The following is a 121,097-nucleotide window of genomic DNA, read 5'->3' as shown; positions in this document are numbered from 1 at the left end:
GACTTCAAGAAATGGGCAAATGCCGTGATAAAGAGAACGGACATAAATAAACGCAACTGGACAAGTGAATGCATGATTTTACGTGTGGGCAAAAAAAAACGCAAGGGAGGATGGCTGGTTTGGATCATGGTATGGGGTGGGTCTCTTAATCCAACGGCGCACCCATGTGAAAAAATAGAAAGCAAAGACAAAAATAAATCTCGAAACCCAGCCCAATCCAACCCAACAAAAGAATACCAATAAGCAGCTTTCATTCCCTTCTGACAGCACATGCCATGGAATGGATGGACAGTCAGTCCACACCGACCCTGGCGTTGACGACCCTTTTATTTTTTGTGCGTGTCAAAGTGTTGATTCTTCCTTTTGATCCATTCTACTCTAAATTTTCTAAAACCACCACCCTCTCTCCCTCGTGACAGTTCATATCTTGTACCATTTCAAACTTCAACGGTCAAATATTAAGAACCCCCTTCAAAGCTAACACCTCTCTAACATCATGTTTCATTATTTATTTCATTCAACATTATAATAACTCTTAAGTTTCCAATGTTGAACAACCGTGTCAATCTACCACACAACACTCTCATCTATATAAAATTCCCATCTAACTACCCTTACAATTCCTTAGCACAAAGCACATACATTCATTCTTCCTACCACGAAAACATCCCACTACCATCTTTCTTAAGTTAGTTGTTTCTAGTTCAACATCAACTTTAGGCCCATGATGATCTCTACATGGAGAAAGCGAAGAGCAGCTCGCCTGGCCGGCAAGCGGCGACTAGAGAGCGAAATGGGGCACATCGAAGTGACAATACCAAATCATTTTCGATGCCCGATTTCGCTGGAATTGATGAAAGATCCGGTCACCATGTCAAGTGGGATTACTTACGATCGTGAGAGCATCGAGAAGTGGATAGAGGCTGGGAATGTGACCTGCCCCATTACCAACAGGGTCTTGAGGAGCCTTGATCCTATACCAAATCACACCATACGTAAAATGATACAAGATTGGTGCGTCACAAATAGTTCTTACGGGATAGAAAGAATTCCAACGCCTAGAATTCCCGTAAGTTCTGAAGAGGCTTTGGAGATTCATTTCAAAATTAAAACAGCTTGTAAAAGAGGAGATCAGATTGGGTGCCAAAATTTGGCTGCCAAGATTAAGGCACTAGCGAAGGAGAGCGAACGTAACAAGAGCTGCCTTGTGGCTACTGGAACGGCTGGTGTTTTATCATATGCTTTTGAAGAGTTTTCAAAAGCTTCTTTCGAAGAAAATGTTGCGGTCCTGGACGAAATACTGTCATGTTTGGCAGTACTTCTGCATCATGAAAAGGCAACGAATTGCCCTGGCTCAGATGCATCTATAGATCGCATCGTGTTGTTCTTGAAAAGTGAGGATTTGTCTGCGAGAAGAAATGCAGTTCTGGTGCTAAAAGAGCTTGTTCCAATATTGGATTACAGAAAAGTAGACATGTTACTAGAAATTGAAGGAGCCATGGAAGCGTTGTTTAAGCTAATTAAGGCACCCATTTGTCATGCTGCAACAAAAGCTTCATTGATGGTCATTTATCATATGGTCACATCACCATCTCCTTCAAACGCAAAGATCATAGCTAAGTTTGTTGATTTGGGTTTGGTCCCGTTGCTGTTAGAAATGCTTGTAGACGCAGAAAGAAGTTTATGTGAGAAGGCGTTGGGCGTTCTTGATGGAATTTGTGGCAGTGATCAAGGGAGAGAGGAGGCATACAATCATGCTCTCACAATACCAGTTCTCGTCAGGAAAATACACCGAGTCTCAGACTTAGCAATGAAGTTCTCCGTCTCTATTCTATTTAAACTCTGCATGAATGAGAAGAGAGAAAATGGAGGTGTTCTAGTCGAGGTTATTCAAAGGAATGCTTTTGAAAAGCTTTTGGTTCTCTTACAGGTTGGCTGTGATGAGAGAACAAAGGAGAAGGCAACTCAGCTGTTGAGGTTGTTGAATGTTTATAGAAGCAGTGTGGACTGTATCGATTCTGTAGATTTCAAGAACGTCAAAAGGCCCTTTTAATTCAAGGCAACCGCCACCGTAGCAGTTTTGTAGACAAGAGTGTTTGCCTGTTAGGATCTACATCTGATCATGATATCCAGTTTCATGTACAAAATACAAAAGCTTACCGTAATTAATTATACTGTTACAGATTTTGACAGTCCAATTCTCAATTCAGGACATTTTGATTTTGCGCTGTATGGTTTTTCCCCCCCTTACTGATGGGATATGCATGATATTAATAAAAGTCGGACTGGATTATATGACATGCGCATCAAAATCAGACTGGTTGTTGGTTTTTCTTAGATCCGATCCATCATGAACTAATGCTTTCAAATTTTATCTGAAAGCACCTTACTTTTATTTTTATTTTTTTCTAGGAATATGTTATGTTTCTGAGGAGTTATGACGATAATAATAATGCTTGTCGGACCATTTTGCCTTTAGAAGGACTTCATCTATCTGATCAAGATTTAAGATATTTCTATAAAATGAGATTAACAGGATGTAGATATTTCATCCTATCGAATAAATAAATAAAATAAAATAAAACATAACTAGTCGTAAGTGAGTTTCTTTGTATGTTTTGTATCAGGCGAAGGAATAGAATGAAATGAATCACAGAATTTTAACCATCTAATTCAACGACTCGTTACAGTTCTTCATTTAATTAGTTGTAAGATTCTGCAACATATAATAATTACTAAAAACTAGTGCTTAAGAATCAAGTGAGACGTTGTTAAGGACGAATCATGGCTAAACGGACCGGAAGAATATAATTACCCATTCTATTACATGGTCTGTTTATAGTACCAAACATGCCCTTATGAGTTCTCCAAGGGTCGCATGAAGGTGAAGTAGTTTACCATGCTTGCTGCTTTGGTCTTATGGTTTACACTGGTTTTTGTAGTTCCAAATTGAACTTCCAAGGTTCAAAAGTTCAAACATTGTTTGCTGCAGCTCCTCTCATATTTAGAGTGTGTTTGACAATGTGGTTGCGGGTGCTTTTCAAATAACTTTTCGTATCAAAATACATGTCAATAATGTTTTTTTATTTTTTAAAAATTATTTTTGATATCAGCACATCAAAACGATCCAAAACATACAAATCATATTAAATTTTAGCAAAAAATAAAAATAAAATTTTAATTTTTTTAGAAACGCAACTGCAGTCGCGTTCCCAAACGTTCCTTAATAGATCTATCATTTTTTTTCTCTAATCTGAACCTTCTAAAATAAATGAATGACTAACATCTTAGTAGACAATATTTATTTTTTTAAAAAAATTGTAATTAATTTGACCAGACACATGATGAGTAACAATATTGCTATACGTGGATATAATTAATTATTTAGACAGTAAAATAGCTAGGTTGTCATGATTAGAAAACAAAAAAACTTTGTAATAAAAAATAAAAATAAATAAAGATATATGATATTTAATAGCTTTTATTATTGTTTAATAATTGGTATTTCTTAACATTTTTCACACTAGGTAGAGGCAATCATGCTGTCCTGGACAAATATATATAATTTTTCATCACAAGCTGACTTTTAATTAGAACTCCATTACCAGTTACTAAGATATTGGCCATTCATTTATTTTAAAAATTTTAGATTAAAAAAATAATAAATCATATTTTCTTTAACTTGAAAGAATCTCCATCAAAATAGAGTCAAAGGGCCATGAAATATAGCAAATAGTTGGTGGATTTCTTTAAAACCAGTTACCTATAATTCTAAAATAATTGTAATTTTTCTTGGTGCTTCGTCACTGTCCATATGAATAATTAAGCAAGTTAATATGATTGTTTAATCCAGATGATAACAACTCTATGTTGTAAATCAGTAAGTTAATGAGCGCATCTAAGCCTTGAGGTCATGGGTTCGAGAGCTGGTAGAGATAATAATTTTTTAAGGAAACATACGAAATGTTATCTATGTTTATATTCAAAAAAATAAAAAATAAAGCAAGGCTCTAGCCTCCAGGCTGTGCAGTGCACTACTGGTGAGCGATCTGCTAGGCCTGGTAAATAAACTAATAAAAGGGTAATTTTACAGCTAGCATTGGATCATCTTCGATATGTATAGGTTAAATTCAGGAAAACTAATTTACAGTACAATACTCTGTGGAGCTGTTTGCACGTTACAAATTACCAGTCCTTGTATAAAATTTTTGACCAAGTCACAACATTCCAGTATTCTTTCCATGCTGCCCATGCAATCTCTAGAATCATCTGCTTGTATTTTTCTATTACCAATTCTCTCTAATTAGCCGGTCAATGTCAATGTTCGTACTCAATTTGTGCCTCCTTTTCTGAATAAAGAGAGGACGACTGCAATAAATTATTGGCTCGGTGCCAGAGACCATGAAGAAAAAGAAAAGAAAAGATAATTGGGCTTAATTTATCGGAACTCTTGAATAATTTTTCTACTGTCGAACCCACCCTTCGCTATATATGAAATACATGACATCGATGCAGTCTGACCATCGGCATCTGTATATTGAATGTCCCGAGTGATTGATGTGAGCATTGATTTTAAGCAAGTTGTCTTGTGTCCGAATAATTTCGATGACTAAAAGGTTGAAAATACTATTTTACAAAATGCTTGAATCATAATTTAGTTGCAACGTATCAAAGCCCTGCCCTCTGGTTTTTTGCCTGTTTGTTTCTGTATTTCAAAAGCGTTTTTGATAAAATTTAAATTTTTTTTATTTTTTTATTAACTTCAAATTAATATGTTTTTAATGTTTTCAAATCATTTTGATGTGCTGATGTCAAAAATGATTTTTAAAAAATAAAAAAACATCATTGGCATGCATTTTGGCACGAAAAACTATTTGAAAAGCAACCGCAACCACACTGCCAAACAAACCCAAAAGGTCTTGTGGAGATAATTTGAACGCGTGACAGAGATGGAACCGTCCTTGCACAACCCCCCCCTCAAAAAAAAAAAAAAAAAAACGACAGGGACAGAAAATCGAACCCCTTTTGTATCTGAGATTTTGTTTTTGAGAAATCCTTCCCCGGAAGACTTTCCAGAGAAAATTAATTCAAGCAATCCCCAGATGGAGGAAGCCCTCGGCCAATAATCAAATATTAATCACAATCTTCTGAATCAATAAAAATTCTCCATCTTATTAGCAAATGAACTCTCCTTCTGGATAGGGGACCCACTGACTTTAATACTGCAGAAAAAATCGCACGCTGGCTTACGACTATGGGCACTATTTCAAGAGCATTTTGGAGAAATCAAAGGCTTTTCCCACATATCCTTTTCTTGTTTATATGCCTTGGGGTCTTCCCCCCACCCCAGCAAAAGCAGATCAAAATCAATCCATTTCCAAGAACACCCTTGACATGAAGTCCACTCCACCAGGAAGAGATCAAATTTGAGTGTGCTTCTTGGGTTGATTAGGCCCAGATAGATTTTAAGATTGGGGCTATGATGGCTCACCTTATCTTTTGGATTTGAACGATGAAAGCAAATAATGTGGTTTACAAGGACTGCGTCAATTTTGTTTTTTGAAATATATTAAAATAATATTAATTTTTTTAAAAAATTATTTTTAATATTAATACATCAAAATAATATAAAAATAATAATAAAAATAATAATTTTTATCATCACATTATTAGTTTGCACCTACAAAATTAATTAGGGCTCAATTACTGCATGTTGTGAGAAGATTTTTGTGTGCAATTAGCATTCTTAATTAACAATTTCAAAACAATTAATTATTATGTCAAAGGCAACTTTATGTGAAGCAAAATACTTTTCTACTTGTTCAGCTAGTTTAATAACTGTGTTGTGAATTAATATTTTTGAAAATATCAAATAAAGTAACATTTTCAGTTATAATTTTATGAAAATCAGCATCTCAGGATTTAGCAAAATTATAACAGAGTAACCAAACAGGGGCGACAATGGTCCTGTGATTGTATCGCAAGAGTGATGCTCTACACCCCGAATTTTCCAGCACGAAATTTAACGAACACTTACAATGGCAGCGAGCGTAATAATGTGTTACTTTACGGTTACACATTCCATCTCTAATTCGTGATTCTTGTCTTCCTTATAATTTACCTCGAGTAATAAGAAATATAGGCAAGTACTGCCTCACCATTTTAATAAGCTAGCTGCACTAAAATCCCCATGGAAATGCCGGATTACATGCTGATCCATTGAAATTGGGAAAGTAACTATGAAGCTGACAAAAAGGATTTGGATTGTATACTTGCAGTTGCCATTGATCTTGCTCCTCTCTCTTTGTGTGATCGTCCAAACAAATAAGCTGACTCTCATACCCATGTCCATGTCCATCGCCATAGCCATTGCTAAAGCTATTAGGGTAAACCAGGAAGTTCTTTCGATGGTCATGTGAAGAAGTATTAAGGGAAGCTTCCAGCAAGGCCTCCCAGTTATCATCTTCCCCTTCTTCTAACTTAATTAGAGGTGCCAACTCTTCTTTTCCCAGCTCAAAGTTACTTGCAAAGCCATTCTCTTCGGATCTCTCCAATTGAGAACTAATCTTAATTAGAGTATTTGTTTTAACAACTTGCTTCTCTTGATCATCATCTTCCGTTGAATTTGATTTAAACTCAACCCACGAGGTTGGTGACGTAGTTAATGATGATGATGATTGATTAGTTAGCTGCCACATCCCATTGAGAAAAGTCTCGAGAGCCTGAATATGTATCTGTGGAATTCTGTCTATGAAAGGGTACTCGTATGAGCCACAGAACCCTTTAGCCTTACACCAATCGTAAAACTCGCAAAGCTGACCTGCTTGCATCGCAGCTTTCTTGTAAATTCCGAATGCCGAAACACAACTCCTGTATGGCATTTCAAGCAAGTTATCCAAAACCAAAACAATCTCTCTTCGAAAAGTTGTGTAACAAACGAAACTATCACGAATGATATGTTTCATTGCCTGTTGAACAATCAAGCTTCTAGGAGCAACCCCAGTTGGTATGCAATCCAATACTCGGTCTATTAGGCTTTGAAGTCGTGGCAAAAGCTCAAGCTTTCTACTCACTTGTTTTATTTTATGCTGTAAGCTCTCATGCATCACTTCTTCCTCTGTTGCCTTGTTGTCCAAGGAAAAGCAATCAAGAGCTTGGTCGAGTAATTGCGCGTAGGACCTAATAAACACGGTGTAAGCTTCAGGATTTGAAGACGAATCGTCTCGGAAATGACATGGATAGAGAGAGAGCAAGCCATTGGATCTAATCCATAATAGTTCTGCCCGAACAGGGCTATCTTCAGGCAATGACCTGAGCAAGCGGTGGAGGAGAATGAAGCATTTGAGAGCAACTTTCCAGGATCGAGTATTGCCAAAACGGCTAGTGAAGCTAAGAGAAAAGGAGTGAAATGATGAGTTAGAGAAGGAAAATATCTTCATGAGCTCGTGCATGTATTTTTCAGGCAATGGTAAGTCATCAGGAGCAGTTGCTTTGACAATTATGAGATCAACATCACAAAACCCTCCAAATGTGGCGATTTTGGCATAACTTACAGAGGTGTGCTCCTTTAGAGCACAAAAAACTTGCCTGAATCGCTTGTGCATGGCTACACCAAAGAGAAAGTGAGAGGGCCGGGGGGGGGGGGGGGGGGGGGAAGAGAGAGAGTTGTGTTTTGGACGGCAAATGGTGTTTTTACAACATGACTGCAAAAACAAACAAGTTTTAAAGATATGATATAAAATGACATATGGCAAGCATCCTCGGTATTATCGAACTATAACTACGAGGGAAAAAAATTGTAGTTTTACACCTAGGAGTTGCAGTCAGGCGTCTAAACTACATGAAATGCTACCCATAAGAAACAATGGAACTCTGTATAATACTAAAACGAGAAGGAAAGTGATCCAGTTATAAGAATTTGAAATCTGTGTGAGAAGCTACATGATAAATTATCAGTTCCTTTTTGTCCATGACAATTAATTTTTTTTAAAGGAGATTCCTAGACTTACATCACGATGCAAATCTATTTTCCAAGTGTCATTGAAGTACTGGCAATTGATTTGCGCAATTAATTTTGTCTTGCGATGCCTCCAAAATTTATACTGTTCAATCACCTCCCCAGGTAATGTTGCACTTATTTATTTCTAACAACTAGCTAGCAAAACTTGATTAAAGAATTGTTTTTTTATTTGATTTACTTTTTAAATTATTTTTTATCTAAAAAATATTAAAGTAATATTTTTAAAGTAATTTTCAATGATTCTAGCGTTGATGAAGTAAAAAAAATAATCTTAAAAAGTAATTTTGATATACTTTTAATTAAAAAATACTTTTAAAGTTTTTTGAAAACACTGAATTGCATTAACAAAACACACTAATAAACGCTAGAGGATTGGATTGGATTGGATTACCGAAGCAGTACTGGAGTCAATTGAACTCCACGTAAATGAAAAGTTACAAATGGAGAGAGTAAGCGTGTGGTCATCGATCGCTCATCAGTAATGTCATGACTGAAAATATATAATAGTCGAGGATGCTATAGAGACTTGCAAGTAGGGATGGGGTTATTATTCATAGATCAGGTTTGATATTATTACCCGATTCCAAAATTATTATCCAGTGTGTTTGGATTAGAAATTGAGATAAAATTTTGTGTATTAAACCTATAAAAAAATTAATTTTTATAATTAAATTTTATGCATAATTAAGTTGTATTTCACCTCAACCACAACCTCTAAAACAAACATTCTAATTAGACATGAAACCTTAGAGGTGGGGATTTTGGATGCCTGTACCCAAAACTGAATTGTGTAATCAATTTTTCAGAAGCAAAACAGAATGAATTTTTTTGTTGTTGGATTGCGCAGAAATGGATTTTTTAAAAATAATAATAATTATATTATATTTAAAAATATATTTTTTTAGTTTCATTTTTTTAATGTGTTTTCAACAAAAAAAAATATATTTTTTATATTTTTCTTTAGCTATGTTCTTTATTACATAAAAATTGAAAGCAATTAAAATAATAGCAAAACAATTTAAAGAAAAAAATTATCTTTTTAATCAAAATATCGATGTTTTTTTTATAATTTTTTTATCCAAGGTATTTTTTAAAAAATAAAAAATTACCCTAATCTTAAAATCAAGTCTTAATGAATAATTAAAAGAAAATGAATTGATCATTTTAAAATTAATGCATTAAAAAGTATAAAAATAAAAAATTTGAGATATATTAAATAAAAAATTTATAATAATAATAATAATAATAGTAAGTAGATATTCAATCCACGCGTTGAATATTCAAGGTTCATGTATAATTATTTAAAAAAACAACAGTTAATATTATAATAAAAGATAGTAATTTTATTTTAAAAATAACATAAGTGGTTAATTATTTAAACATCATGTACAGTCAAAGGTCAATTTCCAAGGAGATGGTCAAATTCTTATGGTCATCATCTTATGCCTCTGTAGACTCTGACGGAGAAAAACTCTGGCGAATAATTACCCGTCCAACAAGCAATAACAAACTAATTTAATAATTTGAGATAGCTAAACTTATCGGTCTTGAATTTACTTTTTAATAATAATGAATTTGAGTCTTTCTAGATATTATTAGAAGCTTTTATTAATTTTAAAATTTATAAAATTAATTAAAATACAGATATAAATATCCACATTAATAAAATAATAAAAAAACTAGTTGCTCTTATATATAAAACCAAAGCCGCCTGAAGAGTGGGGGCCGTGGGGCTAGTTTAGCTGGTCTCTGGTGACGCCACCGATGATTTTTCTCTCCTTTCCCTTCCGTTGACACTCAAATTCCAAGTTCGAATTATTAGAGATAGTTTAGATGGTCGGTACGAAGTTATCAACCAATTCTTTAGTTAGCGAATAGAAGTAAACTGTTAGTAACGAATCATATTATATTTTTTTTTATCGTAAGATTTAATGTATAAATTAATGTTATTAAACTCGATAACTTCTAATACTGGATTACTAGGATATTGATTCAATTAATACATGATTGGTTCAGTCAATGAATAAATAGTTTAGAGTGTGAAATCATAATTTAACAAGAAACTGTGAAGTAATAACCGTTTAATTTTAGTTTTTTAAAGTAGATATATTACATTCAAGTAAGTTTCACTAGTTACAATCTCTGTTTTTTTTGGAGTAAAACTTGGTTCAACCAGCAAGATTTACCATGTTTTCGATCTGATATTTGATACTTTGTAAATTGGTTTTTAAAATTAATTTGAATAGTTTGAATTATTGGATGATTAGGTGTTAAATTAATTTACCTAGATTTAGGTAACGTATGGGAACGCGGTTCAACCTGCGTTCCTAAAAAATTTAAAATTTTTATTTTTGTTAAAATGTAATATGGTTTGTATTTTTTGGATCATTTTGATGTATTGATGTCAAAAATAATTTTTAAAAAATAAAAAAATATCATTAACATGTATTTTAACATGAAAAATTATTTGAAAAGCACCCGTAACCACACTGGCAAACATACTTTTAAAAACAGCAATACAATGGTTACGAGCTTCTTTATATTTGTATTTTAAAAATATCTTTCAAAAATTTTACTACAATCTGCCAAACGTTAAATGGGAGTTATATCTGTCTCTACATGTCTTTTTTTAAAGGCAATCAAATCTTGCACGAAATGATACAAAATCCAGGAATTAGAAAAGAAAAACAGACCCACAGTTAATTAATACAGGTCATTATAAGCCAATAAGTCATGGCGTCAACGCCGGAAGTCGGTCCATGCGGGTGGCCTTTAAAATACGTCTGTTCCACTGCCTCCACACGGCCATCACCGAACCAGACTCCAAAAGAAAAGAAAAAAGAAGAAAAAAATGGTTCCCTTCTTTCTCTTCTTTGCTTTCCTTCTGCTATCAAATCCTTCACCATCAACATCCCAACGACAACAAAACATGACATCTTTCTCCTCCTCCGACTCCCCATGGCTTCCGATGCAAAATAAAATCCTCCTTTCTCCCAACTCCACCTTCGCAGCCGGCTTTTACCCTGTGGACAATTCTTCAAACCACTTCAATTTCTCAATTTGGTATTACAAATTGCCAAGAAACATCACTACTACTGTGTGGTCTGCTAATAAGCACGATTCTCCACTTTCTACCAATGCTTCTCTTGTTATCACAGCGACTCGCGAGCTACGTTTAACCGATTCTTCAAGCAGATCAAACTTGTGGCCTGGCGCCCCTAACTCAACAAATTCTAACTCAACCAGACTTGTTTTAAATGAAGATGGGAGTCTTGTCTATGACAAGTGGAAGAGTTTTAATTTTCCTACTGATACTTTCTTGCCCGACCAGGCTATAAATGGCACTGAACTTGTCTCACAAAATGGTAAGTTCAGGTTCTTGAATTCTTCTTCTTTGTCTTTCAATTACTCTGATAATTACTGGACCTCCGATAACGTGTTTGCACAACTAAAAAGCGATGGGAGTGTGAATCAAGGAAATGGTGTTTCAATCATTTCTGCTGATTTCGGGGTTGCCAGGATGCGGAGGTTGACTCTTGACAATGATGGGAATCTAAGGGTTTACAGTTATGATGAAAGCCTTGGCCAATGGTTTATTGCTTGGCAAGCACTGCAAGAATCGTGTAAAGTTCACGGGCTTTGCGGGCCTAATGCTATCTGCTTGCCAGACGGCTCAAATTCCATGTCCTGCGTGTGCCCCCCTGGATTCAGGCAAAGTTCTACAAGTCGAGATGCATGTGAGAGGAAAAGGAAACTCACTAGCAACACCAAGTTTGTTCAGCTTGATTATGTCAATTTCACTGGTGGATCAAATCAGACAAGTCTCAATGTCAGAAATCTAACAACTTGTAGAGCAAACTGCTTGGCTCATCCTAATTGTCTTGGTTTTATGTTCAAGTATGACGGTCAAGGTTACTGTGTGCTTCAGCTTGACAGACTATTATATGGGTACTGGTCTCCAGGGACTGAAGTTGTCATGTTCTTGCGTGTGGATAGTTCTGAAACAGATGAAACAAATTTCACTGGTATGACTCGTGTGCTGGACACCACATGTCCTGTTCGTATAAGCCTTCCTTTCCCTCCTCAAGAATCCAACACCACAACGCGAAATATTGCAATAATATGTACGTTATTTGCAGCGGAGCTGATTTCCGGGATTCTTTTCTTTTGGGCTTTTTTGAAGAAATACATCAAGTATAGAGACATGGCTCAGACTTTAGGCCTTGAATTCCTGCCTGCTGGTGGACCTAAAAGGTTCACATATGCAGAGCTCAAAGCAGCAACAAATGACTTCTCCAATGCTATAGGAAAAGGTGGATTTGGTGATGTTTATAGAGGAGAGCTGCCTGATAAACGAATTGTTGCAGTCAAGTGCCTGAAACATGTCACTGGAGGGGATACTGAGTTTTGGGCAGAGGTTACAATTATTGCTAGGATGCACCATCTTAATCTGGTCAGGCTTTGGGGCTTTTGTGCGGAGAAAGGCCAAAGGATTCTAGTTTATGAGTATGTGCCTAATGGTTCTCTTGACAGGTACCTGTTCCCTGCGGGTCGGGTACCATCTTCAGGGACCGAGGTTGAGATGGGTCTGGTGGCTATTGATGGGCGCAAACCGATGCTTGATTGGGGGATCCGATATAGGATTGCACTTGGTGTAGCTAGAGCAATCGCATACTTGCATGAAGAGTGTTTGGAGTGGGTGTTGCATTGTGATATTAAGCCGGAAAATATACTTTTAGGTGATGATTTTTGCCCAAAGATCTCAGATTTTGGGTTGGCCAAGTTGAGGAAAAAAGAAGATATGGTGAGCATGTCTCGAATCAGGGGTACTCGTGGGTACATGGCACCAGAATGGATTAAGAGTGATCCAATCACTCCCAAGGCTGATGTCTACAGTTTCGGGATGGTGTTGCTAGAAATCGTAACTGGGTCTAGAAATTTCGAGACGCAAGGTTCTTTGATGGACAGTGAGGATTGGTATTTTCCTAGGTGGGCATTTGACAAAGTGTTCAAGGAAATGAAGGTAGAGGACATTTTGGACCGACAGATTAAGCACTGTTATGATGGTAGAGTGCATTTTGATATGGTAGATAGGATGGTGAAGACAGCAATGTGGTGCCTTCAGGATAGGCCAGACATGAGGCCGTCAATGGGAAAGGTTGCGAAGATGCTCGAAGGAACCGTGGAAATTACTGAACCAACGAAGCCTACCATCTTCTTCCTAGAAGATTAATGCATGAATGATTGATCCAAGCTTCTGATTTTGTTAATGCGGTTTATATTTGTCCTCTTTGCTCTGTGTTCTAGTTGTGTATAGTTATAAAGTAGTAATGCCGTATGACTATTAAGCAGTCCAGGCTGATGTACAGGATAACAGGCCTTTACATCTGTAATTTGTTTCCTTTTCCCTTTTCCTTTTGGCTTTCATCAAGCTTTTGTGATGATGGGTATGGAGAGTTATGCCTTTTTTTGGATTCATATAGATGAGTAAAAATTGCAGAAAGTGAATAGTCGGTCTGGTTTCTTTTGTTTGGCCACCAAAATACTACTTGATAAATGAGAAACAGTGAAGGGAGAACAAGAAAGCTAGGCTGTCGAGTTATTTCTGGCCTCATGAATAATTTCCTTCACAGATTGAAGGGAAAGATTAGGAAGGCCTCTAGACAGAACCAACAAAACATGTCATAGTCAAATACATTTCTAAATAAAATACACTTTAAAAAACAATCTTAATTACACTTCCAGACATACTATATTATCCTTCCTGATCATTCTTCTCGGAACCGTAGCAAACAAAAACGAGGTCTTGACTGTTTCGTGATTTATTATTTCAATTAGGGATATCTGTGTAATTACGCTTACAAGAGTGCTAACAAGTGCAATTATGGTGGACGATAAAAAGGGCAAAAAAAGAAGAAAATTGAAACGTGTCACTACAGTATTCGTTAGGGCGTCGTCACTCTTCCATTGCTCTGCGAGCACGTGCCTTGCAACCTGGCTAACCGCGAATTACAGCTCAGAAAACGGAAATGACACTTCGATGGTATTTCCAGCCTGTCTGACAGTGATTTAGATATTATTTTTTAAAAATAGTTTTTATTTAAAAATATATTAAAATAATATATTTTAATTTTAATTTCATTAAAAAATACTAAAAAATTATTAATTTAAATATAAAAATATTCAAAAAAAATTAAAACCACGGTAGAAACAGACCTTATGTATTTTATGTTGTCATTGGTATTGTTTTTAAAAATATGTTTTTAATTAATTTTTTTTTATTATTTTCACTTTAAAATTATTTAAAAACACCTGAAATTTATGTTGTCATTGGTATTGTTTTTTAAAAATATTTTTTTATTAAAAAATATAATATATTATTTTTAAAGCATTTTTTATTTACAAATATATTAAGATAATATGTTTTTATTTTTTAAAAAAATTAATATTAATATATTAAAAAGATCAAAAAATTATTAATTTGAACCTAAAAAATTAAAAAAAATTCAAAAACATGGTAAGATTATAATGCAAGATAAGACCTTCATGTGTTTGATATTGTTGTTGATATTATTTTTTAAAAATATTTTTAATTAAAAATATTATTTTTTTATTTTTATTTTAAAATCATTAAAAAACACTTAAAAATTTTATTGATTAATTTTTTTCAATGAAAAGTAATTTAAAAAATATTTTAAAAAATATATTGTAACATGAAAACAAACATTTGTTTAAAACGTATTTTTAAAAATGTTTTTCAAACTGTGTTTTGTCTAAAACAATATCAAATTAATTTTTTAGATATTTTTTAATTATTTTGATGTGTTTATACAGAAACAAAATCTAAAAATTACTTTAATATATTTTTAATTTTTTTTTTAAAAGCACTCAGATCTCATTACCATATATACATTCTAACCATTAAATTCATTGAAAATTGAAATTGAATATGATTGCTATGAGTGATTCTCCCCCCCCCCCCCAGCAAACCTAAAAAATACCATGATACTGTATAGTTAGTCTTAATATTATCAGTAAATTAATTTTTTATACTGGTTTTATTTTTAAAATTCTTAAAAATCTTAATTAAAAAACTTTCATCTATTTCTATAATTCTTATTTATATTTTCATTCAATTTATACATTTTCTATAAAAAATAATGTCATTTTAGAGATACTTTACATTTTCTATTAAGTGATTTTAATAATAAAAATTACATGAAAAATCAAAACAATTTAATGATAAATTTTTTGTAGAAAATAACTTGGATGTAAAGTTGATAATACCTCAATAATTTGATAGTATATATGATGTTTACCAAAAAACAATTATCTTAAAACTCAACACAAAGTAATATATAAATGGTTAGGAAATATAAAATAAATACTGTAAATGATAAATTAAGGATCTTTTGAAAAAAAAAAAAAAACTAATTGCTCGTACTGTTAGATGGAACTTTTATATAAAATATATATTATATAATATTGTTCATAAATTAATTAATCGGCATCATTATCGAAACAATTATAACAATACAGATATCATAACAACTTTTATTTCTCCTAAAAAAATGTAACCGTAGAGAAGCTGGCTAAAAATCTTATATAGATAGTACTTGCTCATACATATTCATTCCTGGAAGAGCACATATTCATCTCTACTCAATCGAAATCAAGCTTAGAATACACGTGAGGTAGTGCTAGTTTGAGGTAAATCGTCACCAAGTCCTTGAAAAGTTTCACTTTCTGCTACATGAGTTTTTGAAAACTGTTTTAAAAAATTTTGATTTTTTTTTAAATTAATATATTTTTGATATTTTTAAATTATTTTGATAGGATGATATCAAAAATAATTTTTTAAAAAATAAAAATATATTATTTTAATATGTTTTGAAATGAAAAATATTTTAAAAAATAATCGCTACGACACTTCCAAACATTAATTTAAATTGATTTTACTTAAAAAATCAAAAAAAACTTTTTGTGAAATGATATACACTTTGGCATTTAAGTTATTATTTGAATTTATGTCATCGAGCAGGTAAAAAATTAAATATTAAAATATGTGATTTTTATATAGAGAAAATAGATAACAAGTGTGCAGTTTTCTTCATATCAAATCTTTTTTTTTTTTCAAAACTTGAAAATATATAATCATGAAAAATATTTTATGTAGCTTACCATGAAAAGTGATAATTTTTTTAATAATCTCATTGGATATCTATATCTAAAATTGAGAGGAAATAAAATAAAAACTAAAGAAAAAAAAAGAAGAATAGCTAGAATGAGCTAAAATAGCTTGGTTGGGTCATGCCCAACCGAGCTTTATTATTATTTTTATTATTATTAATTTGAATTATCAAGCTAAATTTGTCATCTTAATCTATAATTTTTAAATCCAGTCTTAACGTATTGACCCGAGACTTGGTCGATTCAGAACTGGAACTGGATTGAGTTATAGAAAAAACAGGGGAAGAAAAAACCCTGCATGACCCGACAAGATCCAGTCAAAAACCCAGTTGCAACTCATTAACTTTTATTTTTTTTTATTAAAATGATATCGTTTTAATTTTTTTTTAAAATTGACACAGACAATCTAGTAACCCGGTCAAAACCCGGTGACCTAGTTAAAACCTTTCACACAAACTGTATATTAATATATATTTTTTATTTAAAAGTATGTTAAAATATTTTTTTATTTTTAAGATTAACATATGTAAAAAATCATGGAACACTGATCATTTTCAAGTGAACATAATTTTAAAAACATATAAAAACAAAAGTTAGCACTATTTAGGCACCCACTAATTAATTAACAGAGTTGTAAAACGTAAAAAACAAATCAAACCAAATCTAATAAAAATAAACAAACAGCAATCCCTTTGCGCAAAATAAAAATAAAAATATAACACTTGTGTGTGTGTGTGTGTATAAAATAAATTAAACACATTAGTTCTGAATTCCTTATAATACAAAAACCGACGAAAAAGAAAGACTTCTCTCTCTCACACCGGGAGTAACTCTTGATGGCTTGGAGATCCTCAGGCAGAAAGCTGTCCTTCGAGATTCTAAACCATAGCAGTTCCCATGAAGAAAAAGAAGACCAATATCTTGTCAATTACCAATCAGATCCAGTGGAGAAACCCTACCGAAAAAAGAAGAAACACAAGCGCAAACACAAGCCTCTCCATCCCGCAATCCACGAAGATTCAATCACCCATTCCTATTCAGTTGTCCACAATTCGCATCACACAGACAACGGAAACATCCAAAACAGTTATATAGTAGGCAGCGGCGGGAGCGTGGTTTGTAGTACGGTGAGTGAAGTAGGGGCGGAGATTCAGCGCGTGTACGGGAACGGGGAGTTGAGGCAGAGGAATGTCAATTTTGCTGGTGGAATGGAGACTGTGGTGGAGGAAAATGCGTCGGAGGAGAGTGGAGTGGAGGAGAAGCAGCGGAGAAGTGAAACACCGAATGGAAGTGTTGTTACGAAGTTGGAGACGGCGGAATCATTGGATTGGAATAAACTCATGGCCGACGATCCTAATTGTAAGTTCAATCAATCTTATTTATTCGCTTCTTGGAATTTATCGCTATTAATTTTTTTTGGTTTTGTGCTGCATTTGCCTGTCAGATCTCTTTTCGATGGAGAAGTCACCGGTGAAGTACTTTATGGACGAAATGAATAAAGGAATTTCGTTGAGGAGCACAACTACTCTTGGGAGTGAGAAAGAAAGGGAGAAAGTATATGACACCATTTTTCGCTTGCCATGGAGATGTGAACTGGTAATCCTGATTGGCTTTACGCAAGCCATTGTTTGCGCTTCGGTTCATTTTGTTGCAAATTAGTTTTTCCTTGCAGTTGCATCACGCTTAATTAATGCAACAATGTTGTTGCAGCTTATAGATGTTGGCTTCTTTGTATGCCTGGATTCGTTTCTATCACTGTTAACTATTATGCCAACTAAGATTCTGATGATCCTCTGGAGGTTTCCGAGTGCCAGGTCAGTCCTGGTTTCATACGTTCACTTGTACACATACCTGAATGCTTCCCGCACGCAGAGAGACGAATGCTTGATTTAGCTGATTACACATTGACTATTCTCTTAACAATTTATCAATTGTTGATTTGAATGATGATATTTTTTTTCTTGCCAATTCCATTTGCCTGTATCATTTACCTGGGTCTGCAATATACTAAGTCCAATCAATATTTTTATGAATGAAATATACAAAACAATACAATCCCATGCACAAGCTAAATAATACTCTCAAAAGAAAGAAAAGTTTCGAATCTTTGATGTGCATGTTATCACAAAAGACAAACAAGAAGGATTTAAATCATAAAAATACAATTCAAGCAAATGCTTCTTCGCATGAACTATTAGTGTTCGTTATTGGTACAAAAAATTGGTGTTGGTTTTCTACAAAGTTAAAAGGTGATTATCACGTATCACAGTTAAGAGTCAGAGTTAGGTCCACAAGTTCACTGTTGATAGCAGTTTAGCTGTTTAATAACTACTTCTGCTCTCTTGAAATTGAAAAATATTTTGCTCAACCCAACTAACATGTGCTTCAGGCATAATTTTTTCTCTGTCTGTGAATGCTGTAGACAGGAGGTAGCTTGTAATAATTACAAAATAACCTAATCATGCTTGTGGCAGGCAGTTCAAGAAGCCTTCTGCAGCAGAGCTTTCTGATATTGGCTGCTTTATTGTGTTGGCTTCTGGTGTTGTACTTTTGGGACAAATAGGTACTGAAGAATATATTGTGATATACATGATTGCAATATTAACTAGTCTGTGGACGAATGATGTGACTACTGAATTAGAGTTAGAATTTATCATGCCTGTGTTACAGGATTTTGGCATTGAAAGTACCATTTCCTTTTTTTTTTTAATTATTTTATTCCTGCTGCCTCAGATATCAGCTTAATATATCACATGATTCGTGGCCAAGGAACAATCAAACTCTATGTGGTTTACAATGTTTTGGAGGTGAGAATAAACTAAACTAACCTGAGAATTGGTAACTGTTCATATTTTTGAGTCACTTGTGGAGATTAATGTTGGTGTCCTTGAAGTAGATTAATGTACAACTGAAAAAGTATATTCTTTCTTGATTTGGAAATGCAGCTTGATAAATGAAATACATTTTTCTTCTCTTAGGATTTGCTAGTGCTGTTGTCAACATGTTGTTTATGTGATACAGCCTGCTCTTTCAAAAAGATAAAAAAAAACATTTTAAAAGACTTTTGGATCAGTGTATGACTTGATCAGCTCTAGTGGGGGTGGATTTAGAACTCGAATGTTGGGTGGGCCAAACAGAAACATCTTTGTTTTATAGTGGCTATTATCTAAAAGGAAAGTGCCTGAAATTGTTCCAACATTCTACAGCATAAGAAGCTTTCTTGATATTTGAAGCTCCACCTGTCCCTGACTCCTAGCAGGATTACAATGGTGGAATTGAAACCAATGTCAATATTGAAATTCAGGAGCAGTTTTTTAAACAACTCCTGAATTTTTTCATTGGTTTTTGTTTTATTTGTTATTCATGTTTTGGCCGTGGATAAATTGTGGATGTCGGTTGTTTTATAGGCTTTTTATCCATAACCATATCTTCTTCTGTCCCAGATTAGTCATATCACCATATCTCAATGGAATTGTGTTTTAATTGACCATTGGATGAGAAGTGTTCCTTTAACATTACTTTTGGAGTAATGTGTCCTGAATTGGTTTTAATAATTTGTCTGGAATCATGGAAACTTATTTTTTATCCTCAATACAGATATTTGATAAACTGTGTCAGAGCTTTGGTGGAGATGTACTGCAGGCTCTATTCAATTCTTCAGAAGGGCTTGCAAATTGTTCATCAGAAAATATGAGATTCTGGATTTTGAGATTTATCTCTGATCAAGTTTTAGCTATGGCCTTTTCAAATATCCTTTTTCTTGATTTTTTCTATTTATTCATTTTTGTTTTTGGTTTAACAATGGCTTGGATATATTTTCCAGAAAAAGAAAAGTCCACTGACATGCTGAGCTTTCTCTTTGGCTCCTTGACTATTCGTACTTCTTCATTCTTTCATTTTATTAGCTCAGGCAATTACTTTATCAACTTGTATCGTTGCTCACAATAATGCTTTGCTGGCTTTGCTTGTATCCAATAACTTTGCTGAGATAAAAAGCAGTGTCTTCAAACGTTTCAGCAAAGATAACATTCACAGTTTGGTGTACTCTGGTGAGTTTGCTTATTTGTACTTCTCTATTAATGGTCCTTCTTAATGGTGAATGAAACTGTGTCATCTTTGACTAGTTAACATTCTGCTTGCTGTCAATTTTAGATATTAAATGTGATGATTTATTGGCTTGATATCAGACTTGGTCTTTGATTATGCCTATTTTCTCAGCAAGTTAAAAGCTGATACATTGAGAATGAGTTGTTTGGAGACATGCATCATCAATTATGTTTGTATTGAGAAGTTTTTGGACCAGCATTTAAATCCATGATCCTACATTTGCATTTGATGTTTAGGATTTGTTTTCTGTTCAATTTTGAAGTTCGTGTTGTCTCATATAAATTTTGTTGTGTGATTGCTAACTGCTAGATTCCATAGAGAGATTCCACATTTCAGCATTCTTATCAGCTGTTTTGGCTCAAAATATACTGGAGGCTGAGGGTCCTTGGTTTGAGAGTTTTCTTCTTGTAAGTAAACCAGAAGAGATTCTGTGCACCTCTGTGCTTTAAAGGGAAGAATTTTATAATGGATTCTTCCGGGTTTATTTGTTGCGCTTATTATATCTTCTTTGAACTCTGCAGAATGCGCTCATGGTTTTTTTCTGTGAAATGTTAATTGATATCATAAAGCATTCATTCCTCGCCAAATTCAATGACATGAAGCCTATTGTATACTCTGAATTTCTTGAAGAGCTTTGCAACCAGGTATTTACTTTACATATTGCTGCCTTATTCCTCGGTCCTTCTAATAAGTAATTTATGGATTTAAGAGTTGTGCTTATGTAGAAAGCACTCTACGCACTTCAACTTTATTCATTTGTGTCAAGTATTCCACCTGAAGTATCAATTGAAGCAATCTGTTGCTAAACTATGCTGGTCTGTTAAATCATTCCTTCTATTAACTTCATTCAGTAATTGCAAACAGAGTTCTTATATTAGTGCTTATATTTTTAACCACTTCAGGTGAAGGAAATGCCAAATACCATTTCACTAGTTTTGGTCATTATCTGTCCCATGCCTCATGACTAGGTGATCTACATTACAGTCGAGATTATTGAAATGTATGTGAAGAGTCTATGCTCTGAGTTTATAAACTATCCTGTAAACTATCTAAAGGGAAAACAGGCAAAAATTCTTAAGCACCATTATCACCATGCATTTTCCTTTTGTTGTCCATCTCCCCCTTACTTTCTTTGCCACATCGGGTTTTACTAAATTTCCTGTGATATTCATGGTTTTACTTTGGAATGTGGATTTTAGTATTTAAAACTTAAATTTGGGATGTGGGTTTTGAGCAAATTCCAAATGGATAGTCGTGGAGTGGAATGAAGTTGGAGATCTTGATGGATAATGTTGTTGGATTTCCTCAAGGAGATATGGATCTAGCTGTGAATGTTTGGTGACGTTGATCATCATAACCCCAAAATCTGGAGGAAACATTATTCAGGAATTTCCTGAATTGTTTGAAGAATGATTTTTTTTGAAGTCCCTGAGATTCGAGCAGGGTTAAACTTTAGTCCCTGCACTCAAATCAAAAGAATAGCCCCTATAGATGTGCTGGAGTGGGAAATAAAATACACAAGCACTAAAGTCTTAGTTCATTATAAAATGTCATTTAGTTTTGGTTTGGTTTAAGAAGCACTTAAAGTTCTTGCACTTGAACTTTAGGGTGTTAAATTCTGTTTTCTCATTATTCTCGGATTTCTGTTCGTGTTGTAAACTTGAACTTGGTGATTTATTAGTTTCTTTTGTTTTGCTACAGACACTGAACATTCAAACAGAGAATACAGAAAGTAGAAAGAGAACTCTTACATTCATTCCTTTGGCTCCAGCATGTGTGGTAAGCACCTGTAAATACTTTTGCACTTGTAGCTGCTGTTATGGGCACTCCTTAGGTTACCCCCCTCGATACAAGGAGCTGACATTCTTGAAATGCCTTTGATGATGAATGGCTTTTCACTAAATCCTCTAATTGGGCTACTAAATGAGAATATTCTTGCTTCAGGTTATCCGAGTGCTGACTCCAGTATATTCTGCTCACCTTCCCCACAGTCCCCTTATGTGGAGGCTTTTTTGGATCCTTTTCTTGGCTGCCTTGACCTATGTTATGCTCACAAGCCTGAAGGTAATGGTTGGCATGGGCCTCCAAAAGCATGCCAAATGGTACGTCGATAGGTGCCGGAGGAGGAAAAAACGAATTCACAATGATTAATTCTGATAAAAGAAACAGATCTCATTACACACACATAAGATTTAATGAGGTTTTACATCACATGGATGGAGAAGGCTTCCATTGGCAACAGATGGAGGCGGTTGGTTCCAGTAGCTGGAAATGTAACCGTGAATTAAATCTCCGGGAGGGGGATTAAGTAGCGACAGCCGCCCCGCTGTTTCGGTTCAATTTCAACTCTCACAAGGGTCTTTCCTTCAATTTTGTCCAGAAGAAACATCATTGAGTGGTTTATACGAAATATTACAAAGGATCAGTATTACACTAAATTTATTGAATATCCGGTAATTAAAAGAAGAAAAGAAATTCATTTTGTTCTCTTCGTTTCGTCTGTCTTCCATTTTCATTGGTATGTCTAGTTGTAGGATTATTGATCTCTCGTTTTATTCCAAAAGAACTCCTTAATTTGTTGCATTTATCCGTCACAATGATGGCTTGCCCTATCAGGTGTTGAGGTTCGGAACCTGGATTCTCCCCTACGAAAACGAACACGACTTGTCCCTTACAAATCACGAAGTATGCCACTTACCACTTACTTATCCCAATTGGATGGAGTCTGGGAGGAGCTAGGATTTTAGGTTTGAAGGGGCAAATTAGGGCCCCCCTGCCAGCCACCCCTGGATGGAGCATTCTATCATGCGGACCAACGATTGTCGATAAACAAGAAAACACATTAACAATCATGTTCGGAGGAAATCGAAAACCATTTCTTCTTCCCTCTTTTCTTTTTTAATATAATTTGGAAATCTCTCAAAAAGTAGACCAGCTGAATCAACCTCTTAGGACCCCGAAAAGTACAATTCCATGAACTAGAACTCTAGATGTTGGTATGTGTACTCAATAGATTCTCTATGGCCTCCTTTTACGTGTATGAATTTGAATATTATAAGCGTGTACAACGCATGCATCTCTATAATCTTGTGTATGCTTTTGTGGTTAGTTGATGCAGAGGTGCATAATGTTTTTTAAAATGATATTTTGTTTAGAAATATATTAAAATAATTTATAATTTTATTATTATTTTCAAGAAATTTGTATGTGTACTCATGAGCTTCTGTAGCATTTTAAAGTTTAAAAAATAACTATCATTTTATTTTATTTGAATTTGCAGTATAATAAATTTTCTAAAAATAAGAAGAAAGAAAGTAATTGGGTAATTGATTTAACTAGTCAGTTTGTATAATTTATTAATTTGACCGTCTAAGTGATTTTTTAAGCTCAAGTCAAGAGAAATTTTATGATTTCAAGCTATATTTAATGTCATTTAATAGTTATCTAAACTCACTTTATAAAAATAAATAGATATAATTAGAACAGATAAATACAAGATGAGAATATTTTTATTATTTTTTGATAAATCATATATTTTATTCTCTCTTAATCACTAATTACATCTTAGCACCATAGGACTTTTCTAGAATCAATGAGATTAAAACCGAATTGACTGAAGCTTCGATTCATTAGAATTCAAGTTCCGTTCGATTTCTATAAAATTTATCTCAAACCAATGTATTGACTTAATTTGCAGGGTGGGAAAAGGAGATATACAGCGAGATTTTCTGTGGAAAACAATGTGATTTCTTCTAATATAGGGTGATAAATAAGAGTAGGCAAAAACGATAATAGTAATAAATACAACCTGTCAACTGCCTTTTCTATCGGAAAAAACTTAACCAATCGCTAACCATCAATTTTATTTTTTTTTTAATTTGCCTTTCTAATTTTATTATCAATCACAGATAAATCCAGACTTAACCAATTTCGGAGCAAATATAGGGAATTCCTTTATTTATACATTTTCCCATATAATTTACCTTTACACAGGATGACCTACCTACCTTATAGTATATGTGGGTAGTATAATAATTGCTTTTTAAAATATTTTTTATTTAAAAATATATAAAAATGATATATTTTTTATTTTTTTAAAATTTATTTTTTATATTAGTATATAAAAAAATAAAAAAAAATTAATTTTAAACAATTTTTTAATTTTTTTTTTGTAAAACTTATACATAAAAAACAAACTAGTCTTCAAGAGTCCCTGTAGTTTATTCTCTCGTTTCTGCCACAATTCAAAGGACAATATAAGCATTCACCGTTCCATGATTGATGGTAAATAATTGGCTTGCAGTTTGGAAAATGCTGACTTATTGGATAAAATAAAAGTGAGGCTCAAGAAAACCCAGTCTCTTTTTGTCAAGCGCCAGGGATTTCTTTTTCACCCCTGACAGTCTTTTAATTATTATGTAATTTAATATTTTTTTAATTTTTAAAATTACTACATAAAAACATATATTTTTCAAGAAAAAAGGTTCTTAATTAGATCCTCGGGGTTTGTCGTTAACAATTAATTAATTATCCCGTTTCCTATGGGTTGATAATGATATAATAAGAAAATTTGAGACTTCGAAATTCCCCTCTCATGGCATATTTTAGAAAATCCTTTTCAAATAATAAAATATGAAAGCGATTTTCATTTGTCCAAAGCTTCTGAACATATTCTTTAATAATAAACTTCAAACATGGATTTTATTGAAAATTGCATGTTGACGTCTAAGATTAAATATCGTTTTCAAACAATCTATTAATTTCTTACATCAACTTAGTAATCAATTTGATTATAATGAAATAGAAAGTTTAACATAAAATAAATAGGTCAATGCAAGGATCGTGACAGTGAGCATAATACCTCATATATTACTGTAAATGATAATTTAATTCCAATTTAATAAATACTAATCTTAATAATCTAAATAAACAAGGTTTTTTTTTTAATAATTAAGTTACCTAAGTAAGATATAAATGTTGTCGAAATTAATTTCTAGCTTGTTTTAAAAAATATGTAAATTTGTATTACACACACAGATAATATAATACATATATAACATTTAAAATTTAACATTTAATACACATATTAAATAACAGATGATATTTATATATAAATTGTTTTTAAAGTATAATACGAATAAAATAGAAATACGATTAATAGGTATCCATTATCATCTCAGGCTGATACATACATCACATTCCCGCCGCTGGTAGGCCACTTCTGTGCTAAGCAGCAGTAAACAATATCCACAGCGATTTCTCTTTCCTTTTTGAATTTTTTCCTGAATTTGTCTTTTACATGCCTCGTTCATACCGGGACAAGCCTTTCATATTTTATAGATGCTTTTCCTTCTCTTCTCTTGCTCATTCTTTCACAGCCCCTGTTTGCAAATTGTTGGTTTTCACTGAATTTAGCTGTCTTTCAATCCAACAACAACAATTCAATCTCGAAGCAGAAGAAATGGTATGAGTTCTACGTTTCGGATTGATTTCAATCATTGTTACTGGTTTTATTCGGTTTGATTGATTGTTTCTCTTATGTATTTATTAAATTTCAGCCATTTTAGTTTCTTTGACTGGTAATATGTGTAAAAATATTAGAAACGCAGGTGCCTGTTCTTGTTGATTGGAACTGATTTCAGAAAACTGTGATTTGACTTGAATTGTCGATACTCTTTTTTATCTATATGTGATCGAATTACTGCAGTTACTCAGTTGTTGAATTGAATTATCCATGAAGTAGTTTTTGATGTTCTGTAATGTCGCAGGTAGGATGCCAACTTTATGTAAAGAACACAAATTGGCTCAGCACTCTTTTCCATAGCGAGTTCTTTGATTCTTGTGGTCTGCATCAAGAACACAGAAAGAACGAGAAAAACGTGTTTTGCATCGATTGCAGAGTTGGGTGCTGTCGACATTGTATGGAATCTCATTTTCTTCATAGACAATTTCAGATCTGCAAATATGTTTATCATGATGTTGTTCGCCTTCAAGAGATTCAAAAACATCTTGACTGTTCTAAAATTCAGGTTTTTATTCAATATTAATATTAAGAGCCAAGATTTTTTATTTGGATCCTCCAGTTTTTGGTTATTTTTATTATTTTGTTGTCATAAGATTTTATTTGCAAATGATTGATTATGGTTTCCTAAGGAAAACTAATTTGATTCGGCAGACTTACAAGATAAATGGTGAAAAGGCTATTCATCTGAAACCACGGCCTCAGCCTAAAGATGCAAGGCCATCCACGAAAGCGAAGCTTGGTGCTTCTTGTGAAGCATGTGCAAGATATCTACAAGATGTCCCCAATCGCTTCTGCTCCATTGCATGCAAGGTAACCAAGATTAGCCTCATAATGTCAACATCATTTTATTTCTTGCTTAATGTTTTTTTTTTAAAAAAACCCAATAAGATTCAATTTGTATCGAAGATGCCTCCTCTATTCTTACAGGTGCCTTGCCTTTCTCAAAATCGCAGAGAAACACCCCTAAAAGTAATTTCTGATAGTATTTTCAGGTTTCAGTGGAGCTTAAAGATCAAAGCCACAATATCATCCCCTTCTCAATTCAGGAATTTCCTGACCTTTCCTGGAAGGAAAACTGCAGTGCAGAAAGGCATTCAAGTGAGAACGAATCGTCACTTTCTTTGACTGATATGTCTGAGGATACTCCAGGTTGGATCAATTCAGCTTTGAAACCAAGAAGACAATTGCACAAGAGAAAAGGCGTCCCACGTAGGGCTCCCCTCTGCTAGGCAAAACAATAAACATGTTTCTTTTTTTCTTTTTTCCTCAAATTATATTTCTATACACACACACACACACTTGTGGTTCATATAAGGTATTTAATTATTAAGATCACAGTTATATTAATCCATAAATAGCCTTTCAGAACAAATTACTCCCGAGTAGCCCCCCATTTGGAGGTAAAAATTATGTTAGTCAAGATGAAGAGCCAACAATAAGAGGGGGTTGGGCGGGGGTTCACTTTAGGTTGTATAGCTCGCGTGTTTGTGTCTGCTATATAGAAATAATGAAGAAAAGCTTAGCAAATCTTTAACTTGTATCTATGCTGAAGAGTCTAGGTGGTTCTATTATGACTAATTAGTTCTATAATCTTTGTCTGTAGTAATTTTAGTAAAACAGGATAGAGTAAGAAACATTAGTTATATGTATGCGTCATTATGAAGTGATTCCACTTGGGGTCTCTGTTCTTGATGGGAATGTTTCTAAATTTGTTGGCATGCATGTGGTTGCTTTTCTTCTCTTTTCTCTAATTTGTTAGGCCGTCAAAGATCGATAGGTTGGCCTCAATCTCTGTCGAAACCGGTATAGATAAACTATTTCAGCATGGTTCTTAGCAGTTTGTCCAATATGTCTACCTGGGACCCTCTCCTTGCATTATGGGAGCGATGTTTTGTTAAATGCTGTTATCTTGAAGAAAGTGGATGACAAAAGAGCCGCCAGAATAGTTCGTAAGCAGGTGGCCAAGCCTTGAAATAACTAAATAGCTACATCTATGAGTATGCTGCACATGGATGCCCAGATCTTTTCCTCTCTTTTTTTCTTGGGGAGGCACATGACTATACGTTCATGCCGTGCTCTTGCGTTTTGCACTCACCTTGTTATAGAAAATCAATGGGGAATTTGTCATGTCTTGATGTGCATGCATATTGCAGAGGAATGTGTGGCCATCTTTAGATACAAAAAAATAAAAAAATTGGGTATTATTTTGGGGAGTTCCATGTGATGAGCTTTGGAGGTTTGAACCTGGTCAGTGAGATTGGTAGCTTTTGTCCGTACTCAGCGTGAGTGCATCTTTTTGTTTCACTATGACCATCTTTTGTTCTTGGACATCTTAGGCATCACGAAACAGTTGAATCCTTTTCTTCTTCTTTTTTCCTGGCATGAGTGCAGTGCTGTGACATCTTTTGACCTATAGCAATGTAAACAGTTAAATCTTTTTGCTTTTTTGCTTCGTATAGGATCTTAGACAGGACCAGAAAAGTGGAAGTTCTTAATTTCAGATTCGTCTACCATGAAGAAAAAATACCACGAGGATGCATGCCTTGATCTTTATGCACTTTCTCTGTATCAGATCAAACACACGGAAAGAGTAGCCTTATCTTTACATTTTATTTTTATTTTTACGTTTTAAAAGTGTATTTAAAAAAATTAAAATTTTTATTGGTTTTAATTTAATATTTTTTTGATATTTTCAAATCATTTTAATACACTAATATTAAAAATAATTTTTAAAAATAAAACATTATCATTTTGATGCATTTTTAAATAAAAAATATTTTAAAAAATAATAATAACAAGTAAGGTTATTTAATATCATTTATGCTTTTCATTTTCTATTTTTATTTTTAGATTTTTAAAAACAAAAACATATTTTCTAACATGTTGTTTAAGTTTTTTTTTTAAATGTAGTTTTAAAAATTTGTGATAATGATTGTTGATTTTTTTAAAAAAATGAAAAACAAAACAAACAGGTTTAATTTAATATTAACTCTTTTTCAAAATTTTGAAAACAAAAATACTGTTTTCAAAATGTTGGTAATATGTCTTGACTTCCAACTATTATTGGATTTGTTTATTAGTCTCTAACAGAGGAACTTTGTTAATAGCAAGAGTCTACAAATTAAAAGTCAATAGCAGGTGGCGGAGGAATAATTACGCCCTGGTGGTTTCATTTCGGCCGTTTGTTTGTTTACGTGAAAGTTATTTTTTTTTTAAATAATTTTTTTAAAAAATAAATTCTAGAAAAGTAAATTATTTTTTAATATTTGATAATAATATAAAAAGTAAGTTGCAAAACGTTTTCCAGTATTTAGTTATGTTATAAAAAATAAGCTGGAAAATAACTTATTAATGTTTTATTTTTTTTCAAGTTTATTAAAATAATAAGAAACAAATTTTATAAATTAAAAAGTTGAATGAGAATGAAATTGAAAAAAATTTTAATATTATAAATTATATTAAATAAAATAAATAATAATTAAAATAATAAAGATCAAATTTAACATATAAAAAAAATTGAAAGATAATAAAATTAAAATAATTATAATTATAATTTTATAAAGTATTTTTTATCTTAAAAATATTAAATTAATATTTTTATAATTTTTATATATTAAATTTTAAAAAATATTATTTTAATTAAAAAAATACTTTCACCGTATAACCAAATAAAAAAAACACTCAAACCAACAATCAATCAAATCGAAACCTATAATCAATGCCAAACAACGCAATTAATATACCGAAAGGAAAAATTTCAAGACCTCATTTATTGTAAAATAAAAAATAAAAAATTACAAATCACATGATCAATTAAAATATAAATATAAATAGAAGGAAAAAAAATGAAGAGAAACGATGTGATGACCAATACAAAAACACAGTGCAAGGATAGTACACGTTTTGTCAATAAAAAAAAGGAAAATATTTTCCTTAAAATAAGAAAAGGAAAATACTATCCTTGTATGAAGAGTATTTTTTTTGTTAACTAGAATTTAGTTTTTTTAACCAATTTTTTTATGTTTATTAAATATAGAAAAGTAAAGAAAATAATTTTCAGAAAAATAAATTCTCCAAAACAAAGAAGGTATTCAATTTCTGTTGGGAAGCCCATTAATGGATTCACAGGCTTCAAACCCCTCAGCTGTTCGCATCAAATCCATTACTGGATACACTCTTTCTAACGAACAGGAAATTATCTGCTACCTTATCCACTAAACTCGAATAAATCCAAAGTATAATAATGTTCATCTCAGAATGTTTGAATTCTGATCCCTCCTCTTCTTTTATCTACTTGGCACTCCATGGGAGATTGGCGATAAAACTATACGACTCAACAACCTTGTTTGGTCCGTATCTTCATCCTAGGATGTTTGGTTTGAGTACTTGTTTGGAATTGTGTTTTTTTTTTTAAATTTTTTATATGTTTTTTTTTATCTTATATTAAAAATGGTTTTTTTATAAAAAAATTATTTTTATATGTTTTTAAATAAAAAATATTTTAAAAAATAGTATAATTCGTCCAACAGTGCACGTGCACTGTAAACTGTAATTTTTTTTTTTTGCATTTTCTCTCACATGATTAATTTTTTTCATCTAACCAAAATTATTACCTGAATCATTGTAATTTAATTTACGATGCAGTCTAATTTGATTTATGCATACCAGTAAGAGTATCACTGCAATTTCATGCCAAAGAATCACTACAAGAAATGTTAGGATTAGTGGCAAAAATCCTGCAGCATATGGGTTTTATTATAAAATGGTCTTGCACCTTTGCTCGTACGTAGCAGCAATTTAAAAAATATTACCAGTAGTTATAATGAGAATTAACAATGGATGTTTGCAAATTTCGTCGCGGCTGCTGTTCGTATGTACTGTGCATAGCAGCAGCAAATTGTTGTCATTAGTGCTCACAGCAACAACATGGAAAGTTGTCATAGCCAATACTTATTTCCAGTACTGCTATAAAAACCGAAATCGCCAGTTTGATCGGTGAATTAAATCCTAAATTCATCTGATAAGAATTGGACTGACCCAGATTCAACTTGAAGAAAAAATCAATTGATTAATTGAACCTGATAATAATATTTAACAATCAAAACCCAGTTTACTATATTTTATGCCGACGCAGCTGCAGTGATCACAGAGAGGGCGATTACGAAATAAGAGGGTTTCTTTTTAGAAGGTTCCGTGATTACAAGATATAATTTATTTATACAGGTATTTAAAATAATATAATATAATATAATTATATGATTTTATATTTTATTTCAAATATAAAAATTGTAATAGATTAACAATTAAATTCAAATTTATTTATGAATTAAATTCAACTCCATTTGTGCTTCAGTTATAAATAAAGTGTACAAGTATTAGAACTTTTACATAAAATTGATTGTTTTTTATTCTGATGGAGTATAATTTTACATATTTATGTTTCTGGGTGTTTCCAATTCACTTTAGGAGTATTTACCGGAAGAAGAAAAGGAGGAGGAGGATATTAGGAGAATTTTGACCCAAAACCATTCAAAATCACACACACCACCACTAAATCGAGCGCGCGAATTTGGCGCGTGCAAAAGAAACTACCGAAAAAACCACCATCTCTTTTCTCTCTCTGTTTTTCTTTGTCATCTCTCTTCCCTGTCTATTAAATCATTCTCTCTCTATCTATCTAAACCGTATTATATATGTATACAGTGTGAATTTCCTTAATTAACTGTGAAAACTTTTTCATAATGTCGTCGACGTCGGTGAGTCATTCATTCTTTTACTGTTCCTCTGCATGTTGTGGCATGATGGGGTTTGTTTGTTTGTTTACTTCTGTTTATAAATCCCTCCATTTCCCCCCCTTCATTGCGATATATATTTTGTTGCCTGAGAAAGTCATTGATCCATGTGCTATGATACCGTTACAAATCTTTTTTTTTCTTTTATGTACGTATGTTATGATCTGATGTTTGGTTTCACGAGAAAAAAACAATTAAGCAATGCCCCATAATTATATCAACTTATTAACCAGGTCTGTTAATTCGCATCAATCCTATTTTTATTTTTATTTTTTCATTTTGAATTGCTTTATTTTCTCAGTTTCCATGATTGTTAACATAATTTCTTGACATTGATGCTTCTTGAAGGATATAATTTACTGTTTATCTTTCTCTAGTTTTCTTCTTATTAATCTATAAATGCCAACCATGTATCCAGTTGAATTTCAGTATTTCTGTCAGCTTCCTAAGCTTTTTCTGTGTTTCATTTTTTAGATCCCAATCGAGGTTTACTTGTGCAGGTTCCGGTACAGGAAGATGCTGGTCAGAAAACCGAAGCTCTACCCCAGTCAAATAGTGCAACGGACTGGACAGTCAATGTTTCAGATGTGAGTTCATCATAGAAATTAGTAATGAACAAATAAGTAAATCCCAGTAAGAAACTGTTCAGAAATAGAATTGCTGATTTCATTAGTGGAACACTGATTGGGACGAAGTAAATATGCTCCAGAGTGGGCACCTAAATACCGAAACCTTACCCCTCTAACATGGCGGTTTTGCTTATAATATTTCAGTACTTGGTCTCAAATGGAAATGTTAGGCCAGTAGGGATTGTTTACGAAGTTAGTTTAAACAAGTAATGATTTCTTGGTGGAAAGCTATGTCTCTTAATCTTCCCTTTTCATTCCTTACAGGTAAGAACAGTTAAAGTTAGCAACATTTCATTAACTGCTACTGATAGGGATATCGAAGAGTTTTTCTCCTTCTCTGGAGATATTCTATATGTCGAAATGCGAAGGTCAGTACTCCTAGATCAGAAGCCAAAAAACTGACTTGTTAAAGTGACTGAGAAGAATACTTGGTACACTTTGTAGGGAAAGTGAAACAACTCAGCTTGCCTATGTTACATTCGAGGAGTCGCAGGGAGCTGATACGGCGATGCTTCTTTCAGTATGTTCTTATTCTATACTGGTGATTCAATGTTCATCTTTCGAGGCTAACGCGTGAATGTGTCGATGTCTTCATGTCAAGATATCCAATTATATGAGTCTGTGGCGCTTCATGATGAAATGATTAGCAGAAATGAGAGCTAGCATTCCAGGAATAGTAAAATTTCAGAATATCAAGGCATTAATGCCAATCTCTGTGGTTGAATTTGTTCTAGATATACATTGGTCACATGACATAAGGTACATAGCCAGACCTACTGCAAGAGGAGCAGTGTTTATGCCTTTAAATGTGACCTCTTCAACCTTGAGATTCCTCTGGAGTTGACAGCGAATGGTCCTCTAGACAATGCTGGTGGATATGCAGGCATACATGCCTTCCAAAAAACCGGCCTGTCATAATTTAGCCTCATGGATTTTAACAAGAATCTTCCAGGGGCAACTTAGAATTTGCATTACCTCATAGAACTCAAGTGAGATCCTCATTCCCAACCAGGCTTGGCTAATGGTTTTAGGTGATCCGTTGAATAAGAAATGAGTGCACGTAAATTACATAAAAGAAAAGAACTGTCATTTCATTGCCTTCAAAATGACTGTTAAAGCTTATGCATTTTGGGTCGTGACTGTGGTTGAAAGACTTAAAGGGAGTAGCCAAGATTGCATCTCATTCTCAGATATAATGTAAACATAACTTATTTTTCTACTGTTTTTTGTATCTTCTTTCATATTCTGCCTCTCGATTAATTCCTTCCTATTTGACATGCCTGGTACAGATTTTGTCTAGGAATCTATTTTTGACTTTATGTTACTGACTCAGGGAGCCATCGTAGCTGATCTTTCTGTTTTGATTACACCTGTTGAGGATTATCAACTGCCCCCTGAAGCTCTTTCATCAAAATTGGTAAATATTTTATATTTGTGCTTCTGCGTCTCTGTTATTGATAATGATCATATAATGTGATGTTGTAGCCAGCTTCTATACGTGTGAAGTAGAATGATGTGCATAGCCAGAGTATATGGTGTTTAATTATCTGCCCTTTTTTGTGTTCAGTCGTAGGCAATAACTAGTTTAGGAAATTAAAATTCATAATTTCAATTAACCTGTAGACTATGAAAGGTAGAGGTTCCACGCCTGAAATTAGATGCATTTCATGACAGTTTGAGTTAAATTCCAAAATTCTTGTGATCTTTCAGTGGGCCTTTATAAATGTGATAGCTTGAGTTTTTCTTCTTTTTTTTACTCTTTTATTTGCATAAAAACTATATTGGGACTTTGAGATGACCAGAAGCTTGCAATGGTTATTCTTTCATATTTTAATTCCAAGAGTCTGGAATGGATTGCTATCTGTAAAAGATTTTCTCTTTCTCAATGAATATGAACTATGGATGAACTCAAGCATGAACATGTAGCATTCGAATAAATACGGACATAGGGTGTCAACTGACGAATTTTATTCAGATTAGTTAAATAAAATCACGGTGAGTTGCCGATGCTGGATTCACCAGGCCAGTAATGTCTAACCATAATCAGGCTTGCTTATACTTTTGTTACTTGTACGGGTAGTTTTTCCCTCTCGTTCCTATGCTCTCGGTAGGAGTTCAAAGATCAGTATCTGCATTGATATGTGAATTGAATTTTTCCTTCTTTTTCGTCTGTTTCTTTGAGCAGGAGAGGGGAGGGGAATGGGTTGTACCAGGATCGAGGTCAGTTATTTTTACATTTTTAATTTTGTTTTCTACCATTCCTCAGGAGCAAAAGCCACCTGCTACTGATTCTGCTGTTAAGAAGGCTGAAGATGTGGTGAGCACCATGCTTGCCAAGGGCTTTGTATTGGGGAAGGATGCCATCAACAGGGGCAAAGCCTTTGATGAACGTATTCATCTGACTTCAAATGCCTCTGCAACAGTTGCTTCAATTGACCATAAGATGGGTCTGAGTGAAAAGCTTAGTGTGGGTACAGCTGTGGTGAATGAAAAGGTCCGGGAGATGGATGAGAAGTTCCAAGTGCTTGTAAAGACGAAAACTGTCCTTTCAGTAGCTGAGCAGAAGGCAAGCAGTGTAGGATCTGCCATCATGAGTAACCCTTACGTATCCACAGGAGCTTCATGGGTTTCAGGTGCGTTTACTGCAGTGGCAAAGGCAGCTGAGGATGTGAGCGTGATGACCAGGGAGAAAGTTGAGAAGGCTGAAGAGGAAAAAATGGAGATTCCTGTCAGCGAGGGGAGCCCAGCACACATCCATCACAATGGATCTCCAGCGGGAGAGCCTCCAGTGATTCCAATTGATTCAGCAGATAGTAAGCTTGCAAATATTTGAGTGATAAGGCTTCTTCTAACTACACCGGATTTTATTTTCTTTATGTATTTCGCATGGTTTCCCGTCTGTATTTAAATGTGAGCAGTGAATTGCAGACTCTTTTCTCCGTTTCAATGTGATCCTGCACTTCCACAAATTTTATTGGCATTTTGTTTGAAAATATTGCACCCCGTCTGTATTCTTCCGTTTGTGCTATTAATAAATGCAGCCAGTGTTCAATCGAGCGGAACCAATTTCTTGTTTCAAGGAATAACGTAAAGCCTGACAAAACTTCCTTGCAGTCAGCCTCCAGGTGCAATGGCAGGGGCCCGAGGGGTACAGAACCTTAGATCAACAAGTTTGCACAAAGATAAAGGTAGGACTTAGAAATTAGAAGGGGCCATGCCATCGAATTCACGCAGGCATTGGATTTAATCATCCATGACAAGACTGATGCCTTCTTACTCCACAAGCTTATCTGGGGTTTGAAATCCTTCTTCTAGACAATGTACAGAGCTAATTCTAGACCAAGAAACCTCGGAATGATAGTCCTGTAAAACTATGAAGAATTGAGATGTGTTTGACACAAAGATCAAATCTTTTGTGCACTCTCCAAACTATGGTAGAACAATGGAGCATTGACTCCTTTAGAAGAACAAATTCCTACCAAACCAGCTCTGCGAGACAGTCCTGGACAAATAATTTGTGTTCTCAACATTTTTAGATCATTGGCGACAAGTATTTGCACCAACTGGTTCCAGACCAACATTAATCCACCTTCTATTCAGTTTCAACCCTTCCAGGCCACTGAAATGTGATTGAAAGTAAAACCTCGAGTTACTTCTATCATGAAACAAGTTCTGTGATCAAATACATGTTTAGTAAATGAATATGCTTTACCTCTCTTTGAAAAGTTTCAAAGAATTACTATTATCTTGCATATATATGTCCATGATTTCACTGGAATGCACAAAACATCCTTGAAAAGGAAAGATTTCGCCATACGTGTTCACCAGTCTGTAATCCGTGAATGAGGTATTTGCATTTCCTGGTCAAATTAAGGTACATAAACTAACCCGGTGACTTGCAATCATGGGAGTCCGAGATCAGTTTTTTCACTGTTATAATACTACTAAGCACAAGAACCGATATATGGCAGAGAGTTGCCTGCCAAGACAACAAAATGATATTGGAGAATAAAAAAAATAACTTCTGTCTGCATAATCCCATCATCGTTTTGCGTAGAACATACAAAAGAATACTTGGAATATTATGTCTTTGAATTTACATGAGCCAGCTCCTTGAATACAGATCCTGTCATTCTATATTATGAACAGTTGGGTAAAAGCATGTACCGTAAAAGAAATAGATTTGTGTTACCTGTTATTATCAGGCTTTACAATTATCTTCATCTACAGTAACCAGTGATGCGTGTGAGAAAAGAATGCGAGTGTACAAGAGGCGATCTTATGATCCTTCATTCCTTCTCCTGCTAGACTGCTAGCTCATATATTGCAGCAACCACTCTAGGCTCTGTTAATACCGTAGTCAAATAATTCGAATCAAATTAACAATAAAGGCAAAATCAACACCAGCGGCACTAGCTTTCAAGAATGTGAATGTGAATGTAAATGCATCAATAGCAGCACCTTCCTAGAAAAGAATTGCATAAAAAAGAGGGTACAATTATACCGTTTTAGAAAAGATCTTTATTTGCATACCTTTATGCACTGGTGTAGGTCATTTTCGTTTGTTCTTACATGAACCTGTAAAATCAAATTGACTAATCAGAACCTAAGAGCATGTTAATTGCAGTATAAGTTTAGGAATGGGCACGAGGCCAGGCCCGGGGAAAAAGTATGTCCTAGGACAGTTTTCAGATATTTCACTGAATCATATCATACGGCAAATCTTGTCCAAAAATATTAAATGAAACAAGCAACAGCACCTCCTCCACCCATTAACAGCCCAAATCGTTTTATTTTGGTATTCGAGCACGGCAAGCTTGTGTTGCCAATTAATATTTATACCTCGATAACTCGTCCATAGGATGCAATTTCATTGCTTTCTAGAGAAGCCAGGATGACAAGCGTGGCTGCAACTGTTGAGGGCCAATGCCTAAGTTGCTCAAGGTCTGACAGTGCCAGCACTGCTAAGTATCTGGCCCTCTTCTCCACCACTGCACCAGCTTTCATAGCTTTCAGGTAGAACCTAATGTTCAGCATGGAAAAAGGACAAGGTTGTATTAGACTTCCTAAACTACAGGTCATATGAATGACAGAAAGAACTAAAGTGTTCATATCCAAGACAGGATACAAATCTTACTACCATAAACTATAAAGCAAAGTGGAAAGGGAAAAGGAGTTACCACATGAAATTGTGGATGGTGGGCAAGAAGCATCGGAAGTTAAGGACCTCCTGCACCAGCCATTCCATGGCCACTACTTCACTTCTGCTGTACACATTGTTCCCAATGTTGAAATTCTTTTGCCTAACACTGAAATTCCCATTATAAAACTGTCAGCGGAGCTCTCATTGACCGGAGCAGAACTTGCAGCTAGATATCATATTACCTTCAGTTTTGAGAAGTGATGGACAGCTAGCTTTGATGAAAATGAGGCAGATTATATAACCATGAAAAAGAATGAACTGGAGAGTGGTATAGGAATGTCTTAGTACTTGCAAACGTTAAGATATTAAAGTATAGTTCATCCAGTGTGTTCAAGTTCATTTGAGCCTTGATCTGGCAACAAGTTGACAGCAATTTCTCTTTTCTAATAAGTCCATAAAAAATAACCACACAACACTCACTTGTGATCTGTTTCTTAAGATGATCAACAAGTTTATTCACGATCCTAATCGTTTTTTGACAATTCTATGTAAATGCAAGCCATTAGTATGCAAAGGACTACAAGGAAAGAATTATGCATCCAAGACTGGCACCTTGTTTCATTTTATTCCTTAAGCAATCCAGGACATGACGACCACAAAAAAGAACGGCCGGGGCAGAGATATTTACCAGTTATAGGGCTGGTTTTCTTCAATTCTGGTGGCCAATGAAAGACAAGCTATACCAACAATTTGAAGGTGACTTTTGTTCTTGAAGAACCCTATTGCTAGGAACCGGTCCAGAAGGCTAATTCCAAGAAACACGGTCGCCAGGTCAAACTCCTTCGCAGTTGCTTGCTGCATAATCAAAGCAACAGACGAATTCAACATGCAATTACCATTTTTTTAACATAAATGATTACCATTTTTTAACATAAGTGATTACCATTTAATTAGAAGAACATTAGGCACACATTGCTCATACAGATTGTCAATTGAAAGTCCAAAAATGATAAACATGTGATTAACAACCGTTGCTGATTAGTGTTTAGTGCCTTGAAACCACTACAAACAGCTCAAGTTTAAATGACAAAAATACCCTTAGTAAATAGAAAGAAAAAATGAGCCACAGAGAAAATCTAGTTTAATCTGGTACAAGGACAGTACTGAGTACTGAGTCTACTGACCATACCACAAATGGTACAAATACAATTGCTAGACCCGTCAGTTTTAAAGTCCAAAACCCAAAATCTCAAACTATGACGTGTCACAACCCCATTTGCTTAACACTTCCAGTAGTAGAATCTCCAGTGTAGAGGACATCTTCCATAATAGAAGGAATCAACTTCAAACGTGTGTGTATTGACAAGAAAAAAATAGCCAACTGTCGCAAAATCGCCGCATCCGAGCAATTGATTTGTTAGCTACCGCGATTGATTATAAAAAACTTACCTCGATAATCCAGTGTACCATCTGCAACCGTTGCTGGAGGATGAGATCGCCGAACTCCGTGTTGTTACGGTACAATTCAGGGTAGTCGTGCAAAAACAATTGCCTTCTCTCTCTTTCTCTCAATCTCTTGTAGCTCTCCTCATCTTCCTCATCGTCCAATCTCGCAAACTTAAGCAATAAAAACAAATGAAAAGCACAGAAATTAAACAAATTAAAAAACAATGAGAGCATTAAAACACAGCAAACTAACACGAAAACAACAGTAATTGTTGATTCAAAAACTCACGGCGAAATTCTCTTGATACTCTGCTTCAAGGAGTGACGATGATTTTGTAGTTTCTAGAGGTAAACTAGATCGCGAGAATTGCTGTCTGAACTGGAGCAACAGGGAATAAGTCTGCGAAGGATTCGAATCACTTACGGACTTCTCAGAAAAATCGCTTCCAGATTCGAAGAAAATAGACGGCGTGTAATCATCAGAGAAATCGAGGTCGTCCGATGAATACTTTTCCCGGAATATCTCCGATTGCAGCTCCGAGAACAAAGTCTCCTGACAAGACGAGTAATCCGAAACTCCGTCGTCCACATACAACTCCTCTGTACAAGCCAGGTCATCACTTTCTCCTCCTCCTCCTCCCAAGCTGTTTGGCTTCTTCTGCTTCTCTACAACACACTCATTAACAGAAACTGCATCGTTTCTGGAAATCTCAGAGAGGTCTGTCTCTCTGTTTGTCGTCGTTTTACGTGATAAGCAGGATTCCACGCCTGAAGCCACAGACACGGCGTCATCTTCTTTAATCTCCGAGGAAATTTTCCTCGAATTGAGATTTTGGTGAAGAGAGGATAAGGTAGAAGTGTAATTGCCTTGAATTCCTTTGGAACTACTATTTTTCGAATCCTCCACACAAGAAGATTCACCCACTTCTACTTCGAATGATGTCCTCTCTTTCTCCTTGTTCTTGTAGTATGATCTCGTGATCCTCCGAAACGGTGAGTCTTCGAACTTTCTCTTCCTGATCAGACTTGATTCAACTGTAACTCGGCTTGAATCGCTAGACACTTCATCGCCGAAGTGAGAGCAGGAGATCGAATCCACAGAGACTCCTTTGTTCTTATTGAGAGAGAGATTAGTGGAGAGTAAAATTGGTGAGATCTGAGAGCGGACTTGTAAGTGACGCTTGCTTCGCTGCTTCTTCACGATGCACGGTGGTTCTCGCTCGATTTTCTTATTCACTCTGCTGCTGCTGCTCTGTTTGAGCTTCATTTTTGTTTTGCAAAATTTGAATTCCAGGAGAGAGATAGGGAGAGTTTGTGCCTTTTAAATTCTGTTATTGGATACTGCAAAATGAAAATGAGAGAGTGAGGAGTGAGAGTTGTTATTGGTATAGTAGTGGACACTGGAGAGTTGAGGAAGGCGGTTATGGACGTTGGTGATGGAGTGCGTGCCTTTTCTTGTGAGGGGGGGCACGTGAGAATCAGCTTCACGCAGGTCCATGGTGCACGATCAGATATCGGTTCTCTTGTCTAACCAGGATTGATCTGGACTGTTCACATATGGATGCATGGTGGGTCCAACAGAATCGGTGGTTCACGTGTAACTACGTCTTCATGGTCCAAACTTCAGTCATGGCAAACCCCTCACAGAGATTGCCAACGACTGATCGCGTTTCCCTGTGAGGAATTTTTATTTTTTTTACAAAAACAAAAAGAACTAAGGACATCATTAATTTGTTTTTGGTGCTTAAAATGGTTGTATAATTAATTTTATTTTACATCCAACAACACAAGACTTAATGATATTAGAGGTACTCATGATATGGATTTTTTATACAAATATTTTTGTAATTTTAATTTGGATAATTGAATCTCTAAGATTTGATCTGTTAGAAAAGAGAGATATATTGGTTGTGTTTTAAGACAAACATTAATTAAAAATACTAAAAAATATATTAAATATCAAAATATTTGTTAAAAATCAAAACATTAATTTATTTAAACTTATTTCTAGAAATTGCTTTTCAATTTTTATTTAAATTATAATTTTTTATAATTTATTTTAAAAAAACACAAACAAACCAAGAGATTTTTTATTAATTTATTCTATATTTTTTTTTAGCTGAGTGCATTTTATTTTCAAAAGCCAAGTTAAAATAAAATAAATAAATTTTATACAAAAATTATAAGATCTGGAACATGTAAAATAAAAAAAAACTCATGAAAAAATAAATTGGAAAATCATGCTTATGAAAAAAAGCACAAGATAAATCAAGTATGTTTTTCAAGAAATGGGGTGATGTAGGGAGAACAAAAAATGGAAGTTGTTATCGCCATTCCATGATCTGGCGGCTTGGTTCAAGCAATGTTTTTTTCTTAATTATATTCAAATCACACTATATTAATTATCAATTAGCTTAACGAAAATTTAATAATAAACCACGGCTAAAATTAATTAGAATATGAAGTAAGCAATAGTACATGATTTAGCACATGAATTATTGCATGTACTCCAAGTAATTAACGGTATGGATGAAAACATGTCCAGTGATTATTTTATTTTATTTTATTTCTAAGCTACCAAGAAGAAAACAGAAAATGGTTCTTGCAATTGACTTTTTTTGGGAAAAATAAAAATAAAACAAACAAACTCGTGACCCTCCTAGCGTGTTTTGCGTTTCGTTTTGTAAGGCCCTGCTGTTGTTGTCGTTTTGCTGGGTCTCGCTTTTATACACTAATTTTCTATTTTTTATGATAAATAGATCATTTATATTTTATAATGAGATTAGAGCATCAAAAAAAAATAATTATTCATGTAGTCTCTCCTAAAATTCCTATGAGATTTTCGGGAAACTAGATATGAAAGGGAACAACGCCCTCGGGATCTAATGATTTTTCAAATTTTTATATTCATATCAAATGGCTTGGTTTAAACTTGAAAAACATATTTTTCTGGGAAATAATTTCTTACGACATCAACGTGAACAAGTTTAAAAGAACAACAAAGGGAGACAGGTCCATTTTAGGCCCCGTTTGTTTGCAGGAAAATAGTTTTTTTTTGAAAAATAAATTTCGAAGAAAGTGAATTTCAGAAAAGTGAATTCCAGGAAAGTATTTTTCGATGTTTGGTAGTGTAATGGAAAATAAGTTGGAAAACACTTTCCAGTGTTTGGTTATGTTATGAAAAATGAGCTGGAAAATAACTTATTAATGTTTTATTTTTTCAAGTTTATTAAAATAAAAAGGAACAAATCTTACAAATTAAAAAGTTGAATGAGAATGAAATTGAAAAAAAATATAATTTCATAAATTATCTCAAATAAAATAAATAATAATCAAAATAATAGAGATCAAATCTAAAAAATTAAAAAAAATGAAAGGTGAAGAAATTAAAATAATAATAATTAACATTTCATAAATTATTTCAAATAAAATAAGTAAAAATCAAAAGAATGAGGACCAAATTTGATAGATAAAAAATTTCAATAAAAAAATGATAAGAAAAAAGCAAATAGCAATTATAAAAATAAGGACCAAAATTAATATAAAAAATAAATTTTAAGAGATGAAATTGAAAAATAAATATTCAAAACAAATTATATATAGCAATCAAAAGTTTAAGGATCAAATTTGATATAATCAGCAAATAAGGACATTTCTAAATTTTTCACAACTTCCGGAAAGTGTTTTTTGCCCAAATTTTTCAGGAAAACACTTTCCTGAAAACCAAGCCAAATTTTTCTTTGACTGGAAAGTGTTTTCCATTGACCAACTTTTCAAATAGCAAACAAACACAGGAAAGTTTGGAAAGTGATTTCCCGGAAACCACTTTCCGGAAAACAAACACAGCCAAAAAAGAAAACATTTTTCTAGAAATCAAACCAAATTTTTTTTTTACTGAAAAGTGTTTTCCGTTGACCGAAAAGTGTTTCCGTTGACTGAAAAGTGTTTTCCGTTGACTAACTTTTCTAATGGCAAACAAACACAGAAAAATTTAAAAAGTAATTTCTCAAAAAATAAATTCCAAAAAACAAACATGATCTTAAAGTAGCCAGAAGGTGTACGCAAGAGTGGAATTAGGGTGGCTGGCAGGTGCATGGCCCTGCAAGAAAAATAAAATTCCTGCTCTTTCCTTTCATAAATTAAAATTTTAGTTTTAAAAATAAAATAAAAATTAAATTTTGACCCAGCTAAAATATTTTCTCTAATTTGACCCCGCAAACTAAAATTTCTAACCTCGCCCAGTTAAATCAATTTGCAAGTCATGTCAAATGAAACCTAAGTTTTGTTTTTTAATTTAAATTCATGAAGGTAAACTAATTGGAGTTAAGAGACGCACTCGATCGTTAAGAAAGAAAGAAAAATTAAATCAATAAATTATAAATTAATATTGAGATAATTATATATAAAAAAAACTCATGATTTATTTATTTTTTATTTTACTTTTATTCTTTTAAAAATTACATCTTACATTTCTTACGATCTAAAATATTTTAAATTGAACAAAATAACTAAATTATCCCCGTATACCAACAAACAAACCCAAATCAAACACCATACCTTCGTAATAAGGAAACAAACCCTTGTCATAAAACCATAAAATTCAAAAAACCCATATCAAAAAACCAAAAGATTCAAGAAACCCGTATCATTAATTGACGTAGTTTTAATCTTCCCTTTTACTGATTTTCAAATCTGTTTTCTCTTCTTCTGCTTTTTTGTTTTTTTAATTATTTTTACAAGTTAATTTGATAAACTTTGTGTTGGGTTTTCAGAAGGAGGCTTTTTTTCAATGAAGAGAGAAAGGAAGGAGATAATGTATATGACTCCTTCCTTTGGATGGTGGCCAGAGATTCTCATTTTTTGTGTTTTTGGTTCATTTCTAACGGGAGTGGAACTCTATTCACACGTACATGACTCAAAAATTCTATCATGTATAATTATTTTTCGTAGATAAAACTAAAGGGGTAGATCATCTCTGCTCTTTGCATTTGTAAATTGTAATTGCCAAATCACTGGATCCTGTCAACCAGAATCTCGAAACAACACCTTTTTTTTTTCCACTTTTGTTAAGAAATCCACCACACAAATGCCCTTACTGCAAACCTGGTTTTATACTCAAAACTCAAAATTTAGCCTCTGAAATACTACTTTTACAGTACTGGGTATTTTCATGTTTTAGCAACAAGAAATGTTTTTATCTCTACCCCCTCAGGCAGCACTAAAGATGGCCTTGAGAGGCTGCGGCTTCCCAAGTGAAATGAACAAAAAGAAGTCATTCTGCTCGTTGTTTGCATCCGTTATGAAATCCCACCTCAAAAAGAAAGCAGAAACTAGACAGCGAGTCGGGATATTAAAAGAGAAGCGAAACCTGGAACAAGCATATGCCTTTCTCGAGCTTTTGGCCAAAATCAAGTGTAGTAACTGTTATAATTATCAATTGACGAGCATGTAACTCAACCGCCGGTACCTAAGAGGTCATGGTGTGAGTGGCTCGGCGCTCTCATCCCTTAAACAAGGTCAGGGGTCGACCCATTTTTATGTATGGAGACACTCTCTTGAGGAATACTTTATCTCTCTATGGGCCGACCCAGTGCAAGCATGGATTAATCTAGACCAGCATCCAAAACACCGCGTGGTTTATATATATATATAAAAAAACTCAACCGCCGGTTGAGTTTTTCTTCCGCCCGAAAGATCTTATATTCGAGACTCTACTAATAATAAAATAAATAAAAAACTGTTATTATCAATTTAATAATCAAGTATAGCTTGCTACTGAGGTCTTCCTGCGTCGCTCATGCGTTGCCCCACGGTACGAGCCTGGCGCCCCCCTCCAGATCAGTTCTAACTTCTAACTTCGAAGTTTATTTATTGCCTTCTATCATATTAATTTGCGTAACCGTTTCCAACGATGTCGTTTCATCTTTATATTATATAACTCGTTTCCAGTTTCTTAAAAAAGTGCCAAACAACATTCATAGAGGTTGAAAAAACAAAGCTGTTTCACTCTTACAGCTGAGAAAGAGATGAAAAGAACAAGAACTTGAATACAAAAAAATTAGTCCTTTTACCCTTTTGGGATCATAAAGGCTGGAACCCGGTTAATTGCATCATATTAAAGACTAGAAAAGATAGAGATTAGATCTGGAAAAATTGAAAGTTAACATTAGATAATAACTTGAAAAAATTAAAAGTTTTGATTAGATACTGGGAAGAAATTCTCCGGTTGCAGTTTAGTAACGGAGAACTCAAGATTAAGTTAAATGCGGATTTGAAAATACAGGTACTAAGGCACTTTGGAGACAACGATAGTAATTTTTAAATATTTTTTAAAAGTGTTTTTATTTTTAAAAAATATTAAATTATGTTTTTTTTACATGCTAATGTTAAAAATAAAAAAATAAAAAATATATTTTTATATATTTTCAAGTAAAAGCTATTTTTAAAAATTTACGTTAAATAACTAAAATATGGTTAATTAATTTGTTTTTAAAAAATAAAGAGGTAAATTATAATAAACCTCAAACACACTTCCACTATTGAGATAGAGATAGTATAATTTTACTCTTAAATTATTTTAACTTCTCAATTACAGATTTTTATTGAAATCATTAAACAGAAAAACATTTCCCTGCAAAAAAAAATAAAAATTGAAATCCTTACCAGAGAATTTCTGAAAAATCGAATATTTGAGGATAAATTTGATAACTGTTTGGTGGTAGAATCGAGACTACCTGTATATATAGTTGTAGGGTATGGTATTCGCTTTCTCAACATTTGTTTTTATTAATTTGATGAACTGTGAGGAAAAAAAATCAATAAAATCCAATGCAATTCGTCGGGTGAATTGAGTAGTGAAAATAAGCAAACAGTGGAGGAAGCGAAAGGATGGAATTGTGCATATTTGATTCGAGAAGAGGACAGCTAGAAGGGCAGGAACTAGACAAGATTCTCTTTTTCTCCTGCTGATTTACCATTTCCAACTCAACTTTCTGTCATCGGACTCAGTGAAGGACTCACCACTTTTACCAGGTGTTTCGTACTAATTACGCACTATTCTCTCTAGAGATCTAATAATTTCATTTATTATAGTTGATGGAACAATATTTACCATGAATTATTATATTAGGTGTTGTCCTGTGGCTTTGAGGCCCAATGGCCCAATGGCACCGTGGTTCCATGACAAGTCGCTAATATAATGGGTTGACCCAAATCTTATAAAATAATATAAATTTAATAAGCTACCAAACTGAATATATTATATACTGAATTTAAAATAATATAAATCTCACAAATCATCACATCCAATTTAGCAATATAATATAAATTTGATAGGTTATCAAACCCAATATAATCAGGTTCATCCTAGAAATAAATCTTTAATTATGCCTATGAACTTAGTTATATTTTGTATTATATTTTTCCTATACCTCTAAATATATAAAAATCTTTCAAATACCTATAATATTTATTATTTATTAAATATTATAAAAAAATGACATTTCAATATCTACTCTTATTTATTATTTTTTATTCTTAATATTTTTAACGTGTATATATATATATATATATATATATATTAAGATTATATTTCTTTAAAATATCATTATATTTTTTTTCTCTAAAATATTACTTATTTAAATATATTCTCCACATCTATAGAACTCGTTCGTCATGGATTATCTAAGTGGTAAGGCATTGTTCTTTGCTTTTGTACGTTGACTGGAATTGCAGCAAAACCACCTGTTTTTTTTTTTTTTTTGTTATTGTCTTTGGGGTTCAAAATGTTTCATTTTAAGTCACTAATTACCAGGATGTCAAAAGTGGTCTCCATTGGATTCCTGCTGCTGGGTTGATGCTGAAGTTCCTGTATCATATGGCTTCCATTGGATTTGAGCTACCAAAGTATTGCCGAAGTTGCTGTACCTTGTTCCTTATAACTTTGGGACAGCTTTTCATGATGGGAAGAAAATTCAGTTACCATCATTTCGTGACTGTTTGAAGGAAGGTGGAACTGTAAAAAAGCTGGCTGTTGGGAGGGAGGCAGCTATTGAAGTTCAGGTTTGTCTCTACAAATATTTTCAGGCGATCATAAATGTGGATCAACTTGACATTTTTCCATAAATTAGTCAGAGGCATAGATGGACTAAGTTACAAGAATTTAAACATGTCTAAACTTTTCCTGTTTCCCCTTTTATTATCCTGATAGGCAAGTGTGCTTGGACCTAGTGGGATCTAACCTGCTATTGTAGTCCTGTGAGTAAAAACTGATTAAATCTCATTACCATCCATGATGTGATCAACTGTTTCCGTTTTGTATTTTACATATAACACTAACTAGTACAAACGTTTTCCTCTCCAGCTTCTTCATAGTTTTCAGTTTCGATGGTAGTTCCACTGCAAAATGCTATGTGCACTGCTTTCTGTTCACTCGACCCTTGTTTAATTATATGCCTCAAACTGGAATTTTCTGTTGTGAAGATGCCTGAATGAAGCAGAACATTTCATGTTTCTTACCATTCAGCTTCTATTTTTGAGAAGTTTAAGTAAAGCTAGACTTACTAAATAAGGCGGAACAAGCATGGGTTGTGTGTCAAAATTATGTCAATTTTTAAGTATAATAAAAAGGCATTCATGTATTTAAGTGATCCTTTTCTTTGTTCTGAAAAAATGTACATTTGCTATATTAGTCTTCAATCTGCAGCTCCAAGGTTCTAGGTTTAACACATGTAGACATGCATAAACTATAGACTCAATTGTACTTTAATGCTTGCGATCTCTCCGCTACTTAATTGGAACTCGGTGCCATGTGCTAGATAGGATGAGAAACACATTTTTATTGGCTTGTATGTTCAGGATATGAAAGCTGATGAATTCCTCTTGTTTTTGGCAGTCACTTGTGAGGGTACTAGAGTCTGGTGCGCGCTGGGGCTACACCTTGCTGTTCACTAATTTTGTTTCAAGACTTGCTCGTGTCCACGACGCTTTCACCTGTGTGGTTTGATCTCCATGGCCCATCTGATCTTCCTGGCTTCTTAATTTATACTATATGCTGCCGTTATACTCTTCGAACTTCTTTTGCCTCTCGAGAATTAAATAAATCTCATAGTGACAGAATTCTGATGATGATTTTGATCGAATGGTAACAACCTTTATCACATTATTTTTGCCAGGATGACACCATCAATTTATTTTCATATATAGTTCAAAGGTTGATTCCTCATGCTCTATCATCTGGAGTAAGTTCGTGGTCCTATCTACGCAGAGGAAATACTCCTTCTTACGTTGTTGCAGGGCCTACATTTGCGACCGTCTCTGTTTCTGAACAGCTCCATCACTTGCATGCTACCTCTCCTATTCAAGATAACAGTTATGATGTTAAAAGGCCCTTGCAGCACAACAGATGGCAAACAGATGAATAGCTAGGATCTTTTAAGTTTTGGGTCTATGCCTTACCAACAAATCAAGCAAGTGAAAACAGAAAAGATGAAGAAATCAAGTTATGTCAATGAATTTGCTTGGTGCTAGTAGCAGCAGTATCTGCACCCTGCAGTGTTTCTGCTCATATTATAGAGAGTTGTGATCTGGGGACAGGTGCAATTAGTATAAACCTTTGTCCCTTGGTTACAGGGCTAGTTTTAAGAGTTTTTTGTCCTGCTACTTATCCTTCTTTTGTTGGAGAAGTACAGACGTAGAACAAAAGGAGTGTCAAATTTGAGTAAGTAGCTTTAAATTAACTGTAAGTAATAATGTTAACTGAAGTCGAAGTTTATCTAGATATACTTCAAACTTTGGTTGGTTAGTCAAACCTCAGCCCCGTGCACGGTCCAAATGAAAGCTAAATCTTGGCACTTGGTGGCTTTATTTAGAAGTTTGACATTGTTTTGATCATTGAGGGTGCTGTTGACGTTATTGCAGGAATCGTTACTTGCCATGAGTAAGCTTAGAGAAGAGGTAGATTTGGAGAAGAGTAGAGCAAAATGGGATAGTGCAGATCGTGACAAAGATTTGGAAATATGTTTTAGAGCGAAAAACAATGCTTGGGTTATTGCTCGTACTCCTCTGATGCCATTGAGAGGTTCAGCAATAGCTAGCCCAGTTCTTAAAGTGACTGCACTCACTATCATCAATATATTTTGTTCCCTCCATCATCCTTAGCACTTCCAATAGCGCCTCCTCTTTGGATTGGGAAAAATATGCTGGTTTTATGTTTATTGATTCTCACATGATTAGAATGAGCTGGATGCATGTATGAGCACGAATTGTTTTGTTTCTTCCTCCACTTCTTCTCATGTAAAGAGGGACCCTTTATATTTTCTTAACAGCGAGGTTCAAGACAGGAGGAAGAAAAACACATCTTTTCTGTATAATGCTATGGCTAATCCATACATTTCGATTAAGGGAAATTTTGTCAAGATCAACCCTTCATGAAATAGTTCTTGGTGAAAATTTGTCAAAACAAATACCACACCAGGCCGGATGTCAACGAAGGAGTTAGAGCGTGTTAATGTTTATTATTGTAGAAGTAGTTGTTTTTTAAAATATAAAAATAAACAAACATTCACGGTTTCGTTTTTTTAGTAATCACCGTCGAAGACCCCTAGGCCCTAATCGGCTAATCGCTCTGGATTTGCCCGTATGTAAGTTCCAAAATAGCCCCTATAAAGCGGTGTGGGGTTCCGAGCTAATTTGTCAGGGTTGGGCCGAAATGGTTAAAACTGAAGGAAATGAGCCGGGTCCAATCATGGCCCAAAATCTCAGTACTCATTGCAAAAGCTTGCTAGGGTTTTGGGGTGACCGGCCGCCAGACTTCAAATCATCCATGCTATTATAAAAGCAACGCCACCCCTTACATTCTTTACTCGGATCTGCACTCTTGCTTGCCAAAGCTAAAATCAGCTACGTAAACTTTTGTTTCAGCTTGCTGTTCTCTGTTTCTTATTTTCTGCGACAGGAAGAGGAGGTGAGGTGATTAGGCTTCTTGGCTTTGTTAATTTGATAGTAATGAATAATGAATGTCTCTAATGATGATCAAAACTTTCGTTCTTCTGACAATTTAAAACCATGTGGAAGATTTTATGGAGACCTGAACTGAAGAGACATTTTTTCAAACGTTTTTTTTCTTTTCATTTTTGTATTTTCATCTTGGTGGCTTACGATTTAGCAAATCTTCTTCTTATTTTCTTGGCTCTATTGCTCATGATTAGTTCCAAACTACTAGTGTAAAGATGTTTATATAGCCTCTAATGATGATGATTATTATACTTTCGTTCTTCCGAGTTGTACCGTGCGGAAATATTTTTGGAGACCTGAACTGAAGAGGCCTGTTTTTTTATTGTTGATTTTAATGATTCATGTTTGTCGGGTGTGTTGTTTTTTAGCCCATTATTGTTTTCTTTGGGATTTCTTATGTTGCTTCTTGTATCCTAGTTTGTATTCAAAATGTATCTGGTTTTATCCGGCAAGGTTTATGTTTCCGATTTATTTGAATTCAAAAAAGGTCAAATTTTATGCTGGATTTCTACATTTTAGGGCTTTGTCCTGTTTATTTGACCTTTTTTTGGGAGTTACAAGATTTGATCTGTAATTTTTGTTTTCAACTTGTCATTTTTGTTGAGGTTCCCGTCACTGAGGATCATGTTGCTGAGAAACCATGGATTTGTCTCTTCTATATATCAATACTTCTTGATAGTACTCTTACCATTCCATTTATTGCTGATCGAAATATTGTCAAAGGGAGCTTTTGGTTCTGTTTTTTACCCGTTGAAGTACATTGTTAAGTTTTTTGATTTTGCTTAAATTGGATGAGTTCAATTTTTGTCAAAATAGCTTACATGAAGTGATGCTTTTGCAGCATGTGCACCCAACCCCGCTTCCTAGTGGATGGATTTCTGTTAGGATATTGTCATGTAATTCCTAGAAGATAAAAGTCAATTGATAAAATAAAATAAGAAAGAATAAAATGAGAAATAAAACATATAAAAATTGGTTAATCTAATTTAGCTATGTTTACGGGTTAATATAAAAAGATTTATTAAGAATGTGGGAATTAGAAGATTACAACATCTCTCTAGTAATAGAAAAATAATTAAGAATCTCTTTATTAATAGAAAAAAACATTTTACTTATTCTCATAAATATCTCAGAATTTAATAGGATTACTCTCTTTTTACTCTTTATCTTGATATGCATTTAAGGCTCGGATGCATTTTACTTTCTATCTTGCTATGCATTTAAGACTTGGATGCATTGTCTATTTATAAGCAAGAGTGAGGAAAGAAAGATCATAAATCAAGGCACAAATTATGTATGACAATAACTCATCTCCACTCATATTCCATTAATTATACCAATAACTCATTTTCTAAAACCATCTTCTACTAATTAGATGGATTTCATTAAGTGACTATATTTTTTTCATTTGAAGACTTATGGAGGAGCTGAGAAGTGGGAGATTGTAAAGATATTTAATTAAATCCATCTAATTGGTGTAAGATGAGTTATTAGATAAATAAATAAGTGGGAGATGAGTTGTTGGGATTAATTGGTGGAGTATGAGTAAAGATAAGTTGTTGTCATAATTTGTGGTATAATTGGTGTCATGATTTATGGTCTTTGTTCCTTTACTCTTGCTTATAAATAGTGGCAAGAAAAGAGAGTAATCCCACAAAGCTGTGAGATATTTGTGAGAGAGTAAGTTAATTGTTTTTTTCTAATAATAGAAAGAGATTCGTAGTTGTTCTTTTATTGTTAGAAAGATATTGTTATTCTTATATTATTTAGTAAAATCTTTTTATAGTTACCTGTGGATATAGCTAAATTGGGTAAAGCATGTAAATTCTTGTGTGTCTTATTTTATTCTATTCCTTATTTTTTATCTGGTTGGATTTGTATATCATTATCCTAACAATTTCTTGTAGCATGTCTCTTTCGAATTGTTTTGTTTTCCTGTCCCCGTAGGGGGTTTTAAGTGTTCATTTTGTTAGCTGTTTTGGACACTGAAGATCTTTATAATATCTCTAACGATGATCAACCTCGAAACTTTCGTTCTCCTGAGCAAATTCATGCTGAAAATTGTGGAGACCTGACCTGAAGAGCTGTAAAAATGATCTTCAATGTCCATTCTGTTTTGTTTCACTTTGTATTATTTAATATTCCGTGCATCAGTGAGAGATGGATGTTGTCTTTACGAAGTCAGGGATGTAAAACAGAAACATATAACAAGATGTGATCTATATTAGAGTATAGTAATATAGAACTCGTTGAATAATTTCAGTGTCATTTGTAATATAAACAGTATGTAAACGCTTTTGCTTCCATGGAGAAGCAATAGCCCCTACGGTCCCTCACAACACAACCTGGACATTTATGGTATGAACATTTCTGTAACTGTATGATGTTCAACACTGCTCATTATGATTCTTTTTCCTGGATGTTGCTCGTCTATTTCACTGTTATTGGTAATTTGTCTGTTCTCTGATTTTCTATTTTTTGTATTTGTCTTGGGCTGGGAGGTGTATTAAACCGGTCCACCTTTCTTCAAGATGAGGTACTGATTAATGTTTCGTTTATTTTACCTCATTTAACAACAATTTCCCCTAGCATGGCCTTATGTTTCGTTTATTCTCACGTGTCCTAATTATGCTTCGAGTTTCTTGGTTTAACATTAAACCGGTCCACCTTTCACGGAAAACATTTTCCACAAATTTTTATGTTTTCTCTTGGTTTTTATTACTTCAGTTCCCGTTAGCACGAGTTTCTGCTGGCTTCATTAGTTTTGGAGGTTTCTTGCAAAACTAATTGCTGCCAGGGGTTAAGAATAAGGTAGAGGTGTTTGGCACAGAACCACTTTCTGTGCTGATGATGAGTGTCAAAAATAATACTCAAAAAGAGAGCTGCTTGGCTGTGAAAAGAGCTTTCTTTTGATCGACACTGCAAACATGGTTCTTGAAAATGTCAGGGAGATGTGGACAGGACGAGGATTTTCTTATTCTCTGTCTTCATTTGAATCTATATCACCCCACGATTTCTCATCTAAATTAATTGTTGCAGGGTGTTAAGGAACCGGAAGAGAAGTTTTATTGGCTTTTCGAGTTTCTCTCTTCAGAGGGCGTGATAAGTGAAATCATCCCCTTTGTCACTTGTTGCCATTTGTAAGCTTAGCTTTAAAACGATGTTTAGTCGAATATGAGATTGTCGATGGAGCAATCTAAAGCTAATTTGGGGAGAAATGATTTTTCGTTGTCCACATGATGACGCCGGATTTCGTCCACCTTGCAGTTTTGCTATAGAACGCCAGAATTACTGGCTTGAGGTTACTGTCTTAGTGTCTTTTGCTTTAAAGCGCAGCCCAAATTCTTCAATGCAAAAGGGCCCAGAGGGTGGCAGTGAAGTCTTCGGAGTGTATGGGCCTTTGCCATCAACTTGAAATTTAAGGGTTATTTTTTATCATTTTCTGTTTTTGTTTGAGAAGGCACCTCGAGCCTTCAGGAATTGGTTAGATTAAGGAAGCGTGCTACTTGTTTCCCTGGTAGTTAAAACATCATATATATATATAACTATCATTATACATGTAATTTGTGAAAGTTTATATGGGCATTTAATTACATTCCCTGCTGTCCAACTCGCCTTCAAACCAAAAATAGCAAAAAGGAGGCCATGCTTTGCAAAGCCATCGTTCAGATATAAAGACCCCTCGTTGCTCCAAACAAGCTAGCTTCGTAATATTGCAATTTGCAAGGTATGGTGTCTCATTCAAAAAACGTCGGTCGTTCTTTAATTAACCGGGGAGTGTTCGCTGCGCTATTATTGAAAGCAGAGTAGCGAGTAATTCCTGGTGAGGAATTGTGTTCTGGTTGGGTAAATTTTGAAAAAGAAAAAAAAATTAATTTAATTTTTTATATATTTGTTTTTTATCATTTTAAAGTGGCGATGTAAAAAATTAATTTAAAAAATAAAAAATTATTATATTAATATATTTTTCAAAAAAAATTAATTAAAAAATAACAACATTTTCAAATACTTTTTTAAACAAAGTACTGCAACATTTTCAAATACTCTTTTAAACAAAGTACGGGCATTAAATTATTAATGGCTGAATGGAGAGTTGAATTCGTAATCCTCGTCAAGAATTTAATAACTACAAATGTTATGTGTTGAATGTAATGTTTATTATTATTAAACTTGATATGGTAATTAAACATTGAAATCTCTTGCTCAACTTCGCTGTATGAGTCATTTAAAATTAAATTGTGTAAAAGTTATTTTAATATGATTTAATTGACTCTTAAAAAATATTTTTTGGTTTTAAAGATAATTTTAAAAAATATTTATTCTTTAAATACTGAAACATTAACATGTTGAACCACTCTGGATTTCATGGTTTAATGTTCCAAAACCATTATTGTGGTCATGAAATATATTGTGGTCATGAAATATATTGAGTTTTAATAACTTTGTTTTCTTTAAAACTATATTTTACATAATAGACACTTTAATAATTAGTAACCTTATATCATGTCACTTTTCACTGCCACCAAAAATATCCCTCTTTAAATGGCTATTTAAATGGATGTTTCGTAATGATTATTTTTAAATGTATATTTTTAAATACAAGAAAATAATACTAAAAAAAATTCCTCTTTAATACATTATTTTTAAATTAACTTTTATTTAAAAATATAACAAAATTAATTAATTTTAAATAAAAAAATCAAGTTTTTATATATTATTTTTAAAATAACTTTTATTTAAAAATATAACAAAATTAATTAATTTTAAATAAAAAAAAATCAAGTTTTTATAAAATAATGTTTGGGCCGCGTTATTGAAGGGCTCCTTGATGATATTCAATGCACAGCAACAATGTCAAACGACAATAATCATCAGAAGTGCGAGTACTTTGATTCTATCAGATAATATATAGCAATGAAAACCATGTCAATGTTTATTAGCTTGTTCCCTAGTGGAATTCTTTTCTGGTACCCACTTCACCCTGTTTTTTAATATATTATAATGAAAAGCTTTGCACTTTCAAATCTTGGTCTAATTTAATTCAAACTGAGATCAAGAATTTGGTCGGTCCATATCCGTATCCTATTAGCGTGATTGGTCAGTTGATTCATTGCTTATGGTAATTTTTGTTTTTTCATTTCAATCAAATAATTTTTTTATCAAAAAATCATCTCAACTAAATAGTTTAAATTATTAGGCGAGGTTTTAAGATATGATATATATTATTTTTTAACACATCTTCTCAAGTGAAAGTTCTTTAAACTTGAAATTTGAACGGATCCACGTTACTTTATACTTAATTTTTTATCAAATAAATTGAGATGGTAAGATTTAAATTTATGACCGTTTTATGATCAAGACTCTGATATCATGTCAAAGATCAATCTCAATTTAATAATTTTAAGTTATTAGATGAGCTTTTAAAATATAATTTATATATATATATATATATATATATATTCAAGATGTCAATATTGTCTGAGACTATTTATGTGCACGTCATAGCAATTACAGGATCGATAATAGCTCACCTTTTCTTTTCAAGAGAAATATCACATTATATAAGTTGGTTGTCCCATGTCAATATTGTTGTTTATTATTGAATACGTGTTTAATACTGAGCTACAAGATGTTTTTTTTAAAATGATTTTTTTCAAAAAAATACATTGATTTTTTTATTTATTTTTAATACCAGTATATTAAAATTATAAAAATATTAAAAAATATAAATTTAATATTTTTTTCAAATATAATATACATAAATACAATTACAAGGTACGTTAAAAAGGGCAGCCTATTAGGTAGAATACGCGTGATTATCTAAAACCAAACCAAGATTTAACTAATTTATTTGTTGATTTTATCTCGTAGGTCTTATTGGTGTTAACCTGTCAAAAACAAGTTTATTTCATCTCCATGGATCTCTATACCCACCAATCTATCATCATAAAATAAATAAATAAAATCTATACCTGCCGGGTTTAGGTTCTCTGATACTTCTTTATTCTGTACGAACAAATGGTAGTGGGCCTAGTGGCACTGTTAAAGTAAAATAAAGCAATAAAGGTATTAGCCCGTGCTCTCTGTTCCTTGTCCTCATCTCCGCTCTTAGATGTCAGGGCGTGTGGCTGGCACCGGTGTTCTTACACGTGGAACACCTCTGACTCCAATGGATCCTCCACTTTTGGTGCCACCTCTTGACATTCCCTATCGACGTGCGCGGGGCTAGCACATGAACGGACAATATCAAAGAAAGATTATTTTCAGTTAGGTTCTTAAAATATCAAAGAAAAAAATATTATTAACTTAGGAAAAAAATTATATTAAATTTATAATAAAAAATAAATTATTAACACTTACTAAAATAAAAAAATAATTTTAATATTCTATAGCACTAGAAGGTACTTATATATATATATATATATAAATTATACTGTTGATGTCTTTTCTTTATTTGAAAAACAATGAAGAACTTGTAAAGAAAAGATGTGAAAGATCTCTAAAATATATCTTCTAAGCTCAATAAAAAATTGAAAAATTAGTTTTTTAATTTTTTATTCTATTTAATTTTAACATAAAGTTTTCTCTTTTTTTTTTCCTTTTTAACTCCATTTTCGTAGAAAATTATAATATTATTCCGGTTTTCAAAAATCTCTTACGTTTTTGTTCTGTTTCCTTCGAATCATGAGTTTGGAATAGTTTATATATAATTAATTATATAGAAAGGATGGCGTGTGCCCCGCACACTTCCACATGGGCACCAAATCACGGCTCCACATGCAAGTGTCTTTTATTCTCGTTTCTTGTCTTTTCCAAATTTGTAATTTGACCTCAAATCTCTCAGTGGCTATCAACATCCACAACAGTCTTGTGCTGCCACACACGCGCCAATTACAAGCTTGTGAAGGTGCTGATCTTGCTGAACACATGCTTTCTTGATTGGCATTTCAATTTAGTATTCAGATTTAATTGTTTCAAGAAGAGAGAGGTTTCAAATGGAATCGAGATCTAAATAAAAATATATTTAATTGAAAAGACAGATGAAATTGTAAAATAAAACAATTATAAAATGTATTTTTAAGTTTTTAAAACTTAATGAATATTAAGATTTTATTTTTTTTTGTTACGAGATAGTAATAAAAAAATCAACAGCAAAATTACCAACTCAACTCATTACTGGTAACAGAAATATCAATGATAATGATAATGATACTAGTGAGTTAATAATTATCATCTGCCTCAGCGGCCGTGCTTGACCAGCCAGCCCAGGGTACTGAAACGGCGAACCCAACCTTTTCATCTTCCCAAATAGCAGCAGCTCACGCATGACTGAATTAGACGTGGACCCAATTTCAAGGAATGGAAAAGCTTCATTAATTCGGTTTAATTAAGCTCTAAACCTTCTATATTTATTGCTCAATTCTCACCATCATCTCATCACTTCAATATTGCCACACAAGAGAATTACATATCTCTGGCAATGGCAGAAAATGGGTACACTGACCTCGAGAAGCAGAAATTGTTTCTTGAAGAGCATGAAGAGAAGCATTTCATGTCTAGTGAGATTGTCCGTGACATTATCATAGGTGTCTCTGATGGCCTCACAGTCCCTTTTGCCCTAGCCGCTGGATTGTCCGGTGCCAATGTGGCATCCAGCATCATTCTTATTGCCGGCATTGCTGAGGTTGCTGCTGGTGCCATCTCCATGGGACTTGGCGGGTAACACTAACATTTTTAATCAAGCCGCTTTCTCAGCTTAGCTATACGGGTTTAGATAATCCATGGCTTATTACAGGTTTTGCAAAACATGAACAGATGTTAACTCATTCCGTGATGACTGGTGCAGGTACCTTGCAGCAGAAAGCGAAGCTGACCATTACACGAGGGAACTAAAAAGAGAGCAAGAAGAGATCATCAGTGTCCCCGATACAGGTTTAAATGCCTCAACACTTTTGATATGTCATGATTAAATTCATAATTTTTCTTTTTTTCCTTGCAAATGTAGCAAAATGCTATTGTAATTATAGTATATGTTTAATTAATAGAACTCTAATAATCTTAACCAACAGAGGCTGCTGAATGTGGAGAAATATTATCACAGTATGGTATTGAGCCACACGAATATGAGCCGGTGGTGAACGCTCTGAGGAGGAACCCCCAGCACTGGCTGGATTTCATGATGAAGTAAAAATCTTGCTATCATCTTCTTGTTCTCTCTCTCTCTGTCTCTCTATTTTGTTTTTTAGCTTGGATACGCAAATTCTTAAAACAATATTTAGATCGTATTATCTAATAGATTAATGTTGCTGTAGGTTTGAACTTGGACTGGAGAAACCAGACCCCATGAGAGCACTACAAAGTGCCTTGACTATTGCTATTTCTTACATAGCGGGTGGATTGGTACCCTTGGCACCATACATGGTCATTCCACTTGCTGAAGAAGCTGTAGTTGCATCTGTTATAATAACCATAGTGGCATTACTACTTTTTGGGTTTGTGAAGGGTTACTTCACTGGTAATAATCCTTTCAAGAATGCTATCCAAACTGCTTTCATAGGAGCCATGGCATCAGCAGCTGCTTATTGCATAGCCAAGGTTTTCCGAGCTTGATTTCTACTTCTTTTGTTCGCACCCTGATCTTGCCCAGGAGCACTTCTACCTGCCTTGTGTTGATCAGTCTATTGTCCCGTCTGGTTGTATCTATTTGCTGCAGTTAATTAGGATAGTAAGTAGTTTTAATGTTGGGTTTTCCATTTCTATTCTCATGGAGGAGCAAATGTCAATTTCATTTTTTAATTAGCAACACCGATTAAAGTAGCCCTGATAGAAAAAGTTCAATTAGTCCTCCACTATTTTTCCAGCAAATTAAGGAGGTGTCGAACAAAAATGCCGGGACCAGAGAGGGCGGGTCAAATCCTACTTGGTTTGCGTAGAACATGGCCAGCGGCGTGTCGTTGTACATGCAACCAAAAGAAAAGAGAAAAAAACATAAAACGATAGGCCCACGACTGTGGGCGACGCCAACAGCTTGCATGTTACAGCATCCAGGTCTGGTAAATTTTACAGGTTGAAAGACAATTTAAATTACCATTAAAAATATATTTTAATTAAAATAATAAGAAAATATTTTAAAAAAAAATATTGAGAAGAAAATATACTAAAACAACTCCGATTTATTCGGACCAATTCAGGTTAACATGTCTAATCCCCAACATGAGTTATGAGACTTTGATAACCTTGTGAAAAACAAATTATATATAAAGGATTAAAACGGAAAAAAATAAAATAAAAAAATCTCGAGTCAACTCGGGTTAACTTATCTAACCCAGGTTATAACACTGGGATAACTCTATAAAAAAAATCATAAAGTCAATTTCTTAATCAACCCAATATTAATAAGATATAAAAAAACAACTGAAAAGGAACTCAACAAAAATATGAGTCAACCTGATCAACTCATAAAACTCGTGACCCGAGTCATGATATCATGATAAGCTCTTACACGCACATATCAATTTTCAATTAATCAAATATTGAAGGATGAAGTTAAGAAAAAAAATCAATTAAAACAAAACAAAAAAAATAACATGAGTTAACCTGTCAAGCCTAGATTATAAAATAAGGATAACTCTATAAAATTAAAATAAATTATGTAGTCTAAAATTTATTAAATTCAATATTGAAAGATGAGATTGAAAAAAAAAATTAAACTTAAAAAATATTAAGGGTAAAATTATAAAAAATCAAAACATTTTATTATTTATTGGTAAAGTGAAATGCCACGATGTTTTAGTATAGGTTTATAATTAATTTTGGCCACATTTAAATGGCAAGTAAAATTACCAAAGTTATGTCTTGCTACATAATCATTCTATCTATACATTTTTTGACATAAAAAAAATCCCTCAACATCAGAAAAAGAGAAGGGTTTGTAAGGATGAAAGAAATGAAAAAAAAAACTATATTAATAAAAATAATCTTACCGATTATTGTAATAAATAAAAGTTTAACTAGAAATAATGAAAAAGATAAATATGATTTACTTGACGACAGGATATCTAATTTCATAATTAAAAAAAACCCATCTAATTTACTTAAATTTCATAACAGATCTAGATGGCGCTGAGGATCAGGAGCGGATTCGTCTAAAACAGCAAAATGCAAAAACTACGAAAAAAACAAAATTACCTTGTATGAAATCTGCGCCAGCATGAGTTGAAAACAACACACCCACCTAGCTATATACCACCACAGGTCCACAGCCCCAGCTTCAATCATCAAAACGCTCCCAGGCAAGGCACGCCCTTCAATGTCCTATTAGGACTCTCCCTCTCCCTCCCGCAGTTGATATTTGTATAAACGTACATAGTAATTGACAACATCACAAAGGCCAAAAATCACCTAATGGCGACTTCGTCACAGGGAGTTGATCTAGATCCCGAGAAACAGACCCTCCTAAACCAGCACAAAGAGAAACACTTCACTGCCGGTGAGATCGTTCGTGACATCATCATCGGTGTATCCGATGGTCTAACTGTTCCTTTTGCTCTCGCTGCCGGTTTGTCTGGAGCTAATGCTACATCTTCCATTGTTCTCACCGCCGGCATCGCCGAAGTTGCTGCTGGCGCCATCTCCATGGGACTTGGAGGGTATTCATTTTTATCGTTAATCATATTTGCTTGTCTTTGATTTTTGCTTTTTAAATTTGTTTGTTTTGGTTTTTTTTTATGATGAGAAACTCTGTAAACCCGAGTCTGCTAATGATATATTTTATGGCTCATTCCTATTTGCTGTGCAGATATCTAGCGGCTAAAAGTGAGGCAGATCACTACGCAAGAGAGCTCAGGAGAGAGCAAGAAGAGATCAAAAGTGTTCCCGATACAGGTTTTTTCTTACAATGATATAGTTTCTTCTTCTCTTTTTTTTCCGGCGATAATGATGTCCGGTTAGGAGACTAGTCTTTTGTCCTTGCCTGATCGAGTTCAATTTGATAATGAAAATAGTACTAATAAAGTACATGGTTACAAGCTAAGTTGCTGTAAAAAGGTGAAAGATGATGGATGGGGTTATTCTTTTTGGGGAAAAAATGCAGAGGCGGCTGAGGTGGCTGAGATACTGGCACACTATGGAATAGAGCCGCACGAGTATGGGCCTGTGGTTAGTGCTCTAAGGAAGAAGCCTCAAGCCTGGCTTGATTTCATGATGAAGTAAGCTTCATTTATCCTCAAACCTCTCTTGTTTGGAATGGTAATTGTTTACTTAATCAGAGTTCTCTGAAAAGATGGAATAACAAGTTGATGTTATTCTTTCAAGATTTATTGCAAAATTTTCCGACATAAAACGCACCAATTTGTTGACAAGTTGAACATCTGCGCCACTATCATATCATGATTACAGTATGTGCAAAGGCCTGATTACGACAAGCCCTGAATAGTCCCCTACCCAGAGCACGGGTGATCTGCAAATTGCACCGCACCCTCCCTGCTTTTATGTTATCCAGCATCACGAGATACCATATAACCTTTTGACTTCCATGTATTTTCTCTTTCCTTTTTCCTTTTTCTAGATAATGTAATAAAGTGGATGCTTGGTTTTCTTTTACTGAGTGAATTTGATTTTAATAATGTTTTTTTTTTTAGAATTTGATTTCAATAACGTGTTGATTTTATACTTTATTAAAACTAGCTAGTTCTTGTACCATATGTGTCATTAGCAAAACCAAGAATACTGAAATGAAGTTATATAATGACATGGATACAGATTTGAGCTAGGATTGGAGAAGCCGGATCCAAGAAGAGCACTGCAGAGTGCGTTGACTATTGCCATTGCTTACATTTTGGGCGGATTCGTACCCCTCATTCCTTACATGTTCATTCCAAGCGCCCAAGATGCTGTGATTGCTTCGGTGATCTTAACTTTGGCAGCTTTGCTGATCTTCGGCTTTGGTAAGGGTTACTTCACTGGTAATAAACCCTTTAGAAGTGCTTTTCAAACTGCCCTTATTGGTGCCATTGCATCTGCTGCAGCATTTGGCATGGCTAAGGCTGTCCACCCATAATCCTCCCAGTCAATATTATGTAATCTCAACAGTTCAAATAATTGCACCCGTTTTTTTTCCGTTTCCCTACCTATGATGATTGCATTCGTTTCAGTATCATGAAGCTTTGATGGGTTTTTGCACATAATTGAGTTGCTTCGTTGTGCATCTAAATATCGTTGTTAGCAGAGTCGAGCTCTGCCCGATATGTGTTTCTTGTTACCGTTCAAATTTCGAAATGCTTGTCTGCCCCTTCGTTTCCCCAACATTTAGACCTTATTGCTCCATCAAAATACAATCATCACGCACCAAGCTTTCTGGCCCAGCTGTAAAGACAAGGTTTTCTTACTTCTGTTATCTGGGTTCAAGACTCAACGTGCATGCCTGTCATCCCCACGGTATCTTACTTGCCTATTGGGCTTGTAGGATGTTTAGTGGGTCCGGGGATTAGTTGTGGTGCGTGTAAACTGACCCGGACACCCCAAGTTACCAAAAAAAAATATATATATACAATCATCACTCCTACCCTAATTTTCATTCCCATACCCTGATGTTCCCCATCATTTGCTGGTGGGTCTTTAGCTGGGTGATGCAAGTTTTGATTTGCTTAGATAACCTCTGTATGTACAGTATCTGTGTAGCATCATCAGCAGGCTGATGATTGAGTTAGTACTCCTGACATACAATAGAAAATTAAGCCGTGAAGGTGGTCAAATATTTAACTAGTTTTTCACTCTTTAGGTTCATATTGATAGTGGCAATCTAGAGCCGTTAACTGTGCTGCTAAAAATATCATAGAATGAGACGGAATAATGCATGTTTGGCAGCCATGCACAGGTCTTCTACTACCAGTTTAACCCAGAGAAACCTATATTAACCTCATTATATCCTCTCTCTCTCTCTAAGATAGTGTTTAAGCATTTGTGCTGCAACACCCACCCTCAGCAGATTCTATTATCCTCGCGCAGAACACTTCCAAAACCATAAGAAAGCCATTTACAAGGATAATGCAGTTAGAGGAGCAAAATCATTTGGATAGCAATATAACCAGATGGATGGTTCAATCACAGTACTGCAGCTAAGCTCCCGAAGGGCTTCCAAAAAAAAAAAAGCGCTTATATATATATATAAAATCGAATGCCTATTACATTTTAGAATACTGAATCTATTAAGTAAAAGGCAATGACTATATAGCATTGTTGAAGTTTATAGCAAATAATGGGTGACGCCATTTTCGAGGAACAAAATACAGCCAAGCAATTCCTCCCAGAAGATGTCGAGAAAACATGCCCCCGCACCTAAATCTATAAATCGACAAATAAAGAGGAATCAGCGTATGGGAATTGTACTAACTGGCATGAACATGATACTCTGACAACTTTGAAAGACAGTGCAATCTTAAAGTAAAAAGATTTCCTCTAATTGTAAATAACAGAATTTTTTGTAATGGTTTGTGAAGGAAGAGAGACCAGAGAAAACCAACTTACATTGTTTAGTTAAAATTGCCTGTCTGATACTAATACGTCTTTCTATGTAGTATGTTACAGCGTGTTAGTGGTTTGGCTCCGAAGCCAATAGACCCATCTGCTCTGTTAGAATTTCCAATTTCTGAGACTTCTCAAAGTGAGGTCCTTCATCAGTTGCTTTGTTCTCCAAGTCATTGGACTTCTCCATCTGTTCTATTAAATATTCAAAACTTTGGGATCTCTCCAGCTGCGTTCCAGCAATTTTTGTTCCGGTATCAGTTTCAGTATCAGTGCTCTCTTCAGAACCGGGTTTGGTGTCTTTAATATTCTCAATGAAAGGATTGGCTAAAAGCAGTTGTTCCCAAGAACCATCATCCGCAAATTCTGGTAAAACAAACGAGGTATGATTTTCAAAACCCAAATTTTCATCCATAAGAAGTTCCATAAAATCTGGGCTCACAAAAAAATCTTTCATCCCATCGGAAGATGGGTTAGATTCTCGTGGATTTTCTGGACCAATTGGCGGTGCATGTCCAGGCTCGAACATCTCATCCACTGGTGGCTGGTACCTTACTATCATTCCCTCAGAAGCCAACTGCTCAGCATCATCTGCACCCTGCTCCACTATGCTTCCTGGCTCAGCTATCCGCCAATTATTTTCCTTTTTGTTTAGTAGCTGAGCTAGAAACCCTGGGCTTTGCATTGCCATCACTAAAAAAGACAGCATCTGCTGCTGATTTTTTTCCATTCCTTGAAGGCGATCCCTCAACAGGAGCAACTTATTGTCTGCAGTTTCCTGGTGCTGCCTGAGCTTAACCAACTCCTGTGTAACTGCATTTCTACCTGTCTTCAGGCTCTCAACTTCCTTCCAGAGACCCACATTTTCAACATTTTCACAATGCTCAATGGAGTTGTCTTGCTGCTGCACTGACTTTCGATTGTCTGTGCCCTGAGAATTTTTCCTCCTGCAGATATTCTTTAACAAATGTTTCTGCCCTCTGATAAATCCGTCATTTGCAAATTCCCACTGATCTGTATCAATTTTTCTAAATCCCTGAAACAAGTTTATGACTATTAGATACTTGAATAAAGCATGTAATTTCAAATTAAAAGCACAGACCACAGCAGTGAGGGTGGGAGGAGGGGTTAACATGTATGGCAACTGAACCACTTCATTCTTTACCATAAACAGGGGTTGCACTGCATAATTTTGTCACAAGAAATGATATCCAAAGTTAAAACCTTGAAGCTTCCTACACACATTATGTAGTGTTTCCCCAAAGAGAAACTTTCAGAAACCAAGTTTTAAAAGGCCAAAGGCCCTTGCAAATATCAAACAAGAGGATGAATGAACAAGGGAATACTATGGGAATATTGGTCAATTTTTGCTTTACTTAATATTTCATTTAGTTCTAGATCATTACAAAATTACTCAAATAAAAAAGAGACATGCATCAGTTTAATTTTAATCATTCTCATAGGAACAGGTGAAGACTAGTTAGCTTATTTTGCAATGAATTTTTTAACTACAAACAGAACTTTTACAAATAAAAAGATAACACTGCAATATTTTAGCAAGAATCACTTTCGAACAACTTATTCAAAGAACAACCTAGCAACTATGCAATTCTGAACCTTTGTGTCCACCCCCTTTGTTTTCTAAGCAAGGTCAGACTTGAACCAGGACCTTGTCTAGTCTAACTCTAAGACTGGGAAAGGCAAAATCAAATGAGTAAACCCAATGAAAATGGACATAGAATTGCCACAATGTTCTCCTCAAAAGGGGGAAATAGTATGCCTATATGTGCGAAAGAACAGCAACCAACTAGAATCAATCCTCTTTTACAAGTGCACAGTTTACTAGCCAAATTGTTCCTGGAAAGATGCACAGAGAACAGCAGGGGAACAGTAATAGCTGAAATAATATCAGTCTTAACTTTAATCTAGTGCTGCTTGGACACATATAACTCATGTTAATGAGTCTATACATTGCAATTCATGCTAAAGAGGAGTTAATTGGCTCCCTTTTCTCCCATCCCCATCATTTCCTACAACCCGTGTTCACCCAATGCCAGCACAAGTACACGAGAAGGGAAAAATAAACACAAAGGAAAATGTTCAGAAAAGACCTTCAAAACAAGTGAAAATCACAACACAAGATGAGTAATGTATCAAGAAATACCAAAGCTATAAAATTTGCAATGGCAAACTTGGCATGCAACAAGCAAGGTGTAAGATCTTTATCGATCTTATCAGCCACACATCCCCAGGAATTGCTTCACTGCCACATGGGGACAACCTTAGCTGTATCCTGCCTCTCTAATACAAAAATGGCAATATTCTACGAAGAAAGTATTAAAACACAGAAGCAAGACCCCTGGTAAAGATTCAAGAACATTGCCTTTACACCCAACCAGCTAGTTAATAACAATTAAGAAACCATATCTTGGTACTATATACCATTATTAAAAATCTAAAGCGTTGAAAGCAACGTACAAGTTCATATTGTGTTTCAAGAATCTAGAAATGCACATATAAGAATATCGTCTTGAAGCTAACATTTCTAGAAACGGAGGGATCCCTTCTTTAGTATGTAAACCTACATTCAAAGATAATATCTTCCTCAGCACTATACTTTTTATATTGCTGGTTACCAGTCCATGCTTGATATTTTATTTCCATGGGAACATAATTCAGTTAAACCCTGCTTCGAAAATTCAAAAGATTGTTTATATTAAAGACAATAAACTAACCCAGAATTTTAAATATTGTTCACATCAATTTTGGTATTCGAAAAATTCATAACATCCGTTTAGTAATAATCAATCAATAAAGAACCCCACAATTAAAATTCAATCGCACAACCAAAACAGAAAAGAAGCAAGCAAAAGAAGAAGAAAAAAACCATTGAAGAACATAAAGAAAGAAACAAAGAAAACTTACATAGATATTGAGCTGCCTGACAAAACTAGAAGAATTGCTGTGCTTGAAGTACCTAGGCAGTAAGTGGACAGAGAATTCAGTCATGTCCCATATAACAAAGCTGTCATTGGTCTGGCTCCATGAGATTATCGAATTTGTTGATTCATCATCAACCATTTCATAGCATTTCTTCAAGAAAGGAGCCACCCCACTTTCGCTTGATTTCACCATTGCTGCAAAATATCAACAGACTTTTCTTTTTTTGGTTCTGGAGAAGACCGGCTTTCTCTTCTGTTTGGATGGAGAGGTCAAGAAACCTGCCAATCTATCTGAGACCTGAGTGAGTCCACTCCAGGTAGGGGTGGAAAAGCATAAGACAACAAGGGTATAAAGGGAATAAAAGTTATATGGTTGTTGTACGGAGGGGTATGGCTGGGATTTGCGTTGGGTTCTGTACAGTATTGTGCTTGCTGTCCGGGGAAGTTTGGAATTGCAATGCGTGATAAGGGGGTGGTAGGCAGGTGGATTATTTGTTTAAAATTTGAATTTGTTTTTGTTTAAAATTAATTTTTTAGTGTTTTAAATTTTTTTAATGTGTTGATATAAAAAATTACAGAAGATGGTTAATTATTGTATTTTTTTATTTAATATAAAAAATAAGTATTTGGTGTGTTAAATAATTTTTATTTTTTATACTAGATTTTATATATAATTATGTTTGATGTGTGATTGGTGGGTTGTTTTGATTCGTTCATCTTTTCGTTTCTTTTTTTCCTTGGAAGTTAATGGGAAGCAAGTAGGAAGGAAGGGGCATTCTAAAAGGGGAGGAAAAAAAGGCCGAAAGGGGGGATTGAGCAGGCAAGAAACACCCCGACAAGTACCTTTTTGACAATCACGAAAAAGAAAAACCGAAGCCGTGACCACGCGCTCCAAAAACGTTGTCGTTCTTGGTGGTCTATTTACGTCTTCATCCTAGTCAGAAGGGTTGTTGTGAAACGACCTCGTTTTCTAATTTCATTCAAAACAACCAAAGTTTAGTTAGGTACTCTGATCTCAGGTACGCTTGGTATTGCTGTACTTTTAAAATACAATTGTTTTTACATAATTTTTATGTAAAAATAATCTTTGGTTAATGCATATTTTATTTTAAAATAAAAAAATGTGTCACTTTAAAAGAAAATTGATTTGCTTTTGAAACAAAGAAATGCTTCTCATGCTTTTAATCGAAAGCACAGCTACTTGTTGACGAATTTATTTTTAAAAAATTAAAATGACAACTTTCTCTATTATTTGTTTTTATTATTACATATATCAAATATGCTAGTGTTTTATATAACTCAATTTTATATTTTTTTTATCATATCACTAGTTTAATTGAAATAATGCATATATATGTATATTATTCATCATATTTAACTTTTTTTAATTTGTTTTAAATTAACTAAAAAAGCTAAAATTGTGGAACTGTATAAAACTACACGAGATCTAAAAATTGTGGCTTTTCAAGTTAAGCGTCTTTCATGAGTTAATTTTATAGATTTTAAAGCTAGCTAGAAAATTAATTGTTTTTAAAAATATTTTTTATTTTAAAATATCTTTTTATATTAATACATTAAAATATTTAAAATAAAAATAAATTTTTCTTAAAATATTTTTAAAACATGAAAATACAAGATATTAATGTATCAGTAAAACACATGTGATTCTCCACAAAGTGTTCTGTGTCGGCATTTCTCAAGATTATTATAATTTAAATTTTCTTCTCGTTGTTGCAGGGAAACATAACAATTTCGAACCAAAAATTGTATCAAATTCATACTGAATTTGCATAAACATTTTTCTACTTAAATACCAAGCTAAATGGTTGGTTAATGTATTTTTTCCTAGAATCCATAATAACTCTTCAATTTTTTTAAAAAAAAAATCCATGTTTAAAATGAAATATAAATTATTGAAATAAAGTAAATTAGCGAATTAGAAATAAGTAAATAAAGTAAATTAGTCAAATATTCACATGTTTATTCATTGTTTTCTTATTATTTGTAATTGCATGATTTAAAAAATGGAGGTGTTATTCTAACAAAAAGGTGACATATAGGCATATGAATTAACAATGTTATGATGAAGGAACCTTTACAAAATCAATACGAAAAGAATAGAAGGCTTCAGTTGAAACATTGAAAAACTATAAGGACCAAAATCAAATAAAACCAAACTACCAAACCCAATGACATAATAAAAGATGGCAAACCTCTTGAAAGTATGGGCTGATTCTCAACCAGGCTCCAAACTATCAACATTTTTTATATATATTTAGATCTTGAAATATCATACGTGTCACCAATACAAAAAGGGGGTCTTTTTAAAGTCTAATATGTCTTCTCCTTCAATTTGATCTTTCTTTATTGCGGAGCTTCTTTAATTTAACCTTGTTTCATTAATTGACTTGTCATTGACCAATAGAATGATACATGACATGGAAATAATTATTCAAATAAAAAGATAAAATTAATTTGGAATATTTTTAATAAAAATGAAAAACTTTGTTTAACAAAATGTTGCAATAGATCCATTAATTAGTATACTAATATAAATAGCAAAGGATCGTGTTTAATAAATAGCAATGTTATCAATTCCGTTCCGTTTCGCCCGGAATGGCCAAAACGTTCCATACCAATTCAAAAAACAGAACAAAACGGAACAAATTTCATCTCATTTTAAATCTAGGTCCATTCCGGATTTTTCGGTTAAATTTCACCCGGAACGTTCCTGTTTCATTCCACATGTTCCGTTCCGCTCTTAAAAGCCATTGAATCAAATTTAATTAATTAAACCACCCAATTATAAAAAGTTCTTTTTCATTACAATTTTCAACAACAATGATATTAATAATAATATTAAAAATTATTATTATTATTTTCATTAAAAATGATATTAATTTTTTAAAATTAGATTTATCACTAATATATGTGGTTTATATTCATGTTGTTTTTTTCATATTTATACTTTGTAGGAATTTGAGCAAAACAAAGAATGTTTTAGATTCCATTAGCCTTGATAACATTAACCTAACTTTATATTTAAAATATTTGTGTTAAAACATTTTACTTTCATAATATTTTGATATTTTGTTTAAGTTGAATTACTTTAAGTTAAAGATCTATTTAATTTTGACTATTTAGAAATATTTTAAATTTTAAAATTATATTTGTTTGGCATTATGTTTGTATTGCATAATTTATAATTAATTTATCTTGAATTTGAATTATGTTTGTTGAATATATATATATATATATATATATATATATATATATATATGAACAGTACAACCCTGAAACGGCACGTCGAAACACTCCGAAACTGAAACATTCCATTCCAATTAAAAAAGTAAAACACCTATCAAAACAGAATTGACAACCTTGATAAATAGAGCATCTAAGGCAGGGAGTCAGCAACACTCAAATTTCCAAATCCAACACACCTTAATTAATTACCTAGGTTTATTTGGTTTAAGATTTGATTTCTCTACTCTAAACTGAGTGCATGTGTTTGGCGTGGTAGGACTAGAATTCTTAAAAAATCTAATTTTTTTATTTTAAATTATTTTTTTTGTTTTTGAATCCAACAATATTATTCTAATATATTTTTAAATAAAAAATAATTATCTATTATTGTTACAAAGATTACATTCGAAGACCACACAACCACATTAGACACCTGGTTTGAACTCTGGAGATGCTTTTAAAGAGTAGTAATTAGTACATTCGCTCCACTTAAAAAGCGGGATAGCATCATCCGAGTGCTCTGTACAAAAAAAGAAAAAGAAGAAAACATTAATTTGCTGAGCACATCACAAGTTCCCATGGTGATCGTAAATTTGCTCATGGCACCAGCTAGCTATGTGCGTGCTATACAAATGGTGTCGACACAGAACGAGTTAGCAGACAAATTCATTTTTGGAAGTTCGCTTAACAAACACTCGAAATTTGTTGATTACAAGAAGGCATCAAGAAGCACGTCTCTAGTCTCTGCTGTCAGGGAAGACTGAAGATCTAATCTGGAGTCCCTTGAGCGAGCCTAAGGCAGCAGAAACCTATCTAGCAATGGCTTTCGTTTCCTCCTAAAGGAATCCTCCAGACTGAGGCTCTAAGAAAGGTCTCTTTTCTCTATCCCTGAACGAGCTGTTTTTCTTTCCTTTACATGTCATGACACTCGACAAAGAATGAGTCAAGAGATTATCTGTTCTTAGAAACTAGCTAATCACTTATCAAACACGTGGAATCAGTTTTTAAAATCTATCCCCATTGACAAGGCATGATGATCAGTTAAAATGCACGTCTCTACTATATATAGATAGATGATTAAAGAATGAACTGCAGACAAGGAGAAATTAACCAGGCTAGCAGGCAGCAATGGCTTTCGTTTTACCTTCGAAAGGAATTCTCCAAAGCGAGGCGCTCAAAAAGGTCTCTCTTCCCTTCTGTCCCTCCAGTGCACTGCTAATGTGTGATTGTTTATGTACAAACCAACCTCTGATTTGGTCTGAAATATATATAGTCGTCCGGGCTTCTCCTGGTTCATCTGATCTCTTTCTCGATCACAATTTTTAATATTTAAATTTGTAATGTGGAACTCCATTGGTTCAAATGGTGAAGTGGCACTAGCATGTTAGCATCTGCGAAATCAATGGTTGGAATCCCCGTTTCCGCTGTTCCAGGCTATGCTTCCATTGCTAAATAAAAATCTCAATATGAAATGCTACGATTGCATGTTTCTTTTTCAGAGCATGATTAAAAATCATTTTTCTTTATTGATATAGTTATTATTAAATACAATCCTAGATATATAGAGGGGAGTTTAAGCCTCAAGAAACGTTTAAGAATCTTTTTAATTAGCTCTTACTTCATAATTATCCCTTTTCTTCTTTTCTTTTCTTAATTTGTTCAAATTAATGACCCGAATTTTCCCGTTTATGATATAGTACATATATGAAACTAGTGCATATCCTGGGGAGCATGAGCAACTAAAGGAGCTACGAGAAGCAACGGCAAAAAAATATGGCAACTTGTAAGTGATATTATTAGAAATTAAAGAGTGAGATTTCTTACAAAAAACAATTACGCTTTCGGTACGGTAAGCATAACATGGAGAGTTACAAATGAACAGTGAATTATGTAGTAAACAAGTAAGAAATTAGATTAAAAAAAAATATCGCGCAAGCAGTTTGAAATTTGCAATATTGCAGAAGTGAGATGGCTATACCAGTTGATGCAGGGCGTTTCCTATCAATGCTTATGAAAATCATGAATCCCAAGAGGACTCTGGAGGTTGGTGTCTTTACAGGCTATTCTCTCCTTTCCACTGCACTCGCCTTGCCTAATGAAAGCCAGGTAGGTGATTTGTGAAGGAAACATCAATTGCTCTTATGTTTTAACATTACATATTGGCCTGTGCTCTACATGATCCGCGCCATTAATGGCTTCAGTGAGCGATTTACTGCAAGCCCTCTTTAGAGCCTGTTTTTCAATCCTTGCATCCCTTACCTGCCATTAGCAGATAACAGCGATTGGTGTGCTCTGCAGATAACAGCGATAGACATGGATCGAGAAGCTTATGAAGTTGGATTACCATGCATTCAAAAGGCTGGCATGGAGAATAAAATCAAATTCATTCAAGCAGATGCCATCTCAGTTTTAAATGAAATGCTAAACAATGTAAGTTTCTCAATTTCGCATGCCATTGAACTTAATTTGTTCGTGAAAAGAGTTGGCTTTTGAATGCTCGCGCACCTAATATATATATTAAAATTTGAGCATTGAAAAAAGGAAGAAATAATGAGGTATTTTCGTTAATTAGCACAGAAAGAAATTGTTCAAATAACACAGTAAACAATTTATACTGTGATTGAGAAGCACAACACTCAAACTTGTCATGGTTCAAAAATACGGAACGTCAAAGAAATTGTGAATTGTACTAGTATAAATTACAATGAGAATGGAGAGGGAAAAAAAAGAGAGTTATTCTAAAGATATATCAAATATAAGATAACTATATCATTTGCATCATTGAAAAAAAATTCTTGATGAAATAAATTTAACAATATTAAAAAAATATTATTAACATGACTTGAAATGGACCATATTTGTCGTTCAAAAATAAATAAATAATTACAATTAAAAGAAATAAAAGAGAAAAAAAAACTCTCAAAAACACACCGAAACTTTAATTCCAATACCACTATTATCAATAGAAAATTTCTTAATTGTTTAAATTGCTCCACAATGATTTGTTTTAGAAAATTTCTTAATTGATTCTTATTCCTGGAAAGTTAGTTTACTTCCTAACGTATATAAGGAAATTAATATAAGGTATAGCACCACCTCTAAGGATTATCAATATATCACATGCCTATAATGTTTCTTTTCTATCCGGATACCTCCTTTTGTTTAATTTTTGATTCGTTTCAGGATATGCAGCCAGAATTTGACTTTGCGTTCGTAGACGCTGACAAGCCTAACTACAAGCATTATCATGAGCAATTATTGAAACTGGTTAAGATTGGAGGTGTGATTGCTTATGATAACACACTGTGGTTTGGCTTGGTTGCAAAAGAAGAAGACGAGGTGCCAGAGCATTTGAGGACTATCAGGACAGTCATCATGGAATTCAATAAACTAATAAGCTCCGATCCCCGTATAGAGATTTCCCAAGTTTCCGTTGGTGATGGTGTTACACTATGCAGGCGCCTTTACTGAAAATTTTACATCTAGAAGACCTCCTCAATTTGTATTTATCACGGTACTTGTGCCTGGGAATATGCTTGCAAATCTTCGATTACTAATTTTCTGTTCTCTGTTATGAACGTGTAATATATGCATTTTCTTAAAGCCGATAGCTCGCCTACCACCATCGAATGAACTTCAACAGATATAACAAATGGCAAGAAAAACCAGCCACCCCTGATGCGTTCCCACAACGATTTCGAATAAGACCACCAATCGCCAGGGTTACCCAAAAAGTAATACCATTACCATTTAACTCCCACCAAGAATCCTGAGGATCTAATGCCATGAAACAAGTCTGCAGTAATCATCATTCGCAATCGAAGGTTCCTCATCGGAACAGGCAGGCCTGAACATAATTCCTGCAGAACTGCCGACGTCAAATAGGTGGTGAACCACCACATTTGAACTAAAAAACAAGCTTTCCATGAAGTGCGATTCTAGATCTGGGCTTGAAACATAGGCCTGGCATTTGCATCTGGTTGTTGGGCTTGACAAAGATGAAAGTTTGCCTAAAAAACAAGTAAAATACACAGTCAAAAACAAAACACGGAGAACATGTAAAATTTAAGAAATGGCATGATAAAAAAACAAAAACAACCACCTTTTAAAGTTCATACCGAAACACCTTTAGATTATTCTAAACCTAAAATTTGATGTATCCAAGACATTTTATTTGCATCGATGGAAAGTTGACAGTGACCCATTTCGTTTCGTGTTACATCGCCACAGTGGTATTTTAATAGTGTATGCCAGTTGATTTGGTTTGTGACTTTGTAGAATTAGAGGGAATAGGGTTTTTTTTGTTTTTTTTATGAGTAAAGAGGAGTTGATGTTCATTTTTTGTCTCGTTTGGCATGTTTAATTTAATTAGATATAAAGATTCATATAATGCGATGGTCTATTATATTTTTATATCTAGTTATGTAATTTTTAGAATTATAATATAATGTATTACTATAACTGTAATGGTTTATTGCATCATAGACATTACATTAAAAAAGCTATGGCAAACCATGACATAACTAAGAATAATCATGTAGGGGTTCAGTTTTTTTTTATAAAAAAAAATATTATAAAAACTAAACTGTGACTTTTAAAAATTAAAAGGATGCAAAAAAATCTTTCAAATAAGAACAAAATCGTAAATAAAAATAAAACATGGAGACTAAAATAAGTTCTCTTGGAATTTCAGGGAGTAGAATGAGACTTTTTTTAAAAAAATAATTGACCAGGGTGCCTTTTCCATTACAGCGCATCTTCATGACCTAATCTTCGATCATATACCAAAAATATTAATTAAAGGAAATCTAATGGTAAGCGTGCGACTCTGCACCATCAGACTCGTCCAATTAAACGTTCTGTTTATGATTAAAAAGTCTTTTTTTAGCGAGGGGTATGGGTATGCTTTTATTGTGCTAGCACTTCTCTGTCGAGTGATGAGTTTTTAAGTTATATGCCACCGATGGTTTTTTCTTTTAAGAATTAATTTAATTTAAAAATTTAAATTTTTTTGATGAATTTTTAAAATATAATTCATATTATTCTTTAATATATTTATCCAAGTAAAAACTCTTTAAATTTAAATTTTACACAATCTCATATTATATCATACATATTTTTTATCTAATAAATAAAAATAATAAAATTTAAATTTATAATCTCTTGATCGTTAAGATTCTGATACTATTATTACTACATTGAAAATGCAAAAGAAACCAACTTTGAATGAAAAAGCAATTAATTTTATTGATAGAAAAAATGTCTATCTATAGGCTTTACATCAAAACACTTCTTCTTAACATTAACTATTACTTCTATAAAATAGGACAATAAAAATCATTTATTTTAGCCACAAAATCATGATTTTTTTAAGTGAATAAATCCCTAAAAACGAGTACAATACAGAGCTATCACAAATAAATAATAACAAGTTTTAATACTTCTTACGAGATTTTGAAGGTGAAAAATATATTAAATTAATATTTATTTTTTATTATAACCTGTTTTTTAAAATGTTTTTTTTTTAAAAATTAATATTTTTTGTATATATTTGAACACTTTTCATTCTAAACCACACTATCAAACATTAATGAAGACGACGTTGAACCCCACGGTCGAGACATCCAGTTTGATATTCTAAGCCTTGACTTGATATTAATTGACACCATCCGATCTCGACTTCAAGTCTTCGTTGAGCCAGATTTTGCAACATCCCGTTAAAAAAAATTGCCATGTCAATTTAGAAAGTGTATTTGAAAGCCAATGTCTCTGGATCTCTCTGGAAGCATTTGAGAAGCTTCCGTAATTCCTAAACTCCTTGAGAAGCATTTGAATAACCTTTTATCTATCTTTATTTATTTATTTATTCATCTTGGATAAACTCTATCCTTGATTCTTAATTCCTAAACTTTTATTCCATTATGCTCAGAATTTTAACCTGGTATTTTTAAGTGGAAGTATTCAAGTATTGATTGTAATGGTGTGAGGGGATGATAAGCTGAAGACATGTTTAGCTGGTTGTAATATATCGTGTAGTGTAATACTTTATTATATTTTAATGTTTGATTATGTAATTTTCAAAATTAATAGATCAATATACAGTTCATGTTGATGATGTAATTGCCTTGAAACAGTAAATTCAACAACTGGATAAGTAAAACGTTACAATTTAAATTAAAAAAAAAAACTAATTCCTAAATGAAAGTTACTATGTTTTTAGACACATATTACTATTTATAATAAAAAAAATTATGCAATTGCCCTTTTAAAATAAAACTATTCAACTAGACATTTGGAATAAATATTGTATTTTCACAATCACGTAATTACCTTTAACATGTTTTGCAGGGTGGAATTTGTTATTTCAGTATTTTTAACATGGTAAAATTATAACCTTGGCCTTGAAATAAAAAATATTTATGTTTTTATCTTTGTAGAATTCTAGTACTTTCATTTTATTCATAATAGTGCAATTACTTTGTAGCATTGCAAATAAAAATAATATTACTCTCTCATCATGTGTTTTTGTCATTGTACATTGGTTTTGATGTAATTTTAAAGGTTGTTCAAGAATTTTATTGTAATTTTCATATATTAAAAATTATTTTAAATTTTTTTGTCATGGGTGGCCCTTGTGCTATTTAAGCAGTGTTTGTATGTTATTTTAGCCACCAAATGCTGTTTTTTAAGGCAGTATTTTTAATAAAATAATCTATTAAATTATAAATATTTTTTTATTTTATCTTTTGTGTTTTTTTATATTTTTCAGTGATTTCATCATTTAAAATGAAATTGATTGATAATTAAATTTTTTTTATTGAATTCAAGTTTAGGATTGAACGAATTACAAGTTTTCAAGATTAGACTAGGTAAAGAAGGTTCGCGTGAGTTGTTTTGGTTTTTTTCTCCTTTTTTTAAGTTGATTTTTTTTAGATTTTGTTGTTTTTTATATCAAATTAGTATTGAATTGTTTGATAAATTTGTATAGACTCAGGTATAGTTTTTTTTTTGTTTTTTTGTCATATTGTTTAAATTATCTCTCGAACCAATAGATCAGGACTTGAATATTTTTTAGTCTAGCACCTTTTCTACATCAAAAAATATATGCTTGACTTGTGACAAATCACGGGTAAGATATCTAGTTTTGAAACTACATATAAAAAAAAAGAAAAAAATAATAATAAAGTAAAGATGAGAGTATCCATGGATATAAATATATTTTTTGATGGTGCATAATATTTAAAATAAAAAACAACTCGATGTCGTATTAGCCCAAAGAGCATGGTTAATCACCACCTCATGTTGTTCGGGTTAGCACTAGCATGGTCGAAGCAACTATTTGGATCTAGCCTAAACAGCTAGTTTTTAATCTCTGCCCATATGTTTTTTCCTTTCAAACTTTTTTCCTTTTTTTTCTCACCACGTGTGCTGTTCAAAAAGCGCACACGAACATTCTTCCGCATCTTGAGTAGCCAGAAAGGAACACCACGCACTGCTCATATAAACAAAGGCATTCTATGTTTTTTATTAATAAATTATAAATTTTTACAGAGGGTTTACACTATATTTTTTAGCCAATAATGACAGTGCAGACTAACCGTTACATCAATAACAGTGTAAAATACTACAAACCAATAATAAACATCAATATTTTTACCAACTAATCATGACATCACTCTTTACATCAATATAATCAAGATTTATAAATATTAGTTTTTTTAATAACGAATGAGTTTTTTTTATAAAAAAAGATGACGTGGATGTGTTGAGTGGAAGGGTGCTGTTGAAAAATAAGTGTTGGTGCCTTGTTGGTGTTGTTTTAACCAGGCGATTAGCGATTAGCGCATGCGCTTCTTTTCACATATATATATATATATACGTGTATATATATATACATATATATCAGATAGCAGGGTTTTCGCCCTTCCTCGATTTATTTTATATTTTTTTGCCCTTCTCCTCCCAGACTAGGATTTCTAAAATGAACGTTCGAAATTGTGTTGCTTTTATCACATGATTGTTTGGATTTGATTATTCATTAATATCTTTTAATTTGCTAGCTGCCAGCGTTTGTCGGCTTCTTATTATAATTCTTGGCCTTGTCGCCACTCTAATCCTCCAATTGAATTCTTTCTTCCTGTTATATATATATATATATATATATATATATATATATATATATATATATATAATGCTCCCTGTCCGTTTCCAGGCATCACCGTCTATGAATCAGTGTGTTGCCTCGGTCACATGGCATCTTAAAGGTTCTTGGAGGTAGATAAGAAGATACATAATGTTGTTCCGATTTCTTGTTTTGATTTTTTTATTGTAATTAAAAAGTGAACAATACTAAGAACGAAAGAAAATTCTTTGATGAGAAAAATATGTAGTATGAACGAATTAAATCTTCTTTGAAGTATAATGTTAAATTAATTTGATAATATGGGCAATAATTAAGATAATTATACAGCATACTAATAGAAAATAGTAATCACCGTGGAAATGATAATCTTGTAAAAAAATTTAACTTTGTTTTTGTAGCTAGCAATGACAAATCTATAATTTTTTACTTTTTTACCACAACATTATTTACGCAGTGGGAAAGTTATAATCTTTTTATTTACTTGTGAAAAAAAAAATTGAATTCCTGTTTTAAAAAAAATTACACTCGGTATATTTATTATTTTACCATGTTCTCAACAGAAGAATGCTTTGGGTCTGATGTTTGTGTTCTATCCACTAGCTCGAAGGATGTAGCAAAACACATATTTTAACTAATTAAAATCATATATCAATTATTATACATATGGAAAAAATAGCTGATTTTTCTCGATCAACAGTTTCTATTTGCAGACAGGATTTAAAAGATTCCCATACCATTAAAGTATAATATTTTAAAGTATTTGGTCGCTTTTTTATTAATCTCCACTCGATTATATACCTAAAATAGCAGGATGAGTTTTACCAAATATATATATATATATATATATATATATATTATGATAGTGATGATAAACTATTTATTCTTCTTGGACACGATATACCCTGTAAAAGTGCAATAGTGCATGAAGCCCTCCCTTTTCCTTACCATCCTTTCTACATAAAGGCTAAAGCCACTTTCTCGTCCAAATAAGTATATCTAATCTGACGGATAAAAACTTGCCAAGTTAGCGTCACCATAAGTTTCGAATTACTCACGAGCACATATGATTACACCCCAAATTTAGAACATTATCCTCTCAGAGGAAACGAGCAGTAGCGTCGCCGGCTTCGTGTGTCGTTTAGCAGTCCCGTCAGTCGTTTTCATGCAAATTCAAACAAAAAATGGCACTCGCGTGACGCCTGTCGTTCCGCCCCCGCACTTATTTGTGCTTATCCACTCGTATCGATCATTACTTTTTACCAATCTTTGTTTATGGTTTTCTTCTCCCCTTGCATTGCAAGGAGACTTTCATTGGGCAGGGGTCCCCTTTTGATGACGTGGCAGATAAGACAAGGTGACGTCCAGCTATTGCTATTGTTGGGAATTGGGTGGTCGGCGACTGCACTGACCCAACCCGACCCCTCCCTTCACAGCAAAATTAGCTTTCACCTGATTTGATCTGATCCGATGGGGACGGGATGTGGGCTCGTTTAGCACAAGCTGATCCGGACCCGCACCACCTCCAATTTGTTCTCGAACACAATCCATATAACCAAACCTTGAGAGGTCATGAGGCACTCTGGAGTATTTACGACTCTTGTTTTTAGACGAGCGAATTAACAAAAATGTTAAGAACACCCAACGATTTCTATCACATATATTTCTTTCATATCTCAATGGTTGTGAATCCAGTTATCTCAAATCTGTGTTGTACTCTATCTGGTCAGGTGATCATGTTAACTGAGTTTGGTAAGCAATTTTTTCTGTACCTTTTCTTATCAAGAAGGATGATTCTCTGTTTTTTTTTATATATATATATAGCCCTCCACTTTTGTTGCGTCATAATACCAAAAAAGGAGAGTTTTAAAATAAATGAAGGATTTATAAAGAGAAAAGAGGAAAAAGATGAGTAATAAATAATTTAGTGTTCCTTTATCTGGAGAAAATAAATAAAAAAAGACTCAAGTGAATTAGAAGGTCACCTTGTATCCTCATACATAAAAAAAGATCCCTCCTATCCCTTTCGGTTGTCGTTTGCAATTTGTTCAGTTTAGACAAGATGACTTTTACATCTGTCTCGCCAGGAGTTGTTGTTTATCCCGCCTCCACGTACATTTATGCTACTTTATACGAGTCTTGTAAATATGTTAATTAATAGTAAATTTGAATGAAATCATAATAGCGAGATTTGATTTAAAAAAAAACAATTCTTTTAGAAGGTTTAAATTATAAAGTCCAAAATATGAATGACCTAGCTAGGATTAAAAAAAAAAACCCATCTCGATCTCGAGAAGACGTAGGATAATATTTATGTTAAAATAAAAAAGAATAATTTATACGAGTCTTGTAAATATGCCAGCGATAAATTTGAATGAAATTATGGTAGAAAAATTTGATTAAAAAAAAACAATTCTTCTAGAGGGTTTAAATTATAAATTCCAAAGTGTGTTATTCACCAAAAAAATAATTAATAGTCTAAACTATAATAGTATAATAAAATAATTTTTTAATATATTTGTATATTTTTTATCGAGTTAATTTTACCTTTAAATATACACTAAATATTCGATCCATCAATTTTGACAAAATATTTAGATTAAAACATCAAAATTAGTCGCATGATTTGCACATTTTTTTGGTTTTTAATGATATTTAAAAAAGAAAAAACATCAAAACATCCAGTAAACCGGTAAAGACCGTGACCGGATCTCGATGCACACTGTTAATGGAGTTTAGATAATTTGACAGACAGCCTGCAAAAACAAGCAGGAATGGGCCACGTGGTTCTCACCACCTAGACAGCTAATTTTCATTTCAGGATAATAATAAGTAATAAATAATAATTATAATAAACACTAAGACAACACCTCTATCTCTGCGGGTGGGTCCCACAGTCCACCCCCAACGCCTTGTGGCGGACTCACCTAAGAACAAAAGGATAAGAACCAACAAAGAGTCAAGAGAAACCCTCTGCCACTATATATCCAGCGGACATTTTTCTTCGCTATTTACCGTTGGATCAACATTTCTTCGTCCACATATAACGACTATTATTGCTTCTCACTTCCACACGTCTCATGAATTTTATTTTTAAAAAGAATAATCAGTGTTCCTGGCCCCTTCAAATACAAAGGACTTAATTATGACTTATTTGTAGTTTTATAAAATCATATTGAGTATAAAGTAACTACTGAAATATTGCTCCTCAATTTTGTCAGTTCGTTTTTCGATAAATGCTTTTTTTAGTCAGATTTCTCACATTACAAACTTTTCTCTCTCGATTTTCTTGTTCTATGTTTCAAGATAAATAAATAAATAAATTAGAGTAAAAAAATAGAATCATTACAAGGAATAGACTATGAGAAATATAAATTAAACATGTAGTTTATGAAGGTAAAAGGATTAATATTTTTTATTATTACAATGAGTAATTTGAACCACACCATCTTTACTACATATCAGATAGATTGTTGATATAAACATAACCAACTCGACAAGATTGTTAGTTAAAACAAAATTTGATTGTTCTCAAAAACTTGTTGGACATACTTTATTTATCACATCATTCATCATTCGTATAGTAAAATAATAAATACAAGGCATGAGACAAAACACACTTGCATCCATCTAATGATTTCTCTATTTTACATGATTTTTCCTTTGTTTCTTGCGTTTATTGACTTATGTCAGATTTATTTTTGTATTTTAAAAATATTTTTTTAAAAAATTAATTTTTAATTTTTTTTTCAAATTAATTTTTTTGTGTTTTTAGATTTTTTTGATGCGTTGATGTCAAAAATAATTTTAAAAATATAAAAAATATTATTTTAATATATTTTCGAGTGAAAAAGACCTTAAAAAACAATCACAACCACACTTCTAAAAAGACTATTAATTTATATATAATGTGAGAGATCAATTGCCCATTTATTTTTATGTTTTAAAAATATTTTATTTTTATTTTTTTATATTGTTTTAATATACTAATATCAAAAATAAAAAGTTATTTCAAATATATTTTTAAATAAAAAATAACTATTAAAATAATATTAAATAGGCAAGTTTACCAACCAATTTCTTTGTGGTGTCTATTTAATTTCTCAAACCAAAAGCCATCTATGTGGATTAATATATAGATTTATTAAAATATAAGGATTAAATTATAACCAATGTAAATATGAAAGCAAAGTTGGGATTTTAGTTTGTTATTCCAGCTTTCAGTACTTTGTGAGATTAAAATGGTTTTTTTTATTAAAATTTATTTTTTAAATTAATATTCTTTTAGTATTTTAAATTTTTTTGATGGGATGATATTAAAAATATATAAAAAAATATTTTAATATATTTATAAATAAAAAATTCTTTTAAAAAACAAGTCCCATCTTTAATTTTAAAAAATTCTTTTTATCTGAGAAGGTGTTTTATAAGGTTACAGGGGTCACTGAGAGAGACAGCTCTTCAAAAAGCTAATAAAAAAGGTTAATAATTTTTTATTTTCTTGTTTTAAATTTATTTTTTTAATGTTTTTAAATTTTGTTATATTAATATTAAAAATGAACAGAATACTGATCAGATAAGTATCTATTCCATTCTTATGTTTCTTTCTATCTCTCCCCCTTTCTTTATCGAGGCAGCTGCGAAACTTGCTTCAATTTGTTCCCTTTTTTTCCCCTGAAATCTCCCCTCATTTTCGCATAGCTTTCTCTCTCTTAATGAATTGGTGGTGGTCTTAGTAGTGTCTTCATCTCTCTTGCTCCAGTGCTACTTCTGGTTTTATTTTTTAATTTCAGATTTAAGAAGTTATTTCATTCTTGCTTTTCAGTAACTTAGTGTTTGGTGAATCTTGAAAAGGGTATCTTCCAAATTTGTAGTTTTCATTATTTCTTGCTGTATTTAATTTCCTGGTTCACAAGAAACATTTGTCAATTTGAAACATTTTTGCTTAAATGAGGCTATTTTGGCCAGAGTGAAACAAAAGAGTATAATTAACCAGGAGAAGTAGCGGGAAAAAAAATGGTGTCAAGATCATACTCTAATCTTCTGGAGCTTGCCTCTGGCGAGTCTCCATCTTTTGGCCGCATGAGCCGGCGAATTCCTCGGATTATGACGGTGGCAGGCATCATGTCCGATATAGATGATGATCCATCGGAGAGTGTGTGCTCCGATCCATCATCTTCTTCGACTCCAAAGGATCGAATCATAATTGTCGCCAATCAGCTGCCAATAAGGGCGCAGAGAAAATCAGATGGCAGTAAGTCCTGGATTTTCTCTTGGGATGAGAATTCACTTCTTCTTCAGCTGAAAGATGGTTTAGGGGATGATGAGATTGAGGTTATTTATGTTGGTTGTTTGAAGGAAGAAGTTCACCCTAATGAACAAGATGAGGTCTCCCAAATACTTTTGGAGACCTTCAAATGTGTGCCAACATTTCTCCCACCAGATCTTTTTAGCAGGTATTATCATGGTTTTTGTAAACAACAATTATGGCCTTTGTTTCATTACATGTTGCCCTTGTCACCTGACCTTGGGGGAAGGTTTAATCGGTCATTGTGGCAAGCGTATGTGTCAGTAAATAAGATATTTGCTGATAGGATCATGGAGGTGATTAATCCAGAGGATGATTTCGTATGGGTTCATGACTATCATCTAATGGCGTTGCCTACTTTCTTGAGGAAGAGGTTTAATAAGGTGAAACTTGGGTTTTTCCTCCATAGTCCATTCCCTTCGTCAGAGATTTATAAGACATTGCCTATTAGAGAAGAGCTCTTGCGAGCTCTGTTGAATTCAGATTTAATTGGGTTCCATACTTTTGACTACGCTAGACATTTCTTGTCTTGTTGTAGTAGAATGCTTGGCCTTTCCTATGAATCTAAGAGAGGATACATAGGCATCGAGTACTGTGGTAGGACTGTAAGCATCAAAATTCTTCCTGTTGGTATACACATGGGTCAGCTTCAGTCGGTGTTGAGCCTTCCAGAGACTGAAGCAAAGGTCAAGGAGCTCATTAAGCAGTTTAGCGATCAAGATAGGATAATGTTGCTGGGGGTGGATGACATGGACATTTTTAAGGGTATAAGTTTGAAGTTGCTGGCAATGGAACAGTTACTTATGCAGCATCCAGAGTGGCAAGGGAAGATAGTGTTGGTGCAGATAGCGAATCCTGCTAGGGGTAAAGGAAAAGATGTGAAAGAAGTCCAAGCTGAGACACATGCTGCTGTGAAACGGATCAATGAAACATTTGGGAAGCCTGGATATGACCCCATTGTCTTGATTGACGCACCATTGAAGTTTTACGAGAAAGTGGCCTATTATGTTGTCGCAGAGTGTTGCTTGGTCACTGCTGTAAGGGATGGAATGAATCTCATACCCTATGAATACATAATCAGTCGCCAAGGTAATGATCGATTGAATAAATTGTTGGGACAAGAACCTTCTACCCCTAAGAAGAGCATGTTGGTCATCTCTGAATTTATTGGCTGCTCTCCATCTTTGAGTGGAGCCATTCGAGTAAACCCTTGGAATATTGATGCTGTGGCAGATGCAATGGACTTTGCCTTGGAGATGGCAGAACCTGAAAAACAACTCCGACATGAGAAGCATTACCGATATGTCAGTACCCATGATGTTGGGTATTGGGCACGTAGTTTTCTTCAGGATTTGGAGAGGACATGTCGCGATCATTCAAGGAGGAGATGCTGGGGTATTGGATTTGGACTAAGCTTCAGAGTTGTGGCACTTGATCCTAACTTCAAGAAGCTTTCAATGGAGCGCATTGTGTCAGCTTATAAGAGGACCACAACCAGGGCAATTCTTCTGGATTATGATGGTACACTAATGCCTCAGGCTTCTATTGATAAGAGCCCATCCTCAAAGTCCATTGACATCATAAACAACTTGTGTAGAGATAAGAACAACATGGTTTTCCTTGTCAGTGCTCGAAGCCGCAACACAGTTGCTGAATGGTTCTCTGAGTGTGAGAAACTGGGATTAGCAGCAGAACATGGCTACTTTCTTAGGTAAATTGGTTCATTTTTTAAACTAATTCCAAATACTAGGCTTAAGGGGTGATTTGGTTTGAAATTGATGATTGTGTGTTTTGTAGGCTAAAAAGAGATGCAGAGTGGGAGACACGCGTCCCTGTAGCAGATACCACTTGGAAGCAGATTGCAGAGCCTGTGATGCAGCTTTACACTGAAACAACAGATGGGTCAACTATCGAGGACAAGGAAACTTCACTAGTATGGTGCTATGAGGATGCAGATCCAGACTTTGGGTCATGCCAAGCAAAAGAACTTCTTGATCATCTTGAAAGTGTGCTAGCCAATGAACCTGTTACAGTCAAGAGTGGGCAGAACATAGTGGAGGTCAAACCTCAGGTTCACATTATATATCCCCGTGTTCTGTTGTATACTCTGCTTTTCTTTTGTTCCCTGAATTTAAACCTCTTGGGCTTGCATTTGAGTATGGTATCATCTCAATTAAATCTAAAGAGAAATTTGGTTGAAATTTTATGGGGAGATCGGTTCCATTGCAACTGGACCTCTTTAACAGGCTCTGATAGAGGCAATATTATGAAAAGAAATACTTCAACAAGCATGCCATGGACAAATACCACTCTGCCTTGAGTTTTGGCGACTTGAACCTAGTTTAGATTGATTGCGTTGTGTTGCATTTTCACTGTTCAGGGGTGGAAGAATTACGATTCAGGCAAGTAATATCTGTTTTTTTCCCATTGAAGAGGTGTCCATTTAGTTTTGCAGAATTTGCTTATTGATGGTAGACACCTGGAGCGAAAGAGACTAGGAAAAGTACTAGATTACAATTTAAATAGTAAAAACCAAAAAGGATGGAACCTTGTCAGGTTAGGTGTTTGTAAGAATTATACTGCTAATTGTTCATAGCTATCTCACAGAGAAATATTTACCATGTTTTGGGACACTCTTAACCAGGCGGGAGAAATGGAGAAAACATGCATTTAGTTAAGTCTAGGTTCAGTTCACCAGGTTCTTTCTTATTTTACTTGGAATTCGGTAACTTCCTTGTGAGCATATTCCACAATTTGCGTTTTTTTTTTTTCCCTTGGAGGACAAATTCCACAATCTATAGAAGTTACAATTCAACAACATTTGAGCGATGTTTTTATTTTACTATCTCTAAAAGGTCCAAACTGGCTTGTCTGTTTTCAGGGTGTCAGCAAGGGACTTGTAGCCAAACGCCTACTCTCCATCATGCAAGAAAATGAAATGTCACCAGATTTTGTTCTGTGCATTGGCGATGATAGGTCTGATGAAGATATGTTTGAGGTAATAACCACCTCCATGGCAGGCCCATCAATTGCTGAAAATGCGGAAGTGTTTGCTTGTACTGTTGGTCGAAAACCCAGTAAGGCTAAATATTACCTGGATGACACAGCAGAAATTGTTAGGTTGATGCAAGGCTTGGCCTCTGTTTCAGAACAAACGGTTACAGTATAGGCATAGTGAAAAATGCCTGTTTGTTTCGAAGTGTAAGGTTGAGCGTTGTAATCCACGGTTTTTTTTTTATTTCTTCTGTATTTTCCTGCTTTTCTTCGATTTGTAAATTATGATAGTGTTATCTGAGAGAAGCTGTGCGACCGGAACTCTTTTGCCTATGATCTCTGACTAGTGAAGTTGTAAATATATGTTTGTGCCATCAATCTGCGATTGTTGAGTTTTTGTGCTAGGAAAGGCTCTACCTTCTTCAAGTTACATGTAATTTGGAAGACAAGGATTAGAGTTTATAAGAGGAGAATAAAGAGGTTTAACCATGACAGGGATTGGTGGAAAAAAAAACTTTGATTTAATTGATTTCGGGCATTTTGAACTGTGGTTAACAAACACATGTGTTTAAGAAAAATTATGCCCCCGAGGGTGTAGGGCTACCAATCTTATCTGCTAAAACGGTAGATTTGCCACCTCCATGGTAGGAGTTGGACAAAGGAAGGTTAGAAGAGGACTTTTCTGCGGTTATTCCAAGAGACAAACCATCTGGTGCGCATAATAAAGGGAAAAGTGTCCATTTTTGCAATTTAGTGCCGGCTTGGTATCGTGTTTGAGTTTGCTTTTGTTTTGAAAGTATGTCAATCTTAAAAAATTCATGTTTTTTAGCATTTTATAATGATTGGATATTAAAACCAAAAATTAATTTTTTTTAAATATATATCAAAGTAGATATTTTTTAAGAGTATTATGCATAAAAAAATCAAAAACAAAAAAGATGCTAGATGTCCGCCCACTTTGGTTCTGTCTCTCTGGTCTCTCTTGTTGGGCAGCTATTTGTGCAGATTCTGCCATTCTGGTATGATGCTATGAACTGTCTCCATTCAGTGGTCCGTATGGCCTACGGTACGCTCTACAATATTCATATGTTGACTGTTCTCTTATTCAATTTGACTCGTTGTACGTGTTTCATAAGTTCTCTCTGTCTGTCCCCATACATGTACAAGTTACTATGATGTTGATTTGTTCCTCGTTCTGTCGTCTTGTCATACGGGCTTTGACCAAATTACTTGCCATTGTTATCATCCTTTTAGGTATATTATTATCCTGGATCGTGTTAACGATCATTTAAGCAGTTGAGTTATTCTTGTCTTTTAGCGTTTGTTTTCATCATTCGGAAAATAATTTCTTGTTTAGGGGTGGTTTTCCTGGGTAACTTGTGTCTTGTTCAGTGGCCGCGTATATGTAACGGGTTCTTGGAATTTCAAAATTACTTTCAATAAGATGCGATTTTTTGTAAGATATCTCCGAGGATGATAGCGGGAGAAAAATGAGGAATGTTATTTGTTAGGAAAACAAATTTTTTGCCTTGTTGAGTGTTTCGGAGTGTAGATTTTTTTATGTCCATTTTCTTGAAAACAATATAACTCCATAAATAACCAAATACAATTCTGGTTAATACCCAGCACCAGTTAAGAAGCACATGGCATGTCACTCCCAACACCAACAGTTCAGCGCAGTACGCCTAAGCAGCATGTGAGCCTCAGGCGTCGTAGCCAGAGCTCACTTGGTGCTGGGTGCACACCCAACAAGGCTAGGTGTGTCACTCCTAGCACCAAGAGTCTTGCGCGACATGCTGGGCTCAAGGGTGTCACTCTTGGTATCCTCACGCCTAGTATCATTTGGATGTATCATGCCCAACACTCGGGCGTGGTAACCCAAGTTCATGGGGGATATATTCTTGAATCCTTTGAAGATTTTTTTGGGCTAATTAAATTTGAATTTATCATTTTTGTATATAAAAAAAATCTTACAAGTAAACGAGATAGAAACACATTAAGATTTGTTTATATTGTATAAATAATGGTTTCTGATTGAATAAAAATTATATATATTGAATTTTATACACAGGAACCTATAGATTTAATAAATTTAAATTAGTAACAAATTAACACATGTAGGATTGTGTATATCATAATGTATATTTATCATTGTGCATTGAAATAATTAGCTAACCCAAAAATATTTTTACTATTAAAAAAATTAGTCTTTAAAATAAATAAATAAAAATTATGGGTGAAGACTAGAGTTACCATGGTGTCCAAATTCCAAATCTCTGATTCAGAATCTTTAGGGTTGAATAAAATGTACTAAAAGACAGTAGCGAGCTGTTTGAGGTTCGGAATGTATTTTCGATAGCGTGACATGCTAAAAGTTTTAGGTTAACAGTGAGTCGGTGACATGTATGTAAACAGTGTCATAATTAACTAATTGTCACGCATTATGATGTGAGTTTATCTATTTTTTTGTTGTAGAAAAAATATTAAAATTATACAAATACTTTTTAAAAATAAAAAAATCTAAGATTCTAAGCATTAAGTTGGACGAAGTTAGTAAATTCAGCTAATTTAATAATATAATTAAAAAATAAGATATCAATAATAAATAAACAGAAAAAAATAACAACAACAACGATTCAATGTAAAAAATGAATTTTTTTCAATATTATAAGATTATATCTATAATATTTATAAAATGTCTCAATAATTTTATTTGTATGTATTCATAAAAAGATCTGAGATTAATTTTTTTTTAATTGGAAATAAAAAAGTTTAGGAGATGCTTATATTTTTTAAAAAAGTAAGATAAATTCGATAATCAGGTTAAATCTTGATTAATTTAATAATATGATAAAAATATAAGGCAACAAAAAAAACTAAAAAATAATGTCAAATGATGAAATTAAAAAAAAACAAAAAAAGTTTTCAATCCTTGTTAACGTTATCAAATTACATGGATGAGGCCAAGTACCTATCCCATGAATTTATGGCCTACACGCGAGACTTTAATTTTTTTAAGTATAGTGGGGTGGACGACGTGTTGTCCACCCCAACCATTTCCTAAAAAAAAATGATGTGTTATTTGCTAAGTCCAAAATCCGGTAATTAGTGTGGTCAGAAAAACGAGATTCTTTTTTTACCCAAAAACTCATTTTCAATTCATTTTTACTAGAAACATTTAAGAAACACCCTAAGAACCATGTTAAACCAATATATGACCTTTAAAAACACAAAAAACTGTTCTAAAACCCGAAATCAATCCGAAACCCAAAAATCTTTCCAAGTCTAAATTTATTTTTTAGGTGTTTTCAAGGTAAAAAAAAAAAAAAAACAGTTAATTGTGACCCCCTCATCACATGAAACTATTTGACATAAAGAAGAATTGTTTTGTGGCTAGAATAGTCACCAACAACAACTTTCTCTCTGCTTGTCAAAATCTGGCGACTCCTTCTCTCTCCTCCAACCAAAAAATGACTTAAAATAATAAAAATAAAGTTTGGTATTAAAATGAAATTTTTGAAAAATACAAGGATCGGTAACCTAATGTCTCAAAAGGATGGGGGGTAAACTCACAACAAACTTCAAACACACCTCCTATTCTGTCTTTTTTTTTTTTTTCACTTCAGTTCCTTGTATTTCAATTCAACCCTCTCTCCTTAAAAAATATGCAATTGGAGATTAATTTAGGTGTAAAAGGACTAAATTATGCAAAATAAAAATTTAAAAATCAAATTGAAAATTATATATATAAAAAAATAACACTCCAATCTTTGATGTTTTGTGAGAGAGTGAATAATAAAAAAAAAAACGGATATATTTTAGTATGTTGTATAATGTACATAACATCCATCATCCATCACCACTAAAAGAAAAGTAAAAAAGAGCAAGAAGTCTTATTATTCCTGTATATTTTCTAACATGACACGGCATGCTAGTTATTTGACAATCTTTTTCTCTAAAATGAAGCTTTGACTTTGATTTTTTTTTTGAATGGTCATTAGTTTGATAATTTTAAGTGTATTTATTATTATCAATTTATTTTACTTTAAATATCATCTAACTATTTTAATTACTATTTCATTTGATTATAAGCATTTCTTCCACCACCATGACTATATTACTATCACCACAACTTCTTCTTTCATCATTTTCATGATGAATTCATTAATAGCATTGAAAAATATTTTTCAAGCCAAACATTGAATAATAGTTGACGTTAAACAAAGTAACCCTTAATTTTCCGACATGGGCTAAGGTGTGCCAATAATTTTTGTGGCTGGGCATGTGGCCGGTGGCCCAGTGTCTTACTTTGAAAAAAGCGTGGACTTTCGAGGTACCAAGTCCATTTGAAGGAGATAATAAAACGGGCAGTCAAGACGGACATTATTTGATAAGCGGTCATTTTCGGTTTATATGTAACTAGTTAGATCACTCGTGTGATATCGTGGATAAATAGTTTTTATATAAAAAATATTAAAAAAAAAATTAAGATCTAAAAATATTAGGTTTTTTTATAAATTTACATCCAAGAGTCTTGGGTGTGGCTGCAACACCTGATTCAAGAGTAATATTTATAATATTAATAATAATATTAAACTTGCATGACTCAAGTATAAGTGGGTCTGACTGCAATACCAGACCCAATAGTCTTGGATATGGGTCTGGCTGCAAGGTCATATCATAAAAGTGTGATAATTAAATAGATTAATTAAAAAGGAAGAAAAAAATTAATGAAGAAAAAGAAAAAAAAATCTAAATTAACTGGATTAACCCTTCAAACTAGGTTAACTTGTCAAACCTTGGATTCATGTCGTGAAAGTTTGATAACTAAATAGAAAAAAAAATTTGATGGGATAACACAAAATTAACCGGGCTAACCCGTCAAACCTGGGATCCGTGTCATGAAAATTTGATAACTAAATAGAAAAAAATTAAACATTAAAAAACTAAATTAAATGAAAACAATTAATTAAAAAGGGAAAAAACAAATAAAAAGATATCAGCTTTTTCACTGTAGACTACAATGTGCAGTCCATAGTTAAAGGCATAAAAACAGCAAAAAAACAAAAAGAAAAAAAGAAAAAACTAAAGGCATCAGTCGATAACTAAATAGAAAAAAATTTAATATTGATGAACTAAATTAAATAAAAAGAAACAATAAAAGAAAAAAAACTTATAAGAAGAAAAAAACTAATGAAGAAAAAGAAAAAGAAATCTAAATTAACTGGGTTAACCCGTCAAACCTGAGATCCGTGCCATGAAAATCTGATAACTAAATAGAAAAAAATTTAATATTAACAAACTAAATTAAAAAATTAATTAAAAAGAAAAAAAGAAGGCATCAACTTTTTTTACTGCAGACTGCATTGTGCAGTCCATAGTGAAAAACATAAAAAAAAAAGCAAAAAAAAAAAACTAAAGGCTTTAGCCTTTTTACTGTGGACTCCATACAATATTAAAAGATGAAATCGGAAGAACAAAACTAATGAGGAAAAGGAAAAAAAATCTGAATCAACCCGATTAACCCGTCAAACCAGGTTAACCCATCAAACCTGAAATTCATGTCATGAAAGTGTGATAACTAAATAGAAAAATGATTTATTATTAATAAAATAAATTAAAAAAAGATTAATGTCGAAATTGGAATCCATGTCATGAAAATCTAATAATTAAATAGAAAAAATTTAATATTAAGAAACTAAATTAAAAAAATAATTAAAAAAAAGATAAAAAAAACTAAAATCATCAGCTTTTTCACTGTAAACTGTATTGTGCAATCCATAATAAATTTTTTTTTTTAAAAATAAAAATACATCTCACAACTTAATTTTTTTTCTTGCATAAAAAATATATATAAAAAAACTAAGATGTAAGCGGAAGATACATGGTGTAGGTTTCCCAGCGGGAGAGTCATACGGAGCTCACTCAGCAACAAGATTTCCATGGTTTCGTTAGATCTCATGTCCTATGTCTAATTGATTCAAAAAAATAAAAAAAGGATTGCTTCCGAAACATTATGATGAACTAAAAAAATAATCACATAATTCAAGTATTTTCCAATCTTTTCGAACAAAGTATAAAGAATACAATAACAAGAAAAAAAAACAACAATAACAGACTCAATACAGATCCAACTAAACCCAACCAAATTTAACTGTTCTAGTTGACTTAACTAAAATAAGAATAAGAGCTTGTTTAGTATTTTGATAGTAGTTTTTTTTTAAAATAGTTTTTATTTGAAAAAACATTGAAATATTTTTTAAAAATTTATTTTTGATGTCATCACATCAAAACGATATGAAAAACATAAAAAAATTAATTTAAAATAAAAAAAAATAAGAAAGTTTCAAACTTTTTCAAAAACACTTTTTAAATGAAAAAATAATAAGTTCTAAAAGCAAAGATACAAGTGTCTCTCACAACCCTTGATTTTATAAATTGATCCACTCCCATGGCATCATCAAATGAGATGTTATTGAAGGTCTGTTTGAAATTGTGGTAAATATTATTTTTCAAAATACTTTTTGCTTAGAAATATATTTAAATAATATTTTTTTATTTTTGATATTAACGCGTTAAAACAATCCAAAAGCATCAAAGAAAAAAACTGAAGAATTTTTTTTTAATTTTTCAAAAAATGTGGTTCGACTACACTTCTAAATACATCTTTAAAAAAGTAAAATTATTAATATAACTTTTTAAATAGAATAAATATAATTTTTTTTTTGCTTATGTGTATTCCAATGATAAGAAATTATTTAAAAAATCAATTATATTTTAATATATTTGATGTACGAGAAGATAAAAAAAGTACAATTATTTTAATATTTTTTTTTGTGTCACTTGGATTTTAGTTTTTTTTATCAATATATATAGAATTTTTTTTTGTTGGAGAAATGAGATTTTAGCTTATTGAAGTGCATAAAACAGGATAAAAAACAAAAAATAACATATTTTCAATTTCACTTCTCGTTTACCCTATTCAGCATACCGGCAAAGATACGAGGGTCTCTCACAAGTCACAACCCTTGGTTTTATCAGAGTACATGTATGCTACGTTGCTAATTCGTATCATTAAATATTTAAAAGGAAAAGCTAAAACATATAGGAAAGGTACTGTACATGTATGCCTTGAACACCCAAACGAAACACAAACTCGTCGTCAAATAACCACCATGGATTTGAAATATTTCAAACTTCTGGTGTCCATAAAAAAATCCAGAGAAAAAAAAACTAAAATCAAAAGCCTCTTCAAATCTTATCTACCTCAAAGAGTAGAGACGAAGAAAATCCTCCCACCATTAATAGGTAAAAAGAGACGGGTGGAGGGGGGGTGGGGAGCTGCCTTCCAAGGAGAGAGGACCAAGTCTTGGGAAGGAGAGCTCGAGGCCTCTCAATGAGGAATGTTTTTTTTTTTTTGCTTTTTGTAGGAGAAATCCAAGGAGACATGACTAGCTACTTAGCTTGGTTATGTCTAACATCACATGATACATGAAGTTCTATACTTCAGAACATCCTCAACATCCATATCGAGCCTATCAAATACAGATACGCGAGAATAAGAATACATTTTGGATACATGAAGAACATATTCAAGATACATTTGATACATTCAAGTTCTTATTTACATTTTATAGATGGCTTTTCTATTAATTACTGCATATTACGTGACAAATAAACGATAAAAGAATTTTGTAATTGATAAATGAAGTAGCTGGGCATTATAATTACCAGATCTCAAAGTTAATTACATTCACAAAACTGATATAAAAAAAACACGATGTTTATACTTTATAGAATGAAAGCTGTATATATACCTTCAGTTGATTATGTTATATTCGCTGTCGAAGCCCTTCATCATGAAGATGGCAATTACGGAGCGAGTTATTGGCGGGAAGGTCCCTGTCTCCCTCGTCACCGGGAAGAATCCCGGGCACATTGGAAAACACACAAAAAAGTCAATAACCCAGTCAGTCATCCAAGAGGGGAATGGACTTTTTTTATTATTATGCAAGCATGACCCAGAAGAACCTTGTCAGGGGGCCAAAAACAATGGATCATTAATTACGATCGCTGTCAACAGTTTACCGAGGTTGATGGGAAATGGAAACCAATCATGAACAACACGTCGATCTGATGACTGTCATGATCAAGGGTCAGTCGCACCATGGAAACACGTTAGAGTTTTTGGTGGTGTTTGAATGGATTTCTGCGTTTCACACCAGGCCTCTTGTACTTCTTTCTGAGCTCAGGTGTAAACGGGTTCAGTAAAAGCTAGTCCAGGAAAAGTCTAGTCCAGGTCCACACCACTGTTTTCCATTTGATTTCCCTCTGGCAAATACTTGGGACAAATTTATGGTGCTTACGAGGCAGAGGTGCATTCACATACCACTAATTCAAGAATAATTTGATAAATTAAATGTTAAATTGCTTTATTTATTTTTTATCCAAGGATGTGACTGGTGAATAATGTAATGAATTGAAGCATCTCAATAAGTTTTTCCTTCGAATTAATTGTCGCCAACGATTTTGACTGCTTCCACAATATCCTACCTTTGTTTTTTCCGTAGCTAGCAATTAGAAGTGGCATTTTACTAATTTTTTCATAAATAAAACGTATCTGGGCTCTTACTATATTTGACAGTCTGAAATCAAAACGGGATTGCATGGGAGAGACCACTCAAAACTTATCCGGTTTTGCGCGGAGCTGATATCATTCAAAACAACTAGAGAGAGATATTTACAAGATTCGAATTTCTCATGTTGACTTGTGTTAAAGAAGCTTTCTTTTTCTGCCACAGAGTTGGCCTTTCTGAGTTTAATCAAAGTCATCGGTGATTAATTATGATGAACCTAATCATGCGCTAACCCTTTAAATCTCACTTCGACATGTTCAAGTGAATAAAATTGTCCTCCCATCAAGTATAGAAGATTCAGTGGAACGCTCATGAATATTCAAAGTTCAGTAGCGTTCGACACGGGGAGGAGATTGAGGAATAATCAGGCCTTACTAATTAAATCAAGGAATTACATGGATTTGCAAGAAACTTACATGAGGACACAGTCAGTATATTGTGCCGGTAAAGGATCATTCATACCTGTCCACATATTCCCTATTATTTTTTCAGTATTCCTGTGCCCTGATATATACGACAAGCTCTAAGGTGTTGCCTACTTGCCTAGTAGATCTAATAAATTCATATATATGGCAGGTAGCGTAAACAAGTTGGCTAAATTATTTCATGGATAAAACAGCAAAGTTAGATTTAATAAAAATTGTAGACAATCAAGCTGGATGGAATGCAATGAAAGTTATATATATCTTATTGTTTTCGTTGAGATGCTTCTTGTTTGATTAATTAAATGATATGGGAATGAAAGCAAATTGTTCCTATTTTTGCTACCCCTACAAAATCATCTCCCGCGCGGCTTCGCGTTCATTCATGTGGCAGGTATTATAACCGTTTAAACGGCATGGGTTTACCCAAGTGTTGCATGCAAATTATCCGTAGCAAAGCCTTCTGATGACATAAATTGTAGATGGTAAAAAAAATCTTCATACTTAGTAATTTTTTAAAGTTTTTAAAAAATAGTCTGGTCCACAAGAGCACGGGTAAATAGTATTTTGTGTCTTGAAATCATGGGCTATTTTAGTTTTTTTTTTTTTTGGATAACTAATTAAGGACAATTATGGCTTTTTGTCCCCTTTCATCTTATCACTATAGTCAGCCGACGCAAAAGGTTAGAGAAATATCATGCCGCTAGCAAGGTCATGAATATTGTTATATATATTTAATCCTGTATTGTTATATCTCTTTGTTATTTGGTCCTTTTATCGATTTCAATATTTCATGCTCTTTGCTCGTTTTTTTCTTGCTTGAGAGATGGAAAATAGAAACGAGAATAAGATGAGAGAATTTGATTAGGTAAGAGGATATTTCTGGAAAGAAGAAGCCACTAAGTTGAGGATGGTTAAGGGAACTAAGTAGTTATTTTCAACACGAGAGGAACTAATAGCTTGTTTGGTAAACTATAAGGACTAAGTTTATAATCAGTCCATAATTCCTATTCATTTGTGTGTGAAAGCAGACTAGGCTTGCTTTCTCTGTATGTACTATAAATACTAAAGAAATCAAAGTTTAGATGATCAAATCAAGAAAAGGAGATGAAGCTTCGTAGGTACTTTGCAGATTTTACCATTTCATAAATATCCTCCATTCATACTTTTGACCAACATACATATAAATTCACAAAACAAATGTGATCCCAAGAATATACGCAGTCTCGACATCTTCTTTCATGAACTGAATGCTCTTTCTCACCCGGTATAATTTTCAACAGCAAGACGGTACTTTATTTAAACAGAGAAAAAAGCGAGCTAGGGAGCTACAAACAGGAGATCATGACGAACAACGGGATAATGGAGAGGACTCTGAAGAGCCTTGGAAGGGGATTTGACTTAACATCGGATTTCAGACTCAAGTTTTGCAAAGGAGAAAAAAGATTAGTTTTCCTTAGTGAAGCAGAGAAAAAAGAGCTCGAGGTACCTGGTTTTGGGGCCATCAAAGATGTTTCTGTTGATATAAAGTGTGACAAAGGAGATCGTGTCCGATATCAGTCAGACATCCTTGAGTTCCAACAGGTATTTTATTAGTCTTCAAGAGAGTTTTTGCTCTTAATTCTTGTTACTGATTTTGCCATATGGGGTTATAAATTTATGAGTAGAGAAAAAGTGCAGATGTCAGAGTTCTTCAACCAAAAAGCATCCGTGCCAGGAAAAATCCCATCGGGGCTGTTTAACTCCATGTTTGGATTTGAAAGTGATACATGGGCAGCTGATGCAGCTGACACCAAATGTTTGGCACTTGATGGTTGCTTCATAACCCTGTTCAATTTTCGTATTGATCGGTATCCGCTGGTTCTCTGTGATGAAGTCCGAGATGCAGTTCCATCGTCTTGGGATCCCTGTGCTCTAGCAAGGTATTCATCCTCTTCATTTTTCTTTTTATGAACAAAAAAATGAACATAATCGTGCTAAAAAGTAGTATAAAAAATCATAAATACATGCAATGAATGAAAAACAAGAAGAACTTCTGCTTGTTTGCTTCGGATTTGATAACTTTGACTTTAGAAAGATAAAACCAACTTTTTTTTCTTTTTCTTTGCACCAATGCGAAAGTTGAATCGGTCGACCAAGATGAGCCAAACTTGGAAGTCTATTCATAACTTTGTGTCAGTTTGGTCTATGTTTTCTAATTCTTTATTTTTACCCTCAAGACCGTTTGCTGCTTTCTTTCTTTTTGCTGGACGCTTTTAGCATGCAATTCCCTTTTGACTTGTAAATTTTTTTCTATGTTATGGTAAGATCATCGTATGATTTTAGTTTTCTATTTAATTTCTTTGTAAAAAATGGCTTATAATACTTCATAAACTTTAACAAAAGTATAGTATAAGCAAAATTATACTACAAGCATCGAGTATTTTATACATGAGAAAATCTAGCTAGAAATTCAAAAATTACCACGGTAATTATATGAGAAATCTCAAAAAATAGTAAAAGAGAAAAGTCACTTGAATAGTAATTTTTCTTAAATGTATAAAATGGCAATATAGGAAGAAGGATTGAGTATGGACTTTTTTTTTGGAAGAGGAATTTGAAGTTTGAAATTATTAGCTTTAAGAAAAATGATATATTTTTTTGGCCTTTCACATTCTAGACATGAACTTATTTGAACTTCTCTTTCTGTTTTTTTTTTTAAATCACACTGTACATAATATTTAAAGATAGAATTAGAAAAAATTGAGAATTCAATATCTAAATGACCCATTTTATATAAATATATATTTTTAATTATTAAAATTCAAAACCTATTCAAACTTAAAAAAAAGAAATATAAAAAAATTCAAGTTTTCAAAATTTAAATTTTTCTACTATTTTTTTGAAATAATTATATTATTGGTGAATGTGGTTTTTAAAATTTTACATTTTTTACAAAAAATCTTATACAAGAAAAAATAATAATTAAGCGTGACAATATTTTTTTAAATAAACTTAATTTGGTTATAGATAATTATAAAAGGCAACCTAAGGAAGGCTTTCTACTTCTAGCTATATTTTCTAGATATAAATACAACACGCAAGTATATAATCAGGGATATTTTCATCTATTTAAGTAATAAAAATAAATTACGGAGTGAGATTGACCGATTTATAAAATGAAAACAACACTCAATGATTGAGAAAGGACAAATTTCTAGGATCTAATCCTTTGACTCTAGCTAAAACAAGGAGAGAGTTGAGAGTTTTTTTTTTTTTCCAAATTAGAATAAAAGATAAACTTACTTCTCGAACTATCTTCAAATTAATAATTAATCAGGTAGTCGTAAATATAATACATGCACAAATTATAAATTACAAATATAATAGATGGACAATATATAAACACGCAAGTAGCAAATACATACGCGCATGTACAGCTACTGTTTTTATATAGAATGAAAATTATTCTCCTTAACCGTGCTGGAAAATAAGTGTGGCCACATGCTTATGTGAGAAAAAAGACTCAAAAGAGTTGGCCAAACCAGCTCCACAGACCAAGTCAAATCAAAGGGTGTTCATTTAATTGCAATTTCTTTTTGTTTTGTCAAAAAGACTAGCTCTCTCGTCTGAAAAATAACACATGCTAGGAAATTATTCCGCGCTAGTTTAACATGGAGTCAACAATATCAACTTGCTTGGATTTGAAGTATTAACCACTTTCACACAAATGAGAGGCCACCCCTGCCATTCCCCTTACCCCGCTCTCACTATATTTTATAAATATTTTTATTTTTTTCGAATTAAGTTCATAGAATTGAAAATTTAAGAAGAAACGTAACCGTGTGTGGTTGCCGCAAGGCTAATTCTCGAGGGGATATGCTGACCTGCTCTTTGCATTTCCCAAACCCTGATTGAACTCGAGATCTTGGTCTGGTTCAATGTACGTTGGAGGGTTTGGTAGACGAAGTTATTACACAAACCAAACTCGTGGAACTTGTAAACCAAATTTGATGTCATCAAAATTATGATGCCTGACAGGTTCATTGAAAAATACGGGACACATATTATTGTGGGGTTGAGCATAGGTGGCCATGACGTGGTTCTGGTCAGGCAAGACAAATCTTCTAATGTGGGTTCATCAGAGCTGAAGAAACATTTAGATGACCTTGGCGATCAGTTGTTTTCAGGGACGTGCAATTTTACTCCAAAAGCAAGAGATCCCAAGTCTAAGGTTACGTTAATCGATCCCCTCCCCTACCAAGTAAATCTTTTGTTTGTTTATTTAAGATTTTTCTATCCTAACATTGTCCGATTCATCTGGGCTATGAATTGCAGCCACCGCAGGCTTTCAATGTCTTTGATCCACAACCTGTTGCCTTCGATAGCTTCTCTTCCGTCAGCAACACAAAAGATGTATGTTCCACTCTTGCAAATGATCATTTTTAAATTCTAATGCTGTCATGGCACCACATTATTGATTATTGACACCGGTTTGGAATATGAGGAACTTAATGGGTAGCTATAAATATAATTCAACATTCCTCATGATTCATGGCCCAGAGGACCCAACATCCCCAGCCCACATTTATTTTCATAGCAGATACCATCACAATGTGGATTTGTATAAGTTCACCAATATCTATTTTTCTTTCTGTATAATTTTCCAATTCACTAACAACTTATGGAAATAACACATGTCGAAGAAGAGAGAGCTAATTTTTCCAAAAAAAAAAACATTGCAAATTATTCAAACTCATATTGAAGTAGGGAGTTGATTTTTGCAGGGGATCACTGTTCTATATGCCAAGAAGGGAGGTGATACATCAGTAAGTAGTCACTTTGAGTGGCTTCCAACAGTTTCTTCCATGCCAGATGCAATTCATTTTAGCTTCATACCCATAACGTCTCTCCTTAAAGATGTTCCTGGCAGAGGTTTCTTGTCTCACGCTATCAATCTTTATCTTAGATGTAAGTGTGTCCGTTGTCGTCTCTCTTACTGCAATGCTATAACAAGCACTAAAGTAGAATTAGCATGTTGCATTTGCTGAATCCACTCACGTGAAACTGATTTTTCTTTTTTATGTGATTGCAGACAAGCCTCCTTTATCTGATCTGCCTTATTTTCTTGACTTCCAATCTCACAAGACATGGGCCCCTGTTCACAATGACCTGCCACTAGGCCCTTCCACAAATGTGGCAAGTTCATCTTCAGCTCTTCACTTAAACTTTCTGGGCCCTAAACTATATGTGAACACTAGTCAGGTAACGGCTAAACCTGTCATTTCCTTGTACGAATTTTCATATAATTTAGTGCCTGTTTTTACTAAACTATGCTCTGGCCATACAGGTTACAGTTGGAAAGAGACCAGTAACTGGAATGAGATTTTATCTTGAAGGCATGAAATGCAACAGGTAACAGTCAAAAACATATGAACATTTTTAAAATAATCCTCTAGAAATTTAAGAATTTTCATTGCCATCGTTTTCCTTGGCCAATTGGAGGATGAACACGTTTCTGTGGCAATGTGGCATGGCCTTTATCATATATGCCTGATGATTAGCATTAATCAGGCCTATATATCCCCTTTTCAGGTTAGCCATACACCTCCAACACCTAACAAACACTCCAACAATTCTTGCAAACAAGATAGATGACAGCATGCAATTATGGCGAGGGTCCGATGACATGGATAACGAAGGATACTTTGAAGCTATAAATCGAAAAAAGTTTTCCCATGTATGCACAGCACCAGTAAAATATGACCCCAGATGGAGGACTAGAAAAGATGTAGCTTACATTGTCACAGGAGCTAAACTTCAGAAAAAGAATCATAACTCGAAGAGTGTCCTCCATCTTCGGCTACTGTTCTCCAAGGTTTCATTTTCTTCTATAGTTCAGTCAAGCTGGGCACAAGGCTCTTCAGGATTTTCGCAGAAGTCTGGCCTCTTCTCTGCCATAAGCACGTCGATAACAGGCAATCCTGTGAAGGAGACACCTAAGACTGTGGTGGTGGATTCCAGTGTATTTCCATCAGGGCCTCCAGTACCAGTGCAAACACAAAAGCTTTTGAAGTTCGTAGATACATCACAGTTGTGTAGAGGGCCACAGGACAGTCCTGGGCATTGGCTAGTAACAGGGGCTAGGCTGGACTTGGATAAAGGGAAAATAAGCTTGCAGGTTAAGTTCTCCTTATTAAACATTTATTCATGAAAAAAATTTAAGGTGCAAATAAGAAATCAAGACAAACTTCCTAGTGTGAAACTTCTCTTTTGAACTCAAACTGAACTTCTAAATATCGTCCTTGCCACCTTGCAACAAATATGTACATAGAATAGTGGCTTTACAGTAATGTAATTATTTTTTGCATATACGAAACAATACAAGAAATCAAGTATATGGAAATTTTTTAATGCGAGTGAAGGTTGATGGATCAACACCCTTCTTTCCTTCATTCTTCAATTTGCACTGAATTGTTTTTAGTAATTGTCAATATATCCATGTTAAAAAAAGACACCGGGGACAACCTTAATATAGAAGAAAGAATTATCTATTTTCCTAACGTCTGATATATATCAATTTTTATTAAAGGTGTTCAAAAAACTCCTGTTTGCGCAGAACTTGTTAATATCAGGACCTTTTCACTTGAATATTATTAATTCAAACCCCAAAGATTTTTTTTTTATCAAGGCTCTCGGCAAACAGAGCTTGCTGGGTTAAGTTCAGGAACAATGGCTTCACTGCTCACGTCAAAAATATTTGATCAAAGTTTTTATCATAAGATTCTGCAGAGAACACAATCACTAAAGTGTCTCCAAACAGAGTTTCTATGAATCATTTCGAGTACATACCTGCAATAGATAATTAATTTTCCGCGGAATGAGATCTTGCAGCTTCATTTTAGACATGTTGGTTTGCAGTGGGCGCATGTGCATACTGCTGACTGTTCAAGCTCCTAATAAATCACTGTTTTACATGCTGAAGGGGTGAAAAGAAGACTAAATTGTATTACCACTTCTCAGTTGATAATTGCACTTCCTTAAACAGTGTCGTTATAAGTTTAAATAACTCTATTGAGTGGATTCTTATTATAAAACATGGAGTTGCATCATCAATGTCCAAAAAACACATATATGCTGTATAATTCTTTGATGGTTAGTAAACTCTCACACAGACAGCATACAGATACAGTTCACTTGTCATTTTAACTATCTCCAAAAGGTCACCACTTTTCGATGCTGACAGATTTTTTGTTTTAGTTAGTAAACTCTCTCACATACAGAGCATACAGGCACAATTTCACAGCAAATTTATAAACACTGGCACAGATAAAAAAAAAAGTCAAAACCGGGGACAACGCACCGCCTAAAGTTGGTGGAGATGGCGCTTAAAGCTATTACAAGAACTCCTACTTGCAGGCATTTGCCTTAATTTGCTGATTAACTCATGTATTGGCTTTCCTCACATCTCATTTACTTTTAAAGCCCTCTTATTAAATTTCTATTCATGATTGGAATGCTAATAAGGGAGTTTTGATGCAACTACTCTCTATATTTATAATGTTTAATATGCATCTGCTTGCAAGACTACGTATGTGGCCTTATCCTACAAGATTCATTTACTAGAATGGTAACATCAATCTGATCACGAGTTACTTGGCACATTTTTTTTTCGGAGATGAAGCGCAAATGTAGTTAAAGAAGAAATTGATGAGGAGATTGCTAAGAAATTGGACTTCAAGAATCTTCCAATTGCTTCAAACACATCTCGTCTTGCAGACGTTGGGATGTTTGGTAGGACCAAACCCTTTTCCATGATCAAAATTTGCTTGAGGCTATCAAGCACAAGTATGAATTGCAATTCCATACCTCCCAAATTCCAGAATTTCAAGTTTTCTTCAATGATCAACCAATTAACGATTTTAATACCCTCTTTGACAATCTCCCACAAGAAATGCAATACTTAGCAGCTGGTGTGCTAGGTTCATTCTACGGTCAGTTATTTCCTGAGTCCTTTCTCCACTTGGTGCCCTGCTCTATTTCACTCCATTATTGGCTGTCTAAGCTGCCAGAACAAGTGTTCGACAAGAATCCCCCTTAATGGAATAGAGGAAGAATTCACTACACAAATGCACCAAAAGAAGTTGTAAATGCATAGGCATCTCAATTTGCCATGGACATAAAGAACTTTTTGAACGCAAGATCTAAAGAGCTTGCTCCTGTAGGGATGATGGTGATAGTTTCACAGGGTATCCCTAACGGGATGCTTTATTCTGAGCTACAAAATGGCTTTATGTTTGAGTGTATGTCACTGAGCTTCATTGATATGGTGAAAGAGGTAATTAAGCAAATGAGTAATATTCAGGTTTTATCTTTTAAGATTATTTATGCCCATAAAATTTTACATTTATTTGATAAATATGGCCAATAACTTCCATTACAGGGAATAGTATCTGAAGCTCAAAATCAAGAATGTGGTAACACCAGCATCACTCCACGTGGCTTCTTAGCAGGGGCGTTACAATTGAGGACAAGTATCACCCTAAATGGCTCTGGTTCAACATTCATTTCCGTGGAAACACTTGAATATCTATTGGAACTCGAATTGCTTGGACCAATTTTCAAGTCATCTTCTAGTTCATATCCCGTTTGTTTTTCTGCCTCTTCCAGGCTCAACAATCATGCCACCACCATTTCTATACCACCAACGAGCGATAATCTATATTATGCCTGCAACGTCTTTCCAACTCAACAAGGGAAAGATCCATTAGCTCCTTCATGGCTGTTCCTCTGCCCATTGCCAACGCAGCATCTTGATTGGCCTTTCCCCATCAACTTTGTGAAATGTTTTTGATTTCTTGTACAAAATATAAGCGAAATCAATTTGAGATTTTCTTCAGGGTTTTGAAAAAACAAGAGTAATGAAATAAAGAGAAATCTTGTTTAACTATCATTTGTGGATGTATGTAATATATTATACATGATAGTAATTATTTATTTTTTGTTTAAATTTAAAAATCAAACTCATCTGGAATGTAAACTGCAATTTAAAAAAACAAAAATAAAGTAAAAAAATTAAATAAACTATAAGAGAGTAGGTATAATTTTTTTTTTCACCCAGCAGGACTAAAAGCAGAGAAAGTAGCGACGAAAAAAGATTGCCACAATTGTGTTAATCAAGGAATGCATAAAAGAATAACACCACCATTGTGCGTTTGCTGTTGTGATGATCATTCAAAAACCGTTTGATTTACGTACAAGATTGGAAGTAGGCTGATTGATTGGAAGAGCAAGAACATTGAGAGAGGTTGATCGATTGATTAGTAACTATGGATGAATCCATAATGATTGTTTGCAAACGATTAAGCAATTCATAATGTACAATAATAAGATATGACAAAGTTGCAGAAAAGAAATTAACACTCGTGGAGAATTAAATTAGCAGGAGAGAAAGCCTGCATGAATGACAAGCACTTGAACACGCATCATTTGCGTTTCAAAACAACAAACAATAGAGCTCCTTTCCTCTCGCTTGATTGCAGACGATGGGAAAAGTCCTCAGCTTTCATAGCATAGCGATCAAACAAGTCATCAATAATCTCAGTTCCAAAATGTTTACTGATTATTTCCTCTATCCCAGCTCTCAAGTGCATTTGGAGCATTCGCCCCGAGTAAGAGCTATAACTTTGAGGATTTGATTCTCCGTTTGCCATTGTCAACTCCATTTTCTCAACGTTAAAAGACCCATTTCTTTGTATTAACTCTTTCATCTCTTCCAGAGTCGCCGAATACATTGGCAAGTTGAAAGAGTCCACTTTAGCTTCACTTATTATACCCTGTAGATAGCGACCATTTGGAGTTGAATTTATTAGATGCATACATAAAAGTCAAATTATAATGCTCCAACCTTAACAATAACAACACAACATACATTATCATGAACTAGATCTACACTGTACTTCATATTAGATTTTGAGATTATGTTCGTTTTGTGGGGAAAAAAAATACATTATCATGAACTCTACACTGTACTTCATATTAGATTCTGTTCGTTTTTTTTTCTTAACACAAATATTATGCAATAGAAAATATTCATTTTTTTAATATAAAATAATCAGTTTTCAAGATTATTTTCCCCACAACGAACCCACACTAAACCGCCGAAACTTTTTCCTTATGTTTGACGAACATGTTTTGAGAAAAAAAAAAGCTCTTTTTTTAATGAGTTCTAGTGAGTGAACTACGAATGGAAGATCGATATTATTGCGTTTATTTCGGTGGAGTACTCACCTCGTTCACCATGTCCAAGAAGCAAGACTCCAAATAATCTATAGTCATTCCCATCCCTGTTTGGCAACAAGGGATTCCATTAGGCTGGCCAGGCATCGTCATCACCAACATTCCTCCAGCAACAAGCTCTTTTGCTCTAGCGTCCAAAAAGATTTCCATGTCCTTAGCAAATTGAGAAGAATAAGCATCAACCACTTTATCCAGGGTATTCGAATAGTAAATCCTTCCCTTATTAAATGAAGGAGAGTTCTTGTCTAGCAATTCTTCTGGCACCTTAGAGAGCCAGTGTAGTGCAGTAGAGGAATAAGCAAAATGAAGAGAGCTATCAGGAAACAACCGGCCATGGAAAGACCCGGGCACACCGGCTACAAAGTATTGCCTATCCAGTGGGAGAGTGGTGAAGAGGGTGTTGAAATCATTCGACGCTTGGTCATTAAAAAATGCTTGGAATTCAGGAATTTGACTAGTAGGGCACTGGGATTTGTATTTCCTTTCTACAGATTCCAGTATATTTTGCATTGCTATAAACGTATTGGGTCCGGTTGAACATCCAAAATCTGCAATATGAAATGACTTGCCGCTAGAACATAGGGTTTCCATATCAAGTTTCTCTGCAATTGCTTCATCAATTTTTTTCCTCACAGCATTTGCTGATTTTCTCTGCAGAAGTAAGATTTTGATGCACTTAAGTTCATCTAGATATATAATTTTGAATTTAATTTTTACTTCATATTTATGAAAAGAAATTTTGTGTTTCATATGTAACACTTGCCCATTTTAAATTGACTACAAAATTTGAGGTCCTTAAATATCAATGAATTGCTTACATGTTTGAAAGCATAAGCTGTTGAAATTCAACACGGGCATTAAATTGCACCAGCAACTTTGTCATGCAAAATCTCATCCTACGAATTGTAGCTATGGACTAAGGAGAGGTGAGTTAGTGCACCGACCTCTACTTGCCGGAAAATGACTTAATACACGGTTTTTTTTTACTTCTGTTTTATATGTTAACCAGCTAGTATAAATAGGTAGTCCCTCTCCCCTTTTTAGCATCCATCAATCGAGTCAGTGTGGTGCAGAGAACACCAAGTGAGGAGAGCTAGAAATAACTCCTATACGGGTTTATTAAACTTAGGGTGTGGTGTGTGAGAATGAGAGTGAGTGTGATATAATTATTTGTAGTGATTGTGTGAATTACTAGTATATTTATACTACTATTGTGCAATAATTAGTGGTCTAATAACCTCGGTTTAGCACCACGCTAAGCTCATTAATTATAATTAAGTGGTATTAGAGCTCTGCTAAACTCAACATAAACATGCCGTTATAGAAGTATAAATTAATAATAAATCCAGCTCTTTGAAGTAAAACCTGTAAGGTGGAGTTTTTGGCATAGCTGTATGCTCCATTTCCACCGTTCATAACTGGCAACGATCCCAGCAATCCGATTTCTGCTTTGCTGCTCATCGATCTTGGTGTGGTTTGAGGAGAAGTGAAGCCTCAATCGAGCATGTATTTATTCTCGTTCTGTTTCTCTCTAGAAGGTTTTGTCAAGCGACAAGACAAAACAGTTACTACAAGGTTTGCATAGTTGATGCTTTTTGTCATTTTCCATTTTGGACAGAGTAGTATACCTGCTTATTCTATTTTGGATGTTTTTACGTGACGCATTTCTTTCTATGTACTCATTTTCCGTCAATTTGAATTTTGTTTTTCCACCGATGGTAAAGATATGCATCAACAAGCCACCTTTCACGCGCACCGATATTCGTTCTAATTAATTCATATTTAAATAACAAAAATCCAGTCAAAATTTGAAAACCATGTGCTTTCAATTTGAATCGTCTATTATTAACCACCAAAGAGGATATAATATATATATATATTTGATTTCGTTGAAAACAACTCGAACGCTTCTGCTAAAATGATGTGGGAGATGATTATTCTGAAGAAAGAACATGCGATAATAATTAGATGAGTTACAAGGGAAAAAAAAAACCTATATAGGATCAACCGAACCTACCGCTAGTTGCTCGCTGAAAGATCACAAATGGTTTTCGACTCGTACTAAGAACATATAATCAACAATTAAAAATGATAAAAAAAAATAAAGAAAAATCTAGGAAATAAAAAATGACAAGTGTACGTCTCTTCATGAGTCGGTTTTATTGAGAAAAGACAAACAAAAGAAATTAATTTCTTCCAACGTGCTGCAGCATACATCATGACGATCGATGTTTTCTGAATGCCACTTGGCAGGTGATGGGATGGCATTTACAATGACACCGAGAAATTTCCGTAGAAAAAGGCAAACCAAACATTTATTCAATAACAGAAGCTAGAAATATATCTCCAGTTCTGATTACAGCTTGCATATATTATAATCACTGAAAATTAACGTAAACCAATAACAAACCACTCCTCACAACAATACTGTAGCCAATACACACAAATAACAGTAAGCTAAAGACAAGTAGTCACACAAATATCAAATACGTACGCACATGCTTTGAGTTTTATAGGCAAATAAATATATACTTCGTAATAAAAGAGGCAACGAGCACGCCTGCGAGAGGACAGAAGAAGGGATGTCTTCTAGTCTCCGATCTCTACATGAAAGCTCGCCATTCGATTGAACTGGTGCACCAGTGATGCCGTGCCCTTCTTAATCTCAAAAAGTTTGTCATGAACACACCAGGGAAAACTGAGGAAATGAACTCGATCCATTCCCTCGTTGTAGAGGCCCCAAAAACGAGGATGATATGTGACGTGATACCAAGCTGATGCCTTTCGATAAACATCATCAGGGCTTTCCTCTGAGCCACTCTCGTTGAACCAGGCTCTAGCTTGCTTCCTCAAGGAACTTACAGAAAAATTAATGCCTTCCAAGTCCCTTTTCTTATCAAAAGATCTTCCCATTCTCATGATGCAACCACCGATTATTTCAGCCTCAGTTTTGATCCCGTAATAGTCCATCATGTTCCCCAGCTTGTTGTCGTATTCACTTTTGTAATAGAAAGCCTCGTTGATATAATCCGTAAATCCATCAACTTCCATGTCAGGGTCATAGGACCACGTTGCCACTTCCTTAGTGAAGGATTTTATAGGACTTGTGTCCGGTGCGATGTCTTTTACAGCTCGAAAAAGCTTTCCAAGAACACGCTGGGATACATAGGTAGTACATTTATCTGCAGGCTTGTCCATAAAATCTGGATATTCTTTGACGCGTAGTTCTTTAGGAACTTTAGCAGGCACACCGGTTTTTGGGAAGTCAACAGCGATTGAGGATAGCTGAGCAAGCTCAATACATTTTTCACTTCTTGCCATGTCGGGCTCACTGTCTGCAAAGACCACGTGAGCAGTGCAAATGATCCCTAAGCTGTCGTTGAGTAGGTAATCTGCAAAATACTCCTGAACTTCCTGTAACATTGCAGTAAACTAGTCAACGCAAAGGGAAAATGTCTCTACAAGTATACGAATCAGATGTGTGTGTGTGTGAGAGAGGGGGGGGGGGGGGTGTCTGAAAGTAGACTCTGTGCGATATAACATATCATTAATGACAAGGAATTCAAATAAACAGAACTTTTCGATATAATTCTTTCCAGAGCAATGACGAACTACCCAAGCAATTAATGATATTACTGTTCAGGAAATGATTCCTGTGCTCATTTATTCGAAAATTAGAAATGATGAGAAGAACATCTGAAACAAAGGATTAAAAATGATTGCTTGTTGAAGATTAGTAATTAATGAGACGCCTTTGATAAATGTTAACACACTTGATTGAATAGTTACCTCTATTGTAACATCGTGGTCCAAAATCTTAGTTTGTGGTGCAGTATAATCCATGGGTGGAAATTTCTGAGGAGGAATGAGATCGGTATCCCAACATACAAAGTACACATCTCCATCTAGATCACTTCCCGAGCATTCATTTGTATGAGGTCTGATCAAAATTTTACTACTATCAGAAAGCAATGTATGCATGGAGACATATAATGCATAACAACGAGATTATTTAAGCCCGTGTGCAAGAGCATGCCTACTACAGAAGATTCAAAAGTACAATTAAATGATGTTTTCATTAGCAAAGCTAGGAGTTTCCCAAGAAACAACAAAATAAATCTTGCAGCATGTAGTTAACGACTGACAAAAAACTATAAACGTAGAAGTTGAGAAGTGTTCGTTTCAACCAAGTCCAGAAAGAATGTGGAAGACATAGACAACAGGACTTCTGTAACAAGTTCCAAGTTGTGATGCTTCAGAATGTTTAGTGCAAATAACAGATTTTAAAAAACAATAAGAAAATAAGAAATTTACCTCTTTCCTTTTTGGGGGAAAACGATGCAATCCACCATGTGATGCAAAGCCGGCACATCCACAGCCTTTAAGATCTGCACGTCTCCTGGGTGTAGACAGGGGTTTTTCGCAACAACTATCTTTCCCTTAACAATCAGAGTATCTTCATCTGTTTTGCCACCTTTGAAATGATCATATGACTTCCTAAGTCTAGCACGAGAATACTGGACAAATGCTTGACCATACTCCAACGTCCTGGTTTCATCCAGACACCCCGTCATTGCTCTTCCTTTTGGAACAAATACTCTTGATTTTGTCCGCATATCAAGCAACTTCGATGCGCGGAATGTTTGCAGCATCATTGCTAGAAATGGCTCTGCACCCGGCTTATAACCGCATGCAAGCATTCCCTTCAGAACACGTGCGTTCTCTCCACCAGCCATCAACTCAAGTGCCTCCTGTGCTTTTATTGGATCGGTTAACATAGCATCTAGTTGAGCAATAGCCTCCTTTTGCTTCCTTTCAAAAACTTGATCTTCAACCCCAAGGGTAGATAAAAGAGTGATCACTTCACGATTGAGAAAACAAGCCCGATACTTGGTCCAATCCAAAATATCCAAGCTAGTGGTAGTTGATTTGTACTTGGACATACTTCTCCTCAGTGACAATTTCATTGATGAAGTAGGATCAACAGCCACAACACCTTTGTAGCCTCCGTACCTAATCTGAAAGGCAGAAGGAGTAAAACTTCTAAGGCGAAGTTTCTGAGCTATGCTATCTGCCAATTCTGCTGAAATTTTCCCAATACCATCAGAGAAAACATAGTTGACTCCACCGCTTTTAACCTCTATATCAGGAATAATTTCTATTTCATGCCTATCAATGTTGAAACTTTCCCTCGATGAGCTGAAAGACTGGCCAAGCCTTGCAGCATATTTGGCCACATTCTTTATTTCACGAAAATCACCCATCCATTCTCTAATGTCTGCTGCTGTGAGCCCAGGTCTAGAAGCAAACATCCAAAGAGAACTCTCCCGTACTTGACTCTGTGAGAAACCAAGAAACTCAAACTTCTTAGATCCGATAGTTATGCCATTTCTTTGAACTGACAGTATCCTTTGATAAATGTTGGTTTGCCTCCCCTCAATTGCAGAAAATGTCCGTGGCGATATATTTGAAGAAAAAAGTTTATCAAGATCCTCGTCAACAAAAGAAACCCGAAGAAAGTTATCAATATCACCAGGATATTTGCGTAAAACACGATTGGAGAGATTCACTTCTGGGCCACAGAAGTACAATTTAGTAGGGGTTATCTGAACCCTACGTAAAAATACCAACCCATCATCTACAGCAATAGCAGGTGGTGTAGGAAGTCTGCCAGTGGTGAGGTATTTCTGGTATTGCTCCTGGAGCCATCTTGCAGGATCATAACAGCATTCCTTCAAATGACTTAGCTTCTCAAGGGCATGTTGTATGTATGCATGCGCAATACGAATTTTAGATGGATTGATCAGACGAAAGAATCTTGCATCAAGTGCTGGTCCAGGAAGACAACCATGCTGGACCAAGGAATTGACTTTAAACACAATGTCATATGGAAGTTCAGATCCTTGAGCTGCACTCAAAATAGGAACAAGATCTGACTTGCAACAGAAGGTTGATCCTTTTTCCAGAATGAAGTGGCCTTCATCTTCTTTGTAACAGACAAAATTTTCCTGAAAATTCGGAAGTTGGCTGTTGCGCGGAAGCTCCAAGCACAAAGCAGAAGATTGGCCTATGCAGTAAGATGGAGAAAAATCAACATCTCGAATCCACTGATCATCAGTAGCTTCCTTAAAATTGCTGAGCTTACGCGTGTCTTTCTTAAAAATCTTGGGGCCTCCGAGCATCTAAAAAACGAAAGAGGATGAAGGTGTTAAACAACTATTACACGAATAAACAAAATAAACATTTTGTAAACTCAATAAATAGAACATACATACACAAGGTTTTCCCCACAGCATTTGAGAGTTGTTATTTCAAAAAATGAAGGCTTGAACTTTCTACAATCTACTCATCATGAATTCATACCAATCTTATACGATACAGGAAATTGTTGGCATGTAGCACAATTCATTCAGCAAGAAATCTTTGTGTACTTCGAACTTTCATCAGTTATCCAGTATGAAATGGAATTTAAAACATTTCAGAATTCTAATCAGATTCACAGTATCAAAATCAGGAACAAAACTCTCAAGTTTTCCAAACTTTGAGATATAAAACAACAAACACTTTCATGGAGGAGTCATTTCATAGCCAGAGACAAACACTACATTTATATTAGAAGTGGCTTGAATCAGCATCTACAGTCTATTTTATTGCTGATAGAGTTTTTCTTCTTGTTTTTTTTTGGCTAAGTTGGTATAAGCTTACGAACATCAGCTGGATGTATCTTATGCCTAGAATAGATAATTGTGTGTAAGGGTTGCTAAATACTACCTAGAAAAATATGCAGCATGTGAGTCATGGCTCCCATAATGATTCACAAATATACCATTTAAAACACACAACTTAACATTTGATAATTACCTTGAAAGAATCTAGAAAGGAATTTAAACTATCAAACCTGGACGAGAAGATATTTCTTAGGTTTTCCACGAGGTCGATGGAGCTCAATTTGACAAATGTTCTCATATGATAGCTCGAGCTTGTAATTTTTTGAAAGATGCGTCAGAAAGAAATGGAATTTCCTCAGTTCAACAGCAAATTTTACCGAAACATCTTTTTGAGTCCAAAGAACTGAGAATTTTTCCTTCGAAACCTGACATCCGAAGTGCAGTGTTATGTTATCCATGCTATACTGAGTCTGAGAGGCCTTTCGCCTTGGAACAGTATCGGAATTCACAATATCCCGCGCTTTCAGATAAGAACTACCATACCATAGACCTTCATCATCTAAGGACTTGAGCTTGATCTTTTGAGCAGCTTCACTGGTTGTGAATCCAACTATAGCACTTGTTCTTGACCCTACACTTTTTGGTTCTGCAACACGAACAGATACAACTGTACCTTCACCAGAGTATTCTTCCAGAAATTCCTTTATGTCATCTGGAGGTTCAACAGTAGGAAAACCATACAAGCTAATTGTCTTTGCCATTGTCTAGTCAACTTTTACTGCAGTTCACAGAGCACTGAATTAGTAATGCATGATCGTACAGTACCTCAATTTTGATTGGAACATAATCAGATTTGGAATTCTTGGAATTTTCATACATGGAAATTTTCCAAACATGCCTTGAGGTTAATTAAAAAAAATTACTTCTTCATATGCTAAAGCAGTGACTGTGCATGGGAATGACATGAGAGGTTTGTATAATAACAGAATAAATACAGAGCGTGTATTTAAGAATACAGTTTGTTGGTTTTCAATTACCGTAGAAAGACGATGATTCTCATGGGGTTTAAGAATACATTTGTTTGGTTTTCAAGAAAAGAAAACAACTGATTAGATGCAGCTTGATTTTCAAATACAGGTGTAATTTAATAGGAAAGATAATAGTGATGATGAGCTCTCTAGGCAACCCAGATTCTTGGAGAAGAAGAAAATAGATCAGGGTGACTATATATTAACACCATTACAAATTTAAGACGGGTCATTAAAAATAAGAAAAGTAGACAAAACCAAAAGAAAGATGCATCTTTTTCCCTCTCCATTAACTGATTTTTCATGTGAATTGTTTCAGAGACATAAAAATCAACACAAGAGCGTTGTAATTTGAAACTAACAGCAATCCTAAAAGGTAGGAGTTAAATCCAGAATTTCAAGAAGCAAATGTATTGCTTCTGTTCACTCACTTGCTAATGAAGTATCAAACAAAATGTTATCAAAACTCTCCAACGCAAGCTTGTTAAAACCTATTAGACGGATCCAACCAGCAGATTAGAAGGAAAGAAAGCAAAACATACCCACAGGGTTAGGCGAGAAGGTAAGCGGGTGTTTTCCTTAAGTAGAGACAGCTTAGACAAGGAGTTTCCTGAACAATTAGAGAGTACAGTCAAAAGAGGAATGTATAATACTACAAGTACACAACTAGACAGAGCCCAGGAGAAAAAATCCAATAAATAATTAATAATGAAACCTCTTTGTCACACGTTGAAATCAAAACCACACCTGTATAGCACAACCTTAAATATTAGATAGAAATGTTTGTGTAACAAACTCAGGAGTGATGTTTGTCCGTGGAACAAGAAGGGAGAGAGAGCTAAAGAAATGAACAAGGTTTTGTTAATTATACATGTACAGAAAATGACAAGTCTTACCAAGAGGTTGTCGAGATTAAAATAAATCAACAGGCAGGCCTCTACCATGAAAGAAAGCAAGAGCACTCCTAGAGCGCTATATATAGGCTTTTTACCCCCGAGGAGTGCAGGCAAAGGAAAGTGCAAATACTGTTTGCAGTCCATTACCATAATAATTATTTTTTAAAATATTTTTTATTTAAAAATATATTAAAATAATATTTTTTATTTTTAAAATTTTATTTTTATACTAACACATCAAAATAATATAAAAGTATCAAATAAATTAATTTAAAATAAATTAAATTAAATTAATTCCTTTCAAAAATATTTTTAAAACAAAAAAACAAACCATATACTAGAAAAAGAATTTCTCAAATACACAGGGAGACGGTTGAAGTAATATGATCAAGGGATAACTTCAAATAAGTCCCCCATTATGATGCCACTTTCAATGACATCCCTCGTCTACCAATTCAAGGAATATTACTCCAGTTTCAGCTTAAGAAATTCATTAAAAAAACATGTTTTCAAAACATTACTTGTGATAGTTATATTTTGGACACCAACAAAAAAAAATCTCCATTTCTATCTTGCTCATAGCATATATGTCAGTCTCTATTTCTTGAAATGTTGCAACCTTATAAAAAACTGCTTGAAACTATTTTATAAATTTCATTGAATTAAGCCGGATCATAGATGTTTTTTTTATGTCCAAAGTACAACCCTAACAATGTAGGTGATAAGAACAGGCTTGTTAGAGGGGTTGTTGAATTGAGACTAATGGTGGGGAGAACATTGACAAGGGTGGGATACTTTGGGTAACTTTGCTTAATTTGGTAGTTAGGGGATTTAATTGAAACTAATGCTATAGTTAGAGGATCGATTTGAAGCTATCACTGTTGTTAACTCATATGTATTTATGCTGATTGTACGAAAGCATACGTAAGCACAACCGTGGGCCCAGTAAACTTCTTAGTACTTCCTGTTACCCATGGGAATGACACGTTACGGGATCCTATTGGTTCAAATAGATGTCTAACTTCAACTTTTGTCCTTTAAACCTATGAAACGAAAAGGCAGCGAACTAGCACTGTGCTTGAATTCTCTTTTTGTAGTTTGGCGGTTAAGTTGCTTGCAGGTGCCGGCGTGCTTATCTTCCTCTGGGGGTAGACGAGGAAAATCTATTGTCACAGCAAGAGCAAGCACCACAGCGTCACGCCAGAAATAGCCAGTGGTATGGGTGCGCGTCACAGAATCTCTATTTTGTTTTTGGCATGGCTAATTGATTGGATGTTAACTAAAAGTTCTCGAAACTTCTACTGCATTATTATGACTACTGTTATTATATTGCGTGTATGTACTTTTGGAATAAGCAAAACCTTAAGCGGATGCATGGTGTGGTCGGTGTTTTTTAATAGTATATTTTGTTTGAAGATATATTTTTATTTTTTATATTATTACATTAAAATTATAAAAAATATTAAAAAACAAATATATTTTAAAAATCATCTATAAACGGAAGCTATTGCAGGTGTAAATATATGAGCCAGCCTTTAAATTTTGAGATTTTTACTAGAATGTCTCACGTTTAATCCTTAATTAATTCTCATATAGAGTGGTGTTGGATTTAGAGATTGGGAGATATTTCATTGTTTAACTAAGGTTTGCCGATAAACCCAAGAACATAACTATAATAAGTAATCATCAGAATTAATTGTGTGGAATAAGGATCACTGTACGGGAAAAAAAAAAAAAACCCTCACGATTTTATAGTACATGAGTATTTGTTTTTATTTCATAATTAATTACATTTCTATGAGCACTAGCCTTCTCCCAAATCTCCACCATAAAGGCTGGACAGGATATTTAAAATTTAATTCCAAATAGAATGATAAAAAAATATAAAAACTCTTAATATATAGTGAACAGGGTTTTTAAGCGTGCTATTTCTATTAATTTTGTTTTTCCAGTGTGCTCCAACAATACTTTTTTAAACGCCGGCCAGTCAAATGGAAAAGCCATATCTGTGCTGTGTGAGCCTCCTCCTTTTGCAAGGAAACGCGCGTGTTCCCCACAAACGATCTTCAAACAATGAACAGTAGCCCAGAAAAGCAACAGTAATATTATTCAACTTCCCTTGCCATGGAAGCAGAGAATGGATACGATGGGATCATCCGATGCTTGACCCAAAAGTCTAGAGCGATGGAATTAATCTTTGGAATGACCCTTGCGTCGAAGGCAGCTCACGACAGTACTCCTAATTAGCTCCATGAACTTGTGTGGCAGTCAAGAATTTGGATGCAACTTCTCCAATAAGTTTGGCTTTCTTGTCTGCTGAGCAACTTCTCCGTAACTGCTTGCTAATCGAAAGTATCGGGCGCTCACTCCTTCCTGAAACGCTTTGTGATATACCCGGGTGGGCCCCCGGCTAGCGATTCAAGCTTCATTCACTCTTTGTTCTAACTACCTAGTTCTAACATGTTCCTTTACACGTATACGGTATACTCATTGTTATTCTAAGTTGGAATATTGAATTTTTCATTTTAGTTGCACAGTCAAATTCTCAGGATGCTGGTGAATCGGAACGGTCTTTTCCTCGAGTAAATAGATGTTTTTGTTTGTTTGTTTTTGGTAATTATCGAATTTAAATATGGGCAATTTAGTATTTTTGTATAAATAAAATATTATTTAATTAAAAAAAAAGGTGTTGCGCGCGCTTGGGTTCTTCCATGCTCTTTGAACAACACGTGCCACTTTGTCCGAATGCCAAACTCCAGCATCTATTATAGCTCACGGCAGCATATCTATTCCTAGGCAACGTGTGTGGCAAAGATATGTTGGTTTGTGCACCGGTGAACATTTTTTTTTCCCCTCTCTCGTACTTGGTTTCAAAACAACCCTTCGATTTATTTCAAAACAAATAAAGGTGAAGAATGCCATATTTATTTGTTGTTAAATAAATGGTGAAATTAATAAAAATGTGGGACACAATATGGGTGGTGAATGGTTTAATAGAACTTCAATACAAAGACAATAATATTCAAATCAAACAGACAACCGGATTAGGATCGAGGCCTTGCAATTTCATCCTTGTCTCAACGTTTGGAATAATTTATTAAATAAGGTTTTCTTAATGAGGTCGTTATATTACAAAAGAGGATCACTTCTAGTAAAAGTCTACCATCATAACAAACTAAAAGGGTAAAAAGTTTTAATTCTGAAGTGGGGAAAAAAAAAAAAAAGAGGGGGGGGGGGGGGGGGGGGGGGCGAGGATGCTATTTTATTTATCACTATTTAAAAAAAAAAATCTCTATCACCACCATGAGTTTAATTTTCAACAATGGTAACGATCATTGGTCTCAGAAACTCATTATATATATATATATAAAGAACGGCCATCAATACCCCCAAGATCCGCTTCTGGTGTGAAGACAAGACAATGTTGCTGTTAATAAGAAAATAGCAAGCATGCTTTAGTTGAAACCCTAAGCACCTAGATCCCATCATCCACTCCACTCTCAAGTTCATCCCTTCTTTGGCAACATCAATGTTTTATTTTCACACGAGGATGGGCCACCATCATTATCTTCAACTATTCCCAGCTTTCCTGCTTGATACTTACCAGTTAAATTCTCAAATGTCAACCACTCCAGACAACATTTCTGCAATAGCATGGCATTAATCCTTTACACATTTTGCATAAACCTTCTTAGGTGACATCAAATCACCTACTCGGGATTAACTGCCAATCCAATGCAAACATTCTAAATTATGTGACCTCTCAAGGTTTTCAGAGCATTCATGTACCCTTCCTCATTTAATGGCAATCCTAAGTAATTTGACTCCAATAATTCTAGGGAAGGATGTTTTACTAATTCCCCACAAATTGAGTTTCAGTGCAAAGCCAAACATCACTGATGGTTGCAGACACATAACGAACACCAACCATCACAGCAAGCATTCTTTAACTTTCTCAACTAGTTTGGTTCAAACGTTAGACATTGTTTCTCAAAGTCTTTCCCACAATAATCCATCGTTACACTATGCACTGTATCCGCCCAATCCTGTTTTCACGATCAGGATCTCTTTATTGTCATGACTTCATAAGCCAACATAGAACCATTTACCAAACACCAAATTCTATAAACAGTATACGGATAAAGACCTCATCCTGAGTTCGGCTGCTGAAACTGCTTCATCAGTTCTTCAGATTATATTTTGATTAAGAGAAAAAAAAAAAACAAGGCTATTTTGCTGGCATGCAATGCAAAGCTCAATAAATCACCTGCTCGCTGACAAGTATTGTGCACACATGCCTGCTTTCGTGCTTAATTTGAGAAGATGAAGATTGATAGGAAATAATGACATGTTAGAAATTGATACCCTACGAGTCTATTTCTATATTTGACAAAATTTCTAACTTCAATGGGCTATCATAGGTTACATAAAAGAACAAAATCTCCTCCAAATGCAACAATTATGGTGCAAGCCACCCTATCAACTGAAAACATCACACATGCCAAGCTAACAAACCTAAATGCTCAAACTTCTCAAGAATTATGCAAGAATGAATATCCTCATCGATAGACTAGAATATAGATTGTTTTAAATCACCTTATCTCACCAAATTGAATAATCCATCAAATGAACCTCACCACTAAAGCAAAACAACAGACTATAGCAGCATCTCGGCAATCTGAATAGCATTAAGTGCAGCTCCTTTGCGTATTTGATCACCACAGACAAATATATCCAGCCTGCTTGACACCCAGCAATTAATGACCTTGGCAAAAAGGATAGACAACAATTAAGCAACAAAAGACCCAAAATTAGTCTTACCCTTTATATCCATCTTGCGACACATCACGACGAATCCTGCCAACTGCAACATCATCTTTGTTTGATACCTCCAAAGGTGTAGGAAAGTGATTAGATGCTCGGTCATCAATAACCACCACCCCAGGAGCACTTTTCAAAATATCTTTTGCTGTATACTGTGCATTCAAAAAAATTTACCAAGAGAAGTTTTATACAAGTCATAAATCTTCTTTACAATGAGTAACTAGATCAAAAACAAAATAAAAACTACCATAGTTCTAAGTTTGTATTTGGCCAAGTAAGTGATTAACCTCGTCAATGGGCTTCTCAAATTGAAGATTAACACTTTCAGCATGTGCACGCATGACAGGAACACGTATACATGTAGCAGTGACTTTAACATTCATATCATTCTGAAAAATTGACAAAAAAAAATGGAAACATTTTAGAAAGGACTAAACCATAATCTTATTAGATATAAGCGCAGTAAAAAATAACCTTTAAAACTTACCCATATCTTTCTGGTTTCTTTAACTAATTTCATTTCCTCTTCGTTGTACCCATTTGATAGAATAGGAGCATTATGTGAAAACAAGTTAAAAGCATACTGCAAATCAAACATACTGGGAGTTAAGTTTGAAGTACTCTTCATAGGACATGAAGAAATTTTAATTACAATGTTGAAGTTATTGCGCAACAAAGACGAACCTGTTGCTTAAAGATGTTGCAAGTGGGTGGTTTTCCTTCCAAGACCTTACAAACATGAAAAGAAAGGAATTAATTTATGTGAAGATAAACAACAACACCAGTTATCCCAGATAAACATGAAATTAAACAAACTAATTGATCAAAGATAACAGGATTATATGGAAAGCAGAAACCTCACGAGTCTGCAACTCAAGCTCTTCCATTGCAGCAGCACCAGCACCACTGGCTGCTTGATATGTACTAACAACCATTCGTATCACCTGCCACATCAAATGATTCAGCTGGCATTTACACAAAAAAATCCAGCACCAAAAACCTCTCAAGGTTTTCTTTTTTAGAACATAGAGTATTAAATCTCGCTTAAACTTTTTTTAAGAGAACTGAATCACCCTTAACTAAAGACAATGATTTGCAAATGACACTCAGATAAACAGAATTCTAAGAAGAGATAAGCACATCATAATATAAATCATTAAGTCATATCAAATAATTTGTGTTTGTCAATGAGTAATCAATAAGCGACCAATTACGATAAAAAACACTAACATTTCCAAGCAATGATCATGGAGTGCAACAAATACAAAAACTTAACAAACTCTAACAATAACGTTACAATTCATTACCTTGGCATGCTTATGCAAAGGAGTAGCAGCCATCAAGCAAATAATAGTTGAACAATTTGGATTGGCAATCAAAGCACCCTTTCCCGTCCCAACTTTAATCCCTTCCATAGCCTCTGGATTAACCTCAGGAATCACCAAAGGAATCCCTTCTTCCATTCTAAAAGCCGAGCTATTATCCACCACAACGGATCCCTTCTCCACTGCCACCGGCCCAAAATGCTTACTAATAGACCCACCAGCACTAAAAAGCGCAATATCAACCCCATCAAAGCTATCTTCAGTTAGCTCTTCAATCGTGTAATTCCTGTCTTGGAAAGTGAGCTGCTTGCCAGCAGAGCGCTTGGAGGCCAGCATTTTAATGGAGCGGTAAGGGAAGTCACGGTCAGAGAGGACAGAGAGAAATTCTTGGCCGACAGCACCAGTGACACCAACCACAGCGAGAGAGGGGGCGTTTTCTTGAATGGTCATGCGGATTCTTGAAGGTGAAGTGAACTTTTTGGGTTTAAGGGAGAGTTTTGTGAAGAGGTGAGTCTGGCTGGGGGGATGAGTTAGAGTTGCCATGTTTTTGGAGACGGAGAGATTGAGAGAGAAACAGTAAAAGGGAGATGCGGCTGGCAGAACGAAAGGAGAAGGGTTGGAGGAGACCTTGCCTTGGACAGTTTCGATACGATAATGAGTGTTGGTGTATGGTGTCCTTTTGGTTTTTGCCTCCCTTTTATATAATATATATTCGTTTTTCTTCTCACCCGCATTCAATGCTATGATCGAGGAAGCAAGGAGCGAATTACATTTGATTGACTGTTTGTTTGATTCCTTTTGGAAATTCTATTATGAATATGTTTACTTTCATAAAATAATTTTTTATTTTTCATATCTAGTTTTTTTAAAAAAAATCTATATAAAAATTTAAAAAACATATTTATCAAGTATAAAATTTCCAAATAGAAAGCACAAGGGTTTTCTTGGCTTATCTTAAAAATAATAAAAGAGATGAATATACAAGTTTTTTTTTATAGTGGAGAT

General features: G+C 34.0%; 16 protein-coding genes, 3 non-coding genes and 2 pseudogenes across 25 annotated transcripts; 15 read left to right on the top strand and 6 right to left on the bottom strand.

Annotated features, from left to right (window-relative positions):
• Positions 1 to 533: 533 nt before the first annotated feature.
• LOC133697895 (U-box domain-containing protein 21-like) lies at positions 534 to 2,192 on the top strand. Its single transcript, XM_062120720.1, has one exon. It carries the CDS (start codon positions 725 to 727, stop codon positions 2,051 to 2,053), a length of 1,329 nt encoding a protein of 442 aa, XP_061976704.1. The 5' UTR covers positions 534 to 724; the 3' UTR covers positions 2,054 to 2,192.
• A 3,987-nt stretch (positions 2,193 to 6,179) lies between these two features.
• On the bottom strand, positions 6,180 to 7,604 carry LOC133696752 (putative clathrin assembly protein At2g25430). The gene has a single exon (XM_062119026.1). It carries the CDS (start codon positions 7,602 to 7,604, stop codon positions 6,180 to 6,182), a length of 1,425 nt encoding a protein of 474 aa, XP_061975010.1.
• A 3,154-nt stretch (positions 7,605 to 10,758) lies between these two features.
• On the top strand, positions 10,759 to 13,498 carry LOC133695723 (putative receptor protein kinase ZmPK1). The gene has a single exon (XM_062117655.1). The coding sequence runs from the start codon at positions 10,872 to 10,874 to the stop codon at positions 13,251 to 13,253; it is 2,382 nt and encodes a 793-aa protein (XP_061973639.1). The 5' UTR covers positions 10,759 to 10,871; the 3' UTR covers positions 13,254 to 13,498.
• A 3,472-nt stretch (positions 13,499 to 16,970) lies between these two features.
• LOC133697705 (protein POLLEN DEFECTIVE IN GUIDANCE 1) lies at positions 16,971 to 22,805 on the top strand. Its single transcript, XM_062120446.1, has 11 exons — positions 16,971 to 17,569; positions 17,655 to 17,806; positions 17,921 to 18,024; positions 18,685 to 18,773; positions 18,944 to 19,017; positions 19,808 to 19,958; positions 20,092 to 20,259; positions 20,627 to 20,724; positions 20,839 to 20,961; positions 22,019 to 22,096; positions 22,262 to 22,805. Exons 1-11 carry the CDS (start codon positions 17,047 to 17,049, stop codon positions 22,466 to 22,468), a joined length of 1,767 nt encoding a protein of 588 aa, XP_061976430.1. The 5' UTR covers positions 16,971 to 17,046; the 3' UTR covers positions 22,469 to 22,805.
• Positions 22,806 to 25,517: 2,712 nt separating this feature from the next.
• Positions 25,518 to 28,126, top strand: LOC133695776 (protein RGF1 INDUCIBLE TRANSCRIPTION FACTOR 1-like). Its single transcript, XM_062117720.1, has 4 exons — positions 25,518 to 25,781; positions 26,086 to 26,346; positions 26,493 to 26,651; positions 26,834 to 28,126. The coding sequence occupies exons 1-4, from the start codon at positions 25,617 to 25,619 to the stop codon at positions 27,068 to 27,070; spliced, it is 822 nt and encodes a 273-aa protein (XP_061973704.1). The 5' UTR covers positions 25,518 to 25,616; the 3' UTR covers positions 27,071 to 28,126.
• Positions 28,127 to 31,375: 3,249 nt separating this feature from the next.
• LOC133696659 (binding partner of ACD11 1) lies at positions 31,376 to 35,318 on the top strand. Of its 2 annotated transcripts, none has more exons than XM_062118907.1 (6): positions 31,376 to 31,597; positions 32,134 to 32,220; positions 32,527 to 32,630; positions 32,707 to 32,782; positions 33,596 to 33,679; positions 34,529 to 35,318. In XM_062118907.1, exons 1-6 carry the CDS (start codon positions 31,583 to 31,585, stop codon positions 35,093 to 35,095), a joined length of 933 nt encoding a protein of 310 aa, XP_061974891.1. In that variant the 5' UTR covers positions 31,376 to 31,582; the 3' UTR covers positions 35,096 to 35,318. The 2 variants fall into 2 exon arrangements, with proteins under 2 accessions (XP_061974891.1, XP_061974892.1); XM_062118908.1 differs by lacking the exon at positions 31,376 to 31,597 and adding an exon at positions 31,705 to 31,866.
• Positions 35,319 to 36,271: 953 nt separating this feature from the next.
• LOC133696658 (cyclin-SDS) lies at positions 36,272 to 40,328 on the bottom strand. Its single transcript, XM_062118905.1, has 7 exons — positions 39,141 to 40,328; positions 38,855 to 39,022; positions 38,094 to 38,260; positions 37,443 to 37,571; positions 37,105 to 37,285; positions 36,796 to 36,840; positions 36,272 to 36,607 (listed from the first exon to the last, which is right to left on the bottom strand). Exons 1-7 carry the CDS (start codon positions 40,116 to 40,118, stop codon positions 36,575 to 36,577), a joined length of 1,701 nt encoding a protein of 566 aa, XP_061974889.1. The 5' UTR covers positions 40,119 to 40,328; the 3' UTR covers positions 36,272 to 36,574.
• Positions 40,329 to 45,739: 5,411 nt separating this feature from the next.
• On the top strand, positions 45,740 to 53,279 carry LOC133696749 (vacuolar fusion protein CCZ1 homolog A-like; annotated as a pseudogene).
• Positions 49,869 to 49,952, top strand: LOC133698069 (small nucleolar RNA Z159/U59). The gene has a single exon (XR_009842993.1). It is a non-coding gene; the product is annotated as a small nucleolar RNA Z159/U59 (small nucleolar RNA).
• LOC133698068 (small nucleolar RNA Z159/U59) lies at positions 50,091 to 50,175 on the top strand. The gene has a single exon (XR_009842992.1). It is a non-coding gene; the product is annotated as a small nucleolar RNA Z159/U59 (small nucleolar RNA).
• LOC133698070 (small nucleolar RNA Z159/U59) lies at positions 51,867 to 51,950 on the top strand. Its single transcript, XR_009842994.1, has one exon. It is a non-coding gene; the product is annotated as a small nucleolar RNA Z159/U59 (small nucleolar RNA).
• Positions 53,280 to 57,079: 3,800 nt separating the features above from the next.
• LOC133695767 (vacuolar iron transporter 1-like) lies at positions 57,080 to 58,678 on the top strand. Its single transcript, XM_062117711.1, has 4 exons — positions 57,080 to 57,583; positions 57,711 to 57,796; positions 57,934 to 58,048; positions 58,177 to 58,678. The coding sequence occupies exons 1-4, from the start codon at positions 57,345 to 57,347 to the stop codon at positions 58,472 to 58,474; spliced, it is 738 nt and encodes a 245-aa protein (XP_061973695.1). The 5' UTR covers positions 57,080 to 57,344; the 3' UTR covers positions 58,475 to 58,678.
• A 1,331-nt stretch (positions 58,679 to 60,009) lies between these two features.
• On the top strand, positions 60,010 to 62,049 carry LOC133697480 (vacuolar iron transporter 1-like). Its single transcript, XM_062120058.1, has 4 exons — positions 60,010 to 60,513; positions 60,663 to 60,748; positions 60,957 to 61,071; positions 61,625 to 62,049. Exons 1-4 carry the CDS (start codon positions 60,269 to 60,271, stop codon positions 61,920 to 61,922), a joined length of 744 nt encoding a protein of 247 aa, XP_061976042.1. The 5' UTR covers positions 60,010 to 60,268; the 3' UTR covers positions 61,923 to 62,049.
• An 847-nt stretch (positions 62,050 to 62,896) lies between these two features.
• On the bottom strand, positions 62,897 to 66,770 carry LOC133697479 (heat stress transcription factor A-8). Its single transcript, XM_062120057.1, has 3 exons — positions 66,311 to 66,770; positions 63,389 to 64,421; positions 62,897 to 63,205 (listed from the first exon to the last, which is right to left on the bottom strand). The coding sequence occupies exons 1-2, from the start codon at positions 66,518 to 66,520 to the stop codon at positions 63,453 to 63,455; spliced, it is 1,179 nt and encodes a 392-aa protein (XP_061976041.1). The 5' UTR covers positions 66,521 to 66,770; the 3' UTR covers positions 62,897 to 63,205; positions 63,389 to 63,452.
• Positions 66,771 to 70,701: 3,931 nt separating this feature from the next.
• LOC133696094 (caffeoyl-CoA O-methyltransferase-like) lies at positions 70,702 to 73,044 on the top strand. Its single transcript, XM_062118133.1, has 5 exons — positions 70,702 to 70,755; positions 71,271 to 71,356; positions 71,535 to 71,679; positions 71,872 to 72,003; positions 72,757 to 73,044. Exons 1-5 carry the CDS (start codon positions 70,702 to 70,704, stop codon positions 73,042 to 73,044), a joined length of 705 nt encoding a protein of 234 aa, XP_061974117.1.
• Positions 73,045 to 82,292: 9,248 nt separating this feature from the next.
• Positions 82,293 to 86,393, top strand: LOC133695854 (alpha,alpha-trehalose-phosphate synthase [UDP-forming] 6). The gene is made up of 3 exons (XM_062117818.1): positions 82,293 to 84,732; positions 84,819 to 85,092; positions 85,903 to 86,393. Exons 1-3 carry the CDS (start codon positions 82,730 to 82,732, stop codon positions 86,188 to 86,190), a joined length of 2,565 nt encoding a protein of 854 aa, XP_061973802.1. The 5' UTR covers positions 82,293 to 82,729; the 3' UTR covers positions 86,191 to 86,393.
• A 9,716-nt stretch (positions 86,394 to 96,109) lies between these two features.
• Positions 96,110 to 101,507, top strand: LOC133697365 (MACPF domain-containing protein At1g14780-like). 2 transcript variants are annotated; one of them, XM_062119846.1, is made up of 8 exons: positions 96,110 to 96,657; positions 96,754 to 96,995; positions 99,094 to 99,286; positions 99,391 to 99,468; positions 99,840 to 100,023; positions 100,148 to 100,317; positions 100,403 to 100,467; positions 100,648 to 101,507. In XM_062119846.1, exons 1-8 carry the CDS (start codon positions 96,418 to 96,420, stop codon positions 101,264 to 101,266), a joined length of 1,791 nt encoding a protein of 596 aa, XP_061975830.1. In that variant the 5' UTR covers positions 96,110 to 96,417; the 3' UTR covers positions 101,267 to 101,507. The 2 variants fall into 2 exon arrangements, with proteins under 2 accessions (XP_061975830.1, XP_061975832.1); XM_062119848.1 differs by having other exon boundaries at positions 96,518 to 96,657; positions 96,741 to 96,995.
• A 643-nt stretch (positions 101,508 to 102,150) lies between these two features.
• Positions 102,151 to 103,906, top strand: LOC133696746 (loganic acid O-methyltransferase-like; annotated as a pseudogene).
• Positions 103,907 to 104,468: 562 nt separating this feature from the next.
• LOC133696119 (loganic acid O-methyltransferase-like) lies at positions 104,469 to 106,276 on the bottom strand. Its single transcript, XM_062118169.1, has 2 exons — positions 105,343 to 106,276; positions 104,469 to 104,888 (listed from the first exon to the last, which is right to left on the bottom strand). The coding sequence occupies exons 1-2, from the start codon at positions 106,099 to 106,101 to the stop codon at positions 104,538 to 104,540; spliced, it is 1,110 nt and encodes a 369-aa protein (XP_061974153.1). The 5' UTR covers positions 106,102 to 106,276; the 3' UTR covers positions 104,469 to 104,537.
• A 1,362-nt stretch (positions 106,277 to 107,638) lies between these two features.
• LOC133697363 (probable RNA-dependent RNA polymerase 1) lies at positions 107,639 to 113,983 on the bottom strand. 5 transcript variants are annotated; one of them, XM_062119843.1, is made up of 7 exons: positions 113,944 to 113,983; positions 113,763 to 113,794; positions 113,590 to 113,657; positions 112,250 to 112,797; positions 109,666 to 111,533; positions 109,141 to 109,291; positions 107,639 to 108,765 (listed from the first exon to the last, which is right to left on the bottom strand). In XM_062119843.1, the coding sequence occupies exons 4-7, from the start codon at positions 112,778 to 112,780 to the stop codon at positions 107,941 to 107,943; spliced, it is 3,375 nt and encodes a 1,124-aa protein (XP_061975827.1). In that variant the 5' UTR covers positions 112,781 to 112,797; positions 113,590 to 113,657; positions 113,763 to 113,794; positions 113,944 to 113,983; the 3' UTR covers positions 107,639 to 107,940. The 5 variants fall into 5 exon arrangements, with proteins under 5 accessions (XP_061975827.1, XP_061975826.1, XP_061975828.1 ...); XM_062119842.1 differs by lacking the exon at positions 113,763 to 113,794; XM_062119844.1 differs by lacking the exons at positions 113,763 to 113,794; positions 113,944 to 113,983 and adding an exon at positions 113,795 to 113,929.
• A 4,337-nt stretch (positions 113,984 to 118,320) lies between these two features.
• Positions 118,321 to 120,776, bottom strand: LOC133696913 (uncharacterized). Its single transcript, XM_062119210.1, has 7 exons — positions 120,075 to 120,776; positions 119,625 to 119,711; positions 119,452 to 119,496; positions 119,255 to 119,350; positions 119,055 to 119,156; positions 118,765 to 118,919; positions 118,321 to 118,682 (listed from the first exon to the last, which is right to left on the bottom strand). The coding sequence occupies exons 1-7, from the start codon at positions 120,633 to 120,635 to the stop codon at positions 118,601 to 118,603; spliced, it is 1,128 nt and encodes a 375-aa protein (XP_061975194.1). The 5' UTR covers positions 120,636 to 120,776; the 3' UTR covers positions 118,321 to 118,600.
• Between the last annotated feature and the right edge of the window lie 321 nt (positions 120,777 to 121,097).

Source organism: Populus nigra, chromosome 6 (assembly GCF_951802175.1).
Source record: "Populus nigra chromosome 6, ddPopNigr1.1, whole genome shotgun sequence".
Lineage (NCBI taxonomy): Eukaryota > Viridiplantae > Streptophyta > Magnoliopsida > Malpighiales > Salicaceae > Populus > Populus nigra.
Note: the sequence above shows the minus strand (reverse complement) of the source record. Positions and strands in the feature narration are given on the sequence as shown.

What these genes read in the sequence shown, in the direction of transcription:
- LOC133697895 (XM_062120720.1), top strand. Translation starts at nt 725, where the DNA reads ATGATGATCTCTACATGGAGAAAGCGAAGAGCAGCTCGCCTGGCCGGC.
- LOC133696752 (XM_062119026.1), bottom strand. Translation starts at nt 7,604, where the DNA reads ATGCACAAGCGATTCAGGCAAGTTTTTTGTGCTCTAAAGGAGCACACC.
- LOC133695723 (XM_062117655.1), top strand. Translation starts at nt 10,872, where the DNA reads ATGGTTCCCTTCTTTCTCTTCTTTGCTTTCCTTCTGCTATCAAATCCT.
- LOC133697705 (XM_062120446.1), top strand. Translation starts at nt 17,047, where the DNA reads ATGGCTTGGAGATCCTCAGGCAGAAAGCTGTCCTTCGAGATTCTAAAC. An exon ending in CATGGCCGACGATCCTAATT is followed by an intron (nt 17,570 to 17,654) that starts GTAAGTTCAATC and finishes TTTGCCTGTCAG; the next exon opens with ATCTCTTTTCGATGGAGAAG. An exon ending in GGTTTGAGAGTTTTCTTCTT is followed by an intron (nt 20,725 to 20,838) that starts GTAAGTAAACCA and finishes TGAACTCTGCAG; the next exon opens with AATGCGCTCATGGTTTTTTT.
- LOC133695776 (XM_062117720.1), top strand. Translation starts at nt 25,617, where the DNA reads ATGCCTCGTTCATACCGGGACAAGCCTTTCATATTTTATAGATGCTTT. An exon ending in ATCTCGAAGCAGAAGAAATG is followed by an intron (nt 25,782 to 26,085) that starts GTATGAGTTCTA and finishes GTAATGTCGCAG; the next exon opens with GTAGGATGCCAACTTTATGT. An exon ending in TCTGCTCCATTGCATGCAAG is followed by an intron (nt 26,652 to 26,833) that starts GTAACCAAGATT and finishes TAGTATTTTCAG; the next exon opens with GTTTCAGTGGAGCTTAAAGA.
- LOC133696659 (XM_062118907.1), top strand. An exon ending in CTATATGTCGAAATGCGAAG is followed by an intron (nt 32,631 to 32,706) that starts GTCAGTACTCCT and finishes TACACTTTGTAG; the next exon opens with GGAAAGTGAAACAACTCAGC. An exon ending in ATACGGCGATGCTTCTTTCA is followed by an intron (nt 32,783 to 33,595) that starts GTATGTTCTTAT and finishes TTACTGACTCAG; the next exon opens with GGAGCCATCGTAGCTGATCT.
- LOC133696658 (XM_062118905.1), bottom strand. Translation starts at nt 40,118, where the DNA reads ATGAAGCTCAAACAGAGCAGCAGCAGCAGAGTGAATAAGAAAATCGAG. An exon ending in AGTATCAAGAGAATTTCGCC is followed by an intron (nt 39,023 to 39,140) that starts GTGAGTTTTTGA and finishes TTATTGCTTAAG; the next exon opens with TTTGCGAGATTGGACGATGA. An exon ending in GAAAACCAGCCCTATAACTG is followed by an intron (nt 37,572 to 38,093) that starts GTAAATATCTCT and finishes TGGGAATTTCAG; the next exon opens with TGTTAGGCAAAAGAATTTCA.
- LOC133695767 (XM_062117711.1), top strand. Translation starts at nt 57,345, where the DNA reads ATGGCAGAAAATGGGTACACTGACCTCGAGAAGCAGAAATTGTTTCTT. An exon ending in CATCAGTGTCCCCGATACAG is followed by an intron (nt 57,797 to 57,933) that starts GTTTAAATGCCT and finishes CTTAACCAACAG; the next exon opens with AGGCTGCTGAATGTGGAGAA. An exon ending in TGGCTGGATTTCATGATGAA is followed by an intron (nt 58,049 to 58,176) that starts GTAAAAATCTTG and finishes ATGTTGCTGTAG; the next exon opens with GTTTGAACTTGGACTGGAGA.
- LOC133697480 (XM_062120058.1), top strand. Translation starts at nt 60,269, where the DNA reads ATGGCGACTTCGTCACAGGGAGTTGATCTAGATCCCGAGAAACAGACC. An exon ending in CAAAAGTGTTCCCGATACAG is followed by an intron (nt 60,749 to 60,956) that starts GTTTTTTCTTAC and finishes GAAAAAATGCAG; the next exon opens with AGGCGGCTGAGGTGGCTGAG. An exon ending in TGGCTTGATTTCATGATGAA is followed by an intron (nt 61,072 to 61,624) that starts GTAAGCTTCATT and finishes ACATGGATACAG; the next exon opens with ATTTGAGCTAGGATTGGAGA.
- LOC133697479 (XM_062120057.1), bottom strand. Translation starts at nt 66,520, where the DNA reads ATGGTGAAATCAAGCGAAAGTGGGGTGGCTCCTTTCTTGAAGAAATGC. An exon ending in TCAGGCAGCTCAATATCTAT is followed by an intron (nt 64,422 to 66,310) that starts GTAAGTTTTCTT and finishes AACTTGTTTCAG; the next exon opens with GGATTTAGAAAAATTGATAC.
- LOC133696094 (XM_062118133.1), top strand. Translation starts at nt 70,702, where the DNA reads ATGGCTTTCGTTTTACCTTCGAAAGGAATTCTCCAAAGCGAGGCGCTC. An exon ending in AAAGCGAGGCGCTCAAAAAG is followed by an intron (nt 70,756 to 71,270) that starts GTCTCTCTTCCC and finishes TTTATGATATAG; the next exon opens with TACATATATGAAACTAGTGC. An exon ending in GCAAAAAAATATGGCAACTT is followed by an intron (nt 71,357 to 71,534) that starts GTAAGTGATATT and finishes GCAATATTGCAG; the next exon opens with AAGTGAGATGGCTATACCAG.
- LOC133695854 (XM_062117818.1), top strand. Translation starts at nt 82,730, where the DNA reads ATGGTGTCAAGATCATACTCTAATCTTCTGGAGCTTGCCTCTGGCGAG. An exon ending in GAACATGGCTACTTTCTTAG is followed by an intron (nt 84,733 to 84,818) that starts GTAAATTGGTTC and finishes TGTGTTTTGTAG; the next exon opens with GCTAAAAAGAGATGCAGAGT. An exon ending in TAGTGGAGGTCAAACCTCAG is followed by an intron (nt 85,093 to 85,902) that starts GTTCACATTATA and finishes GTCTGTTTTCAG; the next exon opens with GGTGTCAGCAAGGGACTTGT.
- LOC133697365 (XM_062119846.1), top strand. Translation starts at nt 96,418, where the DNA reads ATGACGAACAACGGGATAATGGAGAGGACTCTGAAGAGCCTTGGAAGG. An exon ending in CCGTCAGCAACACAAAAGAT is followed by an intron (nt 99,469 to 99,839) that starts GTATGTTCCACT and finishes TGATTTTTGCAG; the next exon opens with GGGATCACTGTTCTATATGC. An exon ending in GAAGGCATGAAATGCAACAG is followed by an intron (nt 100,468 to 100,647) that starts GTAACAGTCAAA and finishes TCCCCTTTTCAG; the next exon opens with GTTAGCCATACACCTCCAAC.
- LOC133696119 (XM_062118169.1), bottom strand. Translation starts at nt 106,101, where the DNA reads ATGAAACACAAAATTTCTTTTCATAAATATGAAGTAAAAATTAAATTC. An exon ending in TCTTGGACATGGTGAACGAG is followed by an intron (nt 104,889 to 105,342) that starts GTGAGTACTCCA and finishes CGCTATCTACAG; the next exon opens with GGTATAATAAGTGAAGCTAA.
- LOC133697363 (XM_062119843.1), bottom strand. Translation starts at nt 112,780, where the DNA reads ATGGCAAAGACAATTAGCTTGTATGGTTTTCCTACTGTTGAACCTCCA. An exon ending in AGAAATATCTTCTCGTCCAG is followed by an intron (nt 111,534 to 112,249) that starts GTTTGATAGTTT and finishes TTCGTTTTTTAG; the next exon opens with ATGCTCGGAGGCCCCAAGAT. An exon ending in TTCCCCCAAAAAGGAAAGAG is followed by an intron (nt 109,292 to 109,665) that starts GTAAATTTCTTA and finishes AATTTTGATCAG; the next exon opens with ACCTCATACAAATGAATGCT.
- LOC133696913 (XM_062119210.1), bottom strand. Translation starts at nt 120,635, where the DNA reads ATGGCAACTCTAACTCATCCCCCCAGCCAGACTCACCTCTTCACAAAA. An exon ending in CTTTGCATAAGCATGCCAAG is followed by an intron (nt 119,712 to 120,074) that starts GTAATGAATTGT and finishes TTGATGTGGCAG; the next exon opens with GTGATACGAATGGTTGTTAG. An exon ending in TCGCAAGATGGATATAAAGG is followed by an intron (nt 118,683 to 118,764) that starts GTAAGACTAATT and finishes GGTGTCAAGCAG; the next exon opens with GCTGGATATATTTGTCTGTG.